Source organism: Mya arenaria, chromosome 6 (genome assembly GCF_026914265.1).
Source record: "Mya arenaria isolate MELC-2E11 chromosome 6, ASM2691426v1".
In the NCBI taxonomy this organism is placed as follows: domain Eukaryota; kingdom Metazoa; phylum Mollusca; class Bivalvia; order Myida; family Myidae; genus Mya; species Mya arenaria.
Window position 1 is genome coordinate 31,519,842 of NC_069127.1, and position 144,179 is coordinate 31,664,020.

The window sequence follows — 144,179 nt, forward strand, 5'->3', positions numbered from 1 at the left end:
TACCGTTACTAACTGTTTGAGAAAAATGCATAAAACATCAATTTTTGAACTTAGAAATAAAAATCTGCGATTTTATTGTCATCAGTCTTATATATCTGGTTTCCATGGATTTTCGCAATTTTTTTTTAAAAAGTTGTCAAAGCGTTCAATCTGTGGGAGTGCAGCTTTAAAGACATCAGTATAAACTAAAACAAACGAAGATTGGCGTTCGCTCCGTGGCGTTTTTGTTTAGTTATTGTTTTTATATACCCGCACCAGAGTGTTTGTGTAATTGTAACATTACAGCTTAAAAGTTTGATCAATTCAACATGTAAAACTTAGCGCCGTGTTTCTTTCTAATCAATGTTTAGTGAGCATGCCAGAACGGCAATTTCATATCAAAGACTCGCTTTTCTTAGGGTTGTACCCGTGGTAAAGCTATGCTTAAAAACCAAGCTGAGACAACTCTAACGAACCTCTTTTTTGTGAATGTCAAGAAATCTCCCTGTCGTCATAAACAAACGATGTCGACTCAGAATTGGTGTTATTGGCTGTTATCAGAAAGATTGCGAAACACTACTTGTACGTGTACGTGTGGACTACTTTTTGTGAACAACGTCATCATGTTATATGTACACTGTACAAGATTAGAATGACACACGATCGCACGAGGAAAGTTATTTTTGCGAGTATCACCGAGTCTACAGGTTAGTGTCTGAACATAATTTCGCAAACGACTTAAAAACGACTTTAAAACTAAACAGCAAATTTTACGTGTAGCTACATTCACTCTCACATGTCATGTTTCTCACAGCATTCTCCGCATTCGGAACATCTCGGCCACTTTCCATCGAAGCAACCTCGGCTGTATAAGGACGGTTTACAATGTCAGAAATCTTTACATTTAACTACGCTACAAGCAGATCGCGTAGTTATTTCAGTTTAGCGGTTAAACTTAATGACTTTGCTTTTCGGAATCTTATTATTTATGCAATAATACACTTTACGCAACCAATTTAAACTTAGTAATACATTATACACTTTAGAATACTACACTTAGTTTAAACTTTTATTCAAATTTTACAAACTTCTCCCGTTGTTGTACCGGCATGCATCTGAGGCTGTTTTCGATGGAAAACCGCCGAGGAGTACCGAATGAAATCTCCGTAACCAGAGCGCATTCGAATGGCAGCGGTATCCGACGGTGCTGTTGGAACAGACAGAGTTAATTCGAGCCCTTCCTCTTCTTTCTACTCTTTCCTTTCCCCTTTCTTCCTTTGCGAGCCCCAATACATTTCTTCCTTGCTTCTACATCCTTGATTTTCTTACATTTCGGCTTCTTCGGCCCTCGACATTTCCCGTTCTTTTTCCTCTTGCATGTTACTGGATTGGGCCCTGCAAGAAACAAGGGGTAAGACAACTTTACACGGTAGTTGCTCATCATAATACCGGTATTTCAACAAGCTTGGTTGTTCATTGGTTCAAGACCAACAAGGGAAACGTCCTTTTGGCCTCAACGAGAACACAAGAACAGATACTGCAATTTTGACCACATTTGCTTCTGTAATCAGGGGCGGTAAAAGGATTAGAAGTTAGAGGGGGCGTATCTTTTTTACTTGTGCCCATTTCTATGAACCGTAAATTGTAAAAAGTAAATTGGTTAAAATGATGGCAGGCGGGCTGTGGGGTATTCCCAAGAACATTATTGTTTAACAAGAAAGAAATTGTGCAATTTGGGCGTATTTGATATTTTTTCTTCTCCTATATTGAAATAAAAAGAACTTGGAAGATTTTACTTTTCTTAGCCTTGACCTCAAAACGTTAATGAATCTGAGCCCCGTAATGTTTCTCATGTTGAATGTGCTATTCTTATAATCATTTTGATAGATGAACATTGTTAATTAATATAATTGACAAAGAGACTATCCATATAGGAGGAAAACACTTTCGGCGTACCTACGACAGGCGGCTGAGTTGGCGGCTGGGTCGTGGCGGGGAGGAGCTCAAGAACGCCCTTGGAAAGTAGCTCATCACAGACGTCGTTGTTCTGGGGTCCACTGTCATCGCCCAGTTTATAAACTGTGAACACATACGCTTAGGTCAGATGGTTAATAATGATCATACCAAAATCGATACAAAATACTGACATTTTAGTTTCAAAATCAATTACAACAAAAAAGTTTAATTTCAATATCGCAAGTAGTTCGTACATTTGAAGCAGATGACAAAGCCGGATCCGCCATTAGAATCCACACTGACATTGAAATCAAACCGGAAGCTAGAGTCCCAATCCTCGCCGATCGTCAGCGCGGTACCCGGAGCTGCGTTCACGAGGGAGCGGCGCTCCTTGGAGTTTGTACCTATTACCATGACGCTGTCATGCTCACCCACGTCCATATGGTGAACGGTCACATGGAGACGGTGACCGCTGAGGAGCGGCAGTTCCAGTGAGCAGTTCCTCTCTGTGCTCTCATATGACCAGGGGAATGAAGTGTGGCTCCGGATGAGACCCTCACTTCGAGCGTAGGTTGCGCTGCTGGAAGTGCGATGCGGATTTCCGTCCGTATCAGCGCAGATGTTAAGAAGTCGGCTCTCACTGTTCCCGCTATCTGCGATAATTCCGAAAAAAAATATTATTATACTTTTTTATTTGCGATTTAATGCTGCACTCTCACAGATTGAACATTTTGACAACTTTTTTATTTTTTGTCTTGGAACGAGGCAATTTTTTTCGAAAATCCATGGAAACTAGTTATATAAGACTGCTGACAAAAAATAAGATCGCAGATTTTATATTGAAGTTCAAAAATTTATGTTTTATACATTTTTCTTAAACCGTTAGTAACGGTTTAAGCCATAACACATTAATTTTCGAACGGAAATATGAAAATATGCGATCTGATCTTTTGACAGCAATCTTTTAACATTGGTTTGCAGATATTTACGCAAAAATTTGCTCTTTCCGAGACAAAAAATAAAAAAGTTGTAAAAACGGTATATCTGTGAGAGTGCAGCTTTATAGTGACTCGCTCACGGTTTGTAAAATGCGCATTTTTAATTACGAAATAACGTGTGGCAAATTATAAGGAGTGTTAAAACAAAAATACCAAAAGCTGAAACCCATCAGCAAATGTTCATATTTGCTCAAATATCGTCTTTGAAGAGCACAAATTTCATTAGCGTTTATAATGCGATTGAAAAATAATTACGACTGTGGTGTTGCCGTGACGGTGATTGGTTGATTTACATTATCACGTGATGTTATCAATGTATCCTTAACAGGTCAACAAACCCACAACTTTTGATAAGGTACCGGCGGCAAGGTGGACTAGTCGGCTGTTTGCATTTTTTTCTTGACTTTACCGGCATTTGTTCGAACCCAACTAAAACCAAAATACTTTTTTATGTTATAACTGTATTTTTTTCTGCAATTTCGATATTAAAGAGTAAATAATGATAAAATAAGTGTGTTCAGAGACAATACCGGTCAAAACTTATATTTGGCCCCAAAACATGAGCGAGTCACTTTAAGAGATCCCAAGACCAATTTAGCTGATAGTCCTTTTACCATAATGTGATGCAACAACTTTAATACCTGGTGACCTCACACAAATTTGGTGTTATTCAAAACGAATTGCTTGCTGATAACTAGAATGTACAATAAATGGCGGAAAGTCGATTTAAGATCAAGTTGTTGCACATTGTATCTTTCGTCTTCGTTTTAACTAAAATCGGACGTGAAATTGCATAATTTGCAAGAAAGCTTCTTATATATTATATTATTATCATTATTATTATAATTATTATTATTATCATTATAATTATAATAATAATAATTATTATTATTATTATTATTATTATTATTATTATTATTATTATTATTATTATTATTATTCTCTGCCCATGAAACCGCAATCGGAACAACTCGGCCATTATCCAACATAATTGACTATTGTCTATCTCGTTCCGAAGCTTGCCGAAGAGGGCCGAGTGAATAACTTTTTCGAGCCACCAGGCCCCAAGTTATCGAAATGATCTCATGCACAACAGGCTGTAGAATCTTATTTCACTTAAGCCAAATCACTTTAACTTGATTTCACATAATAAGAAAACACGTTACTGTGATTATCATCAAGACAACCAATAACTCTTAAGATTGAGAATATTAAACAAATTACTCCAAAATAAAAAGTATGTGTTGTACTTGATCTGTTATATTAAAGGACTAATTTAAAAGATTGTTCGAGAAATTGGGACTTGTCATCCAAAATTCGCAAAATTGTATATCGGATGCCTAAAAATACATAGCAGGTTTATGCTATCAATACATATAAATATATCATGGTCATGATTAATGCATACTTTATCTCGAAATCAGTTAACTAAAATGATATTGCTTAAACACTATTTTACCATTCGGAGAGTCCTTATGATTAAAGCAGGAGTAGCCACTGATTTCTACGAATCCTGGGCGCCGGGCTATACACTTGCTGAACTCCGACGTCTTGACGATGACGTCAACCGGAAATTCAACGTCACATTGATCTTGCCAGTAGCACTGGTGTTGTGCAACCATTAGAGTCGACGTCAGACCAAGGCAAACTGGATAACAAAACAAGAGCTTGTTAAAGCTGGCCTGTCACTGATTGAACGTTTTGACAACTTTTTTTTATTTTTTGTCTTGGAACGAGCCAATTTTTACGAACATCCATGGAAACCAGTTATATAAGACTGCTGACAACAAAATTAAATCGCAGATTTTTATATTTAAGTTCAAAAATTGATGTTTAATGCATTTTTCTCAAACCGTTAGTAACGGTTTAAGCCATAAAACATTAATTTTCAAACAGAATCTACGATCTGTTTTTGTCAGCAATCTTATATCATTGGTTTGCAGCTATTTACGCAAATATTTGCTCTTTCCAAGACAAAAAAATAAAAAAAGTTGTAAAAATGGTAAATCTGTGAGAATGCAGCTTTAACGGACTCGTTCACCATTTATATGGACAGACATCGAGAACAACAATTTTGTGAGAAATGTGAATTAAATAGTTGGAATAAGACCAAAGTCGTTGTCATATGACCTGTAAACAATTTCTTGACATTTGACCTAGACTATTATTTGTTTTCTTCAGATTTATCAAAGGGGTTTATCTTTCCAACGATTTAGCATAACATATAAAACTATGAATTATTGCAGTTTAACAAAGTCAGAAAAATCTCGAAGTGCCTAAAAATCTGGCATTTCGATATTTTCTGACATTGTTTAAATAAACTGCAGCAACTCAAGGCTATGTTATGGTAGATCGTTGATATGAGTGACCCCTTTGATAAATCTGTATTTTTTTTTAAATATTTTAGGTTAAATTTCACTTCATTTTGTACAGGTCATATGACATATGTGAAAAGGTTTGTCGAAGTGTTTAAAGAAACTAAACTCTCAATCAAACTCTGGTAAAAGACCGAAGACGGGGCTCCGTAAGCGGCGTAGACTCCGCTATGTTTCATTTAAAAGGGTGAAGAAATAGGAAAGTTATATTTGTTTATTCATTCGAAGCAAAATGTTGCCTTCCGACGTAGCATTTATGACGTAATTTATCACGTGATATACACACACCGTATATTGTTACTGAATGAAAGTGTGTCTTCTTCTTCTATGTAACAACGAACACACACTGCACGTTCAAACAAGATCTCTAAACAAGAGCTGTCAGTAGACAGCGCGCTCGACTATTCTCAGTGATTGACAATATAAAATAATATCCATCCTGGAGGATATTGTTAAAGAGTAGTTAATAACTTGATTCACGTGCAAGTAGCACTCCAGTACCATAAACAGCTTCACTTACATACGTACAACGATGGCTTGATTTCTGAAATTTGGTTTTATTTGATAAAAATAACAAAGATGGAAAAATAAGAAATGAGAACTGACTGTAAATGAGTCTCTTAAGGGGATAATTATGTCAAAATGCTTGATACAGTTACCTCCTCCTGTACACAGGTTCGGATCATGAAGGTGAACAAGTGTGCCAAGTTTCAAAGCCAGATGTCAATGGACTTTGAAAATAGTTGAGGTGGTACGCAAACTTTAACATAAGTGGTTACGCTGACGCCGACGCCGACGCTCGGGTGACTAGGATAGCTCTCCTTATTCTTTGAATAGTCGAGCTAAAAATGTGACATGCTATATTATGCAAAAAAACGTTAATTAATGCTCTCGAAAAATGAATGATTTTCGTCACAAATTATGTTTACATTTGTAATTGACTATACTGACTTCTTTTTCAGTTATTTCAGTCTATAAAGCTGACTTTATCTTATATAATATACGCATGCAGCTTATTGTCAAGAAAGGTTCACCAAAACATCGGTGAGCTTTCACAAATGCTTAAAAACACAACCTTTTTCAAAACAGGAGCCGACACCGGAAGTGAGCTGCACGTTTGTAATGTAGCCATAAGGACAGCGGAGGCGGTAGCCGCCAGCATCCCCATGGTCCAGGCAGCCAGAGTAGGTCTGTCCTACCGATGTGACGCCCCGGACGCGGGCAACTGCACGTGCATCAGAATGATTTTGTGAGTAATTTATTTTAATTTTAATTTAGTATGTAGAATCTATGTTGCAAATTAAAACCCATGTAATTTTCTTATTTTATATCTTAATTTTTATCATGTTATAGCAACAGTATTTAAGAAGAAAAAATTCAACACTTGAAATTGATTCAGTTGCTGTTGAATATTCAAAATGCGTGTTTATCAATCACTCACAAATTGCTATGAGCACTATCGCACGTTAATTTATACAGTAAACATAAACATTGTATATATTACGTCAGATAATTACCAAAAACGTTAAAAAATATCCAAAACACAGTGATCGTTTCCATACTTCTAAAACCAAGATTCCAGTAAATAAACAAAATGTTCTGAAACTAAAATGTTTAAAGAATCAGCCTAGCACGTAGATAACAAATCTAAGAAATTGGGCCAAGGTTGATAAAGTTAGCCTGCAGTGAAATTAAATTAGCAGAAATCTGCAGAAACACAGGCCCAGACACGGATTCGTAATATAAAGATTTTGTGGAATAATACAGACGGAATCTTTTTGATCATGGTGCTACTGGCTACTGCTTGGAAATATAAATTATGGATTTATTAGTTAAAATATTAAATATATGTTTCTGCGTGTCAAGTAAGTACTGAACGAACGTTTTTAAATGCTTTTAAATTCTAGAAGGTTTGGAAATATAAATTATGTTTTTATTAGTTAAAATATTAAATATATGTTTCTGCGTGTCAAGTAAGTATTGTACGAACGTTTCTGATGCTTTTCAATCCAGTATGCTTGGAAATATAAATCATGGATTTATTAGTTAAAATATTAAATAAGTGTTTCTGCGTGTCAAGTATCGGATAAACGTTTCTGATGCTTTTTTAAAAAAAAGTAGATATTATGTAAAATGAAATAAAAATAAATAAATTATTTTTCTAAAATTGACAAGTTTTAATAAATTCAGTGCGATTTGGTCACATGATTATATACATATGAAACATCATGTGATATTTTTTTCGTTTTATGTATTTGCCTTATTCTTGATTCGAATCGTGATATATGAGGGTTGTCCGGAAAGTTTTCGTAGTTGTATATCACGTGCTACATGTATGCCGTGAGATTCCCATGGGCTCCCAGGGCTTTGGCCTATAATGTGCCAGTAGTTTGCCAGTATATGTCTCATGTGACCATGTTCATTCGGAACTCCTCGGCCATTTTCCATCGAAAACAACCTCGGATATATGCCGTTACATCAGAAAAAAATAGTTCGTAAACTTTTAAATAATAGTATTAATTAATTGTAGTGATTTGACGTGTATTGTGAATTACTGACTCTAAATTTATTGCCATTGAAGTGTACAATTGCATAAATAATTATGATTCCCAAGAGTAAAGTTATTAAGTTTAACTGCTAAATTGCAATTACTACGCGGTCTTCGTGCAGTGTAGTGAAATGTAAAGATTTCTGACATTGTAAACCGTCTCTATACATCTGAGGATGTTTTCAATGGAAAATGGTCGAGGAGTTCCGAATAGGCCATGGCAAATCGAACCTATGTCGAGACCGGTTTAAGGTCGTCAGCGGCATAATGGATATTTTCAGTCATACATTCGGGAATAATTATCTTTTGTTTCAGTATTTGTGCAAGAAGTGTTAACGGTTCAATGTAACTCGACCAAAGGAACTACAGACTTGTTCAATGCAAAAATCCGCTCGTGCAATCCATCGGAGATCGATGACGGGATTCACGTGAATGTCACGTGCCCCAACGAGCACGTGATCGCGGATCTGGAAGTGACTTCCGGTATTTTCAATGACAAATGCACGGGAAAAACGAAAGACTTAATAGTTGCAGTTAACAACTGTTATTGGAACAATTCATGTTCTCTGGCACTCCCAAAGACGAAAATGATCACGTGCGAATCGGAAGCAGACACGTGTCTGTGTTTCATGCAGAACCCGGATTTTCTGGTTGTGACACGCGCTAAATGCGTTAAACAGAGTTGTGAGTGACTGTTAATTGCTTGGTTTAAGGGCCTTCCACAGTGCAAAAGTGGGTGGGGATGGTTTTTTTCGACAATATAAATAGTTTTAGTGTCAAATGCTCCAGTCTAACAATACATCATGTAGTTTCTTGATGATATAATTTCATATAAAGGTAAAATGTTTTAAAATATTACACCAAATTATCTTCCTGAGGTGGTATTCAATAAACAACTTAAGTAAATCTTATTGTCGTACATTATTGACTTCATTCACACTATTGGTCAGTTATTAATAACAAGTAATCCGATTGGCTACATCGCTCTTAGATCTAATTAAGACCAACATCGGATTCCAGGTTACAGAAATGCACATATCTTTCTTAAACAATATGAAGCAATCTCCACACAGACCCATGGCATTATTGATAAGGTAACAAAGCAGGGGCGAATCCAGGATTTGAAGTTATAGGGGGCGTAGCTTAAGGGCGTAGCCTTTTGACTTGCGCCCCTCCCTCAGAACTGAAATTTTATTTGTTTTAAAGTGTTTGGAGGCGGGGGTGTACTTTTTTTAAATCAATAAATTGTCCGAAATTATGTATTTAGGCGTATTTTGTCTCCTTTAATCAATTAAAAAAAAAACTTGCACAATTTTAGGTGAGTGTAGAGGGGGGGGGGGATTTGATAATTTTTTCCTGCAAAATTTTCTCAACTCTTTTCTTAATCTACACATGTTTCAAATATTGTGTGCATCACGCTTACTTTATATTGAACCTAAAACTTAATTTAAATATGAAACATGTTATGTTCTGTGTAAGGCCCTTAAAAACATAGAACTTTACTTAACATTAATTTCGCACCCTGACTCAAACCTTTGCGGAAAAGATATTAAAATAAGGGCAAAATATGATCCTTTATAGTAATATACTATCACGTCCTGTAACATGTTATAAGCTAGAAAGGATTGCATGGTTGTCGTGATTAACTTACATTGTGCTGATTTTTTAGAACTGTTCATGACACTTATTCACCTTTAACAGTTAACAACGACCTCATTAATCACATTATTAACTTCAAGTAAGTTCTCAATATAGGGCCAATTATCATGGTTCCAGAGTAGTACTTAAACATCGGCTTGAGTTTATGTTTCGATATTCATGTAAACATAGTGTATAAAATTATATTTCTTCGCAGACATTAAAGACTTTCGTTGCCGTGGTCCAAAACCCCGGCCTCCGAAGAAAGAAGGCCTCCTACGAAGCACGCGGCGTCTGAAGAAAGGGGGCCTCCGACGAAGCAAGCGGCGTCTGAAGAAAGAGGGCCTCCGACGAAGCAAGCGGCGTCCGAAGAAACCGAAAGAAACCCTGCAGAAAGTGGGCCTCCTCCGAAGTCATGAGACCTTCCCCTGGTTTTACCGGAAGTCGAATAGCATCCTGCGGTGCAAACAGCGCATGCGCAGAGAAAACAACCTCGTTCTAGATTGGAAGGTGAACGATATATGTGAAATCGACGGACTCAATGTGAAAACTGGAAAAGTGAGAACGGAAATTTTTGACAGCAACCAATCTGTGATAACGAAGGGCAAGAAAACAATTGGTATTACGTTTAGAAGAAGTCAGAAGGATGACGTCGATTCTGGGTGCGGAGGCTTCCTCATGTGCTATATAGGTAGTTGCTTTACACTATCAACTCTGGTTCAATTTAGAATATTTTAAATGCAGACACTACGTGCACACCTTGACCCTGAACACAGGGGCCCCACATGCAATGCCATGAAAGTCTAGATCTTCTGTCATACCAAATTTGGTCAAAATATGTCAACCCTAACTTAAGTTATTCAGTTCCAAACTTTTTTTAACTACAATGACCTTGACCTTGATACTCGGGGCCCAAGCACACACGGCTTATTTAATTTGGTGGCCGAAAAAGGGGTCTCTTCCCTGACGTGTAGATTAGCTTTAAATCTTTCGCTCACGTACAGAAATCACAGAGGAACTCCTGACTTTCAGATTGGGGGTAAACACCATAATTTAGAGGAAATGCTCTTTAAGGAAATCTTCTATATCACTAGCGAATTAGAGAGAGGGGGGGGGTCAGCCGGTGCGCGATCCCTCTAAAATCTGCTTAGTTTACCTTTAGATTTAATATGGAAAAAACAGTAATAACATACGATTAAATTGCACCAGTTCTGATTACAAATTGTTAACACTTGCATGAGGGAGTAACCCCCAACCCCCATGCAAACAGTTTATGCCATATACATTCGATTCTGAGTGAGTGGCGTATGTCAAAGGGTTGCACCCATAAGTAACGCCCCTTCTAACGCCAATTCCTGGAACCGTCCCTGTATATTGTTTGTTAAAACCAATGTATGGTAGTACATTACACCTATTTTCAAACGAACGTAATTTATCTTTAATGCTCTACAGATATAAAGCAGAACGTATCGGGCTACGTCAATCGAACAAAATGGGCGTGTGATGACATCATGGATAAGAACGCGACGATCGAGATATCGACACGAGACGGGGATAAGCGGGGTAAGTAGGCCCATTCAATTGGTTTTACAGACATTGCAAGAGAAACGAAATTACAGATTCCCTACGTCTGAATGAGTCAGTTACTTGATGAGCCCGATGACCTCTTGATGCACTCTTACTCCCAAATAAGATTCACCACAATAAATGATATTGTTTTAATTAATACTCCAAAAAGGATGAATAAATATCGAAAACAATGGTTCATATGAAGGATACCGAGTTTAATTTGGAAGATATGTGCATAAAAAAGGGTATTTATACCTTATGATACTAAAGAAAACCGAAATAAATATTTTAGCATTCACCAATCATTTAATATTTTTGCGCTTTCTACTATTAGAAACACGGTTACAATCTTGTTATCAGTTACTAATATATTCCATATTAAATGCATTATTTAGTAAGTAGTTAAAGGTTTATCAGTCAAAATTGGTGTTTGTAATACATGTGTATGTATTGATTTTGAAAAAGAGTGTCACTTTATAATACAGGGTATGTTTGACATGGAAGCCCATTATTGCCAATCGAACAAACTTAAAAAAGGAAATAATGCGGATATGTCGGAAAGTTCCAGTTAGATAATCGAAATTTCGGGATTTTAAGTCGATATTAAACATGCATCCATACTTTTGTTCAATCGGCTCTAATGCGCATCCATTGTCTTACTTTATTGTAAATCTACAAAAGAATAATTCATATAACCATCTGCCCGTAACGTTTTTGTTTCAGTGAGGTACAGCCAGATCTGCCCGAGTGACGTAGCGACCATCGACTGCTGCCCACAATTATGTGAATGACGTCAATGAAGTGTTCTTTCTTTTGACGTTCATCTATAGTGCTTTGTGATATAAACTTGATACTGCTTGGTCTTCGAGCAATTCTGATTAAATTTATGTATGCAACTGCAAATCCGAATGACAGGTTGTACATTAAAGGGACTAGACACCAGCTTATCACATCGCTTATGACACATGTATCTTTCAAAGTTTTTGCGTATTTTTCCACTGCGGAATTTACTGGGTCTGTCTACGACGTAAATACCAAGGAATTTGAAAAACTATTGCGGTATAATTATTTGTACTAATCACGTGACTTTCACATGCTAACTATACGCGCTCTAAACTGAAAAAAACATTTATTGCTATTTTTTAAACGTATTGAAGCTGCGCTCTTACAGATTGAACGTTTTGACAACTTTTTTTCTTCTTGGAACGAGCCATTGTATATGAAAATCCAAGGAAACAAGTTAAATACGACAGCTGACAAAAAGTAGATCGCAGATTTTTATATTTAAATTCAAAAAATGATATTTTATGCATTTTTCTTAAACCGTTAGTATCGGTTTAAGCCATAAAACATTAATGTTCGTAAGGAAATATGAACATCTGCAATCTGATCTATTGTCAGCTGTCTCATATCATTGGCTTGCAGATAATTACGCAAAAAGTTGCTCTATCCAAGACAAAAAAAAGTTGTAAAAATGGTATATCTGTGAGAGTGCAGCTTTAAGACAGCGACAAAATACTATTTTAAATCATGTAAAATGATTTATTATCGGCACCATTCAAGCTCATAATGACATTACTAGGCTTATTTTGTGGAAATACGGTATTTGCCGATTTCGGGACAATCTGGTGTCAAGCCCCTTTAAAAATAAAAACATGGGCTTTTTGGGAAAGGTAATAACCTTGGCTCATGCATGGATATGGGGTTATTCTTTACAGTTGCCTGTTATTTGGTAATATATTCAGAAAGTTGAACGTTTTGTACTTCGTTTTATGACTCTTCAGTGAAATAAGATTCAAATATGTATACGTTGTCTCAAATATTTCAATGCGGTAAATAATGATAAAATAATCTACAATTTGCGATAAGGTTACATTTACATTTATCAAAGCCCTGTCCCCCTTTATCTGGACCAAACTCGCAATATTCGTGATATATTATTATCATCAGTATAGTGTAAATTTAACTTTGCAAACTTGAGTGTTATATCCCGTTTATGTGATCATGGACACGCCAGAAACTGTGGAAAAACTCGACGACGTCCTTAGATCTAAAGGTAAGTGTACTCAGCAAATCATTGATTCTTTTTGGTGATATTTCATTCTTAGTAAATATCTATAATAATACTGTTAAAACCATAAAGGTATTTGTTTAGGGATACTATTCCACGAGCGGATCCAGGAGGGGGAGGGGGGACTGCACCCTAAAATAGTCCAAGTATCCTTTTTATTTCAATAAAGGAGAACTAAGGTAATAACATACTCCCAATATGCACCACTTTGGACTAGAAAATGTCCAGAGGGAGTACTCGCAATCCCCAGGCCAACACTTTATACCAACAAAATTTCACATTCTGATGGGGGGGGGGGGGCGCAAGTCAAAATGTTACGCACCTAAGTTACCCATTCCCTTCTAATGTCAAATCCTGGATCCGCCCCTATATCCACACAGTGACTGATTAGTTGAGTTGAGAACGAGGAACCCTAGCATTTGAAGTATTTAACCCACAAGTACTTGCACTTTGGTTGCCTGTTGACCCATATTATTTTGATATCATTTGGAATTATTTATACGTAGTAAAATAATGTGTGAATATTATATACCGAAATTGATATTATGGACCAGATTGTTTGGTCTTCGAAGATGGCAAAGTAAGACATATTCATGTTCGATTTCAGTTTAAATAAAGAGCTAAAATACAAAATGCAATGACTACAGTCGAACCCCGTTGGCTCGAATTCGTTTGACTCGAATTCCTCCGGCATTGGCTCGAACTAGATGTAAAAGACCGATTTCTTAAAACTGAAGGTAAACAATCCAACTTATCTCGAATTTCCCGAGGCTCGATGTATTTTCCCCGGTCCCTGGGAGTTCGAGCCAACGAGTTTCGACTGTATATATAAACGGCGCTTTTTGCAATTTATTTTGCATATAAGTACTTAACTAGCAATACCCTTGTACATAATTCCACTATTGTATATAGTCACAAGGCCTCAAAACTGAACACTTTGGTCGTTGGAGCTTTGACTTGTGGATAGGATATTATATTATTAACATTATGATGCAACACTTTTAAAGCATGCATAAGTAATTAAACAAAAAATACATTATTCGTTAACACATTCACTGACGGTCAAGGTCGCTTTGCAGAAAGATCTCTTAGAATCATACCAAATTTAATAATTTGCCTAACAAGTTTGTTTGTTCGGTGAGTTGGGAGGTGCGAATTCAGCATCTGAAAACAAGAGTATTATTTGCTGAATGATTTCACTATGTTTCAGTGAAAATATACGTGGACGACATTATCAACAATGCAGTGAAGAAAGTCCAAGAGGAAGCCAATAAAGATTCGATGGGTAAGATTATAGTATATCTAGTAATACTAGCGGATCCGGTGGAGGGGCGCACCCGGCGACCCCCTTAAATTGTCCAAGTTTTAGTTCAATATAGGTGAAAAAAGTAATAAAATACACCCAAAATGCACCATTTAGGACTAGAAATTGTAAAAATAGTTTTGGGGGATTACCCCCAAGAATCCTTCCAACACTTTAAAGCAAATAAAATTCATTTCTGAAGGAAGGACGCAAGTCAAAAGGTCACGCCCCTCAGTTACGCCACCCTAAAATGTCAAATCCAGGACCAGCCCCTGCAAATTGTGCCATACGTAAGAACATGGCTAAAAGTATCAAGTTATTTAACCATCTCTGACGGAGACCGTCATCTGTGGGTAGGAATAAATGGGTAACATGAGATAGTTTCACAAATCTGACTGATACTGCAATCTGTGGAGAACAATTCGGGGCTGTATTGATCTTGGAGCTGTTGATTTAGTAACATAAATGTATTTTGACTTTCTTTATACAAAGTGTTAAATTAGCTGATATTAGCAATACTTTAATATAAGTAATATAAGTTTATGTATTTTGTTTTAGAAATTGACGGTGTCGGTAAAGTAACAAATACAAGGCAATGAAGTATTACAAAACGGAACGAATATTACAGTGAAGCTGAATGGGGACAGTCCTATCAAATGGCCATGAAAAGCGAATAAACGCGTTGTGAAATGACTATTAGTGATGTGTAAAAGTACATCAAACATGAAATAAAACGTTTGTTAAGGTATCCGATGATTGGCAATAATGTTAAAAGTTGATGCTTTGTGATCCGATGTTATTTGATATCATTCGAAAAGGTCTTGCTTGCTGTTTATATAAAATTACCGAGCATTCATTACAGATAAAGTTATAGTTGATGTAACCTTCCTCCTTTATTTGAACTGAAATTGTAAGTGAACTGATCAAGTCGTCAATGTTTAAATGTCAACATTTTTTTAAGGTCAAGGTCGAAATTGTTTTCAAGGTCAATATTGTTTTCAAGGTCAAAACAAATGTTGTAAGTCGATACAGCGTGGTTTCAGTAGTTTAATTGTTATAATATGTACATATTATTTCCTCACACATTAAACCATTTACAATTTTACCAAAGTAGTATGGTATCATTCTAGACAGCAAATTTTCACATCATTGTACATACCTTTAAGGGACTATTTCATGGTTTTCAAAATGTGGTTTTACTGATTTTTTTATTACGAAATAAAGTAATGAATATTGATATTATGCTCAAATATTGTTTTTGAAGTCCACGACTTTGCAAAAGCGTTCGTGATGCCATTCAGCAGAATGCTGTAGCGTGATTGGCTAATTGACATTATTTGTGATGGTACCAAGGTATTCTATAAAGGTTAAAATATCCACCAGCGGTGTAGACTAGTGGATATTGTTCAGTTTTTAATTTATTTCTTGACTGTTCTGGTTTCGGTTCGCTCATCACTACAACCATTTTTTTAAATTGTACATTTTCTGCAATTTTGGCATCAAAGAGTAAAATAATTATAATATAGGTGTTTCAGATGCATTACCGGAAAAACTCATTTTTCGTCCAAAAAGCGTAAGCGAGTCCCTTTAAATTGATAATAAATATGAGGATACTGTGCAATATACATTTGATAGATTGTTTTGTTATTCTGTTAAACATGTTTATTGAAATTCCATGTAAACACTTTATAAATAGGACAAAATGTAGTAAGCTGATTAATTTAGATAAATACAATGTAGATGATGATAAAGAACACTGAAATTTGATTGATATGATGTTTAATCATGTGTGATAAAATTTAAAATCAGTTTTAACTTAAAATTAACGCTGAGCTATCAGTGTGACGTCTGTCAGCGACTATTGTCATATGTGACGTATATCCCCGTAGGACACAAGATCCGGGAAAGGAAGTGAAACCCACGTGCGTGTATTCAATTATTGATCGGGGAAGTTAAAACTCACGTGAGAGTATTCAATTATTGATCGGGGAAGTTAAAACTCACGTGAGAGTATTCAATTATTCATCAAAGGAAATATACAGGTTTACACAAATATGGTGGACTGAAATAAGGAAGAAGTTCAAAATGGGTAAGTTTACTTTTTATACTAACATAATACATATTTTCTGTATTTTTAGAATAATTGGCTTTGAAGTAATCATTGAGTTGTGAAATAAGTAAAACATTAATGTATTTACTTGTAGATACTTTCTTGACCAAGCTATACCCATATAATCACGAGTACATTTAGGTAAAAAAATGTTGATTTCCGGGGTTCTAACATTTAATAATCTTGAAAGGGTATGATGGATTCAAGCCCTAGGCAAGGTAAAGGGGCTTAGACACTTGTTTTTGAAATTGTCATTTACATGTATACATTTGTATTATTATTTTCAAATCACTTCCTAGTGTTTGATGCAAATTTTCGAGCAGACAAAAATCTATGCAACTGTATGATACTTGTTAAAGCTGCACTCTCACAGATATACCGTTTTTACAACTTTTTTATTTTTTGTCTTGGAAAGAGCAAATTTTTGCGTGAAAATCTTTAAACCAATGATATAAGATTGCTGACAAAAATTTAGATCGTAGTGTTTCATATTTCCGTTTGAAAATTAATGTTTTATGGCTTAAACCGTTACTAACGGTTAAAGAAAAATGCACAAAACATCTTCTTTTTTTAACTTAAATATAAAAATCTGCGATCCAATTTTTTGTCAACAGTCTTATATAACTGGTTTCCATGGATTTTCGCAAAAATTGGCTCGTTCCAAGACAAAAAATAAAAAAAAGTGGTCAAAACGTTCAATCTGTGAGAGTGCAGCTTCAAAATTCTGAAGTTAATATATCTCAATCCAGATTTCAGGACTTATCATGAACGTTAGAACCCCTGTGATTTGTCATAGGTTTTACATGTACTTATGAAAGCTGCACTCTCTAAGATTGAACGTTTTGACACCTTTTTATTTTTTGTCTTGGAACGAGCAAACTTTTGCGAAAATACATGGAAACTAGTATAAGACTGCTGACAAAAAAATAGATCGCAGATTTTTACATTTAAGTTAAAAAAATGATGTTTTATGCATTTTTCTGAAACTGTTAGTAACGGTTTAAGCCATAAAACATTCATTTTCGAACGGAAATATGAAAATCTACGATCTGATTTTTTCCAGAAATCCAATATCATTGGTTTACAGATATAACCGCAAATATTTGCTCTTTCCAAGACAAAAAATTAAAAAAAGTTGTCAAAACGGTATATCTGTGAGAGTGCAGCTTTAAAACATTAATACGATATATTCCATTCATTATCTAAAAGGTGAGAAGAGCATTGACCGAGTGCTGTACGTTGTGCGCATGCTCGCGTTCTTGTTTCTGTTTGTGGGAATTGGATGCACCGGAAGTGGCGTCATGAACTTCAAGTACGCGATACCAAACTTACACTTCCCGTACTCAACGGCTTCCGGTATATGGACAGGGCTCATAGTAAGGTTCAAATGTTGTTTTTATTAGATATACGTGAATATCAGGGAATTAAAGGGACTAGACACCAGACGGTCCCAAAATCAGCAAATACAGGTTTTCCTTAAAACAAGCCTAGAGTTGTCAATACGAGATAGTATGAGGACGATAATACATTAATTGACATTGATTAAAATACTATTTTATCGCTGTCTTAGCTGAGTTAACCCGCTCACAAATAGCGCCTACTGGTTTCCCATTTTATAGTGTTTTCTATTAAGCCATTCGGAACTCCTCGGATGTCTCGGCCATTTGTATCGAAAACAACCTCGGATGTATTTAGACGGTTTACATACTCAAAAAGTGGTACGTTTAAGTCCGCTGAAAGTAGATCGCATTTTATATAGCAGTTAAACTTTATGACTTAATTAACTCTTGGGAATCTTAATTGTGTTTGCAATAATACACTTCACTGGCAATCAATTTAAACTTAGATCAATAAATACAACTCTAAAACACTACATTTAATTAATAATTAAAAAATACGAACTACTTCAACTGATGTACCGGCATACATCCGAGGTTGTTTTCGATAAAAATGGCCAAGGAGTTCCGAATGCTATTAAGCATGTGAAGGTCCCGAGACTAGTACAGATACATATACCGAAGCTAATTTTAAATTCACTGTAATTTACGTGGTAGACAAACCTTGTAAATTTCGCATTGGAAAAATATGCAAAATCTGCGAAAGATATATGTGTCGTAAGCGATGTGATACATCATTAAGTAGTTTTAAAGATTAGTTTTAGTTTAAACATATTTATTTTACAACGATTGTGAAACAAGTTATTACAACATTATATTAATCACTCTCGTTGGCACGATTTTACGCGAGAGTGTGGTCTTGTGTTGTGGGGGAAACCTGAGAACCCGGAGAAAACCAACTTGTCCGGCTCGGTGACCACAAACCAAACTCACATGCGCCCAAGCCGGGAATCGAACCCGGGTCGCCTAGGTGAGAAGCGAGTGCGCTAACCTCTGCGCTAACCGGACAACCAAGATTCAATGCGTTGTACACAACGATATCAAATTTATGTAATTTTCAGACAATTTTCTGTTTTTTTCTTGCAATGGTATCATCTGGTGTCAAGTCCCTTTAATACGCTTAAGCATTTAAATGTATGTCAGATTATTTTATTTTGTTGTAAGGTCTCTAAAACTTTAGATAAAATTTGTAACATGCACAAATAGCACACACCAACAAAGTCCCATCAATTTCAGCTCTAGGGTTTTCTTCTTCGTTTACTTTATTTACAGTTAATTATACATAAATTATATCTATAGATATGTTTTTTCCGTATAAACAGACATTAGCCATTGGACTCGTGGGTCTGTGCCTATGCAAGAAGTTTGACGCAGCAGATCCTGCCGCAACACGTTGTCTGGTATGATGCTATAGGCTAATCTAAGACTATATCACAAACTTATCATCATATCAGAAGTAAAGTCGAAACAATCAACCATTCATGCCGTATGTATTAAACATATACTAGTAGTAAAACTTCAATACCGATACTATTTATTTTTTATTAATTTAGTCACATTTGTTCTTGCCCTCAGTGAGATCGTGAAATTAAACTCCAAGCCGATAGAAAGTGTTTATTTTTGGTCCACTGGGGCCATAAACAATAGGCATCTGGAGTGAATATTTTACACTTAGTGAGAATTTCGTATTTTTTGACATTAATTATTAAAAATATCCACTACTTTTCATCAGATTTATTCATATGCATATATTGTTTAGACCATTTTTTCATGCTTATTTTCGTAGTTTTAGTGTACAAACATTGTTCGTTTTCTTGGAAATCACAAGAGAAAAAAAACAATTTTTTACTTTAATAGTTGAAAATTGCTACTAAAACGCTTATTGAATACGGCCCCAGAACGGTTACTCGACGCCTATCTGCGTCCGTCTCCTCGACGAAATCGTCTAGAATGCCAAAAATCAATGCTTACTTTTTAGTGTTCAGCGTGAAATGTCTATCGAATGCCTATATGCTAGCCAGTGCGCATGTGCTGAAGACTTATGACGTTTTCTTCGTACTGAATCTTTCAATTGCTTTATTTTTCATTCAGGCAGTGGCCATGTACACGTTGGTGATCGCAGACATCACGTGCGGAATCCTGCACGTGTGCTACTCGGCCGTGGGATTGAACAAGTGCTTCGAAGAAGTCCGTACGGGTTACATGACGTGTAACCCCGAGGAGCGACCCCGCCTGATGCTGACGGAGGGGTTCAACCTGGCCTTCGGCTCCATTATCATACTCTTGTCAGTAGTGTTCACCGTATACCTGTCTGTCCGCGGGACGCTCCAGCGACTTACGGGCGCGACCTCAGGTCAGGGGGCGCCACACAGCACGTGCTGCTACGGCCACTGTAACGTCTACGTGAACAGTGTGGTTGTATCCTAGCGTAGTAGGAACTCACGAGATATTTTTCCGAGTACTTGACAGAATAATAGAGTGATATGTTATGAAAACCCTCGGTAGCCAGGGAACCAAGTGACCCTAGTGATTTATGTTGTTTTTGTTTGTTATTTATTGGATATGACTCTGTTCAAATGTGACTCATACTCTCCGTATTTATCCGTCATGCTGTTACAATTTATGAACTACAGATATATTTTGTATTCAATACAAAACGTACATGTATTGCATTCAATTTATGTTTATATTGTATATTTTATACTAAAACAAATAAAATCATGTTTATTTCATCATAAGCACCTTGAGTTACACCTCCTCTGGTTTTAGAGCGGAACGATGTTATTAAGTAGTAAAAAATAGTTCAATTGTACAAATATCAGGAGAAAGAGAAAATCGACCGAACGGCTGTTTAACAAAATGAATCAGGTATCCGATTGTTAAATCGTTCAAATATTAAATGAATAAATACATATATTATCAAATTTAAGACACTAAACATTAAAGTTTTCCGGGGCTGATATGAAATAGTTAAGTACTGTATATGTTTCATAATAGTTTCATACTGATACTTTTTTGATACATTCAGGAGTTTTAAATGCTGATAAAAACCCCCATAAAAGACGAAATTAACACATTTCAACACCAAAGACGCCTTTCCTCACATAGTGTCTGTCAATATCGTCTGGACGGTACGCGCAGACCTTCCGCCGCTCACAGATGGTCATGAAGGCGCCTCGTCCCCGCGGAGTCCCATGAAGGCGTGTAGAGCGTCGGCGACCCTGATGCAGTGGCGCGTACGGGCGGCCCCGGCAGCATGGTCACCAGTTTCCCGCACGGCCGCAACGAACTTAAGCCAATCCTCCATAAACAAACCTACAGTAGAGATATACGCAAGACTTCGGAACCATCACATGACTGACTGATACTTAACTGATTTGATAATGAAACAAACAACAAGGACTGTCACAGCTGCCAATTGGTTCTTTTTAGAAAGACAATCATTCGTTAAAATTAAGTAACAGTCGAACCCCTTTGGCTCGAACTCGAGAGTCTTAAATTCCTCGTTGTCTCGAACTAGATGTAAAGGACCGATTTCTTAAGCCTTCCCGTAACTTTTCGACGCTTGAGGTGTTTTCGCCCGTTCTTGGGGGTTAAAGCCAACGGGGTCGACTGTAGTTCAGACTTTTTCCCAAAACTAGATCTATTGTGAAGACTGCTGAAAGCTGATGTGAATAACTCTCGAGTCCGTGTTTCCTAGGTAAAACCAGTACTGGTGTCCTCTTTGCGAGGCCAAATCCCATGAGAAAGTAGCCCTGACTGGGGATCACACCCATAACTTTTTGGTTAAGAGGGGAACACCAATACCTGGCAACTATCATTCTAAATGAAGTTGAATTTTTTTTATTCCCATCATAAAACGGCACAAATGACTGGTTGGCAGTGACTAGTGTGACAAAGACGGACAAATGCAACAATACAATATACTCACCCCAAACATTGTAATAAATGATAACTCTGTTTTAAATCATTGAAAAACTTGAGCACCATCGCTCTTCATTTTCACGGTCTACAAAGGGGCATAACTCACTAGAAATTTTATCGAGAAATATTTAAGCCTGATTATGGAATAAACTACACATGTCATAGCACCACGAATAAAGTTAATGTCAATGTTTCAACGGTTTCACCGTAAAACCCAATATTCAAGTATGTGCCTAGTGTTGCCACCAACGACACCAATGAAATGTTAATATATCGAAGTTTTCTTTGAAAAGAAAATACAAGTAAAGCAATATGACTTAAGTTAAGCTCGAACAATGCACATACCTGGTTTTCTAGGAGCTTGAGAAGAAGGCGGTGTGGGTGGGGGCTTATCGGGTGTATCCTTGACAACGGTCCCATCCGCAATAACGAACTTTATCTCCTTGCTCCTAGCCGACTTCTCGCGAGTTCGCTTGATTGTGATCGTTATGTCTCTGCAAAAATGACAATGTGTCTGGTTGTTAAGGAAATAAAGAACAGCAAGAATACCGCAAGTGAATTTCAACGCTCGTCTGTTTTTCAGTCAATAAAGGGGAACTACTTTTCAATTGTTGGAGCCAAAGTTGGATATTGTCTGACGAAGTCAACGTCTTTGTTTCTTCGAAAAAAGGACAATCCAAAAACAACTTTATCAGTTTATTTCGTTAATAAATAAGGTTTCATTGATAGCAAAATAATTGACCAAGAATTTCAATTAAAAATAGAAATGTTTAAAAAAACAAACAAGCACACTGTGTTTGTCAATGTCCATATTCAGGTTCAACCAGCACAGTAACTCCACAGATTATTCATTTCAGGTATGGACGGACTGAAGCTGACACTGTGAATTCCAATCAGTCTGGTACATGCACGCAAAATAGAAATTATCAAATTCAGTAATAATTTTATTTTTGAAGTCTTCCTACTTGCACTTCTCGCATGAGAGTTTCGCCGTTGCTAGGAAACCATCATCGTTGACCTGAAGTTGACCTCCGGTTGCTGTGAGACTGCAGTTGCCTAGCAACACGTACATGGTTTGTAACAGGCTCACATTCGCACAAAAGGGGCCTCCAGACTTCTCAAAATCCTCTGTCCAACCATTATAGCTTCCTGAAATAGAGTAAGCATTGCTTCCAACAGATTACATAAAGAGGTCAAGAGCTTCGCAAGCGGGTGTCAACGCTCGTTCTGTTTCTCTACCCAATAAATATTTAGCAAGAGTTTTGGTACTTCCTACACGTCAATCGTAACAACTCGACCATCTCCGGCAAGCTTCGAGATAATTTCGTTGGGTAATCGCCGAGGTGTTTCAAATGTCGTATTATTTCCGAAGTCAACTCTGTTGTTTAATGACCGAGGTCTTCCGATTGCCGTTTTATTTCCGAGGTTAATAATGTTGGATAGTGGCCGAGGTGATCCGATTGGCTACACGTGTGCGCATAGTGAAAATCAATCCGCAATGCAGTGATCTCCCTTGACGAGCAAAGTAAGGGAAGTAACTGCTGCATAGAGTATGAGTGTACATGTATAGCTCGTAGTAAACCCATTCACAAAAATATACGATGTCATAAATCTCACGTAACCAGTAAAATGGATCTCGGCGGACGTGATAGGAAGCTCGATGGCCTGCAGACGTTCGTTCAGGAACCGGAAGGAGGGCGTCAACAGGGCGATGTTCTCCTCATGCAGAATCAAGCCTGCAGGAAAACAAATGATCCTCTTAATTGGTTGAAGCCACTGCTATGCACAAACCTTGAAAACAATTCGGTGCAACATAGGCCAAAAAAAGGTTTTATTAGGTTTAAATCCTTTTCAAAAACGGGTAGGGTAGGTAGGCTTTTAAATTTTTTTTATTTACGTTTCATTTTAGAACATTATTGTCATCATTGGAAATTGGTGAGAAAAGTTATCTCCGGTATAAAGCTTTAAAGGTTTTAAACCACACATTAAAAATCAATAAATAATACTAATAATATACACTTGAAAGAACAGGGGCGTAGCCAGCGTTACGCACTTACGCACATGCGTAACATCAATTTGAAAAATGAAAAAAATGGCCAATCATGGAATCAAAGTCGAGGGCTAAGCTATGTTTTGACATCAGAATAAAACCTTAAAGGGAAGATCAGCTATAGAAAGCATTGTTTCTCTGTGCTAGATAGCTAACAGAGCCTTAAAAATCACTTGGTAGCTACAGTCGTCGGCCTCGAACCTATAAATTCCGACAAATACAAATCAATGCTAAACATGTTAGTTACATGTTCCATTTTTCCGTGGGGAGCACCCCCCCCCCCCCTTAACCCCAAACGGTTACAGGGATTCCCCATCCCATAGCCTCTCACATTTGTGCGTAACATTCAGCACAGCCTGGCTACGCCCTTGAAGAACCATATGATTTGTGAACTGTGTACAGATCAAAAGTATTAGCGATATTTTTGCGCGTTTAAATTCGGGATTTCGTGGCCACGTAGCTATTATTTGGGAAAAAAACTAACTTTTTTAAAAGCTATACACAAATCATGTTTTTTTTTGTTTTGATCATTTTAGTCAAAAGAGTTAAAGAAAATGATCACCATTAAAAGCTTATTATCTTTACGTTTTGACAACTTTTTTTATTTTTTGTCTTGGAACGAACACATTTTTTTGCGAAAATCCATGGAAACCAGTTATATAAGACTGCTGACAAAAAATCAGATCGCAGATTTTTATATTTAAGTTAAAAAATAGATGTTTTATGCAATTTTCTTAAACCGTTAGTAACGGTTTAAGCCATAAAACAGTAATTTCCAATTGGAAATATGAAAATCTACGATCTAATTTTTTGTCAGCAATCTTATATCATTTGCTTGCAGACATTTACGCTCTTTCCAAGACAAAAAATAAAAAAAGTTGTAAAAATTGTTTATCTGTGAGAGTGCAGCTTTAAGTTGTTTTCCTAATTTCAGTATCTCCCTGGTAATGTGAGATAAGTATTTGATAATTACTGTTCAAAAAACTTAATTTTCATTGACTTATAAGTTATTGAAAAATACATGATTTTTAAACTTAAAACATTAATATTTTTCGTTTAGTTTGACAATTAGAATGTTTGTAAATTCCTAAAACATAAGCTTGAAAACTGGGTACAACGTGGAAAAGTTCCTCTTATAAAATGCTACATTTTAAAGCTGCACTTTCACAGATATACCATTTTTACAACTTTTTTTATTTTTTGTCTTGGAAAGAGCATATTTTTGCATAAATATCTGCAAACCAATGATATAAGATTGCTGACAAAAAATCAGATCGTACATTTTCATATTTCCGTTCGAAAATTAATGTTTTATGGCTTACTAATGGTTTAAAAAATATGCATAAAACATCAATTTTTGAACTTAAATATAAAAATCTGCGATCTAATGTTTTGTCAGCAGTCTTATATAACTGGTTTCCATGGATTTTCGCAAAAATTGGCTCGTTCCAAGACAAAAAATAAAAAAAGTTGTCAAAACGTTCAATGTGTGAGAGTGCAGCTTTAATATACAATACAGTACATAAACATTACTTAGTTTCAAAATAAATACTTAGGAATCCGCCCATTTATTAGCATAGTGTTATTTTGCTAGACAAAAAAAAGTATAACAAAAAAATCGAGCAAACCTTTTTGTTCGGCAAGGGTGTACAGCTCCTCGGTGACGCGGGAAGACGTAGCGACCGGAAACTCCACTAGCACGTGCTTCCCGTGCTCCAAGGCCCGTCTGCGATAACACAAACAAAATGACAGGCAGCGGTAGATTAAAACATAATACAACTAAAACTAATTTCCTTCCCGAAGTTGATTTTTTAGTTGTGTTATTTTTACGAATACAATTATAATATATTTAGATCTAATATAATTTCATATTTTTGTTCCATTTTCAATATTCTATCACAAGTTCACAACTCGAGAGGTTCCGACGATTGAAATAGAATCAACATTATCATGAACATTGAACAAATCATGATTTTCTTACAATAGAAATGCTATTAGTTCTAATTTTATTAGTTTTGAGATTGACCTTATAACACTTTCGTGGGCGTGAGGTTCCGTGCACAAAACGATGACGTCAACATCCGGCCTCGTAAGGGCCTCCTCTTCCGTGATTTGGTGTGCATCTGCTATCTCCAACGTCCGTCTAAAAGACAAGCTCTAAGCATTGAACTTTTATAGATACAAATGGAACAGAAAACACCTCAAAACAAGAGGGCCAATATGGCCCTATATCGCTCACCAGAATAAACTTAAAACAAATTCTGGACTTTTCTATAATAAATGGGCAATAACTCTCAGGTGACTACAAAGTGTTGGCTAGCCTGGAAGCCCGTATACCACAAGTGAAACTAGATTATGTCTCATATTTAAAACAGCGTATAAAACATGAAAAATATGTATTTGTTTAAAATGTTACAAAGGGCCATAACTCTTACACTATTAAAGTTGGAGTTACATAATTTGTCACAAACCAGATGACCCATATTCGAATTTGAGCTAGAAATCAACGAAAACACATTTCTGACAAATTTCCAGGCTATTTGGGCTGCAAATGTTACCTCTAGACTGTTGACAACGTTTTTTTTTTCCATATTTGGGCTCTGTGACCTGTATTTTGACCCCAGATGAACCATATTCGAACTTGAGCTAGAAATCATCGAAACGACCTTTCTGACATTTCCAGGATATTTGGGCTGAACATGTTACCTCTAGAGTGTTAACAACGTTTTTCCATATTTGGGCTGAGGCCTAGTTTTTGATCCCAGATGACCCATATTCGAACTCGTGCTAGAAATAATCGGAACAACCTTTCTGACAAATTTCCATGATATTTGGGCTGAAAATGTTACTTCTAGAGTGTTAACAACGTTATTTCCATATTTTGGCTCTGTGACCTAGTTTTTGACCCCATATGACCCATATTCGAACTTGAGCCAGAAATCGAAACAACCTTTCTGACAAATTTCTAGGATATTTGGGCTGAAAATGTTACCTCTAGACTGTTGACAACGTTTTTTTTTTCCATATTTGGGCTCTGTGACCTAGATTTTGACCCCAGATGAACCATATTCGAACTTGAGCTAGAAATCATCGAAACGACCTTTCTGACATTTCCAGGATATTTGGGCTGAACATGTTACCTCTAGAGTGTTAACAACGTTTTTCCATATTTGGGCTGTGGCCTAGTTTTTGACCCCAGAAGACCCATATTCGAACTCGTGCTAGAATTCATCGGAACAACCTTTCTGACAAATTTCCATGATATTTGGGCTGAAAATGTTACCTCCAGAGTGTTAACAACGTTTTTTTTTTCTCCATATTTTGGCTCTGTGACCTAGTTTTTGACCCCATATGACGCATATTCGAACTTGAGCCAGAAATCGAAACAACCTTTGTGACAAATTTCTAAGATATTTGGGCTGAAAATGTTACCTCTAGAGTGTTAACAAGGTTTTTCCATATTTGGGCTCTGTGACCCAGTTTTTCATCCAAGATGACCCATATTCGAACTTGAGCTAGAAATCAACGATATAACCTTTCGGACAAATTTTCAGGATATTTGAGCTAAAAATGGTACCTCTGGAGTCAACAAGGTTTTTAAATATTTGGGCTCTGTGACCTAGTTTTTGACCCCTGATGACCCATATTCGAACTTGTGCTAGAAATCATCGAAACATCCTTTCTGACAAATTTCCAGGATATTTGGGCTAAAATGTTATCTCTAGAGTGTTAATAACGTTTTTCCATATTTGGGCTCTGTGACCTAGTTTTTGACCCAGATGACCCATATTCGAACCTGAGCTAGAAATCAACGAAACAACCTTTCTGACAAATTTCCAGGATATTTGGACAGAAAAAGTAGCCTCTAGAGTCTAGAATGTTAACAAGATTTTTTTTATTTTTGGGTCATGTGTCCTTGTTTTTCATCCAAGATGACCCATATTCGAACTCGTCCGAGTAATTACTGGGACAAACATCCTGACCAAGTTTCGTGACAATTGAGGCAAAAATGTGATCACTAGAGTGTTAACAAACTAAGTGTGGACGGACGACGGACAACAGACGACGGACAACAGACGACGGACAGTCATCGATCCTAATAGCTCAACCTCAGCCTACGGCTAAGGTGAGTTAATAAATAAGTACAAACATAATTATAGTTGGTTATAATCCAAATAATTATGTAATCCCTCCGACTTGCGTACCAGTACCCTTCATCGTAGGCCAATATCATGCGTAACATTTTACGATTTTAAGACTCTGGATACCGATTATTGCGTAGTACGCTCTTGAGTACTACCTATAAATAAGTAAAATACATCCAAATGCATCATATCACAATAATCCTGTGGGTAGATTGGCTTGGGGAGGGGGGGGGGTATGGGATATGGGCTGAACATTAGCACGTTATGGGTGGCAGGGCGGACGGTAAAGAGAGAACGGACACACAAGACTCGAGTTCTATGTCATCAAATTCCCTTTTATTCCCACCGACAAAAAACGACATTTCAAAAAAATAGGATGAACGTACATGTATCGACAAATCTCCAGTTCGAGTTAGGAGCAAACCATATTTTTGAGATCAAATACAATGCAGAGGTGGTTCAAGGAATTGACGTGAGAGAAGGGATCTTAGGTGCGCAACCTTTTTACATGCGCACCTTCCGCTTAACCGAAAAGTATATGGATAACAATGTTTGCAAGGGGTTTAGGGGATATTTTGGGGTACTCCCCCAAGAAATTTGTAGCAATTTAAGTCCGATATGGTGCATTTTGAGCGTATTTTATCACTTTTTTCTCCAATATTGACATATAAAGTAAACTTGTACGAGTTTTTTTTTCTGAATCCGCTAGTGAAATGCATCATCATATAAAAATGGAACCGCAGCACATGTGACGCGTGCACGATCTCAACTTACTTTAATAGAGGAGTGAACAAAAAACACATTTTAAAAGCGCACATGAATCATGATGTTATAGACCACATTTTGAAAGGGTGTAATTAAGTGCATCACGATTATCGAGAGGAACTTTATCAGTCTATTTGTAGCGTTCCAATCCAGGATATTGAATATGTAATTATATTCGTTGACATGTTTTGTACTATTGCTATATTAATATGTTTAAAACAAATATAAGTATACGGCGATTGAAACTGATTATATATCAAAATCATTTAGAGGCCAAATACTGACAATAGCATCGTTGTTTCTGTCCATTCACGGACACCAGAGCGATGCGTTAGATTTATCAATATCAAACCTCTGATCAGGGGCGGAACCAGGATTCGCCGTTAGAGGGGGCGTACATTAGTGGCGTACCCTTTTTACTTTTTCTCCCACAGAAACGAAATTAATTTGGTTTAAAGTGTTGGTGGGGGGGGGGGGGTAGGGGTGCTCCCCCTGAACATTTTAAAAATTTCTAGTCCGAAATGGTGCGTTTTGGGCGTATTATATTACTTTTTTAGTGGGTGCACCCCTCCCCCCCCCCCGAATCCGTTAGTGCTGAAGAATGAGAATGTTTCTGTCAAGATGGTTCTAAAATTACTTTGAAAACAATTTCACATCACATCCTTGGTCTAAACTCATGTGATGTATTCGTACAACGCATGTCAGAATATTTAAATAAAATAACTGTGTACCTGGACACATATCCGATGAGGTTCCATTTTCGCTCCGGGAATGCGGTGTCTCCAATGTCTCGGATCCGAACCCTTCCCGCGATCCCCACCCCGATAACCACCACGCCTAAAACACCGTCACTTGGCATAGCTTGTCCTAAGGTATCAAAAAAGTTAGATGATAATATTTGGATTAAAATTGTCATGATCGCCGAAATGTCAGATTTTTAAAAAAAAAAATGGTAGCTTTGATTGATATACCGTACACGTTAAGCTGCACTCTTACAGATATACCGTTTTGACGACTTTTTATGATTTTTTGTCCTTAAATGAGCCAAGTTTTGCTTATATGCCTGTAAACCAGTGTTATAAGAAGCCTGGCCAAAGATAAGATCGCAGTTTTTCAAATTTATGATCGCAAATTGATGTTTTATGGCTATTATTTTTTTTATTTATTTTAATTGAGATCTGTTCTACGATGAGGTATCTTATGTGGCTGAAATGAATGAAGACATTGATGGCCAAATAAAATGATTCTGATCCCTTTTTTTATTTTAAGCTTTATTGTATATTGCAATCATCGGGATTAATATCCTTGCATCTGAAACGTGAAACTCGGCTAACTATTGGCCATTCAATCGAACCTCGTTGGCTTGACCTCACCGGGACCGGCGAAAATACCTCGAGCTTCGGGAAATTCGAACCAAGGGCCCATGAATTGTTTACTTCAGTACATCAGAAATCGGTCCTCAACATCGTGTTCGAACCAACGAGGAATTCGAGTCATGTGAGTTAGAGTCAACGGTGATCGACTGTAGTTTATTATTTTCTTGACATGATCAAACTAAAGAGGTTTAATATCTGTAATTATGTGACAAATTTCTTTTACAGATGCACTTATATCACGGTCTCGTATAACAGTCTCATCAGTCAAGCATTTCTACAAAATCCAATGTCTTAATAAGCAGTGGCGATTTCTAGGATTTGACGTTAGGGAAGGCGCACATAAGGGGCATGCGCCCTCTTCCTCAGGAACCACACTGAAACTAGGCGGAAAATATGTCAAAGGAGTTTCTGTGTAAAGCCTAAAGCCTAGAGCACTTTGGTGTAATTGATGCACATCTTTTCTACCATATTGGTTATCAATGTTTATTTTGACCATTTTAACATGCCCTTATCACTTGCCGATTTGGGCGGGGGGGGGGGGGGGGCTTTTTACACTTGTGGTCCTTTGTAATATATTTCGGCCAAGTGTATGAGCATCAGTGACGGGGGGTTAATCCTTAAACCATGATTGGACGAAGTATCATGAGACAACCTCGGAGGGATTGCAATGCCTTCTTAGTTAGTAGAGCTGCTGGCTGTTATCCTTATGTCACAGGTTTGAATCTGCCTAACGGGAGTCACTTTTTGTTGACCTTGCATACACAAATAGAATATTGAATCTCTTACTTGTAAAATTGCATACAATCTAGCAAACTGCATAACCGGTAAAATGGGGGCCCGATCATGCTCTATGCGTGTCACATTGGTTCTGGATTACAATAAATCAACCCAAATGCAGGCTCAGAGCCGCGACTTGGAATATCATATTATATTATGAAATGATGACAGGTATTCGTGTGTTTATGGTATACCAGATACGGTCTTACATAATAATTATATAATCAAACTTTTATGTTAAAACACTTTTTGCTAGAAATATCTGATTAAATTGTCCCTTTATTTAATGTTTCCCACTGTAACGACAGATGTCGTTGCAATTAAGTGTTTACATAACAGAATCATGGTGCTCAAATCAATTGCAACGTGAACTTGTATATGTATGTATACATGTACATTTGTGAATGTCTTTGTAAACATACATGCAGATCTACTGTACAGTTATGCATGCAAAAAGCAAAGGCAAATTCTTTATCGATATGATACATATTATTAACGTTTAATAGCATATCGAGATGAGAAAAAACCCATAAATCGTTGTAAAATAGTACTTACACGACGTCCAAAGATACTGTGTGAGCACGTTTAACTTTACTATTTTAGGCTTTTCAGGCTTGACAACTATGAATCTAAAAATAAATTGGGAAACACCCCCCTACCTAACTCAAATCGAGGCTTGACGTCAACACGGAAATTGGGACACACCAACAATGTACATGACTAATTTCATTGCCGTGTTTTAAAATCGGTATTTTGTCACGATCTAAGGTCACACTCATGTGAATGGTCTGCTATTTGATATTTTCAACGTTTTTTGTAACTGCCTGTTTAATGCTGGATTATTTTTTGAATCTGTAGGATAAGAAATGGAATGTTTACCTTTTGAGCAGTGAAAGTGTCTTCGGTTTATCGACAAGGTGTGGCAGGTGTTTTCTCAGATACCTCATCCATCCAACTCTAGAAATTTACAATCCAGAAACATGCAGGATAACGTACTGCCTCTCTTCTTACTTATCACACAGGTATTTATTTATTTTCACTTGAAACTGCTTTATTTTTATTATTTTTAATAATAGTATTTTTATATAATTAGTTAATTTATTTTTGATGAATGTATTGAAAATTCAACAAAATTTAGTTTAACATGCACATAATGAAATTGACCACAGGCACGGCAGTGGACGCTATAAAACATGACAACAACTGTTAACATTGGTAATATACTTCTTATGATGATCGGGACAGGTACATGTACCTTACAGGTACATATACTGTACGAACAATTTACAATGACGAGATTTACTTAAGTTCAGGTATCTTATACCGGTACTCATTTATGTGAATTATATTGGTATAATTTCTAAGGGACTTTGATGTGTTACTGTTATAAAATGAAAGAATATATGGTATAAATTATACAGATTTTTTTTTAAAATGTGCTTTGATGGTCTTAAAAAATGACAAAATAAGCTATTAGTCAGAATAAAGAACCAAAATACAAATTGCAATTATGTAGTCTATAATGCATTTTCGGCAGTTAATTTTGCATATTAGTTATCAGCAAGACTTAATTGGTACTCATTAAAATGATACCAAAATTGTATGGGTCACTATACATCATATTTAAATGTCAACACCAATGGCTTGTTACAATTACTTATTTGTACACCTTAAATTATTTATTTTATTTGAAAGTATTGTCTCTTTATGCAGTGTTAACAAAGGTTTATACAATGATGGGAAAGTTATAAACCACATTGTCAGCATTTGATTCTCGTTGACAAAAATCAATTCATTTCATAAACACTTAAACAAATTTCAACGTTATATAATTTTATATGTGTATTGATTGCATTTACTTTTTTAAATTTGTTCTTAGATTGCATATAAAATGCCCTTTATTACTCTTAGCTTTATTCTGACAAGTCTGTGTCAGAATATGGGTAGCCTTAACTGTGAAAAAACACCTCCACCTTCTTTATAAAGTTGCATTTGTTATCATCTAATCAGTGTGTTTTTTTCTGACCAATATGGTACAATTTCAAATATAGCTCAAGCATACAATTACTTCGCAAAAGTGAAAATAGATGTTATGTTATAAATAATTATTATTTCTTAAATCAAATAAAAAATATATATTTCATTTAAGAAATAATAGAAATTTAAAGCATAACATTTATTTTCACATTTTGGGCAAATAATATATGTTTGAGTATTCAGAAACAAAGTTCATCACATTCTTTTATCTTTTTCTGTCTATTTTTTTTAAAGTATTCTTGTTTGTTGCCAGATTAAGTCGAAATGGCAAATATTCCCAATCAGAAAGGTCTCGACCCCATTCTCCAAATAGTTAAAAAGAAACACTGCTTGAACATCCACTGTTCTTGAATATTACTACTTACATGTATGGAAGAATGCAGTGAGTGTGATGGAAAGGCCGAAAGACAAATAATTAAATTTCATACAGCCTTTGAAATCAAGTTGTTAATTACTGTCATCTCAATTAATTAATTATAAATGCTGCAAGCGCGGTCATATTTGGCTAACCACAACCAAAGGTAGAACAAAAGGCGATTTTGTTTCAATTAATATATCTATTTTTCATTGATAGTAATAATGGGAGAAACAAAAATTTGCATTTCACTGTCATGTGTAGTTATAACCAGATAGCATTTCGCGTTTAATAATGTAGAAACACCTAATCAGATCATAGGCCAGTAAAATTTAGAGACCTACGTTAATAGTCATCTCACTTTTGGGACAAACATGATCTGTTCCAAGTCTAAGTGCAGGTTCCTGGTGATGAGAGTGGTGTTCTGGTAAAGGTGTCCGCCTCTCATTCAAGAGGTCGCAGGTTTGATCCCAGGACTATGGGAACATTTTCTCCGCCTCTCAAAAAGGACACAATACTGGTGTCTGCCCAGGAAACAGACTTGAGAGTATTTCATAACAGCTTACAGCTGTGTCTTTACAATAAGGCCAATATAATTAATATACTAAAGGAAGTGCAAGATTGCATTTTGTAGTTCTGCAATTTTGAGTTGACCTGTACTCATAACAGTTCCCATGTCATCGAGCATCTAAATTGAACTTTCATGACAAGATGTTAAATTGACTTGCGGAAAAGTTATTAATATAACTCCCTAAGCTATTTTCGATGCCCACTTAGCGACTGCTTTGAAGTGGTTACTGACTTTTGAATAGCAGTGAACGTCGCCAAATCATGCCTGCACTTGGCATACTTAAATGTCTTCATAAGGCCTAAAAAGAAAATCTTCTGGTTCTTGTTACCCAACCATCTGGTAAATACCTATAAAATAACGCAAATCACAGTCCTGTCAATTGTATTTGTTAACAGATCGCTCTCAGCTTATTTTATGTATGTTTACTATCATGCACTGTCTAGAATGTTTTCGTTAACTTTGTACATGCATTCATTATCGTGTATATTTATTTGTACATTTCTTGACGTTATGCCTAAACTTTCTATTGAATCATCGATATGCTGTATATGCATAAGATAATAAACATTCTGTTCTGTTCTGTTCTGTTCCTATAAAATATGGCACCAACCTTACCGACGTTTGTAGTCTGTTGGTTATTTTTAATTTATTTTTAAAAAGAATAAAATTAGTGTGTGTTCGTACTGTGGACTAGTAACAAAGTTTTAATAAGTAGTTTGAAAACCTTTACTGAAGATTAACCCCATTCCCCAATGATGAATGACAATTAAGTAGAAAAAGCCTACCATATTTCCCTATCTTTTTTTAAACTAGATTTAACCCTTACCACACAATTTATTTTTATGGCCTAGGTAATTTAGTTCTAATAGTTTCAATGTATATTTATGTTTTTCTTGAGCTCTAATACTGATTTGCTGTAGAAAGTTTTTGGCAAGGTGCTTTTTTTGCAAATTTTGTCCTTGATTTTTTATAGTATTTACAATGGCATGTTCTGTATGAATGTCGAACAAAACATCCCGTGGATAAAACCTCCCATGTCATTTTTGACTAGGTGCACAAAACCTCCCACATCATTTTCACAGGATGGACAAAGCTTCCTGTCCTACCGTTCTTATTTAATTCTGTGGAGAAGAAGTGCATCAATTTGTCCAGATTTGAATTCCCTTTCCCTAAACTTGCAAATAATTGGGTCTAATACAGGAAATAAAATAGATGATTATTGTTATAACAATTAAAAAAGGGTCATTAACCTGCCAGATGGCCTATCAGTTATTAGAAAAAATCCAGATGTTCAGAGAACCTTATCTGAAGGGGTCTCAGAATGAAATGGGTTAAAATTAAATAAAGCTCGATGGATAGAATCAAGTAAAAAAAATCCTCGCGAATTTCAATACCTCTACAGTTCTCTACTTCAAACCTCTGCCTCAGTGCCAAGAGAGGGAAAGTGTTTTTGTCTGGTTGCGTGCTGGCTAATAAAGGAAGTAGTTAACAAGTATTGGTTCTCGATGTCTGGCTGGCGACGCTGGAAGTCGTGGCTCGCTCCCGTAAACACCCGCCAGGAAACAAACCATCTGACTGCTTAAACCTTGTTTATAAATTGTGTCCTGTTTACGCGAAATGTTTATGGGAAAATCTTGTTTTTTGGTAACATTGTCGTTTCAGAGAAAATTACAGATCTTATTATTTTAACGAGATAAATGTATAACAAATCTGAAAAGAAGAGTCGAAGTCTGTTTCTGGATGTCACAATATGATATGAAGGGCATATGTAGTGCAAAACTGTTGTTACGCCTTCTTTTTCTATATTTAGTTACAACTGTCTTGCACTTACTAAACCACAAATTATTATTTATCATTAGATTGCTACAAATTACATTATGTCAGTATCAAGGGTTTATAGCGAAAAGGATCTTTTTCTGTATTTAATGTCATTTAAATCCTTTTCACTTTCAACTTTCCGAGTATCATGGTAAAATAAAATATGAGTTATTGAAAGATATTTACTCACAACAACAATGGTGTAATTAAGAATATTGTTTATGAGACAAAGTCAGTACTGAGATATATTGTCTTCGGTTTTATGGCATTTGTCTTTTGATAAATTGCAGTAACTGGGTTTACGACCATTTGTGTTCGACCTGAAAGTGTTAAAGTAATAAAATGTCCACAAGTTAAGTACGGACATATAAACCATACATAGCTTACACAAGCCTACAATAATAGTTGTCCATGAATGTAGTAAATAAATTTTTCATCGTTATGGTAGTGACTTTTAAGACACAATTGTAGCTTACAAATAAACTTATTAAAATAGTTATCATAATAATCATGATAATACATAATTACAATGTAATTATAAGGATTAACATTATAATTCATATGTTTATTCAAGACACATTTATGTTTTCAAATATATTAGAACTTCTTGGAAAATTATGAAAAACATATCAAGGTGACAAGATTAGACATGAACTTGATTTATAAATATTATGATAAAAAAGTAAAGAAGAAAAATAAAAAAGATGAAAAATAATATTTTGTTTTGAACGGATCTGCAGTCCGGTACAAATGTTGACAAAAAATAAATACTCTTGGTGTGGTTTATGTTACAATGTAGATAAAAAATTGTTAACACAATTAAAAAAAAATAATGGTGAAAAAAAATGTCAACACCAGAATATTTATTGTTATTGTTTTGAAAGCTGGAAAGCTGGCACCTATTTCACGAAAGTTTTTAAGCATAACAGTAAAACTTTAACACTCTTAAGTACGTTATTTCATTAGACTTAGCTACATTTCCCACTTAATCTTAGCATTTTATTAAAAAAATAATATAATAAGGTAATTTTCTTTTTAAGCCTAAATGCTCTTAAGAATATTAACATTGCACCTAACATACCAAAAGAAAAATAGTGAGCTTATCTATAAGCTTGGTTCGGCTTGTTGAAAGATGATTCACATGAAGTGAATTCTTTTTTTGTTAACATTTGTGCTGTAAGCCTGTTGGGTAATGTGAAACTTCCAAGAGGCCTAATTCAACCTATTATTTATCTTTTTATCCCTATTACATAAACAAATGAACTTGCCAAAGTGGAGAATTCAATAGATGTAGCGTTGAGAGTTCTTTTATTGTGCAAAAAAACTTCTTTCTTTGGCTATGTTTTCAGAGCTCAGTCCATCTACATTTGAGGAATGGGGCCAGTCAGTGCCCTGAGAAAGGGGAAATTAGTGTGTGTGTGTGTGTGGGGGGGGGGGGGGGGTTCTAAAAATGGAGATTTTTTAAGTTGACAGAAACAAAAAAATAAAAAAAAAACATTTTCATGCAAATTTATGTAAAACACATGTATCAAAACACTGTACACAATGAATTTTGTCAATATGAAATGTTTTATTTTTATTTGTATTTTATCTGTAATCATTATTTCAAAGGTTATTTTTTTTTAGATTAAACAGGGAAATTTGAACCAAAATTTTGGGAGAAAGGGTAATATTCCTTGACTTCGGTAATGGGGCATTAAATAGGTCGAAAGACAGCCCGGATTTCTTTTATAACACCAGTAAAATGAAATTCTGCAAATATTATTTTCAATATAAGTTGATGTTTACTCCTTATGTAATTGATGATTGATTATATAGTATTTTGTACTTACTAATTAGACAAGATAGATTCCTGGTTTATTAGTCGCGTTTACTCATTTCATCAAAAATCAATATAAGCCGGTCATTTTAGTGATGCATTTTCGATGAAACGGTTTAACTGCAAATTGTGATCAAAATATTTAAAAAAAATATTTTATGGCAATTTTAATTGTGTGTTTTACTTGAAAGTTAATTATGTGGGATACATTTTTGAAGTTGGCTGGTTTGACCAACTTTTTGGGCATGTATAATATGGTAAGATGGAAATGGAAATTGATTTTATTCGTTGAAATATATATTTTATATTTAAATCTGTTAAAGCATACGAGCTGGATCAACTATTATTTATTCCTTAAACAATGTTTATTTTAGAGTGATTGTGTAATTAAGGTGTTCGCACATCTCACCCAAGAGGTTGTGGGTTTGATCCTGGCCAGGGGAACTTTCTCACGGCCTCTCAAAATGGACACCAGTGTTTCTACACATGAAGGAAACAGCCTTGACAGTGATTCTTTAATATCGGCTTTCATCACGAATCAAGTTAAAAGAAATTAGCATTAACTGATGTTTATGTTAAAAAATCAAGCACCTGTCACGGAGATTTCATGTACATGTACAAAATACTCTTTACAAAAAATGTTAAATGAAATTAACCAACTAGATTTTGTAATATATATATGCACAGTCTTGTTTTGTGTTTATACTATTTTAAAGAGTGTAAATGTGATTTTGTAACAGTTGAAAGCAAATCATCATTTAAACCATAAAATCTGAAATGGAACACTGTGTTTATGTAAATGTTTGATTTCATTCAGTGTTAAGTGATTATGAAGTGTTACTGAAGTTGTCATCTAACATGTAAGATGTACCATGGTCAGCCCTGGACAGTGGTCAGCTTGATCACACTTTACGGTTGACCTGTCATGGCCTGTCATCCTATGGCCACCATGATCTTATCTTAGGCCGCGGTCACTTTCTTGTGTGGTTTTCATGACAATTTCATTGCTTGATAATTTGATGTTGTTTTGAAGCAATCTGATTATTGGATCTCATTGTATAGAAGGAGTTGTGATGCCTTAAAGGCGCACAATACACTGGATGGTGCAATTATTTTTTTGAAATTGGATAATTTTAATGTTTAACTCCTTTGACTAAAATGATCAAAACAAAAAACATTAATAACAAAAAAGCATTAATTTTGATTTAGGTACAGACATTTTTTATAAGCATTATTTTGGCGATATCTTGGCGATATTAAAGCCATTTCTAACCTTGTAGCTATTAATTACAAATACCCATTTATAAGGGTTCCTATTTTTTGTCTGTACCTATTTGTAGTGCTCTTTTGATTTTATCATTAAAACCAAATGAGTTAAATAAGAAAAAGCATTCAAATTAAAAAAAAAAAGTTTTATTTATATCAACCTATATTTTGCGCCTTTAATAGGGGTTTCTGGCTATAGGGGTTTCTGGCTATCTCCTAAAATGTTGTTTTTTAGGACTTCTTAGAAAAAGATGGCTGTGATAAATCAAGGTTGTAAGGAGGTTATACAAACAATTTTATTGCTTGCCCCATCTATTACTTTGATCATTTAAGGTGATTTGAATTTCAACGAGCTTGTGTATCGAAACTGTTCCCTTGAGGCAAGGAAATAATTTAGTGTTTTTGCAAATATGTATTTGATGACAGTTGGCTATTAATTACATGTAGATGTGTAGACGTCAACAGTCTGTGTAATCAATAATTAAATAGGCTCTCCAAACCCTATATATGAGGTGTCCATGTAAATAGTAGAATTTGCTGAAAAAAACAACATTAAAGAATTGTACTTGAAATTTGATGAGTTAAGACTTTTTTTGACCTGAGGGTGGTCATACATTGCTTTTTTATGTTTTATAATACATGTAGTATATATATGAAAAAAAATATAAGGAAAATATTCTCAGAATATTTAAACATGATGACATGTATGATTGTGATTTTTTTTTAAATAAACTTATTATATATGTCTGTTCATTTTATAACATGACTTGAAAACCCTGTACTTTGACTTTACTAGATTATTTTTTTACTCACACAGACTTATACACTTGCTGCACAATTTACTTCAATCAACATCCATTTGTGTTGTACATGAAAACCATCAGCAAATACGCAGAATGACCTAAGGGTAGTCTAATGGTGTTGTTGTCTATCATCATTTTTTTGTTTTTAGCCAGAAAACAGGCTCCAACATAATTGATATTAAAGAAAAAATTGTCTTTCTTCACAACACATTTGCTTAAAATAGATAGATGAGTATAAGAAGAGTGCTGTGTAGCCAATGCCAACGTTCGCCTGTTGTTGATTTTCAGTCAAACAAGGGGCATAACTGACCAATTATTAAAGCCAGAGTTATGGGCCTTAAAGTACATGTACATATTGCCTTCAGTAACATGTATACCAAGTTTCATTTGAATATCTTGAGTCATGGCCAAGGTTAAAACATTTGCCTGCAGATGCTGACGCTGATGAAAATGACGCCAACGCTATGACAGTATCTTGAATTTTTTTTTAATAAACTCAGTCATGTACTTCTCCTATTTACAGGTTTACAACATCTATGGGGCCAACTCTACTGTAAACATCACTCTAGCAGAGACAAGTATAAACCTTACGTGGCCCGAGCCCGATCTCAACACCTCATACGACCTACGATACTCCGTATCCACCGACCCCACAACTGTACAAACCGGAACGATTGTGTTGCCCAATAACAATGAGACGGCGGTTGAGCACGAGATTTCCGGGCTCTACCCGGGACAAACATATTTTGTTGAGATTGAGAGAAATGGGACATCGATCTTCAGGAAAAACATCACCACAAGTAAGTTCTCCCTGGAAATCTGAAACCTGAAAAGAAGAGAATACCAGGCTTGGGGGAAGTGGGTGCTGGTTTTATTCCCTATACTGCGATATGATGTCAGGGATTTTTCACCTTCTTTAGGAGAGGTCAAGTTTGGCTACTTCCCATTGAGAAATGGTATTTTTAGACTTAATTTTGTTTCTGTAAAATAAAAATATCAATTTCATCAAAATAAAAAATGGAATCATTGTGCTAATGTTATATGGTAGAAATGTTGGTTTCTAATTTTATGTCAATCTACATTGTTTTGAAGAAATGACCACGAAGTGTTTACACGCTAAATTTCTCCAATTTGAAGCTTACACATGTTTAAATTTCCGAAATGAACAAGTAGTCCTCTTTGAAATTTTTGCCAAAACGGCCCTGGGCAAATTGTTATTACATTGACTAATCTCAACTAATGAGGACTTCGATATGAAGTGAGTGAAAACCTTCATTACATGTACATGTCTATGCTTTCAAATGGTTTAACAGATTATAGAGAATGAAGAGTGAAATATTACCTGATATTACTTTGTTTGAAACAGGGAAAATACCAATTTGATATTTTTCACAGTTTTGAAATTTTAACTTGTTCTCACTCCTCTTCCAAATCTCAGCGCTGTCAGGGCCAGTAGGCACATTTTGAATGAGGTTATTTCCATAAGGATGTTACGTTCATATACAATTAGGCTGACTTAACTAAAAGCAGACGCTCAGTGTGAAATATAGTTTTTGGTGCTCCAGTGTTGAAATAAATTGCTGGGTTGTCAGGTTAATGCACTCCCTTTCAATCAGGGCCAACCTAGCATGACTCCCGGCCTCAGTGCATGTGGCTTGGAGTTTTGTTGGTGGTCACCAAGCCAGACAAGTGGGTTTTCTCTTGGTACTCCGGTTTTCCCCACAAAACAAGTCCAAATTCTTGCGCAACATCGGCCATGTGCCATTGATAGTGACTTAGTCATTATTATATACGGTATAAGTTAAAATAATTGTTTCACAAAAATTGTAAAAAAATGAAAACTAAATAAATTGTGATCTTACACTGACACAAATATTCTAAATGTGTGTATTAAAAATGAAATTGTTGCATTTCAGTCCCACTTCCTGTATCCGATATCCAAGTTTCCATGGTAACCTCAACAACAGCAATGTTTACCTGGTTGCCTAGCAATGCCAGTATCCAGGACTCATACCAGGTGGTGTTGTCTGGTAACCTTGGCCTTCCTGTGCTGGTGACATCTCCCATGGCAACGGTGGATGGGCTGGTTTCCAGCACTACATACACAGTGACAGTGTTTGCTCTGAGTCACCAGAAAATGAGCAAGGCATCAGAACCATTCACTATGAACACAGGTTATTTTCATATTATACATGAAGTTGAAGTTGCACTCTCACAGATTGACAGTTTTGACATTTTTTTCATAGAATAAGCTTATTTTGGCATTAATGTCTTCAATTTTGTTATATAATTAACTCACAATAGAACATATCTCACATGTTAGAAATACTGCTGAATTTTTTTCTGAATGTGTTACATGTAGTAAGGCTTTAAGCCATAAAACATTAATTTTTTAAGCATGAAATTGAAAATCTGCCATCTGATTTTTGTCAGCAGTCTTATATCACTGGTTTCCAGAAATTTACGCAAACATTGGCTCAATCCAAGAAATATAAATAAAAAAGTTGTCAAAACAGTATATCTGTAAAGAGTGCAGCTTTAAAGTTTGTTATTTATAGTATAGGATCTGTCACTCATAATATAATGTAAAATGTTATTCAATGATGTCAGGAAACTTGTCATTTATTGAGCAGACACCATTTTTCTTGTGTTGTGATTTCACTCTATAACCTTCAAAGGGTTTTGATATTTACAGTATATTGATATTATTATAGCTAATGCTTTTCATCTTTCGTTTGAAACTTGAATAGACATCTAGCTTTTCTAATAAATAAATTTCTGAGGGGTGAATGCGTACAGGATCTAAGTGACATTAAATAAAGAAGAAGATAGAACGTTTTCACTTTCACCTCTCAAATTATTGTAAAGCTTAGTGGTTTCTATAGTTATTACAGAAACAGTAGAGTTGTAAATGACTTCATTAGTACATTATTGTACATTTAAAATGATGATGATTTTGATAATCATCTAAATTTTAGCCCCAGCATCCCCTGAGAGTGTGAATGCGGTTGCCATGGATACACAGACCCTTAATATCTCCTGGACCCCGGACTCCAACTCAACAGAGGTAAAGAAGGGGGACAGTGGTTGAAGATTTGCTTGAACATACTTGTTGTGACTGGCTCAAAACTGAAAAGTTCTAGATGTATTCCTTTTATAAATGAGTAGTGTATTTTTTAAGATTGTCTGTTTTTTCCAAGAAAAATGTTGTGGTATTGTCAGTGTGTGTATACCACGTGATAAATTGCGTCATAAATGCTACGTCGGAAGGCAATATTTTGATTTGAAAAAAGACTTTAAACAAAGATAACTTCACTATTTCTTCACCATTTTAAATAAAACATAGGCAGTCTACGCCTTTAACCAGAATTTGATTGTTAGTTTAATTTCTTAAAACACTTCGACAAACCTTTTCACAATACTGCCGTCTGATGGAGCACTGTCAAAACATTATTTTGGAAACAGGTTTGTCGAAGTGTTTGATTAAACTTATGACCTCATCAAATTTCAGAAATAAAACAAGTACGGGGCTCTTTAAGCGGCATAGACTGTCCTTTGTTTTTTCCAAAATGGCTCTGTAAATGAAAAGTTATCTTTGATTTAAGTCTTCATTTTAAGCAAAGTTTTGCCTTCCGACGTAGCATATAAGACGTAATTTATCATGTGGTATACACACACTGATTGTGATAGTCTTGTTGTGGGTGTAGGCATTGTATAGTTGTGCACATACTTTAAACATGGCTATAACTCATTCTTGTTTATGTTTGCTATATACCTATGATATTATTCTTTAATCACACAGGTATGACACAACACAACATTTCTTAAGGCAATGTTACACTATTCAGGGGCGGATCCAGGATTTGACGTTTAAGGGGGCGTAATTTAGGGGTGACTTGTGCCCCTCCCTCAGAACAAAAACTTATTTGGTTTAAAATGGTGGCAAGGGGGGTTTAGGGGTTTACCCTCAAGATTTTTTTTTTACACCTTTCTAGTCTGAAATGGTGCATTTGGTACGTATTTTATAACTTTTGTTCATCTATATTGAAATAAAATGTAAACATGGATACTTGGATCTGCTAGTGCTATTAAGCCTGGCTGGACCTGTGTTATAAGCTTGTATAGAAATAGTTATAATACCTTTTTCCATAACTGAGGTTTTTATTGTATTGATGTCAGCAGGTATTCAGTAGATATTTATTGATGACGTTGGCAGAGGTTTTACTTCTTTCATCTTTTTTTCTATAGCGTGAACAATATATCAAATTATATTGTGAATGTTGCTATGGTGACCTATAATCATGATCTGTAGATAATATTTTAGCTTTTATGGAAATCGAATATACTGTTTGTGGTTGTCAATGTAATCGATGTTATGCTTGTTGACATGGAAGTTTATAAAAAAAAATAATGTGATTTTGCTGATAATAAACATAATAGCAGCAAGTGATTTACAGAAAACCATGAATAATTTAACATACTCCTGCTATCATGGTATGAAACTGACTTTTTATGACATTAACTTCGTTATGAATGTTATCAAAAAGTGCAGTACAATTAACAAGACTAATGTCATGTTTATCAAGGGGCGTGTTGTGGAAAGTTCTTATTTCAATCTGGTTTTCGTTAAGATTTTTTTTTTTTGAAAAACCTTCCCTTTATTGTGGCTGATTAACTAGGTGTTCACATTTTTATCAGATGCCACATTTGGTACATTCCAAATGAAGTATGCCAGGGCTGTAAATGATAGTTCAATGGCAAAACCAAACTGTATCAAAAATAGTTAACTGGTTGCTTTCAGTTGTTATTTTATTTGTTGTTGAAATTGTCACTCCAGTTTGCTTCAAATTTGAAGTAAGTAGAGCCCTCAAAAGGGGTTTCAGTGAAAGGATGCTTTACCCCCTTTGACCACCATTTGGGAACTAAAGCGCCGCCCAAATCCAATCCAGCCCAGTCCCCACAATTGTGACAATGGTTTCAATCCTTTTGTTGCAGTCAATCACATCCTTGAATGATTTGTCAATTGCAGGATGACTACATAGTGAGTTACACATACAATGTGACATCCATCTATAATGAGATGACTGTAAACGTGTCCTGCCCCACTGCCCTTGACCTCTACTGCGAGATCGCGATGCCGGGTGTCCCGGGTCAGGTGTACGAAATCAGGGTCTACAGCAAGCTTGGGACTGCCGTCAGCTCTCCTCAATCTACTCTACACTCTACAGGTATGCCTTGAATTTGCAAAATTGATCCTTAGTTTTTCCTTAAAAAAAAATTATACTTGCAAAATTGAAAGAAAAATATTGCCAAATATTTCAAACTGTCGAAAAAACGGAATGGTTAAGCACTCTTACAGATTGACAGTTTTGACATTTTTATTTTTTTGTTTAAGAATCAGCTGATTTTGATATCAATGCCTTCAATTCAGTCATATAAGATTAACTTATAACTTTCAATAAAAGAGATCTCAAATGTTCGAAAAACTCCAACTTTCAGGCTTCTGGCCATAAAACATCAATTTTACAACCATAATAGTTGAGAGTACAGCTTTCTTATCTAAATTGGCCTACTGGTAAGTACCCATCTACGGTACATTTTGATGTTATACAATGTATAAAATGTTTATAAATACTTGATATGTTTTCTAGCTCCCCTACCTGTGTCAAGTCTCACGGAAGCTGAGAGCAACAGCACCGCCATCTTGCTTAAGTGGTCGCTAGCCAACAACGACAACCCATTCATCACCAGCTTCCTCATCAGGGTAACGGGAGAGAATGGCGCCTTTGAGCAGAGCGTCAGTCCCCTGCAGATGCAGATTTCACTCACCGGGCTCAACGTGGGAACCAAATACAATGTGTCCATCTACACATCAACTGGCTATGAAGTTAGCCAGCCACTTACACAAACATTCTACACATGTAAGCTTTCATCATGACATTGCTAGTTATCATCAATATTTTGTAAGTCGGCATCAATATTTAGTTTGCTTTTTGTTTTTTGAAGAAGAAAAAGTTGAGGTATTATGATAGGCTAAGTTTTATCATCAAGGTCATTGCTGGCCTTATTATGCCAATACTTTAAAGTGACATTCTTATTCAAAATCAATACATACACATGTATAACGAACATCAATTTTGACTCATAAACCTTTAACAACTTATTAAATAATGCATTTATATAAAATATTAATTACTGCAATCAAGATTGTAACTGTGTATTTAATAGCAGAAAGCGCAAAAATAAGGAAGAAATACTTTGTTTTATGCTCATTTCTTTGAAATTAAACTTAGAATCCTTCATAAAAATCATTGTTTTTGACATTTATTCATCCATTTTGGAATATCAAAACAATATTAGTTATGGTAAATCTTTTTTGGGAGTAAGAGTGCATCTTTAACCTTGGCCATATCTGAAAAAAATGATTAAATGTTGAGTTATGCCCCTTTTTAGACTGAAAAAACATCAGCAGACGAGCATTGGCGTTCGCTCCATTGCGTTCTTGTTTATATGATGTTTGGGAATGCATTATAATGCACGATTTTACTTAAAAATTCAGCCATAATGAATTTTAATTTGTTATATTTTTTTGTTCATTAGCTAAACCATTTGTATCAGAAAATTGATCATAATAATTTTATAACGTGATTGAAAACAAATGTGAAGTTTATATTACGGTACATGTATATACACATGTATCAACAAACAATGTACATGTAACTGATATTTTATTTTTAGCTTGACTGATATTCAAAGAAAAAAATGGAGGTATTGTCATGCCCTAGGTGTCTTTTTCTAAAAAAAAACTTTGCTATAGCTAAAAAACGTTAAATTATTCAATTGAAATTCAGAGCAATGTTGCCATGAATATGGTATCGTCAATACGCTCATGAGAATTACGATCCTTAAATCTGAATTTAATAATTGTTGAGCCAATATCCACTGAAAATATTACAAATGATAGTTAGCATCTGTGTGCAATGTTTTAGTTTTGTATGTCATTTATAACACATTTTGATAACTACGGACATATTTAAAAAGCTATATCATGGTTGTTTCTTCAGACCCCGCCCCTGTGTCCAGCCTGACCTACGACTCTGCGACTGATGCAACCAACTCTACCATCACCGTACATTGGAGTATAGCCAGCAACGCCACCTTTGACTATTACTTTCTTACTATCAAGTCATCTGGCACCACCGACAATTTCAACGAGTCTTTGTGAGTTACAAATGTAGTTTTGCTATCTCAGTTTCAAGTAGTGTTTCTAACTTACTTGCATCTTTACGCCCCTGATTTAAATGATTTATCTCTACTTAACGGTTGTTCATATTTTATTGTTATGCCTGCATAGGCACACAGGGATAACTTGTCCGGCATCTTCATATTCTACGTTGTCCAAACACTTCTGTTTGCATTGCATGTACTTGTTTATGCTCTTCAAATAAGCTATGTACATTGATCATGATCATAGATGACCCCTAATGATTTTGGGGTCAGTTGGTCAAGGTCAAGGTCATGATGACTGACCTTTACTAGAAAAAGTATGTAAAGTTGGCCTTGAACTGAATTTTTAGGAAATATATGGTTGTCATATACGTGAAATGCTAGAAATGGCATTTTTTTCAATTTGAAGTATTGCCTGTTTACATTGAAATATATGGGGAAATGAATATGTACTGTGTTTATAAATAAATTTAGGTATTTGAACATTTTTTATCATTAAATGTATTATTTATGGTGATAATTATGTTAAACAACTGTTTTGTGATTATATTTCTGTTAATAATTTTATTTTTCTGTTTTAGGAAACTTATCTCAGGAAATTCAAGTTACACCTTTACTGAGCTAACAGCAGGAGCTGCCTATATTGTTACCATAGCAACAGAGCTGGGGTCAAAAAGTAGTGACGCATTGTCAGATACTTATAGAACAGGTTGGTTGACCTTGTACATGTCATATTAAAGTTGTTATTATTTTAATAATTACAGTAATCTTAATATGTAAATTGTGTTTAAACATATTTTTCTGGTTGAACAGGTTAAACTAATATTATGTTTATTATATAAGATTAATTAAGAAGTCAGTACTTTAAAAAAAAGTCCAGGAATTTCTGACATGTGTCATAGATTTTAAGTCCAGGATTTGTCATTGTTACGCTATACTAAAATGATTGTTTTTCCATGAGTAGAATTTTTTTTTGAAATATTGTAATGAATTTGAGTATACACAGACAATGAGCATTATGTGTAGCAAGTTTCATTACTCTAGCTAAAGTGCATTTTAGTCATACGCGAGTCCCTTGACTATTTGAGAAAAACAAACGAGCAATGTGACCATCTAATTAATCTCTTGTTCAGTATAGGGTATTAAATGGGATTGTTTAGGCCAAACCAACATATTTTTGTCTTAAGAATGTGTCTGCGAATTTTCTGCGAAGTGAAAGTTGTAGGAAATACCCATAAAATATTCATCTTATATAAGCTGTCTCAACCTTCTGGGAGTTGTCAAAGACATAATATAACATGTTTGGCATTTATTTATGCAGCATGACTTCACAAGGACTTGTTTGTTTTTAACCGAATTATTTTTGGTTTGGAAAATATGACTTGTCGCTTAAAATAGTATGATTTTTTGGCATTTTCTGATAATTAGTTGTTGTAAATCTGTCTTGTGAATGTGGCCTTATGGTATTTTCTAGTTCCCAACAAGCCATCTGACCCTATACTGGATGTTGTCAGTGGAACAGAGGTGAAGGTCACGTGGCAAGCACCTGCTGGACTGGTTGACCATTATATCCTGACCTTGACCACACCCACTGGGCCAAAAATAGTAACAGAGACTGGTACCAGTTTTACCTTTGTGGATCTGCAGCCAGGCACCGAATATGCATTAAAAATGGAGTCCCAGTCTGGATCACTCAACAGTGAAGCAGTTGACTTAACTTTCATAACAAGTATGTTTGAATGTTATTTGCTCATTCATTTTAAATGAATTACTTTTAATTTTGATTTTGCAATTTTTATTTTTTTACTCAATTCTTTACTAACAAAGCAACATAATACTAACATTATTTTGTTTTCTCTTCTTTCAAGTAACTGTTATCTGACAGCTACATATGAGGCAACTAATAATATACTTAATATATTGTCATAAATGAAATTCATTTCCCATGCATAATTATATTTTTATTATAACTTTGCATAAACTTTGTCGCATCCCAGAACTTTAGGTCCAAATTCAGATGCAACACATCATTTTTGGAAAAATATTTATTGCTTGGTGTAAGACTTAGTTGTTTTACCATGTAAGAAATTGAACATGTTAATCATTATTTTTTAAACTAGAAAAAATTGACTTTGGGTCGAAAATTCTTGTGATGTGACAAAATAGTTGGTGTTAGTTGTTTTTCCAATTAATAACACATTATTTCTCTGGTTGGGCCTCTAGAGGAGCGAGGTAAGGCGGGGCAGGTCACTCTACTCATGTATCTAGAAATCATTGTACATATTATACTCCACTAACTTTCTCTTTATTAGCAGATATTTTAGTTATCTTTTCAATGTCATATTTCATTGAAGATTTACACAGAAGCCTTACACAAAATACTCTAAGTGATCTGGTCAACGAATGTATTGTTAGATTGCTTTTTTTAAACAATATTTCTGGTAACAATTTCTAGTAATAATATCTATTAGGAAAATAATAGTTTGATGGTCTAAAATGGTTAACACAGTAAAACGATCCATTTAATTTGTAATCTTGTCTTTATTTAGTGAAAATTCTTGGTCTTAACAATATTATCTGGTCAACGAATGTATTATACAATATCTTTTTTAAAATGATATTTCTGGTAATAATTTCTAGTAATAATATCTTTATGGAAAATAATAGTTTGATGGTCTGAAATGGTTAAGAATTTAAGACCGTAATACGATCTAATTCATTTGTAATCTTGACTTACTACGAGGTATTTAATTGAAATTCTTGATCTTGACAAAATTTTATCATACGCTCGTTCTTAAAAGAGCGCCAATAAATTGTTCATAAATAATGTAACATTACATTGGGAACTTGTTTCTCTCTAGAATTTCATTCAATAGTTGTATAGAAGAATTGAATAGAATACCGTTTGAATATTGCCATATAATTTAATATTCATTTGGACTTGGGGAATAAAACGAAATGACCTTTATGTACTGAAGATACCCAAACTCTTCTCCAGTCAACTGTTTAAAATTTGGTACAGTTGTCCACAGGTTATAATGTGGTTAATAAGCACATTTGAATGATCTGATTGGTTAATGGTCAATATTGAATAAATATTGACCAATCAACAAACTTTTCAGCTAGCTTTGACCAAACCATAGAATTAACCATATTTATCCACATGGCTTCTGATGTTTACAATTTAGCTTTGTTGATAATGCTTTGAACATTATATATATTATAAGTCTATACAATTATAATTATGATATTCTTTATGTTGAGTAAGTTAAGTAAATAAAACTGTTATACTATTTGTCTTGGTGATATGGTTATTCTCCTACTTAAAAACTATAGTGGTTTTAAATCACATCTCGCTAGTTCTGGATTATTATAGGATGATATAATATTACTACAGTGCTAGACTTTTATGTAGAACAGCACCATTTCTTGGAAGCTTTAGCGCTAGGAGCCGGGGTTTGCCAAACTGCTTATGCTTTTATGGAATCACTCCACTTTCGATGAATTTTTTATATTGATATTCATGATAATATTAATATTTTTGTTTCCTTTTATGTTAAACTTTTAAAGAGTAGTTTTCTCTCTGAAGTTGTAAGACTTGTCCTTTGATTTATTACTTGAATGTCAATGAGAACATTTTCTAAGGAAAAAAATATACTGTAAATAACAGTTTCCTAGTTTGAAGATCTCATTAATGATCTTCCTTATAAGCTTTATTTCTTCACAAGATTTATTCTGGCATTTCTCTCATTTTTAGCTCAACTATTCTAAAAATACAGAGGGCTATACTTTTTAATCAAGGTTCGGTGTTGGCGTCTGAGTACGGTTAAAGTTTAAGGACAAGATGAAAATACCCTTCATTCAATTCACTTCATACTTCATCATAAACACACAGATGTTCAGGAATATCACACAGTTCTGTTATATAACTCCATATTATCCAAGGGCAACTTGCGCATCCAGGGTTTTAACACAGATCTCAATACTTCACACAGTTGTTCATGGCCATCACACAATTAAGTTAAATAATTCCGTATCATCCTTAATACAAATTTTGGCCGTAGATTGATATTCTTTTTCTTTTCCTTGATTATTTTTATTGCCTTTCTTTTTTAGTTTTTTTCCATTGTTTTTGACAGGCACATATTACGTCATCATTTCATTTATTTCTAAGACAAGCAGTGTTTAGTCCAGCAGGCTGTCCTACTACAGCTCTTGTTATAAAAAAAGAGTACTTGCTTTTTTACGTACATTGTATAAAAGTACACACTACATACTATAGCATGAATAACTGACAAAATCTGAGTTTTGGCGATTTTACTCTGCGATCATTTTACTGTTTTGTCCTAATTAATACATTATTTGATTTTGATTTAACAAGTAATGGAAATACACCACATCATTCAATTAAACTGTGTTACAGGTTTGACAACATTTTTAACTTTCAATTGCAACTTAATCTTAAATCAGGAAAACACAAAATAAGAAATAAAAATGTAATGGAAACACATCATTTATATAGTAAACTTTATTGTTAATCATTTTGTACTGAGATGAAAATGTTGTAATTTTTTAAAAATATTATTTTTAGTCCCCTCTACTTTTTATTAAAAATATTCATAAGCATTCATTTTATAGACAATAAATATGCTTATTTTCATAGTTTTGTAGTACAAAGATTTAAAAATGTCCTTAAAATCAACTTCAAAAGTAAGGCTATTAGATAACTGTATACAAAGTTAAAAATTCAACTCAAGTTGGCTATGAAGATTTCCCCTAATCGCAGTACACCCGTTTGAGTATAAATGAAGATACTCAGCCTTCACACCGCCTTGATAAATAGAATAATATATTCAGTAATTAAAATTACTTTTTCATAGATCCATCCGCTGTGGAGAACCTGAGGACGACCCTTGTTGACAGTTATCACATATACGTAGCCTGGGACCCGCCGGTGAACGCCACGTTCGACACATACCTGGTTACCATAGAAATCAATCGTGCAGACACGCAGGAAGTCTCACTGAACAGGTGAGATTTGATTTTGATATGTCTGGAGAACTTCTGAAATGGCTGTGTTCTGCAAGATTTTCAATGTATACTTATCATTGTTTCAAATACTAAGATATTTACTTAATCCTGTCAGTGATTTATGGAAAAAAAATTTAGGTTTGTCTTAGCCCTGGTGTTAACGTCATAGTCTGCATCAAGCAAACACTTAATATTGTTGGCATTTACTTATTGTTCAAGGCCGAGTTTCAATTAGATATTTTACCTTAGTACACCAGTCCTGTTAAGTTACGGGAATAATCCATGCCAAACATGTCATGTGATATGTACAATTTTCTTTGGAAATTTACGATCTTTTTTACAATGGGGCCCAGATGATGTGTTTACATGATTCATGGTATATTATCATGATAAAAACAAATTGTTTGTATGGCAAGGCCCATAACACATGTTAAAAATTGACATGAATTATTCCCCATGTACAATTGCATTTATTTGTTCTCATTTGCTGATGCTTACTGTAACTGAGCTTGTCACTGCTGATAAAACTAAATGCATCAATCGATGTGAGTAATGTCCCTTTGAAGTGAAATGTAAACAAGCTCCGTTTTCTTCCTTTTACTTGTCTATTAAAGCAATTTGGGCTAGAAATGATTTTTGAAAACAAAACGAACAAAAGCTTCATACTATGGATAAGAGGCAGGCATTGTTTGGGGGGTGGGGAATTCTGAGGGGAAAGAGTGTGTCCTATACATAGGAATTTGCATTAATAGGAACAACACGAAGCATTTGCACCTGTTGCACCATATCAACATGTGTATGACAAAATATTCTGGGATCTAGAATTTTAGTTTGAATTTGCGTATGTGTCACTTAAAATTGAACTGAGCGTTATATTTGCAAATTTAAGCTAAACATGTCTTTAATATGTGACCATACATAATATTACTGCTTGGAATCACCTATGTTCAAAGAAGTGATTGTACCATTGGTAATAAGAGAGTCCGAATGCATGCTTGTACAAGGATATGTCATGTTCACTTTTACAAGCCATGTTATTGTCTTCCAGTTCTGTGACGAGCTACAAGTTGGATGATCTTGCCCCAGGCACGCTGTTCACAATCTCCGTGGTAACCGTGTCATCCAATATTACTAGTGACCGACTAACGATCAATGTTGTCACAAGTGAGTATAATAATGGTTTCTATATTATGTGTATGAACTGTAAACATTTGTTTATCGAGGGATGAGAGTGGTCTAGTGGTATAGGTGCCCGCCTCTCTCCCAACAGGTTGTGGGTTCGATCCTTCACAGTGGTAATTTCTCACAGCCTCTCAAAATGGACACCAGTACTGCATGGTTTCTACCCAGGATACAAACAAAGTAATTCTATAAGCTATCAGCTTTCATCACATCGAGCCAAAAGAAATTACCCGGGTATAAGACGATAGGGGGTATTAGACGCAGGCAAAAAATCAGTGAAAAATCCAAGAAAAAACGTTTAATCTATGTTTTTGGTTTAAAGACGCATAGAAAAAATGTCAAAATTGTCTGGCAATTTGTTGACAGTGACACAATTTTTTTTTCGTAATAATGGCGATGGTTATCTTTAAAACCATAGAATGATAATACAATAACCTGTCGAGAATGAAAAGTTAAGTTATGCAAAAACCTTATATTGTACGGGTTTGTTCTCAAAATGTCAACACCTACAGAAAAGAATAAAGAACGTGGCAAAGTGCGAAAAAACAAGACCATTATCGCAACAGTTTGTAGTATTGGTATGTTAAACAGGTTAAAGGCAGTGCCAGTTTTTCACACCTTATCGTACAACTGACAAAAAATATTTTGACAGTGCAAAACTTTGCTTCTTTATATGCATGTTTAATTATTGTTATATTCAAAATAATATTTAATAATTTTAATCTACAATCGTACATTTTTTTTTTACATTATAAACGTCTTACGATATACCGTATCCCGATCTACAACTGCCGTTTTAACCTGTATATACTCGATCGATATGACGCGAGTAACCTCACTTTATACATAAATCTAAACAAACGCTCGGCCTGAAATCGACCTCAGAAAAAAAGTTCAAAAGCTTGTTTTGGGTTATTAGATGCAGACATTTTTTTTACATTGAAATTTGAGGGAAACAAGTGCGTCTAATACCCAGTCATTTACGGTAGTATAAACTAAACATTTGTTGATGTTGATTATACTAATTTATTTGAGCTTCATTGTGAAGACGGCTTTAAGCAGATATAAATAACTCTGGGGTCTGTTTCTTAAATAGAAACCAGTACTTGTGTCCTATTATAGAGACACATAGATGGTACCTCTGGTCGTGGTCAAGTGGTTAAGGTATCTGCCTCTTACCCAAGTGGTCACGCTCTTTCATCAAATTGTAATACCTTGTGTACTTTAGTTTTGGAATGGGGCCTAGGCTCTTTCAGGAAGAAATTTGCTGGCATAAAGGAATTTTGATTAACACAACTTTTTTAGAGTACTTTATGTGCTGTATACAAAGCATGGCTGCAAGACACATGGGATTGCTTTGTCGGGTGTAGATGTTGACATCGACATTGTCAGTGACTTCACACTAGTTTCCGATTTAACTTTTTAACTATTTTGCTTACAGCCATCAAATTTGATACGTACATTGGTCATGGTCAAAAGATGACCCGATTGATCTTGTGTCAATAGGTCAAGGTAATGAAGACATCAAATAGAAACTTTATGGTCATTTCTCTCTTCATACTTAATATTCACAATGGTCATGTCAGTAGATGACCCCTATTGATTTTTGGATTAATGCTTACATGTAAAATCAAAAGTATAGGTCATGGTGACCTTTTTATAAACATTATGGGCGCTTTGGGTGATGCATCCGATTCACGGATTTCTTGCTTACTTAAAGTAAAAATGTGTTATTTTTTAATCCCGTTTATTTTTAATAATCTTTTCAAATGGAATACCCTGAATGGGATTTTTACACAAAAATGGGGGAAAATACATACTCAGAATTTGGGCTCAAAGCCCTAATTTCAGCCCCCAATCAATAGTAAGACAGCTTTGATGTGTCTTTCATTATTGACTATCTTTGTCTGGTTCCAGGCCCATTGTCTGTTATGGACCTGTCAGCAGAGGATTGGGGTACCGGCTTGAGGGTCAACTGGAGTCTACAGAATGTGACAGGATCTCAGTCTGGATTCCTGGTATGTACATTAGCTGGGATTAATATATATCGCTTCTGTAACACATGCATATGCATTAAATAACATTTCTCAAAATAAAATGAAAACAGTTTTTAACAGTACGGTATATAAGTTTACCAATTTCGGCCTGAAATCGACCTCAGAAAAAAATGTCAAAAGCTTGTTACTGTTTGTAAGACGCAGGCATTTTTTTACATTGAAATCTGAGGGAAAAAAGTGCGTGTTATAACCAGTCATTTACGGTACTTATATAACAGAAAAGAATTAATTTGGGAAGCATAATAGTTATATAATTATGAGATATTTTTTCTTTCTTTAAATATAATTTTTTAAGAGTTAGCTAAACAAAATGCTATAAATTGGTATAGTTATACCAATAATCTGATAGAAAAAAATTGTTCAGAAAAATGCGTACATGCAGGTACCTTCATGTATTTTCATCTCAGGTGACCTACCGGGAGTTTCCGATTGGCAAGTCGTCATACCTTCCCCCGATATCAGCGATCCAAGACGAGCTGCAGTATACAGTGGAAATTCCCGATCTGCTCGCTGGCGGGACGTACAATGTGGTTGTTCAGGTGTGGCAGAATGTGTCTGGAGTCACAGCGGGGTCGGCAATTCAGCAAATTAACGCCACGACACGTAAGTATTGTTCCCAGTTGGTTGAAAGAATTTATATTGTAAATGGTGGTAATTTTTAGCTCATCTGTTTTTTCAATGACAAAAAGTCATGGTATATTATATCTGGTGTCATCGTTGGTGTTGTCATGCAAAAACTTTAACCCTGTGGTTAGTCAAGATACTCAAATAAAAAAGAAGAAAAAGATATACAGTCGAACCTTGTTGGCTTGAACTCCCAGGGATTGACACATGTAAACTGTATGAGAAATGCGTCTGCTCATGAACTATTCGTAATATATTTTTACAGAAGAGCTTAATATATGTGGAAATATATCTCATAAACATTATTAACATAATTCTAATTGACCGTATTATATCATGTATAGGACGCTAGCATAGATAGGACGCAGGCAAAAACATAGTTGAGAAAACGGGTAAAAACCCTTAATATATAAGATAGGACGCAGCGAAAAAATGTCAAAATCGGAGCCGAAAAATTGAGATTGGTCAAGTATTTATAACATATATATTGAAGTAAAAAACAAACAAAAAAATGTATATAAGGCATATTTTGGTAACTGTCTTGTGTATTTCGATAATTATTGTCGTATTTTGGTAATTTAGCGTACGTACACAACAATGATATATGTCTTGACATTTTGACAACATTTACGCATATTATAAGACTTATACAAATGCCGTAATAGTCCCGACTGCCAGTCAACCGTTGCAACCATTACAATAGTCTCGACATGCCTTCTGAATGACAGTCAACCGTTGCAACCGTTGCAATCGCAACAAAACTGTGTATTGTCAAAACTGATGATTGTTTTGATAAGGCTTGTCGCTGTGCGGATTAAAGCATGTCGGCATAATTAAGTGTCAGTAATTAGCCTTGCCAGCGGAAGGCACATCGGGTAAAGTGCGAACAAACAACCATAAGGTATTACCATCAATAGTTTGTTCTATTGATGTTTTTCTAATGACAGACAGCGGGATTTTTTCACACCTTCGCACATTTGAAAAGATTTGATAGTGACAATAATGCTACTCTGCGTTATGCACATTCATTTATCAATTTTTTAAAACAGTAACATACAACAAAATGTTTTGTAAAATATCGAACGATTAATTGATATTTACCTCCTTTCCCGATTTCCGTTGCCGTTATATCTCAATCCAGTTTAAGTGCTGACTCACATCGAGTTTTTGTGAGTAGCATCCCTTTTATAAAAAAGTAAACACTCATGTTTTTTTTCAATTTATTTCTCAATAAATCATTTTAAAGTAGACATTCAATATATTTCTTTGTGTGTTAACTTGCGTGATTTTACCTATGTCAGTTGTTCTCTACGGTGACGCAGTACAGATACTTACTATTACCGCATTCTTCCCCGGTCCGATATTTTCGACCTGAAATGGACTTGGAAAAAAACAGATGAAATTCTAATAGCATAGAAAGGACGCAGGCAGTTTTTAAGACGAGAATTGGGGGTAAAAAAGTGCGTCCTATGCATGATATAATACGGTACTAGAGCAGTTGATTTTAATTGGCTACTAGAGCAGTTGATGATGAAATGTTTGTTTCATACATATCCTAACCTATGTGTTGTTAGAATGATGCATTAAATTGTATGAAATACCGATTTGTTTAATTAGATTATATTTTGATTTTTTGAAAATTTATTGTTATAAAACAGAGAGTCTCTAAATCTTACATGATATTAACATTTTATTCAGGTTTGGGTAAATCATTACTTTCCTTAATATTTAAACCTTAAAATATTATCTTTACAGAACCCAAGCCTGTGGAAAACCTTACAGTAAGCATAGAAGACACAACCTCTATTCGGCTGGACTGGAGCCCAGCAGCTAACAGCATACATGACTATTATCTGGTCAGACACAGAACCAGTCTACGGGAGCCAAGCGCATTGTGGGTGTTAAACTCCACCTACATTCCCGACCTGGCGTTGGCAGGCTTGTTTCCTGGTGAGAGATATGAGCTGGAGGTTTTTGCGGTCAGCGGAAATGTCAATAGTGAAGTGCAGACGGACAGTGTTGTTTTACGTAAGTGTAATAATAGTGTATGAAGGGTATAATATATGTTACATGAAGTGAGCAGAACATTTATTTGGGTTGAAGGTAGTGAAACATGTCTGATCCACCTGCCAAGTCTAATCAAATTTGAGTGGGTTTGGGCCAGTATTCGATAATTCTTATTCTTGTCATTAGACTTGCCTCAGTGATTCCATGAATTTGATTGGTCAATTAATTTAACAGTCCAATCAAAACACTCAGATTCTAATTGGAAATTTAAGTAAAATTGCCAATTTCTCTATACATAAAGAACAAGAAGAAATGTAAATGAGTTTTCAGTCTTGTGAAAGCTGTAAGTCTTTAACAATGTCAGTTGGTAAGATGTTTTTCTAATTTTAGAAGAAAAAACTTTATTTTGTATCTTTTAAACAGAAAGTGTATCAATTTAACTCAATATTTACATTTTAAAGAAGTTTTGGACTAATCCGATAATGGGTATTTCATTTGATAGTTGTAATATAGGAAAAGACCATGCATTGGTAATTTTACCTAATTCAGGTGAATTGGATGTTTTGCTATTCTGAAACAGTGACAAATATATCAAGTTCATACTACATGTACATGTACAAAAAGTCATTTCTTGCAAAATATGTGCATGTGAATTTAAAACAGAATCACGCCCACCTCTGTTTTATTCTTGAATTCAATAATTTACAGCACCCCTGTCTCCCCCAAGCCTCAGTTTGATAACCAATGAGACGACAGCATCCTCGGTGAAACTCCAGTGGCTGTACAACCGCAGTGCCACCTACGTGGAACAATGGCAGATCAGTTACCATGACGACGTAGGAAATGACCAACGTGACATGGTACCCAGCCCAGCCACTGCCAGCATTGTCGAGCACACTGTGGTCGGTCTGCTTGCTGGGTTCAAGTACAATATGTCTGTTCGCAGTGTGGTTCAAGGCGTGTACTCTAGCGATGTACATGTGATCGCTATCACCAGTAAGTTGAAGCAGAGGGTATACATTTGTGTCATTGATGAAAAAATATAAAGTGAAGAATACAGAAATATAGAGTGACATTAAGATCACAATTAGTAAATAGGTTGTTTGGCTTACCCAGCAACAATTTGAGGGGTGGGTAGTTACAAATAGGTAGATTTAATGTTTTTAACCCTATTTTAATGACAAAAATGATTATTTAGACAGAAAAGTTGTTCGGATAAGGCCTCAAAAAACACTTCAATTTTTTTTCTTTATAGCCAAAATACAAAAAATAATATTGTATACAAATTTTTATACATAAAGTATAGTTATCTTTTATGTAGCTGTAGTTTTTAAAAGCCTACATTCTTTAATACTTAAAAAAATCCTTCTTTCAGAACCAGTGAACAATGTGAACTTGTTCTTCCATGATGCAGAAAAAACTTCATTCACCATCATCTACAGCTTTGAAAACATAGACAACTTTGACGAAATAGTGTTCACTTTGACTGAAACAAGGGAGGTAATCATCAGGACAAAGGCTGATGAAGGAAGGAGACTAGAGTTCTCTAACCTGACAGCAGGAGAGCTCTTCACAGTGGAGGTGTATACAGTCAGTGGAGAAGTGGAGAGCGAAATAAAGACCATGCAGGCTCAAACATGTAAGGTTACACAATATAATTACAATTAAAGATACTTTTACAAGTAAAAAAAACCATCTTTCACTAAAATTGAATGAGTGTATGAGCAACAACAGACTTAAAACAACACAATCATAATCTTGTCTGTGAAGTTGTAGCTATGATGTAATGCTGATGTCATTCCTTGAAGGAAGTAATCACTGTCAGTCATTGGATGTAAAGAAAAGTAGTAAATAATGGATAGTAACTTTATTGTGCAGGTTTTAAGAACAACACAATCAAACTGGTAGTCTTAATATTATGTATTGCTTCAGAGAAGGTCATCATTACTGTTGTAATAATAGTATTATTGTTTTTGTCAAAATAAAGAAATATACATTCAGATCACAATTATGAATGCTTATTGCCTCTAATATAATGTGATTACATTTTTTGGAAATAATTAATCTTTGAATGGAAGGCAAAGTTTTGAATTATTGGTTAAGTCATTTTTCTTAAAAATAGTAAAATCATCTTATAATTATGATGCTTTGTGTTGTTGTTTTTTTTAGTGCCAAATAATGTGACCATGACAGTGAAATCAAAATCAGCCATAGATATTTCACTGAACCTTATTAGACCTGAAGGCGGTGTTGACAAGTACGAAGTTAAGTGTTACCACGGAACTGTGCCTGTGAAGGCTGTTACCATAGATACCATTGAAGCAGTGGTTGTCTTTGAGATTGACCAGCTAACCCCGTTCACAGAGTACCAGTGTATCACAAACACGTGGTTTGGCACCTACAGTGTGCCTTCTTTCATCGCTGTTGTCACTCTACAAGCTGGTATGCATAGTTTAGAATTTTACAAATTATTGGTCCACCTTTTATAAGTATGCCTTTAGCTTAACCCTGATCCAAAGCCTAAGTGAAGAATACAATAATATAAAGAACCATTGAAATACAGTTGAACACCGTTTATTCGAAGTTGTGGGGACTCAACAAATAACTTCGGAATAGCGGTGTTTCGGATTAACAATTTTCCGCAAATGACAGCGTTCACGAATTATAGATGACGTGAAATACTAAGTCGTGAAAATTGCAATGTTGGTTACACGTTACCAATACGAAACACTCGGTTTGAGTTTTCTTTTGTAGATAAAAATATTTGTTGATTTATTGTTTAATAATTGACAAATAATTTGTTATTATACTTCTTTATTAAAACAACATAAAACATTTAAATCAAAATGACAGCACATGTATGAATCTGATGAGATTTTCGAATGATATTCAGATTGTGTTAACCAGGAATTATATACTACATCACCGAAATGAATCGTTCATTTTCTGATATCGATGTTTGTAACATACGTGTGCTCAATGTCATTCTTTAAAAAGCTCCATTGTCACCTCAAGCCGATGCCCGAATGCATTCGCAGTAAGGTGTGAAAAACTATGACACAATCAGGTTCGAATTAAGAGTTGATAAATATGTGTGAAATACCAAATCGGGACTGTAATTTTTACTTCGGAATAGCGATTATTTCGGAATAGCGATTTCGAATTAAAGACCAAACATTTAGTTAAACAAAGAAGGAGTAAAATTTGGACCGAAAAATTAATTCGAAATAGCGATAATTTCGAATAAACGGTGTTCGGAATAGCGGTGTTCATCTGTATGATCAAAAAAACAATCAATTTTGGTAAACCCTTGCTTAAAAAGGTATTCTTATGACCTGGGCCGGTATTTATAAAACACCCTATGTCATTTCTTAACTTAAGTCAATTCCCTATTTCTTTCATAGTCAAATTAAAAGATAGTATATGTATTTTTAAAATAAAATTAAATATCATGAATAAAATCAATGTCTATGTGTATTTAAGATATTTTTAAATTATTATATCATATGATCATTGACATATTTAACTTAGGATAATAAATGACTTAAGATGTTTTATGAATTCCGCACCTGGGCTGGTTGTCATAAAGCATTTCTAACTTAAGTTAAATCTATTTCCTGATTTATGTATCTCACTTGTCATATTAATATATAAAACATCATAATCTATGTAATACATAGCTTTCATTGCCTTTATTGAAAATACTTAACATCTATGGTAAACAAACTTTAAATTTAATTTAATTTGGCTATAATCTTTTTAACAAATCAACTTCAGTGGGGAATTTGAAATGACTGAAGATGTGTTGTGTAACTATACTGTCTCATCAATGTACCGGTACTAATAATTGTATCTTGAGCCTAGAAGTTATTCTGAAGAAAATAATAAATACTGCTTGGCCTCTGTGGTAGACTTGCTGGTCTCCATGAGGGCAGAAGGGTAACAGCTAAATTGTGACGTATAATGTAATATTTTCTGAAGTTTGAATAAAAAAACCCTTCAAAACATTGTTTTAAAACATTTATTATTTTACAGCCCCATCAGTTGTGCAAGATGTGGTTGCCATGGAAACAGCCCCAACTGAGGTCAAGCTGAACTGGAAAATCCCACAGAGTCAGAACGGTTACATACAACTATACATCATCACCTTTAGGGGAGAAAAAGAGGTATGTTATCACTGGTTCTATGTATTTGACATTGTGCAAAACATTATTTAAAATTCCGGCATCTAATTTTTTATTCAAGACTTTGAGAAGCTCAGGACAATTAAATGCACGGACTTGGATTCAACAAAAAAAAATTATTAATAAAATTGTTTGATATACTGAGGGCGGTCATAATTGGAATTTAGCTTCCTGTTAGTAAGTGTGAGAGTTTATTGAACGTTGTAGGACGATCGATATTGGTATTGTGAAATCTCTACGAATTGAACTCAATGGGTTGAAAAGTCTTCATTTATTAGGGGTTGAAATGTCTGTGTTTAAGGCGAAAAAGTATTAGGCCTTTTAGTGGTTGAAATGACAAAAGGGTTGAAAAGCCTTGATTTTTGTGAAATTTACCAAGATGTTAAAAAGTCCTGCCATTGGGTTGAAAAGTCCATATTGAATATTGTGATGTGTATTGAATATTATATCTTAATATGCTTTAAACTATGATACTATATATTGCTTGAATTTCACAAGTCTTTCATTCGCAATAAGGATACAAAATTTAAAAACATAGCAAAATATCAATTTACCTGTGTTAACCACTTAGAAAATAATGCCATCATGTATTTCAAGCCTTGAATGAATAGCCAGAATCAAGAAAATCATGAAAAAAAACCTTGAAATTTGACCTGATATACAGTATTTATTTATATGTTTATGGTACTGCAGGGTGATGTTGTGAGCGGTTCCCTGAATGTGACGGCTTCTACCACTTCCCAGGTGTTTAAGAACTTCAAAGCTGGGTACCGGTACACATTTGAGGTAAATGGGTTAAAATGCTTTTCCCAGACAAAATCACTTTTAAGATATTTAATAACACCTGGTTTAAATAGTGGTTTAATGTTAAGTGCTATTTGATTTGGTGTAATATTACAATTTGTTGTGATTAGCTTCAGTCAAAATTGTTAAAACATGGTAAATTCTTCAGTTTGGAGTCAGCCAAATTGTTATTGGTCTTATAATTAATGTCTATTTCAGGTTCAAGGTTTTACCATAGCAGCAGGTCCTGCTGGCATTGCTGTGATCAACATGAAGACATACAGTAAGTGTGAAATACTCTTTAAGCATGCAGCTTTATAGCTATGAAATACTTTCATCGATGCATTAAAAAACCCCGATACAAAAAGAACTAAACAGTCAGGAGAACGAAATCAACCAAATACAATAAAAAAAACACCATTAATATAATATAGAAATTTTTTCAACCATTACTTTTGCTTCATTTAAGTATTTACTTCTGCATATATTTGGGCGTTTTTGTTCAATTCCGTCAGTATCTTGGAAATGTGATAAGGTTTGTTTTCTCAGGCCGGCAATATTATATTATGGCACAAAAAAGTAAAAAATAATGCACAATGTGAATCTCATAAACAGACGTGCTTGTAATGTACCAGACTTGTATGTTGCTGCTGAACATTTATCCGTTGCAATAAATATTTCTTATACATGTATCATTGTTATTTTCTCATTTCCAGAGCCACCATACAAGACGGGTGTGACAAACACCACCGCACAGCCGCGGAAGGTGAGCGCCACCATAGTGCCAGAAGATCCGCACAAGATCGTGTTCAACTTCTCAAACGTGTTTTCCGACAAGTACGGGGAGATTGTCTCGTACACAGTGATCGTGTCAGAGTTGAAGGATAATTCTTACATATCGGGGGTTGGCATGCTACCTGGTTGGAAGGAGGCTAACCGGGATAGGAGCATCAAGACTTATCAGGTAAGTGAAGGAAGGTTGGCAGGTCTTATAAAGGGCAGTCTGCTGTATAAAGGGAACCGGGAGGGTGCTTAAGGGGAACAATCTTGTTATCAGTAAATAAAATTTTCTCACAAATGCATTATTTTAATAAGCAGTTAAAGGCTTATCACTCAAAATTCATGTTTATTTTACAAGTGTAGATATTGATTTTAAATATGAGCATTACTTTAAATGATGGAAAGACATTTTTATTTTCTTTAATTATATGCTTTCTGGATACATGAAATTCTAGAAATGCTTCTTGAATACACCTGAACATAAAAAGGTTTTTTTACAAATATATATATAGGTAGCACTATTAGGTATATTGTAACCTTTAATATATAGGAAGTGCTATTAGGTATATTGTAACCTTTAATATATAGGTAGCGCTATAATGTATATTGTAAACTTTCGTAGGGAGTTCTATTATGTATATTGTAACCTTTGATATACATAAAAAGCGCTATTAGGTATATTGTAACCTTTGGTATACAGGAAGCGCATATATAGGTATATTGTAACCGTTAATATCATATGAAAAGGTTTAAATATTGTATTCTGATTTCAGGTTGTCTCCAACTGTACAGACTTCTTTGCCATAGACTCAACATGTAACGGCCGTTTTGTGCCCCGTCAAAAGAGGGCTGTTCCTGAAGCTGATTACAAGATGTTTGAGATTGGCTCGGAAACAGGCTGTGAGGACCGTACATTCTGTAATGGTCCTCTAAAACCAGACACAACCTACTATGTGGCCCTTAGGGCTTATACAACGATGCAGTTCACGGATACACCTTTCTCAGAGGCTGTGAAAACTGCTGCCATCAGTAAGTAGAGTGGGATTATGTGTGCTTCACCATGTGTAGGAAGCACCCCTGTTCCCTCATAGAGACAAGGAAGGGCATCCCACCCTGTCCTGTTTTGGTAGCACCCCTGTGCCCTCAGAGAGATCAGGAAGGGCACCCCACCCTGTCCTGTTTTTGTAGCACCCCTGTTCCCTCATAGAGACAAGGAAGGGCACCCCACCCTGTCCTGTTTTTGTAGCACCCCTGTTCCCTCATAGAGACAAGGAAGGGCACCCCACCCTGTCCTGTTTAGGTAGCACCCCTGTTCCCTCATAGAGATCAGGAAGGGCACCCCCCTGTCCTGTTTTGGAAGCACCCCTGTTCCCTCATAGAGACAAGGAAGGGCATCCCACCCTGTCCTGTTTTGGAAGCACCCCTGTTCCCTCATAGAGACAAGGAAGGGCACCCCACCCTGTCCTGTTTTGGTAGCACCCCTGTTCCCTCATAGAGACAAGGAAGGGCATCCAACCCTGTCCTGTTTTGGTAGCACCCCTGTTCCCTCATAGAGACAAGGAAGGGCACCCCACCCTGTCCTGTTTAGGTAGCACCCCTGTGCCCTCATAGAGACAATGAAGGGCATCCCACCCTGTCCTGTTTAGGTAGCATCCCACCCTGTTCCCTCATAGAGAGCAGGAAGGGCATCCCACCCTGTCCTGTTTTGGTAGCACCCCTGTTCCCTCATAGAGACAAGGAAGGGCATCCCACCCTGTCCTGTTTTGGTAGCACCCCTGTTCCCTTATTGTAACTTTTATTGGTAATTATGCAGAAGACTCATAATTCAAATATTTACTAAAAGGCACATTTTTGCTTGTCATGGCTCACATATCCCTGTTTTAATTCAAATGTCAGCAATAGGTCACAGACTACTAAATAAATTCCCTCTAAATTCTATAGGAAATTGACTAATTTGTATGCGAAACAACACTGATTTCTAGTGCTTCACAACCCCCAACACTACATATCTGGAGAAAGCGTCACTTGTGTGCTAAACATTAAACAAAATAAGAAAAGAAGTTAAGTTTCTCCTAAGTAAAATTAAAAAAAAATTGAATGTGACTACTGTGTATCTGCATACCACAATATCCGTTGTATGAAAACAATCAATGCGGTGAAAATTTAAACAATAAAAAGTAGATCAAGTAGACCCGTCATGGTCAGCCTTTTTTTAGCTCTACTGGCCAAAGGCCAGAAGAGCTTATGCGATGGTAATGTGTACGTAGTATGTGCATCCGTGCAGTCGTGCGGTCGTGCGGTCGTGCGTCTGTAAACAATTGCTTGTGAACACGATACAGTCTTCAGTTTTGATTGTATCTCGATGAAACTTGTACAGTATATAGATATCCATTAGTGCTCGGTTCCTTTCGAAAACCAGATCCGTCCATAAATGCCTAGATTATGGGCCATGAAAGTTTTAAAGAAATGCTTTCTATTTTTAGCCAGGTCTGCATGAGCGAATTCTATTTTTAGCCAAGTTTACATGTACATGTACATGTAAATTCTAGAGTTAAGGGAGACAATTTGCAAGTCTAGGATTTTGAGAGACAATTTGTTTTTTGCTTCTGCAGTTGATTTTGTGAATTACTCTGCCTTGTTCTTGTTGAAAGCCCAAAGGCCATTTTTTAGCTTTAAGTTCTGTAGTTTGCACATTCATCTTAACAAAATTGGTTGTGAATGTTTAAGTTATGAACCTGGTGTCATTACTGGCCACACCCAGGGTTCACAGGTTTGGTAAACATAAATCTGGAAAGGTTTGAAAATCTTTTTGTGTGTTCCTGCATCCATCTCAGCACAATTGATTGTGAATGTTTGTTCAAATTGATCAATGTTGTCCTAGGATGCCCTTGACTTTGACCTTTTGACCAACTTTTTTTAACTTTTAAAACTACAGAAATTTTTACTAAGAGTACAGTTTTGAAAGATTTTTTGTCAGATGACTTTTACTTGGCACATATTAAAATAGTTCATGCAACTAATCTGCTTACAATACTTTCTGGGCTTAGATGTTGAACGTGCTACGTTTTCAGGTAACCCAAACACAAAACAAAGTATATGTCTGTTGCCTTTTACCCATACATACATGCTCTGGATTGATATGACCACAAAAGCCATGCCAGTAGAGCATAGGCCCTTTTGGGCCTCTTGTTGAAATCCCAAACCATTTAGCTTCAAAACCCATAAATATGGAAGGTAGGCAATGGTTTCAGATTGTATAACAATGCTTTGAATCATGGTCATGTGTTGATTAAAAGAAATAAGGCAATTGTAACTATGAGTAGGCACTTCTGCATTGGTGTAATTTGCCCAATAACCATTGTGAACCATACAATTGTGTTGTTAGCATTACGTTGTCATGACAACAGCTGTTAATAATATAGTGAATAAAACAATATTTAATAAAATAAAAAATTATTGTTAAAAACACTTATTAAAATATAGTTAAAGTTTATCCCAGACTTTTAATGAAAATTTTCCATTGAAATTAGCTATAATATCTTCCCTGTAAGCAAAGTGCAAAAAATTTCACACAATTGTTTGAGGAAAAAATTACAAACGTACATGTAAGTTCAAAGTTTGCTTTATAGTATTTGTTCTTGAAATTGGACACTGGGGCAAATTTTATTAAGTGAATGGTTGTTTTCAGAAGTGGAAGAACCAGGCACAAACGTTGGTGGAATAGTTGGAGGGATTATTGCAGCCCTGGTTGCCATAGCGGTTGTTATCGTGGTAGTGATATTTGTACGTCGACGTGGACAGACAAAGAGCAATATGTATCGTCACCAGCCAGGGGAACACATGGCCAATAGGCTCTCACTGACAAATAGGAGGTCATGGTGAGTGGGGTTGAGGCCAGGGGCATGGGGCCATTTCATTTAATGATTTAAGTCGTAACTAATTATCTTAAAATATTTAAAATAAAAATTGGCAACACATCAATTTTTTGTTTATTTTTTCAACTTTGTGTTCATTTTCAATGTTGTCTAAAGTTTAAATCACACAAATAATGAAAAAGAAATGGAAATTTGACACTATTTAAAAATCAATTTACTACTAAAATGACTAATATAGTAAGCTTTATATTGAAATGAGCCCATATTTCAATAAAGTGGTAAATTTAAATTATCTTGGTGTTTTTTTTTGTTAATTTGCAAAATAATTGTGTGAATTAAACTTAAGCCAGTATACATGAAAACATGGTTGAGGAAATAAAAAAAAATAGCTGTTGCCATATGGCACGACAGTTACGTTTTAGGAATAATTGAAGTTATGACTACGACCTAACACAGTGTTCAAAACGCATCTTAAATCATTCCTGACTAAAGTCATTGTCCTTATTTAAAAATCATATGATATAAAACTTCTGAATTTCTTACATTGCCATTTCTCTAAGGGGAAACAACTCTGTGAGGAATTTTGTGTCATTTTATTGTATAGGTACAGATGTATTTAGATTCTTGGGATACTTTCCGCTTCTAGCAATATTTGCTTAAAAAAACATACTGTCACCGTAACTCTGGCTGAACTTAAATTAAAATAATTATTGTTATATCTCTTGTTCACCTGTAGGAAATTGTGAAAAAAGTGTTGGTATCTGCTCCCTTAAGTACTCATAGTTTTATACTCATCTGTTATATTGTAAATGAATGATTATTTTAACAGTTGTCCTGTGAATTTGGCTGACTTCAAGAACCACATAACATACATGAAGGCTGACTCTGACTTCAAATATGCTGAACAATTTGAGGTAGGTTCAATTTTTTTAAATCTTGGTAGACTGATGAAAGCTTTACATGCATGATCTTCATGAATGTGAAGACTTTTGAAAAGTTTATTCAAGTAATTTAGGAGTTCATGTTAAGGGACAAGTTTGCATATTTTTTTTTTTTCGAAAACCACCAAATGTATCAACAACATTGCAAATAAAGATGGGTTGAGGTCTTGGCATTTCATTAAGTGCACAGTGTTGCGGTAGGTAATGATTCTTAAAGTTACACACAAATAAAAACCATGTGAAACTATTTTACTTTCAACATGTTGTGTCACATCTTTGTCCAGGACCTGAAGGAGATAGGGCGTGGTCAGCCAGTGACACACGCTGAGTTACCATGCAATAGGGGTAAGAACCGTTTCACGAACATCCTGCCTTATGACCACTCCCGCGTCAAGCTCCTCCCTATTGATGACGAAGAAGGGTCAGACTACATCAATGCTAACTATATACCGGTATGATAACTTAATTTACCTAATTTTCTTAAAGGTCAATTTTATGATGAAAAATTAAAAATTTTGGTAATCGTCTGAAAATCGTTGTCATACATGCTTCTTATGATGTCATATAATTCAATACAAGCAAATAGACAAATATCAAAGCTCACATGATTGGTATGACATTTTAACTTACAGAAATACAGTAGTTGAAGAATATATTTTTTATTTATTCAAATTGAAAAGTATACCATAAAACAGTCACGGAATTAAGAAATAAAACGTTATAAAATAAGGAAATCGGATCTGTTATTAAATTCTGAAATAGTGATTATTTCCAAATAGCGGTTTCTGATTATTGGAAAAAAACAACACAAAAATTGAACAAAGAAGGAATAAAATCGAGACCGAAAAATAAATGCGAAATAGTCATAATTTCGGATAGCGGTGTTTAGATGTAATACTTTCATTTTACTCAATATCTGTTAGATTGTGTGAAACATTGACATATTAACAACCTTTTTCCCCCACTTAGGGCTACCGGTCGAAGAGAGAGTACATCGTTACCCAGGGTCCCTTACCAGCAACACGTGACGACTTCTGGCGGATGCTGTGGGAACAAAATACACGCAACATCGTCATGCTTACAAAATGCATAGAAAAGGGGAGGGTAGGTCTTGAAGAGTTCTCATTTAATAGATTGTTTTTATTTTGCAAGGAATAAAGTATTACAAATCGATCAGGTTGCCATTTTTAATCCTGGTCAATTAGTTAATGGTGATGCAAATTTTAACTTTGTGAAGTTGACCAAGGGGAACAAAAAATACCTAAAAATCAAACATGGTGAAATTAAAGCAATCTGCAGTGATATTTCATTGTCAACTTTGTTCGCTTTTTTAAAGATGGCAAGGAATATGTTGTAAGTTGTAAATTGTTTTATTTGTGGAGGCTTATGTTGTGAAAACGCATGCATTAGTTATTGTTGAAATTAAAAATTCCTTCATATATGTTTTGTAGGCTTAACATATATTGGCTTCATTATAATATTCATGATTTATCAATTTAAAAAAAACACACCATGCATGAAGTTTTGTGGAGTTGGCCTTGTCTTTAAAATACAAACAAGAATTATGTTGGGTGGTGATGGCTAAATTGTAACAGGAACTTTGGTTTGATATCTGCTTGAAGCATATGGCTCTTAATTCTTAATCATGTGTGTAAATAGCTGATGTTTTTAAACCATTGTGACATACACAATCACATTTTCATGTGCTTACAGGAGAAGTGTGACAAGTACTGGCCGACAGGTTCCGACGCTGTTTTTTACGGTGACCTTCAGGTGGCAGTGTTAAACGAGACGCTGTTTCCTGATTGGACAATTACTGAATTCCGGGTCTCTTTGGTAGGACACAGTCTTGTTCATTGTAATGATTTTTAATTTTAATATTTTACATCATTTTGTTATGTGTGTTTGTTGTGTCTAAAAAGGCATACAGCACTTTTTAATTACATGTAGCATCTTTTAACCAAAAAGTTTTTTTTTTTAAAACACGATGAAAGTTCTATTAGGAGTACCAGGGTTTCACATTAAGTTGAAATGTGGGTCCATTGACTGAAAGCTGCATCTGGGACTCCACAGTTTTCTGCTTCAGGAAAATCTCTGATACCAAAGTGTCAAAATTACTTTTTACATACAGACAAACTCCGTTGACTTAAACTCCAAGGGACCGGCGAAAATACCTCGAACCTCGCAACATTCGAGCAAAGCATCTAGTTTGAGCCAACGACAAACTTGAGCCAAGCAAGTTTGAGCCAACTTGGTCGGACTGCAGACTGAAAATTTTAGGAAATGACCATCGACTCTGAAATTTTTGGATGAAAGATTTTCAGGCTAATAATAGCACTGAATTTTTTGTTTTTTTTTATCACAGGGAGAACAGTCGAGGCAGGTACGGCATTTTCATTTTACCTCATGGCCGGATTTTGGGGTTCCGAAGAAGGAGCAGGTGCTTGTTCGCTTTGTGCGCATGGTTCGAGAAAAACTCATTAAAGACGCAGGTCCCATCATTGTCCACTGCAGGTGAGCGCCATCGGGAATGGTTGTAAATTCATATAAAAATGGATGGTAAATTTCATAGTTTCGCTTCGTAACAGACAAATTGTTCATTTGTACACATATTGGCTGAAGTTTCATTTAAAATAAACCAGTTATTGACCAGTCAGCAAACAAGTGAAATAAAGCTTGAACCAGATCGCGACTGCCCTCGATGATGACCTACTTTAACAAAAGAATATTTTTAGTGATAAAGTTTACGTCCATTTCTTTTTAATTGGTTACCATGTGACTAATGAATCTCTCAATGGTTCATGGTGCAAGTTTTAAAAACTAACCATAACACAGACTTTTTAATCGATTGTTATATTGTGTATTTCAGTGCCGGAGTCGGAAGGTCAGGAACATTTGTCGTATTGGATCGAATGCTGCAGCGTATCAAGGACCATGACTCTGTTGACATTTTCAACGCGGTATCCGAGCTACGCAAGCAGCGTGTCTGGATGGTCCAAACTGAGGTACAGTCTAACTGGAAGCTTTAATTTTGCATTTGAGTCCTTTACTTTATTTCCAGCATATGTCAAACACATTTTATAGCAGCAATTGCGCTTAAAATAATTCTTCATTCATTCTCTTTGAATAATACATAATGGTATTACTTTGATTTTTTTCGCTTGTCTGATTTTTAATGAATTTTTGTCTTATGCCCATTTTTTGAAGTTGAAGAAAAAGTTGAGTTACTGTCATAGGACATGGCTGTGTTGTATCGTCTTTTGTTAATTTTCTTCAAATCCTATGCCAGAACTCACACATGAAACTTGGTACAGATGTTAATAAAGGGAATACATAATTATATCTATAGACGGTCCAATAACTCAGGCTAAAATAACTGTTGTGTTATGTCCCTTGATGGACTTATAACAGCTGTTGGGGATATTCACTTTTGAGTTGTACCATGTGACATATTTGTGTACCATGTGACTTATAAGTGTACCATGTGACAATATGAATGCTTTTCCATTTCAGCAACAGTATATCTGTATCCACAACTGCCTTTTATGTGTTCTGGAGGGGCGTGAAGATGAACACGTGTATAGCAACGTTGGCCACTCCAATATTGCATTTGAAGGTGAGACTGGTTTACCAACTTGAAAACTTTGCCTAGCTGATGTAGAACTTTATGCCAGACTGGTTACTGTTATAGTTAAGAAAATATCCTTTTTTCCATAAACAAATTTAAAGAAATGCATTCAAATTGCTCTTTGTAGTATGTTGGTTTTGATGACAAAAAACGTGGACTATTCGGGGATACATGAAATTCATTAAATGAAAAAGGTAAAATAAAAATAAAAAAACATAAAAAAAACTGGGTTCAAGAATATTGTTTGAAATTGTCTTGGCATGAAGTTCTGTTAGCCTGCAATTATGAGTGGTTTCCAATCTTATAGATACATAGAGCTATTGTGTGGATTGTCATTGTAGAATTAGTTACTGTGCTTTTCTCGGCCATTTCTATGCCATTTTCTAGGCATTTTTGGACCTATATTAATTTTTGGAAAAAAAAATGTCATCAAACCTTTTATTAGGATTGAAAAATCCAGTGGTTACATGTAAAAAAAAAAGAATTTTTCTGTAGTTTAGAATTTTGCCAGTGGGAATGGGTCAGAATGTCTGACCTTTGGGTTGCTTTGAAAAGGGTGTGCTTTAAATGGTAGTACTTGTGATTTGGATGTTTGTATGTATTGTTTTAAAGGTACACTCTGTGAGATGGCTAGCAGTAGAAAATAAATATACATACATGTGTTAATTCCTGCACTTAAATAATGGATTTTGGTCGCAACTTCAATAATATTAAATCTGTATAGACGTCACATATGGCACTACATTGATATAGTTTTATTTCCACAACTTTTATGTTCATTTTTAAAACTGATTAAAGTTGTAGAAAAATAATGAAACTCTGACAGGAAGAAAATCAATTTCAATTTACGAATAAATTTGACTAAAATCTTTATTAAAATGGCACCCAGGACTTCAAAAAAATTATAATATTCAACATCAAAAGTTTTGGTATCACTTGGCCTGTTAACAATTAATAAAAAAAATATTCAATAATGGACATGTTGTTATAAATCAATGTTTTACGTTTTTAGAGCTATAAATCATGAAATTTGTATTTATGATATAAATGTGGGCATTCAATACAAAATCTGTTAAACTCATTTACTTTCATTGATTTTTTTTGACAAAGTTTAGAAAACTGGTTTTAATATATTTTGTATCGAATGACCACAAATGCAATATCCTTTTTGTGCTAAATAGAAAACACAGCTGTTAGCTCTCTGACAGAATGTACCTTTAAGTAATTACTGCAGATAGCTTTGTTTTATAGAGGGCTTTGTTTTTATTTATTTTTTGGCAAAACCATCAGATTCTGCTTATGAGTTGAAAGTCTTGTGAAGTATTAATTTAACAATGTTTGTTAATGTTTAAAAGTGTCGCAAATTTCAACCTGCCAAAAAGTTGGCCACAACCAAAAATTGCTGGAAATAAGACCTCATGAAATTAAAACAGTTTACTGTACAGTAGAATGATGTGCATAACAATGATGCATTTATCATTCACTCTTAAGGCCTATCTTATATTAAAACAAGAATAGAACAGAACCTCGTAATATAACGAATTTCAATTGACTTCAAAATGATTGTCAGAAATAGAATTGAAATTTTAACTTGTTAGTCTAAAACTATTTGTTTTAACATATATCTTATTTCAAGGTAGAATAAAGCATTAAAAAAAATAGAAAATTTGAAAAATATGCTTGTTTGAAGATGGGCCCTTTGAGGATATAAAAAATTACATGATTACCGCAGTAATTTGTATCGCTTTAAAGGTAATAGTTGTACCAAATATTTCGTCATAGACAAAATACAATGTGCTGACAAATACTAGTATGTTTAATTTTAAAAAACGGTATTTTACAGAAAATGCAAATGACGAAAAATTCAAGATTATACTTCCAACAACGTAGTACATGTAATGTTATTTAACGTTTTAAACTTTCTGTTGTGTTTTGCATGTATCTTTTGTTATGTTTGATTAACTGAGGTTCTATTAACTTGTTGCATTTTATTTTCTACAGAAAGAAAGTTGTCCTTTCACTATAATTCTTTCCTCAATGATGTGTTCATGAGTAAGAAAGATTTTCCTAAACCAAGCTTTCCCAATTTGGCAAATTCCATTTGTAATATTGACAATTGTATGAGAAATTATATGATATCCCGATGCAGGTTTCACAAACAATCTAAAATGGGAGAATATTTTCCCGCTTGAAATTAAATTCTCCCGTTGGAGAGAAATAATAACACTCTAATCAATTTGCTTTTAACCATCTTTGCTTAGTTTGCTACACTACTTAAGTTTCTTTGTGACACCAGGCCAAGTTTGAGATTACTGAGATTTGAAACTACTGGAATATTTTGAACAAGTTTTTAGTCTTTCAAATTGGGAAAGCTTTATGACTGGTTTTATTGAAAAAACCTGGATTTTTTCTTTATTTTGATTCTTGTTTGCATGAAGCATTAATTTTTAACATTTATTTTTCTTTAACAGATATTAATTGGTCTATTTAAGATGCGGACAGACTTGAGGTTAAAAGATTATTACAGAAAATAAACCATGTTGAAATGAACATAACAAATTGTGAAGGTTTAATTATTTTGTGTCGAGGCCTAGAAATATGTTTTTCATTTAACAAGTGACATTTTGTCTATGGGAGCTACGTTTTATCACATTAAAACAGTAAAACTGGTATTGTTATTTAAGCATGCTAAATGTAAAGCTGCTTTTAATTCAACAAGAGTTTTCTATCAAAAAGTTTTATTAAATGTATCATATAATAATAATATAATGAAAAAGTTATAAAAGAGTTATTATCAATTTGTACATTTTTTGAAGATTTGTTGTCATGTTCTTGGTGTCTGTGTTGTTGGGTTAGTGCTTTGTCATTGTGCAAAAACTAAGCCAATATAGCTCAAAAACTGTTTAAGGTATTCAAATAGAAACTTGGTACAAATGTTTCAAGATACAATACACATCTTAAGAGCCAGGCCCCAATTTTTCGAAACTTCTTAAGTCCCTTATAACAGGATTAAGCTAATCTCACTATTTTTGTTGTTCTATAAAATGTGTTATATTTACTTCTTTGAGAATTTTTAGAAATTATATAGGAATAATCTGTATGATTATCAGAATAAACCATTTTTCATTTATCAAAATCCATTTTCATTATGTTTTTTGGCTAATTGAAATAAGCGACTTAAGCCTGTTAAGCTTAAGAAGTTTCGAGAAATTGGGGCAAGGCTGATAACTCTTGCTTTAGTAATTAAATAGTAATGTCCCTATTGTTTACTGTAACATAACTGACCAGCGTTGCTGTTAGATCCTTAGCATTCTTGTTGGATATTACATCACCAAATGAAAAATATCATTACATTTACTACTATGTAATAGAAAAAATATTATTTATTATTGATCGGACCAGATGCCTTTTAATAATTTTCTTTAATTTTGATTCTTGAATTAGACTAAATGTGATAATAATAATGTGACTGTGTTTTTCAGATGACGAAGGCGTGGATTTGAACTAAGAGATTTCTGGGTCTTTCACTGGCTACTACTGGTCACTACACTAGCCACTATTGATCACTTCAGGCCTCTACTGGTCACTCTACTGGCCAGCTTTCAGCATGTACTATTTACATGAACTATTCTGATTGGCAAGTTTTATGGACTTATCATAATGGACAAGCCGTATCGACTCTGACTGATCACTTGGACTAGTCATATTGGACACACCATATGGGCTGGACAGATGTGGACCGTATTAAAAGCTGCCAGACTACATGTGATTTTCTTAGCATGCCTTGCAGCAGATCATTTATCGTGGTCTAAATATTGATTCCTTTGATATATTGATTTCTAGTATAGACAACAGTAGGTTTTAAAATTTGCTGAAACTAAAGAAAAGGAGAATAAATTGTGAGTGGTCAAAGAGAGTTAATACCTTATAGGTGGTAACGATTAAGGATGATTATTGACAATTGTTTTAATTTTGCGAGGTTTTAATTATATTCTCACTTTTTCACGAATTATTTCGTGAATTTTAAAGGTGGTGAAATAGTCATTATACATGAATGTATATTGAGTCACAAATAATAAACTGGCATATTGACCAAAAACATTAAAATTGCGAAAAAAGGACCTCACAAAATTAATATAATTAACAATAATTGTTGAACAAAAAATTATTGTTTAGAATATTTCATTTTTTTTACTGTGTGTTCAATATACATATTTTAAATTTACTACATAGCGTTTTTCATAATTATGTTAAGGTGACAATGAATTAATTGCAAGATTTTCATTCCTGCCCGCTTTTTTCCACCACCCCAACTCAAATGAAAATGTTGAACTAGGTTCTGTATTGCCTGTCGGTCCAGTTCTTCTTGGGAACGGCGTTAATTCATACCTTATACAGATTGTCGATGTTTAATATTCAGATGTAAAAATGGAGAAATGTTATGATCGTGTTTGTGGTTTGTCTAGAAACACATGTATATGGTCCCTCATACAATAAGAAAGGGCATGAACTTATTTTCAACAGAAAAACAGTCATCTAAGAAAAATAAAATGCCACCCCCCGTCTCCATTTAAAAAAATATAATTTGGATGAAAATCTTGCAATTAATTTATATTGGCCTTTATTATGTAATGTTTTACTCATCTTGACTCTGCTTCACGGTGCCTTAAAGAATGAGGCTCAGAAAGTGCTTAGGAAAGGCTGTTTTGTGATACATTATTTCATTAAATCAAAACTTTATATTGATCATTCCTTGTGAAAATATTGTCAGAATGCATTTTGTTCTAGCTAAGGCATTATATTACTATAAGCAACGCTGTAGTGTTGAACAAATACCTTGGTGATTATGATTATACATGTCGAAGGGTGAAAGCGAAAAGGTTCTAGGTGACATTAAGTAAAGAAGCAGATAAAACCTTTTCGCTTTCACCCCTCGAATTGTATTTGTGTGAATAAATTTGTCTGATTATCGGATTCAGCGTAACAAAAAATTGTTTATTTCCGATTTCCCAACATACCTTATTTTTCTGCACCCAACTCTTATTTTTTTTCCCCACAGACAAAATATATTTAAATGTTATTTATTTTCTCCTTTTGGTTATTTTGTCTGGAGTTTTTTGCATAGGAAAGATCGTGACCATTTTTAGTGTTAAAATAATATTATACATAATTGGATTAAAACAAATTCCTAACCTACTTACCTTTTATTTTATGTCTGTGAAATTGGAAACAAACATATTTCTTTTACGCCATATTATATTCTATATATACAGATTTAGTTAGTGCTTAGATAAAAGGTTAAATTTGTCTGTTATTATGGTGAACATGATTTTGATGGAAAATTATTTTAATTCACAGATATATATATGTTTGTGTTCCTATAACTCTAATATTATGAAGACACAAGTTTCTGCTGCTATTTTCTGTAAATAAACTTGTCAGGAAAGTATTTGGAAAATACAGAAATTGTTTATGTAAAGTTATCACGATATTTGGTTGGAATCTCATTTACATAATTTTGCAACGAATACAATTTTTATAACCTAAAGCTACTGATAAATGTTTATGTACGTCAGTGTTATTTTTATAGATAATTGTACATTTTATGATATAAGATATTGTTTAGGTTGTTGACATTCCAGTTTGACAGTATTAAATAAGGGTTGCCATGGGGAACTTTAATATCTAAATATAAATAAATTTACATTTTTTTAATTATTTCGATTTTTGGGGAAAATTTATATATAATTTATTTTCAATTTGAATATATTGAGGGCTATTCCATTTAACTATATAACCCCCGGGGGGAAGGCACTTTCAAATTATGCCACCCCCCTACAGAACCATGATTTTTCTTGTGGGGTCCAAATTAGCGAAAAAAGACACCCACCGATATACCGTACTATTTAATTAATTTCCTCCCCCCCCCCCGGGGGTTATATGTTTTACTGGAATAGCCCTGAGTGGACCATTAACCCTAAATATTTGTTTTCTTCATTAATTTAAAAAATTGAAACATATATATAATAACAACCTTTAATTTAGAATTGAAATATTAGGGCTGATTGTTCAGAACATTTTTTAACAACATATTTAGGGGCAGATCCTAAAATGGCTTTAAGAGGTGGTGTAACATTCGGGTACAACCATTTGACATTTGGCCCTCCCTCAGAATTAAAATGTAAACGGTTTAAAATGTTGACAGGTTTTTGTTTTTTTCGCAAGAATTTTTATTTACAATTTTTAGTCCGAATTGGTGCATTGTGAGCAAATTTAATTCCTGCTTTTTTTCTCGCTCTTGACATGAGAAGTAAATTTGGACAATTTTTTCTAGTGATATTTAGATTTAAACTTTTATATCTGAAATAGATGTCCCTAACCTTGTTAGAAATACTGCATAACACAGGTGTGTCTATTTTAATTCCAGAGGAGTGAAGTTTTGAATGTTATCTTCCATGATGTTTACATTATTGATAACTTTAAAAAAGTTCTGAACTATTGGCTCATTATTATGTAACTAAGTCCTTCTTTACCCACTTTCAGAACAAAGTGTTAGTTTGATGTTTAACATACTATAGACCCAGCCCAAATGATCCCAAAAGTTTAACTGTCAATTATTCAACACTACTTGCTTTACATGTGTTACAGAATGTGTGACATGGATATCGGCAAATCATCTCATATTACTCACGTTATTAGCAATCTCCACATTCCTCTGATATTAAGGTTAATACATCGAGTAATTATAATTTATCACGATAATACATGTACGTGTATTGAACTTCATTTTGACCTCTATACCTTCTGTCATTGGGAAAATATTTTCCAAACTTAGTTTTTTTACATTCCTCAAACTAAGGCCAAGAAAAATATATCTAGTTTTCCAGGCATATTAAAAAAATAAATAAAAAAGGATGCAGCAGGATTTGATTTGATTTCAATATATTTAAATTATTCTTTTCCTTATTTTTGGTGAATTTTTATTACTAAACAACAAAGCGTCACTTAGATTCTTTTGCAAATAAGAGCATATTGTGGGACATATTTAAATAATTATTAATGATAGATATCTAAATATTCAAACTTTTGATGACGGTCTTTATCAACGTAACAAGAATTGCCTTCACATTTCACACGTAATGTCTGATAGATAAAATTCTAACGTGTCGATTGAAAGAAAGATTGAAGCATCATGATGTAAAAATGAAATTTTGTAATGCCGGAGAAATTACATATTATTTTTATTTGGCCTTATTACTTGTGACCAGAAGGACCCAGTATGATATACTAGTAGATTCTCAACAAATCTTGCCTTATGTACAAAATCGTTGTTTGATTATTTTCATGCTTTTATATCTATTCAGGTAAAATGAAAACTTTTCTTTGAACTAGTCAGCTGCTATTTACATACAAATTTGTAATCCATACATTATACATACTGAGGACTCAGTGTAAGACTGTCATAACACCATTTATTCTATATTAAGTTACAACGGTTTTGCACTCAGCCTGAGATTACGTTTCTACTTTTTTCCCAGGTATTTTTTTAACACATGAATGGGCATTGTACATGTTTTTGTTTTATTTATCTTTCAACATACAGTAATTATATACTTTGATCTAATATTTGTTTATATGTCTAATAATAATAATTTGCTGATTGGTTTCAAATTGCTTCTATGAGCCAAATTGTTTTGTATGAAATAAATCAAGGAAATATGTAACCCCTGTCATTTATACATGGTTACAAAATTATATATTTTTATAGAATACAATAAAACTAGTCAAACTTATTGAAACAGATGATTTTCAAACTGTTTGGTTATCTAATATTTTATTTTTAAAACAGTATTTTCGGATGTGTGTGCTATAGCTACAGTTAATTCTACATAAAATATTCATTTGTTCTTATCAAAATCAGTCAAAATACACGCAAGTTTATAACTGTTCTGACATAATAAATTTGATGAGAGACAAATATTTGGACTTAAGGCTACAGTATGTTACAAATAAAAAAACCTTTGTCTTTTTTTTTGGAGAAAAAAATTGTATTGTCAAAGTGTTTTGTCCCAGTGGTTGGCAATTTTTTTTAACCTAGAACATCATCAAAAAACATTTATGATATTCAAATAAATCATGAAACACATGTTGGCAGAGACAACTCTGGCTTTAATTATTATTGAGTTATGCCCCTTTTTGGACTGAAAATCAACAGATGAGGGTTGGCATTTGCTCTGTGACATTCTTGTTAAAAAATACATACACTTCAATAAACACACCTATGATTGTTTTAGATCAGTGTTGTATATTCAAGGTTGTATATGTTTTTATGTTTGTATATGTTTTTGTTTGTTGTATATGTTTGTATATGTTTGTATGTGTCTGTTGTATATGTTTGTGTTTGTTGTATATGTTTGTACATGTTTGTATATGTTTGTCAAATGGTGCTGTAAGTAAAGTATATTTTAAGTAAATTGTACCGAACAGTTTATTATAATTGTAGATATGCAAAGTTTGGAAATTTGATAGTACCAAATGTGTATAAATCTAGACATAACAAGCTCCATAAGTTCTTGGTCTTAGATATACTTTACATCTTTTGAGTCATATGTGTGTACAAAAAAATCCAGTCAGAACTGCCACCCCTGGACAAATTCTGCACCCCAAATGTTTTTACCAAGTTTGAAATAATTTCCTCATGCATTCAAACTATAATCTTCTCTGACATTTCTGAGAGAAATAATTTCCTCATATGTTGAAACTATCCTCTGTGATGTTTCTGAGTATACATGATCTTAATTGTACAAAATGTTAGGATAAAAATATGTGGTAAATAGCTATTCGAAAATGGCATGTAAGGTTAGATATAATGGGGGGCTTTGTCTGCCTACAAGATAAAATAATTGCAAATACATACTTATACAATATACGTATTTTATAGGCATTAACAATAAACATACAAAAACGTGCATCGTATTTAATGATTCTTTTGATAGGACCTTGTTTGATCATGTACTGATGCAGGTTGTTATGTCTGGGCATATTTGTTTGTTGCCGTGCAGTTGTTACCGATATTTCAAGAGATAGTCATAATTACTGATATTGATTGATACAGCTATTCTATATTTTACTAAATAAACATGTTGTGTGAAAAATTGGGAGTTAATTGTTTTTATTTTACTATTCTTTGTTTACTTATTTGTAAAGTCTTTAGGGAAACGTTGAGTGGACATCCATGTGTTCATCTTATGTATTCACTATGGAACACATACAGTCAAACTTGTATTCAGTGGCCAAGGTAAGGCCCGATAAGGCATATGGCCCTTAATAGCAGGTGACTGTTCAACCAGGTTTGACTGTAGTTGGAAAAGAGATCATCACATGATGTAGTAATTCTGTTTAATAGAAACGCCTAGTAGGCACCTGGGTGTTCACATAATGTAGTCACTCGGTTCTATAGAAATGTTTAGTGGGCACCTGAGATATACTTTGAGCTACTAAAAGCTGCTAAGAGCTACTTAGAGCTACTAAGAACAACTTTACGCTACTAAAAATGACTGTGAGCTAAGAGCTGCTAAGAAGCTACTAAAAGCTGCTACAAAATAATTAGAGCTACTAAGAGCTACTAAGAACTACCATGAGCTGCTATAAAGTACTAAGAGCTACTAAGAGCAGCTATGAACTATTAAGGGTAACTAAGAAATAGAGTAACTACGAAATACAAAGTGCTATTTAGATGAATTAAGAACTACTAAGAACTATTATGAGCTACTAAAAGCTACAAGAAAACACTGGAATTTGTCCAGATATTCTAAATGTGTACAAATGAATTCAGATAGGTATGAAAACAGCCTATGGAAATGAAAAGATAAATCTTAACAAATAAATGTGTTTTGTGTTATAATTAATGTTTATCAAAGACATTTTAAAGCATTAAGGATCATTCTAACGTAATTACTTATAATCGTCTTAACAAAGACACCAATCATAAAACCCATTGAAAGTCACCCACCCTACAGTACTGTTGAGACCAATCGTGACATTGTGTGCACTTTGAATAATCAGAACACATCAATACTGGCTTATCTAATAATCTATAGACCACATCAGTTGATCCATAGTGCACTTCTTCAATCGTAACAACTCGGCCATCTCCGGCAAGCTTCGGTCAATTCGTGTTGGATACTGGCCAAGGTGTTTCGATTTGCACTTCTTGTTAAGTAGAAGTGCACTAGAGTGTCAAGTTTGGTCTTTACAGTACTATTGGTGTGAACAGCCTTCGGTTTCTTTGTTTGTAAAAGTGGGCCTTGCTGGTAACTTGGCCGTTTTGACCCTATATCATTTCAAATGCCAAAAGGTCGTGTAAACGTGCCTTACTCAAAAATTTAGGTATTGCCAGTAAAGCAATTTTGCACCGGCATGGCAAGAGCCTAGCTACCGTAACACCTGTGTATTTGTTTAATTGGGTATTTCCCCCATCGTATTAAGAACAGGTGATTAGAAATCATCACAGCGCCTAGAGTTTCGATTGTCTGAGCCGCAACCTCGCGGTAATGCCACCCATGTTACCATATTAAAATGTGGCAATACATTCAATGAGCCCCCGATGCTCTGATATATATAGTTGACAGTATTAGAAAGTTCCAGATGATGAGAATAGATTTCCAAGATATGCATAACATGTGTTTTAACATGTATTATTTCTTTGTCTTTATAAACATATATAGTGTTGGATAAATGTCAACTTTTGAGAATGTAATAATGTTAGTCAAATTTATATTTACAGAAATACCATACTTACAACTGTACTGTGAACGTTTATTTAGACAGCTTTGTGGTCCTTTTTCAGTAGTTGATATACATAATAAAGATCATCAGCATAACGAAAACAGTTAAATTTTGCACTTGTAAGAGAGACCTAGTAATCATTTTCATAAAAAAAACTAAATTTAAAAAATAAAGTCTAAAAGGTTGGGACTGAGATTATTGCCTTGTCTTAGACCTATTTTTAGTATATTTTTTTCAGGAAGGCTGTCACCAACGCAAACATGCATAATCTTTCTACTTAATATATTTTTATTATGCTTTATTTAGATATCCCAACATCACATAGTTTGTTAAGAAGCATTGAATGTATGACCGTGTCGAATGCACTGTGCAAATCCACAAAACAGGCTAAGAGTTTTGAGCCTTTATTTAGATCTTTTTCAACAAGGATCCTAAACACAAACAATAATGAGCTGTTCTTGCTTTTAGTTAAAAGCCAATTTGGGTCTTATTTATAATAAAATGAGTATCGAAATACATATAAATTTACTTGAAATCTTTCATTTAAAATGAAAATTCATGTGCGTTTTTAGTATTCGTATGCAACAAATCTGACGCAATTTCTTTCTTCCTCCATAATCAAATGTTTTCGAAATAATAACCTGTTTTAATCAATAAACTTAATAAAAAAAACATAAGCATAAAATTTAGGGTAAAATTATCGTTCACTATAATTTTGTTCGTGTCTAAAATTGAGCTGTTAGACGTTTCGCATGTTGCTGAAGCAACATATACGCAAAAGTACATAACATGATGAAATTATTTTATTTTAAATGCTCAAACTTATGTGATTTAAATAATAAAGACAAAAATTATATGATAAATAAATATAAACATAAAATATTTAGATAAATTATAAGCTTCAGACTTAAATACAGTAAACAGAACACAGTTTACTAGTAACTGTGTGAGTAGGCCAACCCTTAATGGAAGTGGAACAAGAAGGAGCACATTTATTCTGTGGGAAGTCGTTGTAATAAAAGTAAACATTTTGCAATTTTGCGGGCACTTTTCGATCCAGATCCTTTAAATATATATTTTTTTTAATTTCAATTGCATTGAACATGTATATCGATACGGTTATGCCTTTATCGACACCCATTTTCTTTGAACAACCTGTCATCGAACATTTTTATGAACAGTTTTTCTATAAATACAACTTAAATAACTTGAAATATTGTTCCTTTCGGAATTTTAAAATCGTGTCATAGTCCTCGATCTCACTACATAAATAGAAACTAATAGTAATAATAATATAATAATACTAATATCTTTATTTAGAGAGTGTGTATACACATTATGAAACAATTACAGGTTCAACCATAACAACATTATATTTACAATGTGGCCTTCTATGAAGAAAAACATACAAACAAAGACAAAATGCAATTTGTTAATTTTAAAACATATTGTTTTGTTTTCAAGTATCTCTTAGTAGTTCAATAACAGCTTTACGAGTTTTATTGTGTTTGTATTGCCACACATCCGGACCGTAATACGGGCAAAATATTTATTTAACTGTAAACACTTGACATAGCTTGATCTTAGTGTACGCTTGTAAACACAATTGATTTAAACATGCACCATCAAGTATGTTTTGAAATGTGGTGATTTTTGGAAATTGTGGTAAAAAAATGCGTCCATATCAAATGGTATACATTTTTATTTATATCATAGTTTATGCATACGTTTGTAAGTAACACACTAATTGATGCTATTGTTCACTTTAAAACAAGTTCCATTGTAGAAATTATGCGAAATATGTAGCTTGAAGTCATTTTTATCCTAACAAAATAGTCATCATATGGTTGCTTCGGGGATGCTTCGAGGATTGTGTTTTGAAATTTAGATCGTATTTCATGTGTAAGAATGAATATTTTGCGGTAATATTCAAATAAAACTATAATAGGTACAGACTGGCAACAATAACTTTGATTGATAATATTGTCACATTTTAACAACTGTTTAATCCTGGACTTTCGTAGACAACGACAGTTGTCGGAGGTGTAACGCCCTCCTTCCTTGAATACCGAATACTCATATACTCTCTACACTGATTTTTGCTGAACAAAAAATAAACCATTTTAAAAGTCTGTATTTTTAAATCATACAAACCAATGTATGCCTGCATATCACGCACACCTTCCTCTCTGCTACCAATTTCTTCAAACAAGTCAACTGAATATTGCCAACCAAAAATTGGGACTTCAGTTACAGTATGTTCTACTTACTTTTTCACTGGTACCTTTTCGATCAGTTATATTTTTACTGTAGGAACATTATTGAAACGTTTAGTGGATACATTTATGTTCACTAAATGTAGATTACTTAGTTTTGTTGAAACGATTATTGGGCAATTTTATGTCCAATTTACTAAATCGTCCAATTCTATGTAAACGCTTATTTGCTATGTGGATGCCCACTAAATGTAGTCGTTCAGTTTTATAGAAATGCTTAGTTGATATTTCATTACATTCGGAGCTCCTCGGACATTTTTATCAAAAACAACCTCGGATGTATGCCGGTTCATCAGTTGAAGAAGTTCATAAAATTTTGAATTATATCATTTATGAAATGTAGTGCTTTAACGTTGTAATTGTTGAACTAAGTTTAAATTGATTGCCAGTGAAGTATATTATTACAAACATAATTAAGAGATTCCCAAGAGTTAAGTCATGAAGTTTAACTGATAAATAAAATAACTACGCGATCTACCTACAGGGGACATAAACGTACCGCTTTTCGAGTATGTTAAACAGTCCAAATGCATCCAAGGTTGTTTTCGATAAAAAATGGCCGAGGAGTTCCGAATAACTTGGCCTGATAAGACATTTTATTAAAAGCGTCAAGGTTGCATCATTGATTATATAGAGTTTGTTGAACTAATTTTTAATTTAGCTGTTGTTTAAATTTGAAATAAAAGAAGAAGATTTAATCACCAAAGAGCATTGACTAAGGGACGGAATAGTACAATTTCCCATGATAGGATTGGTTTTAATGGCAATTATTACAAAGCTTTTGACTGATATTACTTCTTCTGTTGTTTTGCCCCCCTCTGCTCAGTGAACCAGCAGCCAGTCTTCCCATAATACCTTAAACTTTTTAAAGTGTATTTTACATTGCCTACCTGCAATTTCATTGGCTTAAAATGTAAATTGTATTCTAAATAGAGTGACATAAATACATTCCACAAAAGTCATTACCGATCTCTGTTTAATCATACGTTATAATATCAAACTATGCACCTGGATACCATAAGAAGACTGCTATTGAGTTGTAAATATTTATAATCATTATGATCTGGAATAGGTCGGCTATTTTGCGTTTGAAATTGTTGAACCTTTTGTTTTACATATTTAATATATGTTACTATTGTAACGTGCGAAGTCAAAGATGCAACAGATCCCTTCAGAGAAAAGCATGCTCCACCCTGAAGGGGTCCGCTGGTCTTTATATACAGTAAATTCTCAATCCACACAAAGCCCGGGCTTTGCTAATCTGCATATTACCACCAAAGTAAACATACCTACTATGAACGTACTTCCGTCTATAACGGAATGTTATTCTTTCTATGGACGCACATCCGCCGCCTACAGCGGACTGTTACATTATTATAAACGCACATCCGCCGCCTAAAGTGGACCGTTACACTATATATAGTTGAGGATAATATGCTAGTGATTTATAACCAGTGTTGACTATTAGGGCGGCGTTTTTTATTCAGCGTTGACATTTCTAAAAACAAAACAAAGGAAGCGGCAAAGTTGAATTTACTTGAAAAAACAACAACAACAAAAACAACACTGTCCATGCAAGTTGACATTGAGAATAGGAGGTATTTGTTTATTTAAGTACAAGCAATCGTTCGACTTGCTACGTGTTCATGTTTATTAAATTGAATTGTGACATTCAAGACATGGAAAGACAGATGTCAGTTTTCGTACAGAACAAATCGGATAGACGTGGAATTTTCAGGTTGAACAATTGAAATTGATGGGAACATGAAATGGCAGCAAAATGTTGTTTGCTATTTTGCTTTCTCTCAGAAACTAAATATAATTTGAGAATGAGTTTACTAATCGTAGTCGAACCAGATTGAAAATGCACAAATGGATTTCAGGCAAAAAGAATACTTTAAACTTACAAAATAATAATAAGAAAAAAAACACAATATGTATTAAAGAGGTTAAAGCACGGTGTAGCCAGGCTGTTGGGTGATAATAGGCCCTCGTGCTCATTATGAGCTCATTATCACTCACCGGCCCGGCTACGCCGTGTATTAACCTCTAAAGAATACGGTTGTCCCTCGACCCTTTGTGGACCCTTCCCCATGTCACCGTAAGATCGAACGAGGTCTGCACATCGCCGTCTAGAAATACTGTTACCAGAAAATTCCTTAGCTGTCAACGAAACTAAACAAACTCTTATTCAAATAAAAATGAAATTATAATGTTGTTAAAGACAACAAAACAAAACAAAACATCAACTATAAAATAGTTTTACCAACTATAAACATATGTTTTTATATACGAGTTTTGACCAAACTTAGATTCAAACGAAAATAACCCAGTCCAAGACGAACTCGTATGGATGGAGGGAAACACAAACACGAAAATGATTACAAAACGGGCATTTATTCAAAAGGCCATGATAGTTCAATTAAAATACGTGTTATGTAGTTGGCTAAAACCGCCAAAGGAGAATCTTACGCCACCCATAACTACTTATACCGCCATTTCAATAGTACTTTAATTCATAAAGTGATCACAATTAACCAACAAGAACTTGTTTTTTTCTAATCGTGATCAAACAGTATGTATTTATTTCCCGAAGACTTACACACTCATTATTTATTTTTCTTCCCTTGTTGTTTCTTTCGAGAAGTGTGTGTGTGTGTGTGTGTGTGTGTGTGTGTGTGTGTCTAAAGGTCGTATACTTAAAGGTTTCAGATACTATACGAAGTAACTTTTCATGAAAACGCACTCTTCTTACATCATTTTAACCGATACCAATGAATAGTGCGATTTATGCCTCGGTAAAAAAAGGCCAAAGACAGAGCTGCAAGTTAAAATGTAAATAAACTGCAATGCATCCGTTTAACAGTTAAGACGTGAAGAACAACATTTTCTGCAAAGTACAAGGGTCAGTTTTACATACATTACTATTAACCGATAAAAACAAACACTGAAAATATTATTTTTATTTTCAAATATGGACTCAACTCATCTTTATATTGTTATTCCTAAGTTGAACAAGATATAAAAGCAATAATATAAAAAATAAAAACAGTTTCTAAAAACACAGTATTTATTATAAAATGTACATTTCAATATCAATAAATAAAATATTGGTCTGTCGAATGCAGAGTAACATCCAAGAAACAAGAAATATCCATGATGTAATCATCACGTGCAATTGTCTTTTGTTACAATTGTTGTAGGAATATCTAAAACTTCAATAAAATGACATTTTATGAAAAATTAAATAAAATATTACCGAATGCAGAGTAACACGGACGATAATCAAGTACACTATGTTTTCGTCGCTTTGTTTAGCACTTTTGTTTGTCTCAGACATGTTTTATCTGCTATGTCCATGAATTTTTATTTACCCTTGGATGTTGATTTCGAGGCAGACGTCATGGGTGTGTCTGCGGTGGACTGCCGGGAATTAAATGTGCTAGAGAATACCTCATATTTCTCGTGCAACAGGCGGCCAACTTTCCTCGTGCACAGGAAACTGATGGCGATGAAGAGGCCCTGGAGTGTGTTAAATATAATGAAAAAGTACCACATAAACTGCAAGTTTGCCACATTTGCAACAAAGGCAAACACCCAGGTTAGACCCATGACTAGGGAGAGCTTGATGTTGATCAGCAACGAACATGTGTTCTTTTTTCTCCTAGCAGCGGCTCCTTGTTTCCTTGCACGGGCAATGTGCACGGCGGTAAAGATAAACGAAGTCATGTCAAACAGCTTAAAAAGGGCAAGAGGTCCAAGAAAGAATAAGATTAGACTATTGCGCGAAGTGATCCAACATATTTTTCGCCCATAGTATGGTTTCATGCTTGTATCAATACCGTCAAATTGACCAAACTCTAAGATCAAAGCCACACCAACAATTATCAATGGAATAACCCAGCCATAGAAACTGTAAAGACACAACTTTTTTCTCGCACTTTCGCTTGAACTTGAAGCAATGAACTTACCTGAGAAAGTTTTCCACAAATCGAATGCGATTATGTTCATCCAACAAAAGGCTGCCAAAAAGAAATAATGATCGCATATTGCCAGTATTTTGCATACTAAAGGATAAGAAGACACTTCTGAAGAAATTAAGAAAAACAATTGTGCTAGCAAAAGAGATACCACCAAACATATAAGAATCTTTCCTGGAGTATTGAGAAGCTGCGGAAAACTGAAATAAATGATGACTGTCAAAAGAAGAGAAAGGATTGAAATTACAAGTCCGATCGTTGACAAGTACACCTCTGACTCATCGAAGTTGAACGTAACATGGACCGAATGACATTGAACACAGGTTTTGTTTATACTGTGGCAGATAAAAACATCTGTGCCATTCTGGTGGAATTGGGACTCATTGTAGGTTTCCTGTGTCGATAAAATAAACAGTTTGGAATCGTTTGTAAATATATATTCAGCTGGATCTAGTTTTGCCCAGGTACAATTATAGAGGTCGGAATATTGTTGCATGTGGTCTACCTCGTGAACATTTGTGTTTAAAGTATCTGGGATACAGCGACCTTTTCGAGGAAATGTCGTTGGTGGGCAAAACACCTCCCGACATTTGTCGTGCACTATGTCGTATATTTCATCATTACTGCATTGCCTTGAATTGATGATTTCTCCATCTTTGTACGCTGTATTAAGATTCAGGTCCACAAGAAGCCTCAAACTTGCCTTACGCCCATCGGGCGTCTCAGTTGGGTTGGGTGGTAAATCCATTGGTTTAAGAATTTCGCAATAAAGCTTGTTCATATCAACCTTATTACACTGCGCGCAATGCTCGTTTCTATACATGGTGCCATACATATCATAAACAATGTTATAATAACCTTGTTCACACAATCCAATAAGCTCCTTTTCTGAGTTATTTTCACAGGTGGAAATCGGTGGGAACAATCCACATTTTCTTGTCGTGGAGTTGTACATCGGTGCAGTGAACGAAAGCCGGCAATCTGGACTGTCTGGTATCCGGCGGACATTGGTAATATTTTCATAACATTCATATTGAGGTGACCAAAATAATATATCATATTCAAAGTTGCAGTACGCACAGTACATATTTTTGTACATTATTTGCAAATAAGAGCCGCCCGAAACAGGCGTTTTCTTCATTAGATCCTCCTCAAGCTGAAAGTCACTTTCGCATAGGGATTTTGTTCGTGCTTCAGACCAATTTGGTGAACACTTAGAAACTAACAAAACGCCATAAGAGTTAACGTTCTTGGTAAGTCCGTACACCCTCTCGCATGAGAACTGGTCAGTATTCAGTACAAGAAAATTACTTTCGAATGGCTGCTGTGTTATAAAACCATCACAACAATCGTTCATTATCACACAGAGTTTGTCACAATGGCAGTTTTTGTCCGGATATGTGAGGCCGTTTCCACACGTCCGCCGGTACGCGCACGTGCCAGAGTCGTATTTGAGGGCTCTGAAGGGATCGTAGTCGCCCCATGTCAGGTCGTCCTGCCATGGCGGCAGTGGAGCTGTTTGCGCACGTAGCGATAACAATGACGGAAAAGGCATAAGAGAAACCAGCAGCATCAAGCCGTGAGGACACATTGTGATTTTACTGAGACCCTGAAAGTAAAACATAGGAAACCTTTTTGTGATTCTTTATTCAATATCTTCCGATCGCGAGTTTATACGCTGAAACACGCGGGAAAGGTATTTGAAGAGTCGTGTACTATTTTGGTCTTAGAAGACAAAAAGCAAGCAGGTAATGTTCCTATCAAAATGAATAAAAACTAATAATTGAAATGGTTATACTGTATTATTTTTGTTGATTGTTTTACGAATTAAAGTGTTAATATGTCAACACAACACAGACATTCAATTCATTATAAAAATATCAATTCATTTTACGTTTGTATTATACTCTCATAAAGTTTGATTTGCACCAAACAAACATGTTTTGTTGTATTTTCATTCAAATCTCTTGTTTTTATCTTATAAAAGTGACAAAACGCATTACCTGAAAAATGGTCTGCCTACATCCGAATTTTCGCTGGAAATGAATGCACCAGGATATCTCTAATTCCAGTTTCTCTGAAATCGGCGATGTTGTTTTCATAAATGTCAACAATATTCATCCGTTACCATCTAATGAATCATTCATATTAATATTTATTCCGAGTATTGCATTATTGTTCCTAGCCAAATAAAGCCCTAGACATTTATGCAGGCTCCAAATGTTTCCATCTCATAGCCAGATAATATTCTTACAAGTTATGTACAAATTCTGCTACACTGCAGCGTACAACAAAAGTTTGAATAAGGTAGACGAGTTCAGATAATATGTGAGAAATTTTCGAGTTTCTCAAACACTCCTGCCACAGTTCTTTCATCGGGCGCCTCGACAAACGGAACTCTTCAAAACTGATCATTATTGACGAGTTATTGTTTTTTAACCTTTAATTCTGATTAACGAGAAAGTTGTACAAAGTCTACACGCTATCTTTATTTATAGCTTGTAATCTAGTGATCGTTCATTTGGATGAAATGTTATCAAACACTTGTGCACTAAATATTTTCTGATTTTTTTTTGCATGGCAATTATTTCATTTTTTTGTTAATTGCAGCATGTAATGTTTCCGACAGAAATTTTACCAAACCCATTTAACATAAAATGCAATTCATTAAATATTAATTAAAGCCATTTATATTGATTGAAAACAGAATAAGGTTAATGCGTTCTATCTTATGGTTTAAAATTACATCCTAATTGCTTTTGGCAAGACAATAAGGAATTCAGCAATTTCAACCGAGCAAATACTGGAATCGGTTTATCTTAACAAACGAAATTACATAAAAACACTTCAATCATAATATGAAGTTGATTTAAGCGCCCACCCAAAAAGCTGGCCTTTTTTGGTGTTTTCTCAAAGAGAATTTCGGATACAAGGGAAGAGATTACCATTAAACAATTTAGGCTTGACATCAGCACTCTCGTATGACCGCGAAAAAAAACCATCACATGATTTGTAGTATGTAATGAAACAGAATAAACTGTATTATTATATCTGCTTTCTGATGGTTGATAGAGATTTATCAGTGAAATAAAAATGAGATTTCATTGTTTAAGGTAGCACACCCCTAATGGGCACCGTTTCAAACACTGATCAGCTTGGTAATTTCTTAATGTGAATCATTTCCTGGATTTAAAAACAAAATTTAAAAGAAATATACCGTCAAATAACAATTTTATTTAAATTTGAATTACCCTACCCCCATTTCAGATTGTCGATAAAAATGACATCACCCGAGAGACAAGAACAATCCTTTATTTCATTTATTTTTCAACATTTTGGTAATAATTTGGTGTCCGAGTAACAAGAAATATATTTGCTTTCAGAAATAATACATTATTGATTACATCAACAACAAATATAATCATACTGTACTGAAATCGCCATATGGTATTTCAATTTTAACATACTGTGTTGACCGCGTAAAATTGGAAAATCGATGTTTAAAAGCAAAAATAACAAGTTCAAGAAATACTCATGACCTGTTCTTTATCAATAATTATCTTTAACCTTTTGGGAACATTTTCCAAAAAATCAAAATGTTTTACCGTCTCAATTAAAAAAAGATTGTTTTATTCCCAATTTAAGCCGTGCTTGCAAGTTATAAATGCGTCACAAAAGCTAATATTTATGTGTAAAAATGTATTTAATTACTTTAATGAAAATACAATATTAACTTTTGTAAAAAAATGTTAGCTAATGAAAACAAAGAAGAAAAAAGAGAGAAATATTTGTGCTTCTGGTTGGATTCGAACCACTACCTTGAAACTCTCAAAAGATTTGTAGTCCTGTGCTTAACAACATAGGCTAAAGCATTAAAATTGAAGAGTTTCAAGTGGAGGTTTTCATTAGGGGTGTGCTACCTTAAAATCCAACGCCAGCGCTCACAGGGCATAATTTCAACGGCGTCATTTCCGAAATGGCGATTCGTTCGCAAACAATTTCAAACTTTTTTTCTAAAACAAATACTATTAACTGTCGAATTATAATTTCTTTTTATGGCATGTTGTAAAAGGTGAAAATATGGTGTAACTGAAAGTAGATGAACATTAAAAGCCCTTCGAAAAATGTAGCTTTTGGTGCTCACTTGGTTAAATATATCGCGATCTTACATTACAAACATTTAACCTCTATATCATCTGAGACATAACTTTCACGATATGGCTTGCTCTATCTTTAGCGTTTACCCAGTGCCATTAAACCGGGTTTATGTTTAAACATTTTGCTACTGAGTTTGTTTCTGTAGCTTTTTGCATAAACATTGAACAGGTATAGAGATAAAGTTTATAAGCATACTTCCATTTTGAAAAAGTTGATTTAAAAAATAATATTTCAGCACAAAGAAATAGCTTCAACATGAAATGTATCTATTTTAGCAGCATATTTAAAAAGCTGTTATTACAAAAAAGGTTGACGCGCTATTATACAATCGGTACAATAAAAAAGTGTTGATTTTCTGTTGTTTTTTCGTACATTACAACAAATCAAAATACGAATTAACATTTGTATTATTATTATGATTATTATTAAAAATATACTAATGATAATAATGTTCTTCATTGATATCATTATCATTAATATGGTAGATAACTAATACTTATAGTTATAAAAAACAACAACAACAATCACAATAATAATGATAATAATGATAATAATAATTATTATTTACTATGATGATTATTATTATTATTATTATTTTAAGTTTTTGTATTTGTATTAGTATTAGTATTGTATTTATTATAACTTACACAAAATAGTGCACTGGTTATCCATCCCCGTTAAAGTAAATTCTGAACATCATCAATCATACCAGCCAACATTCATAGTTACTCATTCATCATTATGAATCCAATAATAAATGTGAAGTCGGGAAATTATGGGCATAGCTTTCAGGAAATGGCCCATTCAGTTTGATGTGTGAGCATTGACTTTTGCTAAGTGCCTTATTGTTCGAACAGTGTACGACACCATTTTGTACGCCTACTGTGTTTATCTGAATGAAAACCTGTTTTGTCCATTTAATTAGTACTTGTTCTGAATGGGGACATAATAGCTAGTGTGTACTTCACTATTCTAGTGTTGTTTTCGAAAGTTCATATGCTGCTTTAATCGTATATTTTTTATTAAAATTAAGTTAGATCCGAGGATCATAATACCAACATGTAAGGACATTAAAACTAAAACAAAAATAAACAACTGTTTTTGTTAAAATGGATAACAATGTTAAATTTGTTTTGTTAATTTAAAGTACTTTAAAAAAAAATTAAACATGAAATAAAAGTGAAATAAGGATACTCCCATTGATCATAGAAATTGTTCACGGGTGTTAGGGTGTAGTTTTTCCCGTGCTACCGGAATATACGTGCGTTTGGGAAATTTCCATATTTGGATGCACAGTTTAATGGCACTTTATACTTCACTCTTTATCACATACTACACAATGTTGCCGTTTCAATATAGCCAGCATATTCTTTCCTGTAAAATACATGTTTCACATTTGAATATCACTTTGCATTTTTGTATGCAATTTGTTTAGAAACGACAAATTTCTAAATTGGAAATATTCATAGGTTTATTTTTCTTTATGTGTTCATGGAATACGTGACACTCTCTCTTGAGTCCTTGAGAAAAACCATTTCACATGAAAATGAACAATGAGATGATGGCCTTAACATGTGCAATTTAATGTAGTCATAATCTTTGTACCGGCTCGAATGTGCGCCACATAACCGAGGTTGAGGTCCAGCTCTCTTGTGAGCAGCTCTCTCGGCTTGGTTTGGAGGTGGGTCATGATCTATGCCACCATCTGAGCGCTTGTCAGGAAAATGGCCCCCTCATACGAAATTTTAAAGTGGATTTAAGACCGATACGGTTATTCCTAATTTTGTGGCGTAAGTCAATTTGTGATATTTCGGAATAGAATTGTTACAGATCTATACACAGAGGCATAAAATCACCTCTATTTCTGTGTTTAGTGCTATTTACACAGGAACACATTGAAGATTGCAGTTTGCTGTACAGTTTCCGACTACAGAAAATGTCTAGAATGGGACATTGGGTTATGCTTATTTGTGTGACAATTTAGTTATACCAACATATCGCATACCATTTTAAAGGGAATCGACTCCTCTTTTCACGTCATCTATTGGATAGATTGTTTATATGTTGATTTAGACATTTGAATAAAACTGGACTCTACCATGAAATCCGGTAAGTTTGAGTTACATACCTTGTTTCTTTCTTGAAAAACAAAGGCATTACATATCTTCAGATGTGTTGTTTATCTCATTAAATGTAACCAAAATGATTTTAATCAACAATTTAGAGACAAACAATGATTCAGGTGCATATGCTACCCACCCATGAAAAGGACAGCATCAATAAACTGAACGGCGACTTGCACGAAATGAAAGGTTATTGTGCAGAACTAGTCAGTGCTACAAGCAGAACATTAAACTACCATCTTAATCTAATAAATCATTTACTGAGTGAAGTCGACACTCTAAAGAAAAATGCAAACTATGTTTCTTGCAAATGTGATAACGTTGCATCATCGTAAGGCAAAACAGCAGACTCAACAGATAAACTGAAACAACATGATCAACCACCCGTTCTGTTTGTAGCAACAAAATTGAACCAGGCAAACAACGACGCACAGTTTTCAACAGCCACGTCGGTCATTGCTTACCCACAAGAACCGGAGCTGATTTCAACTAACGAACAGGATTCATACGCAGATGCTGTAAAGCGACAACCCCCGCAAGAACCCACAAGTAAAATCGCAGTTAGTGTTACGAAACGAAACAATCAGGTGAAACAACAAAAAGCCGGAGAGACAGTTTTCTCGGGAGAAATACAAAACAATGAACGTGAAGCTCAGAAAAGCGACGGCGACACAGAGCCGGTCTTCCAGAGTTTAAGCTCAGGGCGTACTCGTAGATACTACGTTGGTGGTATAGGGAAAGAGTCCAACCGGGCCGGGCTGATAAAATTTCTTACAGATAGAAACATAAACTTTGAAAGTGTCCGAATCATAGAAACCGGGCGAAAATCATTGGCTGCGAAGATAACTATTTACAAAAATGATTGGGAGAAAGTCGAAGAAAAGACGTTCTGGCCGCGAAAGGTATATTGTAGGCGCTGGTACTCAGAGCTGGAGTGGGAAAACACTATACCACTGCTGACCGTGAACAGAATCAAAGCTATAACATTGATTAAGTTACGTGATGAATACATACAAAAGTAAAATCAATTTGACTAACTATGCTATTTTCTTACTCTTATTAATTATGAACACACAATCAACTTGTAGTATACTCACATGGAATGTACGAGGAGCTATGTCATCTGCGGGAAGCTTGAGCTATATGTTAGACCAATATTCAGTAGACGTTGCAGTTATAACTGAACACAAACTACTCGAAAATTCAAATCTTTTCCTGAGATCTATTCACGGAAACTTCGACGCTATCACCGTCTGTAACCCGGAACCTGATCCAAACGCGAAATGTGGCAAAGGAGGGACTAGCATACTCTTTAAAAAGTCTCTATCTTTCTCGACTAAACCTATAGTAATTCAAAACTGCTCAAACATAAGTGGCCTAAAACTATATTCAAAACATAATTTGACAGTTTTTATATTCGCTGTATACATGCCATCAGTAAACTATGAAATCGACAATTACACCGAATGTCTGGACCATATGCAAGGCTTGTTTGATGCGTACTCTTCAGAAGGCGTAATCTTGTTCTGTGGAGACCTAATTGCCGACGTCACTTCCGACAACAGTCAACGGGCAAATCTTTTGACACGATTTATGAAAAATAATAGCTTAATGGTCGTACCAACAAAAAGCACCGACTCTTTTACATTTCGACCAAAACGAACAACGCTTGACTACGTCGTCATTGGAACGTGGCAGTCAGATGTTATTCTTAACAACAGGGTGCTAAATGACGATTGCTGCACGGTTTCAGACCACCTTCTGCTCCTTACACAGCTGGACATCCCCTGCTCACATTAAGATGCCGATATCTATATCGCATGGAACAAATGTTCTGTAGCTAACTTCGAGAATTATGTTAGCATCTTAGAAGCATATCTAAAAACTTTAAATACATATCGTCTATGTGCAGACGAAGATACCATTGAATTGTTGTATTCTCATATATTAAAAGCAATCTGTGCCGCTTCTCAAGCGTTACCGCAGGCACGGTTCAACGCACACACAAAACCGTATTGGAATAAAGACGTAAAATCAGCGCACTCAGCACAGCGCACGGCCAGAAAACGCTGGGTAGAAAATGGGTCTATAAGGCAAAGTGGACATCATTTATATGACAATTATAAAGCGGCAAAACGTGTTTTTATTAACACTCAAAAACAGGCAAAGTCTCAATGTGACAATTACTTTTATGACGAACTTAACCGTGTTGCAACTTGTGATATACGTTTGTTTTGGAGACTTGTCCGCTCGAAGCAGAATCAGAATAAGACAAAAGAAACTATTAACGAAATTCAGTGGAATAATAAAACTTTTAGAGACCCCCAGGACATTTCAAATGCCTTTAGCGATTATTATAAAGATGTTTTTTTCGCCTAAACAGTTTCCTAATTATGATACTATTTTCCATGCAAAACTAGCTGAGAAAATACAAACGTTTCTTAAATCCAATGACTACTCGACGGATGACGTACTAACTTGTGACGTCACATGTAATGACGTTAATGGCATATTGAAAGAACTGAAACGAAGAAAAGCGCCAGGTCATGACAAAATTGTGAATGAGCACTTAATACATTGCGGATCAACTCTACAATATTATCTCAAAGTGTTATTTAATATGATGATAAAAGCCTCGTATATACCAAAAGATTGCAAATTGGGAATTATCATACCCATTCACAAACAGAACAAGATAAAAATTGCATGTAAAAGTTACCGTCCTATCTCATTACTGCCTGTGATATAAATGTATAAAGCTTTCGAAAAACTGGTGCATAAACGCCTTCAAACATGGTCAGTTAAACATAAAAAACAATTTCCAAATGCACAACAGAATGGATATCAAAAAGGACTTGGATCGATAACAGCATCCTTTGCTCTTCAGGAAACTATATTCACAAACCTAGAGTACGGCTCACCGTCATACGTAGCACCACTAGACACTTCCGGTGCCTTTGACAATGTATTGCACCCAGCCCTATTTGTTAATCTTCATGACTATGGAATTCGTGGTAGAATGATGAGTGTACTCATCAACTGTTATACAGACTTAAAGGGCACGGTATTAGTAAACGGTATACAGTCGACGCCATTTCCGGTCCGCCAAGGCGTCCGTCAGGGAGGGATACTTTCAACATGGCTGTATCGCCTCTTCATTGATGAACTCTTAAACAAGCTACAGGTTACTCCCCATGGATCTTACATTGGAACCATAAACACTGGTAACCCGACCCTTACTGACGACCTCACATTGATATCATCGAACAAAGCTGCGCTAAAAGCCCAAATAAACGTTGTTTTTGCTTACACGAATTTATGGGGTTATCAGTTAAACGAAAGCAAATGTTCGTACTTAATCTTCGGAAATAGTCAAACAGTAAACGATTCGTTGTTCGTAGGCCATACAACGCTTGTCCAATCAGAGTCAACAACACACGCCGGCATATAAATCCATAGATCTTGTAAATGTGCCACGGCCGTTGACGCCAGAATAAGAAAAGGACGATCATCGCTCTTTTCCTTGCTAACAATCAGAGATTCAGCCTACGATGTCAATCCGCTAATGCTTGCTGGCTTAGTGCAAAAAATCTCTACACCAACCGTTCTATATGGCTCTGAATTATGGTCGTCACTCACTGAATCTGACATTACGAAGCTCGAACGTTACGTTCGTCTCGCGGCTAAGATGTGTCAAAACCTTAACACGAGGACAAGAACTGATATGGCTCTCAGTCTGGTGGGATGGCATTCTATTGTATCACAGATCGACCTACGAAAGCTCATGTTTTTCCACAAACTGTGCACTTTAAATGCATCACTACTTGTGAAGAAGGTGTTCGACTATAGGCTACAGTTATTCTGTACTCGCGGTAATAGCAGCCAACTTGGCTTAATCCCAGACATCTTCAAAATCCTTAGCAAAGATGGTTTAGAACAGCACATACACACCTACAGATGAACAGCAAAGCTTCCTACAAAACTGGCTTGGAAACGGTCAATCAGAACAGCTATCACGGGCTTCTATAACGATATATGGAAATCCAGAGTCACCGGCGACCCGGAGTTTCAACTTTTAGCAGTTTCCATACTCGCGTCTACCCGTCCTTAATATGGTCAATTGCGAAATCACGAGAAGATATACGTCATGCGATATTAACCATCCGCTTCCTCACAAACACAAGACATCCCCAGGCCGAGATATGTACTCGATGTCTTGCGTGGTCAGCTGACGTCGACGTCCATCGTGTTTCTTCGTGTCCAAGGCTTTCCGATGAGAGACAAGTGTTAATGAACAGACTCGAGACCCCATGTAATAGTGCAGAGTTTATCTACTACTGTACCAGCGCGATTCGCCATGAACATGTTGCACCGAGTGATCATACAGACACACGTATCCGTGCAGTCTGTACATGTAGATATTTTCACAATGCATTGTGCAAACAGACTTAATAGACTTACACTCCCAAAGGACCTCTCACTGCTGATTATTCGCATAAAAAATAGTACTATGTTCGTCTTTCTATGTTTCTTGCTTGTTCATGAGTACTATCTTTAAAACTTATACGACAGCTCTAATATAATTGTAACATTTATTTTTGGTTATCCTTTTATTTTGCATGTCTCAGTGCGTTTTAAGGCTTTTGAACATTAAAACGGATGCAGTAAAATCAAAGGTATTATTATAAAAGCATATTTTCCTGAGCACCTTCTATTACTTGTATTTTAATTTCGGCAAGTTTTTGAACTAGGTGCCACGAAATGTTTTTGGATATTGATTCTTTTTTCTATTTCATTTTTTTATTCTTTTCTTAGAATAAAATAAAATAATAGAAATAAGCATTCAGTGTAATGTACATCGCATTAATGATAATAGCCACAAACTCAGAAAATATAAGCTCAGTTCTAAAGTATATGCTTTATCTTACAAAATTATTACATTAACATCGTCATCCTTGTGTAATTACTTTGTGCCTTATAACATGTAATATAATTGCTGTACATACTGTATATATGACCGTTTGTTTGCTAAATATGTTTAATCACTTTCGGGTGGAAATAAAGAGAATATTTATAATCAACCATTATACAAAGTAAATTCAAAGCAAAGTTAGAAGAGAGTAATATACATTCAGCACATACAAAAATAACATTTATAAATTTATTTAAAAAAAATCTTTTATAAAACATTTTTAATAAAATTTAAAAACAAATTTCTTTGTTTGAAAATACCACTTTACAGTGTGTGTATACCACGTGATTAATTACGTCATATATGCTACGTCGGAAGGCAACATTTTGTTTAAAATAAAGACTTAAATCAAAGATAACTTTTCTTTTACTACACCATTTTAAATAAAACAAAGGGCAGTCTATGCCGCTTAAACAGCCCCGCCTTTTTATTACTGAAGTTTGATAAGGAGATTAGTTTCCTCAAACTTGTTTCCAAAATAATGTTTTGACAGTGCTCCGTCAGACGGCCGTATTGTGAAAAGGTTTGTCGAAGTGTTTTAAGAAACTAAACTCTCAATCAATTTCTGGTAAAAGACCGAAGGTGGGGCTGCGTAAGCGGCGTAGACTGCGCTTTGTTTCATTTAAAATGATGAAGAAATAGTGAAGTTATCTTTGTTAAAAGTCTTCATTCGAAGCAAAATATTGCCTTCCGACGTAGCATTTATGACGAAATTTATCACGTGGTATACACACACTGACTTTAGAACTCATCATAACTACCATTAAAATGTTTACTTGAAAAAGTATCATAAAATATATAAATAAATGAATTTAAGTAACAAGAAAATTATTTAATTAAGATTTTCTAAAGAAGATTTAATAATAAAATTATAATGAATTGGAGACAAACGGAATCGAAATACAACGAATGAATCCTTGATTTACTTCTATAACTAATTGGCATAATAAATAAACCATCATAAAACAATTCAATATAACAGAAGCATATATACATTTTGTTAACCAACTCTTGTGTTTCAAGCGGCTGCTAGTCTCTGTCTACTCTGCACAGTCTCGTTTCAAATCACATGGGCAAAAGCAATGCTTACAATTTATTAGTAACATATATTCAATACTGGCACATTATAAGATTTACTTGACATGTCTACACGCAAATGTACGCTTAGATAGTCAGAAGAAGAGAATATTACTTCCGTTTAAGATATCGCTATCAAGAATACTACGTTAACAAAACATATCATTTTTCTTATGATAGTGGTTCGTTTCATAATTTATTCGTAATAAATGATGTTAAGTTTTGTTTTTAAAAGCGAACTAATGTTTCTATAGCATGGGTTTTAAGAGGTGGCCAAAATGCCTAGTACACATATAATGAGGACAAGCAAATTTAAAAATAAAGTCAAGGTACAAAACAAACTACATAAGCAAATCACACGACTATATGCTCACAGCAATATTTCTAATAGCGTTTTATTTAATGGTGTTAGTTTTACTCGATATACGCGATCAATATTCCCCTTAATTCCGTTAATTTATACACATACACATCAACATTGATATTATCGGATTTAGGTAATGCAATTCACTCCTTTTACCGAATTTGCATGAAATATCCGTTATTAAACAGAAAACGTACACAAATTATTCACATCACCGACATATTGATACATTCACACGCGATTCCATCCATCGTCTAAATCACAACACAATCTATAATGGGTTATTTTAGCATATCTTATAGATTCTATCACTATCTAATAACGTCTGTTGAATGTTTACCTAACAGTGTTGTTCTACATAACCCTTCACATATAAAATAGTTCTGAAATTGTGTTTTAACACATAATAATGCTTTAAAAAATTCAAAAATAGCCTTTCTAATTGTAAACTTTTCTATAATCCCCACTCTTCAGAACCATATTTAAGAAAAATGTGTTCATCAAACACGTCTAATCTATGCTTCACTGACATACAATGATATTTAATTGAACACCTCTTAAGTGTAAACATTGCAGGAGATTGTCCTGATAATGTATCAAAACAGGTACAAACAGTCTACTTGGTGTATAACAATACCTAGGTGTGTATATGCATCTATTAACTATAGGCCATTAGTAAAAAACGACATTAATAAACCATAACATTCGTTTTAACAGACTATGCTTATAATTATCGCATCCTGCTAATATCCGTTTCAAAAGTAGGATGCATCATCGTTTTATTTCTTCTGAATTATAAAGCAAAGAATTCCGTAAAATGGTAATCGTACACGTGTATACTATTACACATTAAACTCCGGTGAAGATATAACGATCAGTCTTCTGAATCCAGAACGTAACTACTTCCAATCTGCACTTTCATGTTTAGCATGCGATATTTGACCTGACACACTCCAATACATCCCTCCCTCGTCTATACATATCAATTATGTTGACTTTGTAGTGGGAATTGTATGAGTAGATGAAACAAACGCTCCGTATTTCTGATGCAGGAGTCCATACACTTTTCCGGGGCATAAAAAGCTAATACCTATGAACAGTCCCTGAAGAGAATTGAATATAATGAACATGTACCACATTACTTTTTTGGTGACATCATGTTGAACTGCGTTTCCAAGAAATGCGAAAAGCCATGGTAGTCCGATAACAAGGGATATCTTTACGTTGATCCAAAGTGCACTGAATTGTTTCTTCTTCCGCACCGCAGACCCATGTTTATGTGCCCGGACAATACTAACCGCCGTGAAAATAAACAATACCACGTCAATCGATTTAAAAATTACCAGAGGGGCGATGAAGAACAGGAGAAGTCCGTAATAAGTATTTATCCAACAAACCTTCGTGCCATAGCTCGGCTTCCAGTTACTGATTTTCTTGGAGCTTAACCCATACTCAAAAACCAACGCCAACACTAGAAGAACCGCTGGCAACATCCACCCGTACATGCTGTACAGCAACATGGCTCTTCTGCTTCTTCTTGTCGCCGATATTTGAGAAGAGTTTGAGAAGGTTCTGTACACATCAACGGCCATTACATTCATCCAGCAAAACGAAGCCAAAAAGGAAAAGTGTGTTACAACGGCTGTTATTTTACAAAGTATGGAATATGTTCAACAAACATTGAAACCAGGAAGCTAAGCTGTCCCATTATTAATGAAACTGCCAAGAAAATGACGATTTTTCCAGGGGTATTTCGCAGTGTTTGAAAGGCACCATATATTAACAGAGTTAACAGAAGAGACACGAAAGAAATGATTACTAGTAGTAATCCAACAATGGTAATGGAAAATTCCACACTGACGTATGTAAATCTATCGTCATTCTTACAATTTCCCGTGCAAAGTTGTGCTTCTTTTTTACATATAAATATCTTACTTTCATTCTTGAGATACTGGGAATTGTTCAATCTCAATTGTGTATCAACAATCGTCAACATTTGACTATCATCAATTTCATATTCGCTTGGTAACAGTTTAGACCATGTGCAACTACCTTCTCGTGTTCCCGCACTGTTCTGCACGCATTGTCCGTTTTTGGGTTTCAAATTATGCGGACATAGAATCTCTCTGCATATATCGTACTTATAGTCATACACTTCTCTGTCGCTACACTGTGGTTCACTCGCGTTTCGAAAATATGATGACGACATAATTCTCTCCTGATTCAGATCTACTAGTACGCTATAGTCATAGTAATGAATAACAATTGGTTTGCTTTTGAAGAGTTTGCAAGACAGTGCTGTCACAGATGCCCCATGGCACTCGGCACAAAATTCATTTCTGTACAACTGAGTTGAAGATGTGCTGTATTGTATTACCATATAGTATTGGGCATTTTTGCAAGATTCTGCTAGTAGATCGTCTGAGTGTTCTCCGCAAGAAGAAATGAGATTCAAAAGGGCAGTATCTATGTTTAATGTTTGGAATTCGCAAGACATACTGACATCCATATAATTTAGTACAATAAAATGGAAATTGCCATGTATAGAATTCATATTGGTGATTACACAGCGCACAATACCGGTTTTTGAATGTTATTTTAATGCCTTCAAGCTTTGTAACGGGTGTTTGCACTAAAAAATCATCACTTACTGTGTCAAGTTCACAAAGCATTCTAATATTGTCATTCTCCCAGTCGACTTGACAGTGCGATACCAAATAGTATTCCTTTTCTCCCTTTAAATCTCGAAGTTGTCTACATTTAAAGAAAGATTTATCAAACTTGGATATGTCATCGACATCCGTTGAATTGATGTCCACACAGCAATCATTAAATATCGTACAAAGTGGGTCACAGTTGCAGTTAATGTCCGGAAATGTCAAGTTGCCAGCACAAGTCTTCCTTGGAGCACATTCCGTCGAATTAAATATAGCCGAGGTAAAACTGTCCGGGATTCCTTTGACCGTATTCTGTGCTGTAGTCACGAATATTTCAAATCCTATACACAGTAGTACTCGCATTCCAAGTCCCAAACGCATTGAACTCATCATTATGTTTTTTCTGGCGTAGGTATAGTTTCTGCTAAGAATTTATGAAATGAAAAAGCTCTCAAAGAAGTAGTAGCTCCAACAGAGCAGAATATACAAACAAAAAATGTTATTTTATAATGTTTTAAGATGAATTATAAAATTACAGTACTTCTAAGCTACGTTTCCCACACACATTGCAGTATACCTTAACACAAACGAAAGCATTTTAATTCAGTTCCGAGTCAGAAGCATTGTCACTGTATGCATAGAGAAGTGTCGACGCTTTATAAACACGTGGTTTTCGCTGCAAATTACAAAATTCATATTCAGAACATAATAATACAATTGACGTATTTGTCAGGATTGGTAATACATTTCATTCCCATTTGACCATTTATCGTGTTTCTCTAACTAGTTTATTATTCTAAACATTAAGCTCTTTAAAGGGAGCTTGACTGGATGGGACGAAAACATATTTTGCTGTTATTGAACAATAAATAGATGTGCTGTCGTTTTTCTTTAACAGTGAGCGCTCAGTGTAAACTGTGTCATTAAGTCTCTGTAATCGATTTGTTTTAGGAATCCGGTTATTGAACTAGGAGTATATGCGCTATGATGAGATTATGTTTGACAGTTGATGATCTGTGTCAATTCAAACATACTATTAACGTTTACATTTTAATTACCACTACACTGTCAAACCATTCAGTAAAATTGTGTTTGTTGCATTATCTAACCGCCAGCGATGTAAGGTTCCAAACGGAAATCTCCAATAACAAGATGCAATGATATAATGAATATCCAGGAAAATGGACACTACTACTGACTACAACATATGCCCGTACATTATAGACATATTCGGATGAACAATGCAAAGTACAGCGAAAAGCCCTATAGCCAAGCAATTCACGATGATGAAAACAAAACTGACATATCACAAACAAAACAGCACAGCCATATCACACATTCATCGACATAAATTTATTCGAAAATGTTTTGGGACATATTCATGTATAAAGAGTTCTATGTGGTCACAGGCACCAAGGTATGGTTATTACTGGTTTGGAGAATAGACTAGGACGGATCATCGTCAATTTTAGTGTCGGCCTCCGATTTGAAGTCGGTGCTCAAAGCCCAAGAAAATCAGGTTCCTTCCACATATCAGTATCTAAGCTCTTTTATTGGAGTAAATGGAGCCTCTGGTCGACAACTTTTAAGAGTGTGCTGTACACAATTGTCCCATTGTTCTTTTCAATTATTGAATTTAGTTTTTCATATACTGACAATCTGTTGAAGAATGTGTTGTTTTTTTCAGTCCGACGTCAAGGTTGCCTATGTCGTCGTTTGCCTTCTTGTTCACCGTGCTGGACAAACCAATGATGTGTCTGGTCCTCTTGCTGGGGTTTGCGGACATCAATGGGGCATAGTTTTCCATATCATGGTAATTTGCAATCTAGACAGTCCAACTGGCTTCTCTTGAGTCTAGAACTGACAAGAAACTTATCAATTTATGATTAACTACATGAGGTTTACGAGCCACGTAGACACCTCCTATTACAAATATAATATTCAACACACTACATGGTCTGTTCATCGACGTCAGTTTCCCATGAAAGAGTAAGGTGAGCCGACTGGTGAACGATCAAAACCGGGTATTCTCTAGCACATTTGATCATTGCCAGTCCACCGCAGACACACAGTCAACTCTGCATCGAAATCCGAATCTCATGCTAAATGATATTAAGTGAACCGAGTAGATATACTGATGTCTCAGACAAAAACGTTCTCAAGATTGTGCCTGAAAGACTTACTTGATTATCACCATTGCAATCGATACCTGTTTATTGGTTTTATTGACTTATATATTTCATGTAATTTTATTGAACTTAAAACTATTTCTAACAAATAAATTTGAAAATAACAGCGAATGAACTTGATGATATGGTTTTCGGCTCCGGAATAACTACACTCTTGAGTTTGAGAATTTAACAAATGCTTACGTCATGCATATTTCTTAATTTGCGGTTGTTGCTCTGCATTTGGGAGGAAACAATCTTAATGGGTGTTTACAAACCAATAAGTGTTTTGGCAAATAAATTAAATCCCGAGTGTCTGGCACATTTTCTTCTGACGTGTATAGACAGTTTTTGTAAGTAGTGTAAACAACAACAATACTAAACCAATAATTCAGACAATTGTTTACAAACATTAACCTGGAATGTTGATATTATCAGTGTACTTAGTCAGAATAATGTCAAGGATGCTGTCGTGCCTATGGTCAATATGGGTAAAATATTACAATGGACATTAACCAAAGGCCGTATCAGTATCCTACGTGTGTCTAGGTGTATGTTCTGATTATCATAATTATGATTTAACGTAGTAAAGGTTGGTTAAACACCTCATTTCCATTATTGTCCATGTGCGGTATTCATTTATAATTATCCTTAAAGTAATCTTATGGACCATAATTTGAATTGTTACGATATACAGCAATTGTGTTCAAACCCGATTTTGAATATCTGAATATGATTCTGCTGTCAAAATTTAACTAATCACATAAAGGACGTTTGTATCTCGTCTCAAAGAAGAGCAAAACTTGATATTACGAATGTATTATATGGTTTATGCCATTTTGTCCGTGTTGTTTTATGTTCATTTTGTCATATTTTGTGACAAGGAAGATTCAATTTAATGTTTTAGGTAGATATTTCAAAATAGTTTTATTAATACTTAATTGTCAAAGGAGAAAAAATAATGATACAGTCATGTGCGCACCGTTCGGAATCGTCAGTGGATTGACGTTTATTTCTGCGGCAAATTACATACTCAATAAATACAAAAACGACATTCAATATTTTCTCCTACAGCCTCTATATGCCTCTATGATTTACTAGTTGTAGAAAGCAAATACCAAAAGTTTATGACTGGGAATTAATAAAACACCAAGCATGAAAAACAACGCCATTACTGGGAAATAATCAGTCACGAGCTAATTACTTTGCCATTTTAGAAAATTCCTGATGTAAACAATCTGACACGTTGGCTTATTTTCTATGGTCATGATAATTATGCAGTCTGAGTGAAATATAAAACTCTACCAAATACCAAACGCCTTGCATTGTTTTACTGTAGAAAAAAAGACAAAAATATTTATTACGACGTGTGCATAGTACATTGTCAATAAACATATAAATATTTCATGAAGTATGCAAATAAAATTCAACAATACTATGAAGATATGTATATATAAAGAAAAAACGAATATTCAATTCCAACCGTTTTGATATAATTTCCTTAATTATTAAGAGTTTAATAACAGACATCTTAGATTGATTTAATTTAGGGAATGTATTCTTAATGAATTGTAATGCACCAGTCAATTGTAACCACGGGCCCCCAGGTCCGGGGAATAGCGGGGACTTTGACTTTCGGTGCAGCCAACCCCGGGTAAAATCCCTGCCCTGCGGTACGAACTGATGGTAAAATTCCCACCAAATGCCCCCGCACCCCCTAGGTAAGGCCCATTCCTGGCTATATTTTGCGCGAAGACAAAACCACCGCATTCACCAGTCACTGCGGGGCCACTTGAAAGGTAAAAACACGGCCCATTTCCCCGGCTATCCCCGGTATACCCACGGACCTGGGGGCCGTGGTTACAATTGACTGGTGCATAACTGACCTGGCTTTTATACTGACAAAATAACCAAACTCTTCGTGAGTATTTTGTTGCATAAAAGTAACCGTACCACTGTTTTATTCAGAGTCTGTGACTGTTTTCGTTAATGATAAATGGCTTTTATTTTGAACATCTCAACAAAAATCCAGTGTTGCATATCAACTAAAAATAGACACCATGGCGATTCGAATATTTTTAACTCCTGTCTATTTCTGACTGTAGGATAGCGATTTAGATATCATTACCCCCTACGTTATGTCTAACTTCCATTAATCTCAATAATTTTGTTGACTCATTCTCCATTATCATAATGACTCTTAAGCTGACTTTATTAGTCTTATTATAAAAACATTTTTTGCTTATTTTCACATTCACATATACTGATATTATTGTATTTTGTTGTGAATATAATTTTCAATTTCATCTCAACTTAAATGCTGCACACACTCTGTTCACTGTGTTTTATATAATGTAGTTACTGATATTTGTTTCACTGTTTTGTTTTAACCGTTTCGAACTTGTTTCAATGTCATCATCTCATGATATAAATAAAACTTGAAACTTGAAACATTCTTCGCCCATGGACTATATTCATTAAAATATCCCTGCATGAAAGCCGTTGAAAGTTGGATTCTAGTCGGAAATTAAAATTGTTATTGACATTAAACTTAATTGTTAAATTACATGAGAACTTGAAACGATAAAGGTATAGACATAAACGATATGAACTAATGCATTTAATCAATTTTGCTACACTACATGTTTTTTTCTCATTTATTATTTTACATAGAGTACTAAACAATACACATACATTAAGGCAGTAATAGCATAATAACTATTCTTTTTTTATATTTATTTATTAGCCCTAACCCCGCCTACACACACGCACGCCTACACACAAACACCCACAAACACACATGCAACCGCTCACACGTGCAACCGCTCACACGTGCAACCGCTCACACGTGCAACCGCTCACACGTGCACATTCTTCCAATCTCGAAGGCCTTTCCCCTAATGGATTTTACAAGCTAAGTATTTGCACTATATATTGATGTCACGTATGTGAGCCAATTCTATGGTTACGCTTATTGTGAATGTTTACTAAATGTAGTCACTCAGTTATATTGAAATGCAGAGTGGATATATGACAGGCAGTTTTATTCGACACAGTGTACATCGTCATCAACAAATATGTTTATATTGATCGATGTCAACGTGTTTGCATTATATTACAAACACTATAGTATATAATACAAAACAAGTTAATACTCCACAACAATTAACTATTATAATTTATATAAACCATCTAAATCAGAATATGAGCAAAATTATTATATTAAGTTCTAGCATTAATTATTGTGGATCTTATAGTTTAAGTGAATCTTAATCAAACAGACATAGTTTAATAAGCTCAGTTCTATTATTTAATGGAAATAAATGTAAATATTTAAATACCGATGTTACGCGAGAGTGTGGCCTTGTGTTGTGGGGAAAACCGTAGTACCCAGAGGACAACTAACATGTGCTCAGACCGGGAAGCGAGTGCGGTAACCACTGCGCTTACCGGACAACCTATTAACTTTAATCAACAAGTGTTGCAGTAATTTGTTAAAGCATTCCAAATGGGTCTGAATTTCATTGGATTTACCTATAATGGCCATGTCATCAGCAAATAATTATAATATCAAAACAATACCATATAATTATGTGAATTCCTAAGTTAATATCACTTTGCAAATATTACTCAATATATTCTACGAATAGAGAAACATAAAGGGGGTATAACTTCCCCTTGCCGTAAGCCTCCTTGTAACATAACGAAAATGATCTGAATATGATGACAATAATTTTACACATGATTTAACTATTTGATACATGTTTTTCCCCTGTTTTTCACATTAAAACATCTTCAACCATAATGCATTTATATAAAAAGTATCAAACATTTAGTCATGTCGACATAAATGATAAATTATCGTTTTTTCAAACAAATAAGTCTGTATCAGAGATAGCTAGATAGAAAGATACTTTTTATTCCTCCATGAAATGAAGAGCAAAACATTGATATATATACAAATAATGACACATATTATGAATTACATTTAACACAATAATATTCAAACAATACGAGTAAACCAAACATGCATATTATGTACACAAGTAGACAAACAGAATAAAATATCAAGTACTCTCGAAAGATAACAAAATTAAGCATTGGTAAGAAATATTTAGATTTAGAGCAGCCCTCTATTCCTAGGTATAATTACACACATAAATGCAAAGCTTGTACGAAAAACGAAATAACTAGGAAAGCAAAGTGTGATTTTACAATATACCTAATTCTGGATCAACTTAATTCAACAAGTTATTGACACAAGCTACATATGATTTTAGCAAGGTACAAATCACTCATTGACATTGTACTATCCACTGTTCCTGCCTGAGATAGAATATGAACAGATTGTATCAATGGGCTCATCGTGCGCAAGTTATTGAAGTTCATAAAGTTGAGCATTAAATAATCCCACATTTTCAGTCTACAATTTTGCAACTTGAGACAAAAGCAAATTCTGTGAACAACCATATTATCTGTCAGCATATCACATTTGACGCAACGACTCGTAAAGTTGTTCGAAACGAGTTGACACATTGTGCGAAGTATTGTGCAACACAGGGGAGATAATCTAGGACTATTTCTTGACACTTCCCATAAGGTTGCTCCAGTCTTCTCCCTTAGTACAGTGCAAACGAATGGACTGAAACTGGACCGATCTAGTCTTCTATACTGACTTACGAGAATTGGATTTTTGACGTAAGTATCAATGATTGCTTTCCACGTATATTGTGACGGATGTCACAGTCGTATGTTGAACACCTGTTTAGCGATATATGTATTTCGGAGCCGACATAATTGCCCGAAAAATTGAAGTTTTCGCAAATCCAAATATGTTTCAATGGGTGGAATAGCTAAAGCACAGAATGACCAGTCTGTATTGCTGCTCTTATGGAGTGATTGCATATATTTAATGCAAAATCGGTGCGCTCTTTCTAGTTTCAGTAAGTCCGATGGCGATATGAATGACCATAATTCACACCCATATAAAGTCTTCGGTATGACAATAGATGTATATATTGTCTTTAACGTCAGCGGGTTAAGAGTTTCAGGATGTAAACCACTATTACAAATGCTGATGAATGTTCCCTTCAGTTTGGTACATGCGTCACGAATAATATCCGAAGTATTTAGATGCGCGTCACATTTAATTCCCAAATGAGTATAGTCCTTTGCTTATTTAGAAGTTTATCACCAAGTTTGAACGTTCGTCTACTCTGTATGTTCTTACATTCATAAAATACCAATATTGAACATTTGTTAGGATTATATGTATATCTCCACTGTTTTGAAAACAACTCGCAAATGTTTAACATGGAATTAAGTCCACTGACAGAAAAAGAGATAAGCACCATGTCACCTGCCACTGTTGGTGATCCGAGTTTCATGTCAAACATACAAAAACCATGACCGCTATTTTGTAGAGTGTTAATTAGTTCGTTGATGTATAGGAGGTAGATCAACGGCGAGGCCTTGCCCCCCTGCCTGGTACCCTGCCGGACCGGAAACCACTCGGAAATATTGCCCAGGTAGCGAACACAGCTAGTCATATCTCGGTACATCGCTGCATAACTTAATATGGAAGTGGGGTCCATCTTACACTCCTTTAATAGTTTGTAAAGGATTCCGGTGTGCCACACGGTATCGAATGCTTTCCTACAGTCCATAAACGCTGCGTACACCCTAGACCCATGTTCACGAGCGAAATGTACGCTTTCACGAAGGACAAATGACGTCATGGAACACCCAAGACCTTCCTGAAAACCACCTTGTTGTTTATTGATGTTTTCCATAATACACTCTTTACTTCGCACTAAGAGTATCTGTTCATACAACTTAAATAGAACCGGAGAAAGGGTAATTGCTCGATAATTGTCAGGATTATCCTTCGGTTTCTTCTTTTTATAAACAGCTTACTAAAGTAATTCCCCTGTAATAATTAATTCTGAACCTTTTTTTATGAAAGGGGTAATAATATCTTTAGTCCATTGCTTGGGATAATAACCCGAATTTAATATATTGTAAAGCAGATCGAAAAAATGCGAATATAATACAGTTTCGAAATAACATTCATTCAACATATCTTAACCGTATGCTTTATATCGTTTCAGTGACTTAACAGTATTTATATTTTCTTGTCCAGTTATAGGGTCATCCAGGAAAATAATTATTTGGTTCATTTAACTCATTATTATTATTATTATTATTAAAACCTTCTGCATGGTGATTAATACCACCAAAAGTGTTATTACTGAGGGTTTTAAAATATTCACGAAATTCATTTAGTGGTAGTTTGAGTTATAAGAGGATTTAGACTTAAAATGTTTCAAAAACTCTTTAACTTAACAAGTTTTCCGATCACATAAAATCAATCTGTTAGAATCTTATTTATAAGTATATGAGCGATTCTAAAACAAGGTTTTGTGCAACAATACAATCATGGTCAAACCAGTTTTTATTATTATTTGTATAATTTGTAAAATATACTTCACCTTTTAAAAAAATTCTTAGAAAACAATGGGTCGGCTATATTCCGTATTGTGTTTGTAAACATATATATATAACATATTATCAACAGAATCTTTTCTTGAACAATATGCGCTATGCATAATTTTATTACGAGCAGGCTAATAAGCATTAATCCCAGAGCGAAACTGCTCCCCAAAATAGACATTTATATTTATTCTTCGAGTAGTTTGTACTATCAGGTACGATACTATTACGGGAAAATGAAATATTCAGCGGGGTGTGATCGTTCTTTGCATTGAATAGTTGTATAGAAAAATATTTAATCTGTCAAAATTACGCTTGGTCGATAACAAAGAGTTCATCATAGAATACGGATGTTCACTAGTCAATCAATTCTATTTAAAACCATAAGTGGATTGACGGATTTTCACTAAAGGTAGATACTCAGTTTTGCAGGCAGTGTATATTAGTGGGTAATTGGATGTTCAATCTATTTTTCATCATAGTCTTTATATTTACACTCTCTAGTACTTTTTGTACAAATGAGTTCATGTTCATTTTCGCATAAATGTCTTCGGAATAACAATTTCTGCGGCCTTCTTATTATGAAAATGTTAGTTACGTGCTTAGGCTCAACTCAACTCAACTCAACTTAACATCTTTATTTCCCCCATGGCTGGATGAATTCATGATATATACAAACATAGACATAGAACATATATACTATATGTATAATAATAGTACAGTTCAAAATTATTGCATATTGGTGTTAAAATATTTATTTATACAAACATTGCAGGATATAGCAATGGTGTGATGTAGTTAAAAGGGGCGGTACTTCACTGTTTCATTCATAGTTATTAGTGATTCGTAATTCCCCTTGAGCTTTTTTTAATAGTATCGAGAAAAAACTGGATTTGAAGAATTAGAAGTGTGCAGAAAACATGTAAATGTATGAGTTGAAATAAATTGCGGGGCTATTCATGCGTTCTTGAAAGCCACACTCAAAATAGCACTAGCCATTTTGAGCGGGGCATTATATATCGCATACATGCTCCCGAAATCAATTTTAATCCTTAAGCTAACGCTTATTGGCCACCTGGATTCTGGATTTGCAACTCTGTAGCCACTAATTAGTTAATACTCGCATGTTCATTGCATGTTGTCACTCAGGTATGTGGAAACACTTATTGTACTCTTGGATGATCACTGGACGAAGTCACTTAGTTCTTTAAAATTCTCAGTGGGCCCCCGGTATGTTGACATAAAATCTTTTACCACCGATAGCCTTATTCCTTTCCGTCAAGCCTAGCGGTTGGCATTTCAAGATGGACCCATCAGATATTTGATCAAGGCGTGAAGGTCGTAACTAGGGCACCATTGTTTTATAGGATTTCTTGAATTTCCCTTCGCTATCAGATGACTCTTTTCTATTAGATATGAGCTTCCTTTTCATGAAGACTTTCTAGATAAAAGCAGAAGCAGAAACATATTTTCCCCTTTGTCTCTGCCTGTCAAATAAATAGTCCTGGAAAACTCACAAATCGTCAGAACCCCCATTGAAACGTAATTCTAAGGTGAAATTATATGTCAGTACGAACCTATATTTATTTTGGCAATGCCACATACCGCATCGCTATGAGAGTTTAAAAAATGTCAAAATGGAACTACTGCCTTTATGCTGCTTAATTGCGTAGTGTAAATGAATACCACATATGAACGAAAATGAAACTGAGGTTACTACCGAGCTCCGTTTAATCCTAGATTAAATCTTGAAATATTCATCTAGGGCTGTTTCAATGAAGGATTTCAGTCGTAACCTAACTAATCTCAAATCTGTAAAAACGTCATAAATGGCAGCACATTAATATTTGTTGGCTATCTTCATCTTAAATTTGTTCAGTTTTAATTTTGGCTTAAGATCAATTAAATTAAGTATGTAGCAAAAGAATGTAACTGTTACACTTAAACTATTTCAAAAAACTAATTGAAAAAGCCTAGAACAAATGCCCAAAGGAGACTGCTATTCAGTTGTAATTATTCATATTGACTGGAAGAATTATAAAGTTGAATAGGTCGCGTAGTAAGTGTCTTGAAACTGTTGACATTTTAAGAGTATCTGCGCATGCGCGTACTCCAAAAACTACTTATTATTATGATCGTTTTAACACATTTTGTGCGTCAATGCGCTCTGTTTAGCAGAGTGACATCGAAACCATAAAAATAGTTGTGTTGCGGCCCGAACATGAGTTGTATTTGATTAGAAAGAAAAACAATTGTCTTTATGTCAAACTAGTTGTATCCATCTCATTGCTAATACTTCAGAAACTATGTATTTCCTGCTATATAACTACAAAGTATCTAGTATTCTATGACTTTAACTTGTATTGCCGTTTAGTTGATGTTTTGCATAAATGCTTTGTTCTCGTGTTTTCTTGGCATAGATTGAGACATTCGCTTTCAATTTATAAAAGCACCTGCCCTGCTATGTTATGCATACGCTTGGATAAGCAAGGTAGCTCGAATTAAACCTGTCAAAGATGCAAATAGTGCGAATAACTGCAATATTTCTACAAATATACTAACATTAAACATACAAACATTAATTTACCAATTAACTTGGAAAAACACAATTGTATTCTCATTCTCGGAAGATTTACGGTAATCTGAAAAGGTTTATACATGTATACATTAACTGACCACCTGTTTGTGCCTACCGCGGAAAAACATACGTCTAAAACGCGCTGCATTTTGAAACTCGCATTATTTAAATTTCTTTATTTAGTAAATTGGTAATTCCTTCCAGGATTTATCTTTAAGCAAAAGTCACGATCAGCTGACATCCTTCCACTCTTTCTGATGCCTGAAAGTTAAGAGTCGACAGCTACTAGATTCACTTCATACTTGCGTGTATAAAGACGATGATTTACTTGGCATTTAAGATACAAAACGCTACTTTTTATAATATTTTCTGACTACGTTTGATACTAGTTAATATTGCTGTCAAGTTTGCAGATACCATTCAGGCAGTGAATATCCTTTACAGGGGCTTCTGACGCTCTTATATTGACTTGCTTACAGTATTAATCTATATTTTAATAATCAAACGAAAACTACGAGGACAACCCAAGTAGTCCAAAAATATTACCCATTATTTAGAATATACTAAAAATTGTAATTGGAACTATTTGAACTGAAACGACAATTAAACTTTAAAGTCTTATTTATTACACAATGTTCAACCAAACATAAACGTAACAATCGCAAATTAATTACACAATGTTCAACCATATATTTACGCAACAATGTCATTTATTACAATATGCTCATCCATACATCTGCGTAACAATGTCATTTATTACAATATGCTCATCCATACATCTGCGTAACAATGTCATTTATTACACAATGCTCAAGTATGCATCTACTAAACAATGTTATTTATTACATAATGTTCAACCATACATTTACGTAACAATCTAATTCATTGCACAATGTATATCCAGACATTTACCTAAAATTCGCATTTATTACACAATGCCATACCATGTATCTACGTAATATTGTCATTTATTACACAATGTTAAACCATACAAGTACGTAACAATGTCATTTATTACTCAATGTTTAACCATACATCTACGTAACAACGCAAAATAATTACACAATGTTCAACCATACATCTACGTAACAATGTTATTTATTACACAATGTTCAACCATACATCTACGTAACAATGTCATTTATTACAATATGCTCATCCATACATCTGCGTAACAATGTCATTTATTACACATTTTCAACCAAACATCTGCGTAATAATGTCATTCATTACACAATGTTCATCAATACCCTTACGTAACAATGTCATTTATTACACAATGTTCATCAATACCCTTACGTAACAGTGTCATTCATTACACAATGTCCATCAATACCCTTACGTAACAATGTTATTCATTACACAATGTCCATCAATACCCTTACGTAATAATGTCATTCATTACACAATGTCCATCAATACCCTTACGTAACAATGTCATTCATTACACAATGTCCATCAATACCCTTACATAATAATGTCATTCATTACACAATGTCCATCAATACCCTTACGTAACAATGTAATTTATTACACAATGTCCATCAATACCCTTACGTAACAATGCCATCCAGTACACAATGTCCATCAATACCCTTACGTAACAATGTCATTCATTTAAGGAATGAATTGCGGTGTTGATGTCATTATCGGGGTATGAACGCAGTCGGGCTGGTCTAAGTGTGTGGAGTCCGAACCTACGTTACCCTTACGTAACAACGTCATGCAAGAATGTCTATAAAACAATTATATGTTATTATGTAATGGCACTTACCCTGGTATCAGGTGTTAATAATACTTAGTATTAATGCACATTCATTCCCCAACAGCTTTTCGGCTGCATAACTGCAGACGTGGCAGTTCCGTCCGTCCACCCAGAGAATGTTACACGTCTGTCTTGGTCAAATACCTGTTCCCAACTAACTAGAGAATTACACACCCAAAACATGTACAAATTATGATGACGTAAAAATGGTCAGAGCAGTGAAAATTGGTCAAGTGTTACCGTATCGTGTCGATACAATACTACCTAATGATTGATTTTAAATCAATGTTTAAACTAGTACAAGCAAATTGTATTAAATAATAATACCATAATATAAATGTAAAATGAGATTTGTGACATGAGGAAATATTCAGTTTTAACAATTCGAAATATTTGATGAATCTTTTCATTCAGAAGATATATGAAAACTGCCCCTGATGTTATTAAACGTGAACGAGTCCCCTTCAAAGGTCTTGTTACGGTGTCTACATCAAACTTGTTTTCAATCCCGTTTTAGAACCAATTTACATGATAGGTCTTCGCAAGCAACGTGGAATAAGATAAGAAATGAGCTCCAAGAAGTCGTTTCTAAACTTCGTTCCGGCAAGGACGTAAACGTAAATGTTTATAGCCGAGTTAAAGTTCTGAAAATATTCATGAAGTACGTCAGCTTGTTTTCCTCTGTTTCAACTAGGATTTTGTCACGACGAAGACCCTTGTATATCTGCTGGGGCGATAGGTAACAATAAACACGACGCAAGCAATCACGACGTTTCTAGTAACAATCCACGTTCTTTGACTAGGTCCAGTAATTGAGACAGATTTGCTGAACACAAGCTTGTATATAATGTATACATTTGAAGGCAACATGATCAAGATTGGAATAAAAAAATACGAAAAGCATCTCCGTCCATTTGACTATGATGGGATAAATACTATCACGTGAGTTAGAAACCTTCATTCCACGTACTTTTTTACCTTCTTGTTTAAGCGTAGTGAAAATGAAAATGCCATTAAACAGAGGAAAGAACACATATATTGCCACAACACAAACAGTGACAACACGAACAGTTAATACTTTTGAAACTTTGTAAGGAATAGCGACGCATGCAACTCTTTCAATCGTTATAAGAACCAATAACCAAGAAGAAATTTGTACGACAACTGTACCCGTTATATTTATTAAGGTTTTGTCGTACATTGTCCAGGAGAAGTAAACAACGCCATAACCGTCGTACAGCAAGTGTCGAAACGGTCCAAAGATCGTCACCAACGTATTTGATGAGGCCTTCGCTGTGAACATTATAGATGTTTGTTTTCCTCGGTTCTTCTGTCTCGATATTATGATGACGATCATCGCGTTTCCCAGGAAAGAAGCGATACAGAGCACTATTCGCAACGCTTCTAGGGTACAATCGAAATTTCTTAAATCTGGGTTGTTCAAAAACAGATCGCCTGTATTGGTGACATTCTTTGTTTGTTTTGACATGTTTGGGTGTAGCTGTTTATGTGTTACAAGGGGAGTATTAGATATGTCCATAGTTATCCCTCCTTGAAGCAAAATTTACTGAAAGGAAAATGAAAAATGTGTTGCATAGTCGGTAATATTCCCCGACATTAATAATACAATGGTAAGTACAAAGACAAAGCATGTTAAATTATTTTGCTGACTTGCCAAGACCAAACTTAAGCTTGATTCAGATATATGGGGATAATAAATTTTTCAAGAGACTGGGACAGAAGATTAGATGATTAAATCGTTTTACCATATTTCCAGAAAGTTACGAAAGTTTTCAGAATGTTTTTTACGAAATCCGAAGGAACGTTTTCCTCTATAACTTAAGTGCAAAATGAACTACCTCATACAAATACATATTAATCATAAAAACAAAATTAGATGCAATAGAACATTGCTGAGTATAATGAGCCACGTCAGTTGAATTATTTTACGACACAGTATATTAAGACAAGGCAGGTAGATATATTTTACGACAAAGTATATTAAGCAACGGCAAGTAAATAAAATTTACGACACAGTATAATGTTATTGCCCGTTATCCTTTCAAAACAAATACTATAATTTCTTATAACCATTTGTAGCTGTAATAACGATTACGATCTTCATATTGTATAAAAAGTACTTATTTAGTACATGTAAAGCAATAGTTCATAAGTTAACGAAGCAGGATGCTCACTGCTGAGAACTTTAAAAATATACTAACTATTGTAAACAATGCGGTGACACAAAAACATTCCACCACGTGTTCATTGAATACCAATCAGATCATTGTGTGTATACAACGTGATAAATTGCGTCATAAATGCTACGTCGGAAGGCAACACCACGTGTTCACTGAATACCAATCAGATCATTGTGTGTTTGCCACGTGATAAATTGCGTCATAAATGCTACGTCGGAAGGCAATATTTTGCTTCGAAAGAAGACATTAAACAAAGATAACTTCACTATTTTTTCACCATTTTAAATGAAACATAGCGCATTCAACGCCGATTACGGAGCCCCGCATTCGGTCTTCTAGAAGAGTTTGATTGCGAGTTTAGTTTCTTAAAGCACTTCGACAAACCTTTGCACAATACGGCCGTCTGACGGAGCACTGTCAAAACATTAATTCGGAAACAGGTTTGTCAAAGTGTTTGATAAAACTAATCACCTTATGAAACTTCAGTAATAAAACGAAGACGGGCTCTTTAAACGGCATAGACGGCCCTTTGTTTTATTTAAAATGGTGCAGTATAAGAAAAGTTATCTTTGATTTAAGTCTTTATTTTAAGCAAAAAGTTGCATTCCGACGTAGCATATATGACGTAATATATCACGTGGTTAACACACTCTGCAATCGTATAAGGAAGAACGAGAAAGCTTGAAAAAGATTATCAATGTAGCACGGTTTATTTTCGAACCTTATTTTTTTAATCGCATAGTTGATCCTTTCACAAAAACTGCATTACTGTTTACATAGATATAATGGAACTGCGCGGCGAAATCATCGTGACCACTTGCAGTTGGTATGGTTCTGCAGCGCGATATATACGCTATTTTCTCGATAGATATACGTATAATTGACGTTCAATATCACTTTAAACAATAGAGAGGATGCGCAGCATTGTCTGTACTTGTTATTGTGTTTTCGAATCGTGCTTATTGTAATTATAATGAGATTAAACATAAAAGAACCCGAACAGAACGGTTTTTGACCTAAGCGTGCTTAGCTCATCGAGTTAAAACATGATCACATAATATTATTACTTGGCTAATATGAACAATGTTAGAGCAATTAGAGACCTGTCCACAACCTATTAGACAGCGAGTTTCGAACTCAAAACATAAATTGTATGTACTTTTACATTTAGTACTTAGAAAAAAAACAAATCGTAACAAGACTTGGCTAATTTCAAAAAATAGAATTGCTTCCATAGAAGGTAAGAGTAATTAGCGAATAGTGTAGACATGCCTTTTCACATCGCACTGGACAGTGATTATCCGAATAAAAACAATCAATAGTACATTCATTCATGTTCTGTATCCATTTAGAATATCCTAGACGTCATACATATATAACACGTTTTAAACAAGTCTAACTATTAAAATTTTTTACTTGGTTTATTGCGAAAATTAATAATGCTTCCAAACAAGGTCAGACCAACAAGCACATAGAGTTCACAACCTTTTAATGCTTCCAAACAAGGTCAGACCAACAAGCACATAGAGTTCACAACCTTTAAGACAGTGACTCTTTGAAAATTAACTATCAACAGCGTAAAGTACATATTAGGTTACTATATTTGTTTGCATATTTTCTATTTCACAATCAATTGAAGTTTCGACCAGGCTATTGGGTATTTTTAGGTATTTTGAAACTGAAATAGTGCGAGAGATTGTCGTTCCTTTTATAAATATTGAGCAAGCATGCAATGTAGAGGTTTGAAGATGAAGCCGTTTAATTGTGTGTTTTTCCACCCAATTACTTGAACTTACAGATACGTTTAAAGAGATGTCATAATAAGTTACCATTTTATGAACGGTTAACGTTGAAACACTAAAATTTGTCGTAAGTGTACATAATTCGATTTAAGAAAAATGAAAGTATTCTTCTTCTTTACAGGCCTTTCAGGTAACATTTGCTTTGCACATTTACTGCAAAATGCGCCATTTTATATTTGTTTTAATGAACGTAGTCTTATTTTATGTCAAATACCGAGCATTCAGTTTATTCTACGCTTGATAAAAAAATCGCGTCTAACTGGACAATTAACAGGCATATCGATTTAGGATATTTAATGGATCATTAGGTATTCTTATATCAATGAGTCTTTACAAAAATGATGTTAGATTACATCCGAAAGACAAAGAAAATTGATTAAAAACATAAATTTCAGCATTTCTTAGCTTCATTCTTTGCGACCAGTGGTGTATTTTTACTTGAAACATTGTCCATTGTAATTCTGGACAAATGCTCCTTCGAGAAATAGTACTTCCTTTATTAAATATGTTTTAATTGCTTGTGTGTGCTGCTTTTATCTTTACTCGGTTCATATTTGTGTAACGCGTCACTTTTATCTATTGCCGAAAAACGTATGATCAATTAATATAATTATAGTTATTCAAAATACAATGGAAAACGAACCCCCCATGCTTTGCATGGAGAGACACATTGATTCAGATGACGTGTCCGTGTATCTCCTTAACCCCTTGAAACTTTTCTATGGAATTTGCGGTAAATCTCTCAATGTAACGGGTAAAACATATATTCTAGTAAAAGGTCTAGTTTAAGAAATGTTTGTCATGACAATCCCCTACTGTGCATCTCCTGCTAATTGCACTGATGCCACAGTAGGGGTCAATTTCCTGTTTACTTTTTTCATTGGCTCAGGGCCATTTAGGGTCCATTTATATAATAAAACCTCCAAAACTGCACAGCAGGATATTTAGATCGGAGATCTGATAAGACAATTAAGCAATTGGATTAAGAACAATACACAGAGGTTGAGTACAATACACGATTTAGGGTGGAGGGGTGCATTGTCACTTATAGAAGGATTAAACTAGGCCTTTAAGCCAGCTCAACGTTTACGGTTCAATATTGCGGAACAGGAGGAGATCAGTCGTAATTATTCCAAGTCGGACCTCGCTGGGTATATGAACACGAAGATACTAGGGTACTTCAGTACACCATGAATTAGAGTAACTATGATAGTTTCCGTAGCTACCATGTCATATTCGCTTTGTTTTTGTAACAAGCATTTAATCATTTCTATAATACTTATGTACACCTTATCAACACCACACCCCAAATTGCACCATATCTCCAAATGTCGAATGTTTTGGATTTAAATGAAAGATCTATGTGGAAGAGATCTTTTTTGTTCCACAGAGCATCCGTCTAGTTTAATTTTGATTTCAAATATATACTATTATTCATGCACTTACAAAAATGAACAAATGCTGAAAAGGTAAGAAAAATACTTTGACCATGTGTAGGGAATGTCGAGTTTTCTTATCTTCTAACGTTGCGACATAGTTAAAAATAACGTTTAAGAACATGATAACTCATTCCTGAAATATTTGATTACAAATGTGCCCTCAACAGGCTGGGTTTTTATCAGAATAATAACTCTTTTTAGAAAGTACACATGCAGCGTAACGTAACTTACCCTTTTCCAGATGACGACTTTCGAGAGTACAACATATATTTTACGGTATAATCGACTAAAACGTTGCACACGCCTTTCGATGTGTCTGATCAAAATGAAAGTATCAGAAAGACTACCGGAAAAAGGCTTTTACGTATTTTTTTGAATACCGATATGTTACATGCGTTGTCAGCCAAGAACGCAACAAAGTGATTGTCACGAGAAAAGCTGTTTTGAGGTTACTGTTACAGATGATTATTGATTATTTCAGCAAAATGTTCATGGTCGTTCTAGCCTGGTTAAGTTGTTTCTAGTCTAGGTTGACCCTAGCCACACTTATATTTTGAATTAGACATCAAAGATAGTGTTAACACAACACGGCACTTCGATAATAATAGATGTTGAGGCCACAACAAGTTCATCATTTGCTGTACATACAAATAAAAAACCCGAATAAAAGTCAGTATTTGTATTGAAAAATACACGTTTAAAATGAAAATCAGTTACGTAATCAAAGGAAATAATTAGTCGTATGTTTTGAAGAATTCATTGTTTTGTACTCAAAATTTAGTGCTAAAAAAACTAAAACAGATATTGAGTGCAAAAATTATATTCAAATAGTAGCAACCATTTGAACATGTTTTCGTGAGTTAATTTTTAAATTATAACACGCACTTCTCAGTATTCATATACTCCTAAGTGATATAGGCAGATACAAATGTAGGACAAGCTTGTAAAGTTAAGAAAAGTATGTATTTACACATATAATAACATCAGTAAAATCAGATAATTAAACCTTTGAAAGGAAAAATGTGTCAATTATGCTCATTTTTGTTCTTATCGCACTTATTTTCTTTCATCGATTAGTAATAAAGTGGCTTGTTTCTTTATCGTACATACATACATTGACGCAATGGAGGCCGTCATGTTATTCTTTGTCATGGTCTTGAAACGGAAACATCCTTATTCCACCACCTTTCACATTTGCAGACCTGTTTGATACGCCCGCAAACCCAGATGAGTTAAGACTTTGTGGGTTATCATGTAGTTTCCGGTATTTTTCTGTAGCAATAGCACTAAGAATACAATAGTCTTGGTTCTCATTAAATAACTGAACAATTCTTATAATACGAATATGTTGCCCAATACATATACATGTATAATGGAAATCTGCCTAGCTCTCCGTAAGTGACATGAAATTTGCAGAGCTTTTGACGTTTAGAACCCACTTGCAAACTTTTTTATGTACCCTTTCTATCACCGCCGTCTGAATATAGCCCCATTCTTCTGAATTAAAGTTCAACCTAGACAAAACAAATGCATCAAATAGATTAAATGTAATATCAGGTATCCGGTTATACTTGAGCAGGGCCTTAATGAAATCATAGAGCGCAATGCCTTGCTTGCCATCATGCTAGCAGCTTGCATGAAACATCCAGCACTGGAAAATACAATACCGAGGTAGTTGACTCAATAGCTTGATAATTGTAATTCCACTTATCATTAATATCAATACTTCCACCTTTTCTAAACACCATTACTTTAGTTGTTTTCTACACTGACCGTCAAATTCCATTTCCTAAAATATGTACTTCATTTATTTAAAGATTCTTGTAACCCCTCCATCGTCTTTGACAAAAAAGCTGCGTCCTCCGCAAACAGCAATTAATATAATGAGATTTTTTCACCAATTGTAAGACTTGCATTTAGGCTTTGTTTTAAACACTCTAATTATCTGTAGATCGTAAACATTGGCCCACACAATGATACAATAATTCGATATCATTGAGGAAGCGAGAGAAGCAAATCGGGGAAGTTATTTTCTCTAGAAACAAGCCAATGTTACCGTCAAGAAATCTGACAAGGACCCAACTGTTTTAAGCACATTTTCACCTCGCTATACATCGACCGCAACAGGGACAACAACCTTCCATCAATACCAAGTTTGTTTAACTTATACCATTAAAACATTTTACCTTATACTATAATGCAATCATATGCCTTACGGAAGTCAGCAAAACAGCAATACATTTTTTATACTTTCCTAAATGCCTTTGTATGAGATTTGAGTATAAATACCGGATCAACCGTACTTAACTTGCTTTTAAACCCAAACAGAGCATTTTTAAGAATATCCTGTTATTAAGCCCACGATTAAAGGTCATTAAGCATAACTGTAAATAATTTTGCAAAACAGCCTAAGAGCGTGCTGCTGCGATAATTATTAGGATCAGATGCATCTCTGTTTTTTATAGAAAGGAACTATGGATTCTGATGCCTAATATATCTGAAATTATTAAGTATTAATTATATTGTTGGAAAATAATCCTATTGGATTAATTTTAATAGGTATTTAATACTCATAAAGTGTGCACTATCAAGAAGGTTGGCTGTATCTAGGCTAAGTTATAATCCACAGATGAGCAGATTAGCATTGAATAACTATAAAGTAGTGATTAATTTTTACTTTGAAATAATTTAATAATATTATCTAAAAAATACATATTTCCCTTTTTCTTTGTGCACTTTAAGCATTTCTCCGAGGACAATCTTTGTATATTTTGGCACATGGAATATACTCAAAATAGGGCGCACGTATGCTGTACAGCCTTTTCTTGGTAACAAGATATGCTTTTCGAAAACTTTGAAAGTCATTTACCAATATTTTACAATCTGAATACTTTTAAACTGAATATATGAAAGCATTAATACATCGAGTGTGAAATAAAAATTTAATTGCATAGGTTAATGTGTTGAACTTTTTTGGTAAAGATTCTATGTATGATATAATATGCCAAATATCCAAGGAAATTATCGAAGCTGAATTCGTTATTACCTTATTGCCTTTTTTGAAATTAATAATGGGGTAGGCGTGGCTATAGGGTTGTGGCATAACCACGCACTAAACTGCCCCTGTGGTTCAAGAGAGCTGAAAAAATATCAGATCAAAGATTTTCATATTTCCGTTCGAAAATGGCTAAAAACCTAACTTACGGTTTAAGAAAAAATGTACGAACATCAACTTTGAAATTAAATATGACAATCTGCGATCTGATTTTTGTCAGCAGTCTTATAATCTTACCTTACACTGGTTTCCATGCATGTTCGCATAAATTGGCTTTTTCCAAGACAAAGAATAAAAAAAATGCTTAAACGTTCAATCTGTGAAATGCATCTTTAAGCTTAATGCTAAAGCTAAACGACAACATCAATCTTTAAAATTATAAGAATGACGCAATAGATCATCGCGTTAAGGTATCACCATATCAATTAATTTACGTTATTAAAGTTTGTTAACTTGTATGTTTCGGATTTTCATGTATGTATATTTGCATTATGCTACAATCAGTACATATAATGCTGTTTTTTTCTTCTCATAGCAATGTGTGAATAACACTCCTTGAAGAAGTGTGGATATTAAAGATGCTCTTTTACTCCCAAACAAGATTGACCACAATATTTTTTTTAAATACACCTAAAAGGATAAATACATGTCAAAAAAACAATGTTTCTTATGAAAGATACGGAGTTTAATTTGAAAGAAAGGTGCAGAAAACACGGTATTTCTACCTTATGAGACTATAGCAGATCGCTGTAAATCTTTTAGCATTCACCAATCATTTAATATTTTTTGCGTTTTCTGCTATTAAATATACTGTTACGATCTTGTTATCAGTAATTAATATTGTCCATGAATGCATTATTTAGTAAGTAGTTTATCAAATTTATGTTTGTTATACATGTGTATGTATTGATTTTGAATAAGAGTGTCTTTTTAAGTGATTATTATAAAATAATATTGAATTATATTATTTGAACTTATGTTAAATGTTGATGTACGGTGGCCCCGTGTAAGTTTGGTATTATTTGAAATGATATTGCTTTCTCATAAATTATAGGTAAAATAAATGACTGTAAATACATAACAGATAAAGTCAGGGTTGTTAGTAATTTGTTCTTTATTTCAACTGAAATCCGATCTGATTGTTCAACTTTTAATGTCAAAAAAGCGTGTGTGCAATATTTCATCGGTGTTATATTATTTATATTTCCTTTGCACATTTAACCCTTTCAAAATGATACCGAAATAATATGGGGTCACGAAGCATCAACATTTCACATTACTGTACATCAGATAACTTAAAGGTGCATTAGCAGCTCTATTCAGAAGAGGTTATAAAACGTCGTTAATGTTGTTAATTGTTGGCCCTTTTTCATACCCAACTTAGTTTCAAACGAGTCCATGCACATGTCGAAATTATTTACCGTTCGTTAGCAAAATGCATATAAGCTACAATTACAGTGTGTGTATACCAAGTGATAAATTGCGTCATAATTGCAACGTCGGAAGGCAATATTTTGCTTCGAATAAAGACTTTATACAAAGATAACATCACTATTTTCCAGCATTTTAAATAAAACATAGCCCAGTCTAAGCCGCTTACGGAGCCCCGCCTTCGGTCTTTTACCAGAGTTTGAGTGAGAATATAGTTTTTTAAAGCACTTCGACAAGCCTTTTTACAACACGGTCGTCTGACGGAACACTGTCAAAACATAATTTGGAAACAAGTTTGTTGAAGTGTTTGATGAAACTAAACACCTTCACCAAACTCCGGTAATTAAACGAAGGCGGGGCTCTTTTAACGGCATGGACTGCCCTTTGTTTCATTTAAAACGGTGTGGAAAAAGAAAAGTTATCTTAGTTTTAAGTCTTCATTTTTAGCAAAATGTTGCCTTCCGACGTATCATATATGACGTAATTTATCATGTGGTTTACACACACTGAGTCAAGTCTATTTGTTATATCGAAGTGAATACTGCGTAGTCAGTTACCAAATGCATAAACTTTTTTTCTTTTTACAAATAAATTCGATATTATCGTTTTTCTTTAATTAGAAACTTAGACTGCAAAAACGTTTACAAAAATAAACTAAAGCTAAAATATTGGCATCGTGCCATTTGCCAGCGTTTTTTATGCAGATATAGTACATCGCAAAAGTATACAGCCAGTCCGTGGTAAGTTGCCTCTGACGATAACCTCACAAACACTCCGACTTGTACGACTTAGTATTGTTACATATCACATTTAGGGTATGATTGCATCGAGGCTTGGAAGAGTCGACTTCTGTTGCTACGACTGTGGTCTCTCTGCTGCAGGGGATCTCCGTATCTATTCATTATGTACTAAAAATATTTCATGAGTGTATGCGTGCGTGAAAACTGAAAAACCGGTTTAATCCCCGCGTTAATTGATCAGTAGATTTGCTGTTATTTAGCGATAACCCAATGTCAATTTATAAAGAATTGCTTTTCATTTGGGTTTCTTGTTTCATAGTTTATATTTGTCATTTGGCTGGTGGCCTCAATGGTACTTATCAAAGTCAAAGTAGGCTTTTGTATATTTTTAGTTCTTAATCTTTGATTAGAAGGAATATGACATCAGTGAACTCCAAAGGCATGTCACGTGGTCTTTGTATGTATGAACATTTGATTTTAAACACAAACGACCCAACGCAACGTTTATAAACGTTCACAAACTAAGAATTTGTAGAAAATAATTGACATTTTTTATTATGTTCTGATAAGTTGTGTAAATATTATTGTACCTGTCGTGCTGTGCTGATGGGTGTTTTTGTTATTATACTAACACATTTAATGTTAAATCTTATATGTGTAGTCACTTCAATTGATTGTCTAGAAAATTGTTACATTGATCATGCAGCTCTTAAATCCCCATGCGTCTGCATGTGCTTCCATCTGTTGCCAACAATCCAATGTTAGTGAGTCCCTTTTATGTATATGAACTATTTGTATTAGTGTTTTCTAACAAGGCTATTGACCTGTAAGGTTTTTATATGTTGTAATATGTTTATTTTCTTGTTTTGAACATTTTTGTCAAAAAAACCCCAAAACGTTATGCCGAAACGTTCACAATATATTAAAATGACATTCTTATTCAAAATCAATACATACACATGTATAACAGACATCAATTTTGACTGATAAACCTTTAACTACATACTAAATAATGCATTTATGGAAAATATTAATTACTGATAACAAGATTGTAACCGTGTGTTTTATAGCAGAAAGTGAAAAATATTAAATGATTGGTGAATGCTAAAGAATTTACTATGGTCTACTATCGCTTAATAATGTAGAAATTCTATGTTTTTTCTCATTTCTTTCAAATTAAACTCTGTATTCTTCATAAGAACCATTGTTTTCGACATTAATTTATCCTTTTGAAACAATAAAACAATATTATTAATTGTGGTAAATCTTTGTGCATATTAACTCTAAGGGTCAGTGCGATTTTATTTTTATTATTAACACTAGACATTAGGAATAGCTGTTGTTTCCAGATTATTTTTTAACGTAGAAATAGTTTACATCTTCTGAAGTAAAGCTTTAGTTTTAAATAATTGCGTTCACTAGCAATGCCGAAATAATAACAAATAGTAAAATAACATAAGCGTGACATAATATAAGCTTCAACGCTTCCTTCTCAATTTTGTCGTGTTTTTTTACATATTGAGCAAACACCACTTGTCTATTTTTCACCAATCGAAACTCCTCGTCCATTTTTATCGAAAATAACCTCGGATGTTTTTGGACGGTTTACATACTCAGAAATCGGAATGTTTAAGTCCGCTGCAAGTAAATCGCGTAGTAATTTAATTTAGCATTTAAACTAAATTCCTTTAATCTTTGGAATTTTAAATATGTTTGCAATAATACACTTGAATGGAAATCAATTTAAACGTAAATCAATAAATACAAGCTAAAACACTTCATTCAATCAATGATATAATTCAAAAAGTTACGAACTACTTCAACTGACATACCGGCATGCATCCGAGGTTGTTTTCGATAAAACTGGTAAAGGAGTTCCGAGTGATATATCACGTTTAATTGCCACAGTAACAACTGATTATGTGCAGGCTTTCTATATCTAGCAATTTTAAATGTTTTATTGAAACAAAAAAAATGTTTGAACCAAAATGAAAGTACGAAACTGTATTATTTAATTAAAAATCGACGACTTTGGTACTTAACAAAAGCCTGTCATTGACTTAACGCCAAGAAGCCAATTTAACAAACAAAATCTGTTTACTGTCGGTGTATAGATGATGTATAGCTGGGCATTGTAATGTCATACTATTGTATTGCTGGTATATTGTCAAATGTATGTTGTAAGGTGGATTAATGCATTTCGTTTCACAATTCCTCACTTATTTTGCCAATGTTGTAAAACCAATACATTTCATTATAATTTAAAGGACTTCATTGAAGTGCCATTGTTGTAACTCCCAAAACGTTTCACTGTATTTAACATTCGACACTGATCGTGCCAGTATGGATTTTCAATACTTATTGACTTTAAAAGACGCAGCTAACAATGGATCAACAATTAAAAACGTTAGACGGACTGGAGATAAAAGTTGACAAATTCGATCGCGAACTCCAGCGACTATGGACGAACATCGACGCGCTAGCGAAAGAAACGAGTGAGAAGGTTGACAGGGCGTAGAACAAAATAGAATCGGTTGAAATTGACGTAAACGGAGATAAAAGGAAAATAACCGACCTTGAGAAAGACAATGCCAAAATAAATGATGATTTAAACTATATAATATCTTAGAGTATGCGAAATAACCTGATTTTGGGGGAACATTCCGGAAGTAGTGAGAGAGAAGCTTTCGAAAACGGAGCTTCTTGTTAGCATATGTATGGTGGAGAAGCTAAAATGGCTCAGGATGTTGTGGACAATTTAAAACTAGAACGGGTACATCGTATTGGGGTTGCGCCATCACTTCCGGAACAACAGGCTAACTGAGGACCAAACATGAGGGGAAAAGCGACCCAATGGAGTGGACAACGGAAGGACAACCGGAGCATGGAGGACGGAGGGGTTGAAACCAGGAAGACGGATTGTGTGTATGTGCAGTTTTTTCAGAGAAAAGGAGATGGTTGGTGGTCAAAGTAACAACTTAAGAGGGACAAACTATTATATTTCGGGACGATTTTCACCGGATATCGTAGCCAATAGGAAGCTCCTTTTTAGGAAGATGAGGGAGGAGAGGGACACAGGCAAACAAGCGTGGGTGTCGTTTGACACATTTTACGTCAATGGAGGCCGGTGAGGGGTGCCTAGGACGGGAAGGATGGACTTGTTAAGTGTTTGGTTTGGAATTATAATGGACTGAGTGTTAGTTAACGGAAGAATACAAACTTTGTTTCATTAATAATGGAGTATCATGTAGTCATCCTTTTGGAGTCGTGGACAAGTAAAACAAGTAAATTAAATCTTACAGGCAATGGCTGTTTGAAGCAGACATCGAAATGCCAAGCGTAATTCAGGTGGGACTGTTATTTATGTTCGATCAAATATCAAAATTGGGTTATCTGTAGTGAAAAATATACATGATACGATAGTTCGGTTAAAACTCGAAAAAAAAACTGTTTTAGACTAGACTGTGATGTCTTTATTGCATGTATATATTTATGGAGCGATAGCTCGCTAATTCACAGCTTTATAAATGTTGATCTGTACAAGGGAAGTAACACGCATGGTAATAGATTATTAGATAATGACAATGCTACTTCCCTTAGAATTGCGAATCGACGCTTAGGCTCGGTTGTGGAATAGGGAACTTTACTTGTTTTAATACAAACGGAGCGAGCTTAACGACTTTTCATTATAAGAAGAGGTACTTTTTGCCTTAATTGATAGCTTCAAAATCCATGACTTTATCGAGTACAGTGACCAAGCAAGGCTATCGTTTAACGTAAAGTGTAATACGAATGTTATAGACCCAAATATTGAATATTATCATGAAAAAAGGAACATTATAGAACGGGTTTAATAGAGGTACTACCCGAATTAAATGAATTGCTGCGAAATAATCTTATAGTGAATACTTTTTCTTTTTTGTACGAAATGTTGCTGATTCATTGTGTGTTAAGAAAATAAGTGCAAACAAGGGGTTTGAGAAATGTAATGTAGATAGCAGCACCAAGTAGTTTGATGAAGAATGTACAGTTGCAAAGATGTTGTATAGAAATTTCTTACATCAATATAATTCATCTCATTTAAATGTTGATATAATCGAATTGGGTAGATTTAAAGCTATTTACAAAAGTAATGTAAAGAAAAGAAGGTAGTTTAAATATAAGCGTTGTAGGGACTTCGTAAAGCTAAAATCGAATTGTTGGTATTTTAAGAGTAATGGTAGCTCAAAAACAAATAGTATTCCATTATCTGGTTTTCAATCGCAATTACAGACAATGCTTTCTGAGATGAATTTTAACTTACATGCAGATCAGAAGAGTTTAATAGAACTGATGATTTTGGTAATAATGACCCCGTTTTTGAAAATTTAGACGCTGTTATTACGTGTGATATGTAGAGGTAATAAAATTCTTAAGAGTAGAAAGTCTGCTGGAGAAGATAAGCTGCTGTTATAAGAGTACTTTATTGAAGCTTGCGATATATTATCTGGTTTAAATACCAATATATTCAATATAATTCTAGATTATAGAGTGTTCCTTGAAGCATGGACTAAAGGCATTATTATTCCTATACATAAAACAGGAGATAAAAATGATGTAGCGAATTATAGGGGGATAACTTTGTTGAGTAATTAACTGCCTGGTGCGAGAAAACTAATACCATATCTGATGCGCAGTTTGAATTAATGAAAGGAAGGTCCTCTGGTGTGGTTGTTTTTATTCTCCATTCACTTATCGAAAACTATTTAAACCCAAAAAAACGTTTCAAAACTGAAAAGATGAATTTGAATGAGACAGGAAATGTAACACCTTTATAAAAATTCATTATCAGAAAAAATATGACTTTTTGAATAGATAGACAGATAGATTCTTTTCTTTCACCAAATTGAATGGACGAATGTATGTATACAAGTATATATAACATTTTAGACAGTAAATAAACATTGTTAAATACATATCATATCATTAAGCAAGTTTAACAAACCGAGAAAACTAGAAAAGCATTGGTTTGGTTTTTGCAATGTACAATAGTGTCGAACGGCTTTTAGATATAACATTTATAACGGCTTGGTTTTCGATAGTTCTTTCATCGTAGCTCATGCGTTTAACGTTGCGATTCAATAGTGTTTTCCAGGTTCATATTGATGGAAACGTTCCAGTATCAATACAATTTAACTTCGTTATATTTTCTGATGTAGAGTACGAAAGAAGTGACTTTGAATTCACCCGAAATAACGACTTATGCCGGGTAATAATTTTGGTACAACACTCCTAAAGAGTTGCTGTATATGTGATGTTCATATGCTTAATGGGAAATTTCCAAGTGATATTACATGCAGCCTAATTATTTATAATAAGAGAAAAATAACACGATTTAATATCGATACACTAAATAAGACGGAACAAAAATTCACTTTTGCATTGATTCTCTGTTTTCTATAACAGCCACATTTTAAGGCTGCAAATAAAAAAAAAATATCTTGCACAGTAATGCGACGTATTGTCAACGTTATGTTCGTGTATGTTTCATTTCTGAAATAATAAATTTTAATCGGAATAATACAAATATATTACACAGCATGCTTCAAGCAAGCATTCCGTTTTGAATTCCAAGTTAAACACTAAATTCATTTGCATTCCGATACAACTGACCGAATAAAATGTACAAGAGAATATATTTTTTGGCATAATTTAGCTTAATTTGGCTTAAAGTTTAAAACATACTTTTACGTTTTTTAATTTCCTTCATGTACAGTGCACGACTTCATTCGAATCAGGTGCAAATGAACACCTCGATTAAACGTACCGAGTTAAAATAAAAAAAAGCGTTTTAATTTCCGAAACACTAAACAAAATAAGAGACGAAATTAAAGTTCGCACTCTCTGTTTTCCATAACATACACATACAAGGGCGTCAAATGGGAAGCAATCCATAATCAGTAAGGTAAAAATAAGTTATCGTTTTTGTTATGTACCATAAATAAGACAAAATCATATATATTACACAACCTGCTACAAATAAAAAAAAATCCATTTATACGGAATTATATACAAAATTCCAATTTATTTTCGCTAGATCATGATTATTTGTTTCCCAAAGAATATGAGTAACAGCGAGAAGCTCCTATGTATATTTATAAGCCGTTTTATCCGTATTCTCGTAGTAACCTGCCTTGCATTTTCAATAAGACAAATGATGAAATTGCTCTAAAATCGTGTTACTTTTACTGGCGTAAATCGACAGTTCTGTATAACAAAACGGATCCAATTAAAAAGCAATTTAAAATGTGTGAATTCGTTTCTTGATTAAACAAATATCTATGTTTTGTAATCTGTAGTACCAGTCAGATGAAATTTACAACTATGTCTAAAACAAAAACAATTACAAAAATTAGAAACGTGGAAAAAGGGACATGATCCATCTCCTTATGAAACTCCCCTGGAAAAGAGTATCTGTTTTGACAATTCGCTCCAAACAATTTTGGAACAATATAAAAACAGTTCTATTTATTTTATTGATCGATGGAAACGACAATTATACTTGGCCTAGTTTTGTGTGAATTAAACAGTTGCTTTAGTTTCAATAAGGGTATCAGTTTAAATTGGCCATGCGCGGTTTCCTACTAGCAAATCAGTCAATTGTAAACGGTTTCTATGTCCTTTTCATGAAGCAGAAAACATGTGAAATGGTCCAGGCTGTAAATGTTAAAAAAGGGATATTAATGATTTGACCATTTTGTTTATAATCATGTGATTGTCTGAACACAAACAGTCGAACTTCAACTACTTGGCATGAACATTTAAAAAGTGTTACTCTATCAGACCTGTTCGCTTTTCTTATGTTTTTTGGAGTTTGGGCTAATCTATCGACGTGGTCGGAGAGGTCGCTGTGTAAAAACTTTCACCATCGTTGTTAACACACGTTTTAATATACTTTACACATATTGCAAGTGTTTTAACCAAGGCAGAGCAAATGACCTCGCCTTTGATTATTTTTTACCAAACTCAAGTTTCGAATTGCAGGACGACTGAGTAAACACCTTTCTTTACCCTTGACTGCAAAGATGGTCTCAACAGATGTTTTGTAGCCCGATTCTGAGTCAAACTCAAATGATCCAGGACATTAAACTTCATATACTCTGACCCAAATACTTTAAGTATGAGGAGGACTGCCTACTAGTTTATGAACATAATCTGGGATTACATTGACCTCAGCACCTGTATATATTTTAAAAGTGATACGCTCTTTTCTCATCTTCAAATAAATTGTCCATTGTTCATCGTCTTGGCCAGTCATGACCCCCGAAAATGACCGCTCCCACACTTCGTCATTGTCGTTGTAAAGAGCCTCTCCGGCATGACCACGCACGATTCGTCGCCATCGGTTTGCTCCCCGGCCCTAGAACGATATGAAGATAGGACTTCGTTTACACGTTTTGTTTTGTTGCCTAACCTGCAACATTTTACCCAATGGTCCGATTTACCGCAACCATGAGGTATCGTTCCGACTGCAGGGCATTGTTGTCGGCCATGCAACCTTGATACCCACATCGAGTGCACATTTGTGGCTTTTTCGCTTGTGGTAAAATCGTTCTTTTGATATGATCATATCTTTTCTTAACCATGTGAATTGTCTATGTTTGTGGAAACCGTAACAATGCTTGTTGTTTTAAACCGACTACTTTTGCCGCACTTGGTTAATCACTTTACGAGTGTTAGCTCATGATCTAGTTGTAATATTTCTGATAACCTGATGTCTTGTATTCCCACAACAATTATGTCCCTTATGAGTTAATCTTTTAGCTGACCATACCCGCAGTACCCGGAAAGCAAATATGAAGAAGTTATATATTCCTCTAAGGATTCACCAGGTTGTTGATATATAGAATTGAATGTTGCTTTTCAAAGAATGCGTTTCTTCTAATAACGAAAAGGTTTTCAAATGTTTTTCCAACGTCTTTGTGCACTTTTACATTTTCTTCCGTTAAGTCCGTTAATTCCACTGACTTGAAATTGTCCTCAGCTACCTTTCCCATACAATACAATCTTCTTTGGCATTTAGTCCGCTTGCAAAACTAAACGTTTTAAGTCTTTGAAACCATTTATCAAACTCCTCTGGTCTTTTAAAGTTAAAGTTGTCTGGTGGTGGAACGTTTAATGTAGCCATTTTAAATGCGTCTTTCAATTCATATCCTCTTTTTAAAAAGTTACAACTCCGATACCAAGTTTTATATTAGTTTGTTCAATAAGAAACAATCGATGTACAGTTTATTGTCACGGTATAAAATGAACTAGCAGCCACAGGAATACCTAGGCAAAAGCCCCGCAGAGCAGTGAATATATTCATAGCTTTTCATGTGATATCAAGCTACAACGGGTTTGCTTGAACAAGGTATACAGCAAAACGCACATGTGTAGTAAGGCCTAAAATGCTGGCTAATCGTTAAGTTATGGACTTGTTTGACTGAGAAATGTATACCATGTGTTAGATCTGTTAGCAAAGATATTGTAGTGCCTCTGGTACAGCACTAGTGTTGATTTGACCTTCGAGTTCTTCAGTGACCATTTGACATTTCCTCTCGTAAATGTTTAAGTTCGCAGCAATTACTTTAATCACTACATAAGGCGTACAAACTTTAAATAAGGTTTATTTAATGTTAACCAACAACTTCGTAGACATATAGTATGCAAGTACGTGTCATATGTATGTATTTATCATTATTGCGGTATAGGATTATTAAAGTACTATTAGGTATAGGTCTGGTTACTCGTGCGTAAATCAGGAGTTTTCCTCGTGCATTTACTGAACTGAATTGGTTATTCGACGCTCAGACGGGATAGAGAAAACATTGCAAAATTGTCAAATCTCGAGTTTTTTCTTAATCTTTGGTATTCACTTCGGGAACATGTCATTTGACTCTGCGGGAATAAATGACCAAGATCAGCTTGAGTTTAGCCATAGGCAGCTTTCGTCTATTTCCTTGGGCCAGTCTATCCAGCCGGAAGACCGTAGCAGGAGACCGGAAGTACAACGTGGCAAGGAGCCGGTTTGCTTATCTCGTGGCAGGGACTCGGAGACCTTGAATGATAGAGACCCTGGAGCAAGTTACAGCGGAGATAAAGGTAGGCCTGGGCCCTCGGGGGATAGAGAAGGAGATTTGTTTGAGCTTTTGATGTATTCAGATCTTATTTTGACACGAAACTTTCAACATTAAAACAGAACGCCAGATAAAGTCATCTGCTTCGCATGTGGAAAGCGGGGTCACTTCCGGCGCGAGTGCGAGTGGCTATCCAGATTTAACCAGTCAGCCAACCGTGATGTCAACCCCACAGGAGCAAACTCAGCCACTAAATGATGAGTATTTATTCAATATTTGTAATCAAGATCATTGTTTTGAGTTTGAATCTGATTCTCCCATCAAAACATCTTTGGTTAAAGGCAGCCTTAAAAACAATGTACACTATTGGAAGACTATTGGCACAAACCCTGATATAATAGATGTTATTGAAAACGGCTATAAAATTACTTTCATTTCAATGCCGGAAACATCGTTTTCAAAAAATAATCAGTCAGCTCTTTCAAATATTGAATTTGTTAAAGAATCTATTGATGACATGTTGAAAAACGGTTTTATAGAACAAACAGATTTTCCACCTCATGTAGTCAGTCCTTTAAGTGTTTCTGTAAACAAATCGGGTAAGAAACGACTTATTTTAGATCTCAGAATAGTAAATAAATATATTTGGAAGGAAAAGATGACATTTGAAGATTGGAAAGTAGGAGTCGAATATTTTGAAAAAGACTCGTATTGTTACAAATTTGATTTGTCTAAAGGTTATCATCATATCGATATATTCCCAGAACATAAAACATTTCTGGGTTTCAGTTTAGAAGGGAAATACTACTGCTACTCTGTGGTTGCTTTCGGTTTGTCGAGCGCTCCTTTTATTTTCAGTAAGGCATTGCGTGAAATGGTTAAGTTCTGGAGATTCAACGGTATCAAAATTGTTATGGGGGACCAACAAGAGTTGTGATTTAGCTACACGCGATGCAATATTTGTGAAAGATAGCCTCAATCAGGCAGGGCTTATTATAAATGATGAAAAGTCAGTCTGGTTACCGGTTCAAAATCTAGAGTGGATTGGCTTGTTGTGGAATAGCATTGACTACTCTATTAGCATTCCAGCACGTAGAATTGAAGATTTTAAAATGTTGCTTTTGGAAATTTTAAATTCTCTTCCTATTGTTTCTGCTAGGAGTTTAGCGAAGTGCACCGGGAAAGTAATTTCTATGATGCCGGTTATTGGCAATATTGCACGGCTTATGACTAGATTTATGTACATTCAAATTTGTTCAAGGACTAGTTGGGATTTCCCATTCAGTTTAGAAATAGACTGTCCGTGTATTTCTGAGATTAGATTCTGGCTCGAACATGTAGACAATTTAAATTACAGAAAATTGGGTAAATGCACTGCTGTAGATACGCTAAAAGTGTATTCTGATGCTAGTAGTTTCGCATGTGGAGCGCATATTGTCAATATGCCAGGTTTTGTATTTCACGACATGTGGTCAGAAGATGACAAGGATAAAAGTTCAACTTTCCGAGAAATGAAGGCTGTATTTTTGGCACTGAGAGCGTATGGACATTCTTTAGCAAATCATAAGGTGAAATGGTTCTCAGATTCTCAAGTTTGTGTTCATGTTATCAAGGTTGGCAGCCCCATTTTAGAGTTACAGGAATTAGCTCTGAATGTGTTTAGACTTTGCTTACAAAACAAGATTGATCTCGATATTCAATGGGTCCCTAGGGATTTGAACCAGATTGCTGATGATATCAGTAAATATAGGAATACTGATGAATGGGAGGTTACACCTCAGTTTTTCGGGTATATGAACAGGATATGGGGACCGTTTACAGTGGACAGATTTGCTAATTATAGTAATAGGAAAATACATAGATTCAATTCTAAGTTTCATGATTTTGAAACTGAGGCAGTCGATGCATTCACACAGAATTGGGCCAGTGAAAATAATTGGTTAGTCCCGCCTATTTATCTAGTAAATAGAGCTGTATTTCATTTAATTGCTTGTTCTGCACATGGAACTTTAGTTGTTCCTAAATGGCCTAGCGCAGCATTTTGGCCAACTTTGTTTGAAGCAAACTGCCAGAAGAGAGATTTTGTATTGGATGTTTTGGAGTTTGATAAATGGCAATCAATATTTGATAGCAGGAGTGATAGCGTATTTAGTTCTAGACGTTTCTCTAGCAAAGTTCTAGCTATTCGTCTTTAATGGCCAGTATTTTAATGTATACTAGACTGCAGAAGTAAGAAGTAAATTGTGCTTAGTTGTGTTTTGTCTAGCTTGTGTGATGCACACGATTATGAATTATGGAGAGGAAATGTATAACTTTTCGAGGAAAAGTCTATCAAAGATAGAAATGACTATACATGACTCAGCATTGAGTTGGAGTTGTTTTCACTGGTTATGCTTAATATTGTAAGCGTTTAATGCTCATGAAGGAAGCGAAAAATATTTTAAATTTGTATTTGCTAATTGTAAAACAGCGTTATATATACCTTGATGTTTAAAAAGCACCGTTAATAAAGATCATGATCTTAATATCTATTTTGGCATAAAGGACGATGAAAAGTATAAGAAAGATAATTGTGAAAAAACATGATATGAGTGTGTGGGTGTTGTTTCCCCTACGTTATCGGCATTATTTTCGTTTACTCGGCCTGTCGAGCCGGAGTGCCCATTTGTACCTGGTACAAATGAAGTCGTGTACTGTACACGAAGATTATAAGAAATATGTTTTGAATGGTATATGTGTATGTGAAAGGAAAAGTTAATAATTATACACAAAAAGGTGTTATTATGTTATTATATTATACATTTGACAGATGCATTCAAGGTTGGACATTGGAGGAATTTTCACAAAGAATGTCTGCCCGATGATCTCAAAAACATCATGATAATTTACAAACGCTGGTGAAACTGTCAAAGTCAGATAACACTTACAAACAATACAATTGTTATTTTAAATCGTTTTGCCAGTGGTGCAAAAAATATGAATTTAAACCGCTTCCAGCTTCCGATTATCATGTCGCACTTTTTCTTTCATCCATGAAAGATTCTTCACCGTCAGCGTCAAAAGTGAACGCCATTACTTATAGTATTTCGTGGGCTCATAAAGTTTCAGGGTTTTCTGACCCTTGTAATACAAATCTAGTAAGTTTTAACAAAAATGGTCTGTTGCGAAATTCTGGCAGGCCGATTCAGCAAAAATCTGAAATTTCTAAAGAAGATTTGCTTAAACTTATTGCTCATTTCGGAAATACAACCAATATCTTGGATTTAAGATTCATTTGCATGTGTTTAGTAAGTTTTGCAGGTTTTTTGAGATTTAGTGAGCTTTCACATATTAAAAGGTCTGATCTTAAGATTTTTTCTGATTGTGCAGAAATTTTTATTTCTTCTAGTAAAACAGATCAGTGCAAAGCTGGCGAAAAGGTGATCATTTCTAGAACAGGAAAATGTTCTTGTCCAGTTTCTTTCCTTGAGAAATTTCTGTTTGAAGCTGAAATTAATGATAAATCATGTGATTACATTTTTTGTAATATCAGATATTCTCGTAAATTGAATAAGCATATTCTTTGCCCGGGAAAACCTATATCTTACAATAGAGCCAGGGAAATTTTGATAACAAATCTAAAAGCTGTCGGTATTGATAGTAAACAATATGGTTTACATTCGTTTCGTTCGGGTGGGGCCACAGCAGCGGTTGCAAATGGTGTATCAGAGAGATTGCTTAAAAAGCATGGACGTTGGAAGTCCGACAGTGCTAAGGACAGATATGTTAGAGATTCGGTACAAGTCAAAATGAGTGTATCGATAAATCTAGGAATTTAGATTATTCATTTTTTCTTTGTATTTGACAAGTATTGAAATTATTTCATTTATTTTGAAATCATGTTAAGGATGGTTTGTTTACAAATATGACGAGAATGGTATTTAGTGTATTGTAAAACGAATAATGTTATACGAAGTATTAGTATGTTTATGTAAAAAGAATTCTTTTTCTTAGTCACTTGCGATGATCTGTAGATCTTTAGTTTAACTGGAGCAAATGTATAATTTGTTTTGTTTTGTTTTAAAAAACATATAGTAAAAGATTCCCCGTTCTTTTTCTTTCGATTAAAGTATCCCGTCTGTAGCACACCTACACATGTGTTCATTTTATTTTATTATCCTTAAGGTAAATAATAAATTATTTATGTTTGGCATGGAATACAATGAAATAGAAAACATAAATGTATTTATTATTTTTGCGGTATAGGATTATTAAAGTACTATTAGGTATAGGTCTGGTTACTCGTGCGTAAATCAGGAGTTTTCCTCGTGCATTTACTGAACTGAATTGGTTATTCGACGCTCAGACGGGATAGAGAAAACATTGCAAAATTGTCAAATTTTCATTATCTATGAATGTATTCAGATACATATAATAATATATGTTAAACATTTTTTTGAACCTTGTTTAAAATATATTTATATTTTCATATTGGTATTTTTCTGTTACCATGGCAATGCGAGTATTGTTGAGTCTGAGAGTGGGTGCAGCAGTGGTTCCGGACACTTTACGACTGCTTTTAGCAGCGTGTTTTTCATTATGAAATATGTATAAGAACTGTGAAGCCAGTAGTAATAATTTACTGGAAGTTTTTTTTTTGGAACCATTTGCTTTGTATGTGAGTGTATCTTTGATTAAAGTATCCCGTCTGTAGCACACCTACACATGTGTTCATTTTATTATATTATCCTTAAGGTAAATAATAAATTATTTATGTTTGGCATGGAATAAAATGAAATAGAAAACGTAAGTAACTCTTACAACTTTTGGTAAAGCGAATACGCTACAATTGTTAACAAAGATGGTAACTTCGGGGAAAGAATCACACTCGAGCCTTATATTTTAAATGCGCACTTATATATTATCTTTTCCTTAGCATTAATACATTCAAACAGTCAGCCGCCTTCCACGTTAAAAGACTACCAGGATACTGGATTAATTTATTATAAAAGATCTGCTTCAGATTTCTTTAATGTCCAAAACGCTCCCTTTAACATGAATAATTACTTATGATTATAACGATTCGTATTTACTATATTTCTATGGAATATTTACTTTGCATTCAGCGACAGGCCTTGGTGCAACTAGAATTTCTTTTTTACCGGGAACCCCTTCAACAAAAAATCCTCTCTTTATATACTAAAAGACAGACGACTGCATCGACATGCCATCGACAGGTGATCGACTCTAGATCGACACCCGATCGACAGCAGATCGACAGTTAGTCGATCTAGATTTAAACATAAAATATGATCGATCGCCTTAAACCGAGTCGACAGATCGATCTAAAAATAGTAGCATTAGATAAACATGGCGGCTAAACAATGAAAATTATTATTTATATCACAATTATTGCTACTATAACACGTTAGTATTTGTTAAAACAATGTAAAAACCAGCACCGTAAGATTCAAATTTCGCGGCTATTCTGGCCTTGAAAGGAAAGGAAGTGACGCAGCTGTCAAAATTCTTAGGTACCAAAATAGCCGACTGACTGTGTACAGTTTGAATTCAGTTAAAGAAGTGGATTTAAACCAAGAAGATTCGGACTTAACATGTGAAACTACGGTTATTATAAGTTATAAAAACCTTTCTTTACAATATATAAAACCAGGTTAAAGATAATTCTGAATTTAGATCGAAAGTAACGAGAATAAAGGTCCGGATGGGGTAATTTCCTAGTGAACTTGTATTTCGTACATGATAAAAGAATGCAATCTTATAATGGTTAGCTACCCCATCCTGGACATCAGCACATCAAAATGTGGGTAAGTCATATATTATTGAAGTACTGATTCTTAGACAATGTCACTGTACCAGGGTTCATCATCATTAACATTGATGGATTAGTTATTGTTAATGAATGCGTAAATGTCTTCCAATCAGCAAATACTTTTTGGACGATGATAAAAACCAAGGAATAGCTTTTCTATTGGATTGAATTATCTGTACGCCTTAAATTTTCCACTCCTCTATGTTCATGTTATTTGAGGGGTCTATGATTAGTATGCTGATTTATTTAATTTAATTTTTTTGTTATATTTCGAAGATTTAGGCAACATAATGACGGAGTTACATTTTGTTCATACGTAAGAATGGATATTATATTTTAGTGCTGCCGTTTGGATTAACACGACGACTTTCAAGTACCATTATCTTTTGTCGATGTAGATGTTTGACTTGTTTTTCACTGATAACCGATGCATGTCAAGGAAACCAGCTATAGGTTACACAGCTTTAACTGACTTCCAACGTTATAAAAACTAGTCTAAAATCAATGGTGTTAAACCCATGTCAACGTTTATATGTATACCTATATCTATATTACACTGGTCTTCGTGTGTTCAAACTAACTACTGAATCGGAAGTGTGTTCACGTCAACCATTCAAGGTAATCCACCGTCAAAGATAAGCACTGTGAAAGTATTGCTGTTTACGACCTGAATGCAAATAAGTAGTCTCCCTTTTGTTTACTGTTAAGTCACTAAAAATGGTATTTCTAGAAGCAGAGCATTTAAACGTGTTTACTGTTGAATCACTAAAAAATGTCATTTCTAGAAGCAGAGCTTTGAAACGAGTGAAATAGTTAAAAAGCCATTGGGGAATAGGTCAGGCAAAAATGGGTGTTTACTCATAAACCCATTTCTTGTTTAAGAGATAATTAAGCTTACCTAGGTGTATGGCTAAGTTCCATAAAACAGATTAACGGGAAACTGAATGTTCACTTTATTAAATGTAGCACATCAGTTCCGTGGAAACATGTGAGGACAACTGGATATTCACCAAAGGCAGTCAATCTATTCTAAGGATACCCGGATGTTCACGTTATTTAGGGACTTAATTTTATTGTAACGCTTAGTCATTTTTCAGTAAATTTGTTCACTCATTTCTGAGACAACGCTTAATGGACAACATGATGTTCAAAAAAGGCAGAAATTCAATTGCACATATACTATTAGTAGCCACAAGCATGTTCAAGTTACATAGTCTTTTAGTTCTATGAGAAC

At 34.6% G+C, this 144,179-nt stretch overlaps 7 protein-coding genes across 10 annotated transcripts; 3 read left to right on the plus strand and 4 right to left on the minus strand.

Moving 5' to 3' along the window:
* Positions 1-260: 260 nt before the first annotated feature.
* LOC128239160 (uncharacterized) lies at positions 261-6,981 on the minus strand. Its single transcript, XM_052955661.1, has 6 exons — positions 6,826-6,981; positions 6,384-6,533; positions 4,393-4,581; positions 2,190-2,588; positions 1,936-2,058; positions 261-1,374 (listed from the first exon to the last, which is right to left on the minus strand). The coding sequence occupies exons 1-6, from the start codon at positions 6,866-6,868 to the stop codon at positions 1,205-1,207; spliced, it is 1,074 nt and encodes a 357-aa protein (XP_052811621.1). The 5' UTR covers positions 6,869-6,981; the 3' UTR covers positions 261-1,204.
* Positions 6,982-6,990: 9 nt separating this feature from the next.
* On the plus strand, positions 6,991-12,817 carry LOC128239161 (uncharacterized). 2 transcript variants are annotated; one of them, XM_052955662.1, is made up of 5 exons: positions 6,991-7,173; positions 8,172-8,540; positions 9,712-10,185; positions 10,947-11,057; positions 11,787-12,817. In XM_052955662.1, the coding sequence occupies exons 1-5, from the start codon at positions 7,128-7,130 to the stop codon at positions 11,852-11,854; spliced, it is 1,068 nt and encodes a 355-aa protein (XP_052811622.1). In that variant the 5' UTR covers positions 6,991-7,127; the 3' UTR covers positions 11,855-12,817. The 2 variants fall into 2 exon arrangements, with proteins under 2 accessions (XP_052811622.1, XP_052811623.1); XM_052955663.1 differs by lacking the exon at positions 6,991-7,173 and adding an exon at positions 7,222-7,281.
* A 3,367-nt stretch (positions 12,818-16,184) lies between these two features.
* LOC128238195 (uncharacterized) lies at positions 16,185-20,682 on the plus strand. The gene is made up of 4 exons (XM_052953825.1): positions 16,185-16,526; positions 17,757-17,923; positions 19,267-19,344; positions 20,036-20,682. Exons 1-4 carry the CDS (start codon positions 16,523-16,525, stop codon positions 20,369-20,371), a joined length of 585 nt encoding a protein of 194 aa, XP_052809785.1. The 5' UTR covers positions 16,185-16,522; the 3' UTR covers positions 20,372-20,682.
* LOC128238194 (biliverdin reductase A-like) lies at positions 20,656-31,909 on the minus strand. 2 transcript variants are annotated; one of them, XM_052953824.1, is made up of 8 exons: positions 31,861-31,909; positions 29,560-29,695; positions 25,945-26,061; positions 25,547-25,644; positions 23,491-23,604; positions 22,834-23,017; positions 22,214-22,362; positions 20,656-21,259 (listed from the first exon to the last, which is right to left on the minus strand). In XM_052953824.1, exons 2-8 carry the CDS (start codon positions 29,685-29,687, stop codon positions 21,108-21,110), a joined length of 942 nt encoding a protein of 313 aa, XP_052809784.1. In that variant the 5' UTR covers positions 29,688-29,695; positions 31,861-31,909; the 3' UTR covers positions 20,656-21,107. The 2 variants fall into 2 exon arrangements, with proteins under 2 accessions (XP_052809784.1, XP_052809783.1); XM_052953823.1 differs by lacking the exon at positions 31,861-31,909 and adding an exon at positions 31,537-31,582.
* Positions 31,693-81,103, plus strand: LOC128238193 (tyrosine-protein phosphatase 10D-like). Of its 2 annotated transcripts, XM_052953821.1 has the most exons (32): positions 31,693-32,003; positions 40,174-40,450; positions 41,567-41,824; positions 42,629-42,717; positions 44,680-44,878; positions 45,302-45,571; positions 46,715-46,871; positions 47,459-47,586; positions 48,352-48,606; positions 51,758-51,908; positions 52,957-53,072; positions 55,008-55,108; positions 55,555-55,750; positions 57,527-57,799; positions 58,487-58,774; positions 59,154-59,417; positions 59,948-60,220; positions 61,814-61,944; positions 62,656-62,748; positions 62,965-63,028; positions 63,462-63,709; positions 64,299-64,554; positions 67,214-67,403; positions 68,230-68,314; positions 68,626-68,793; positions 69,311-69,445; positions 70,055-70,177; positions 70,707-70,855; positions 71,211-71,346; positions 71,855-71,957; positions 73,813-73,864; positions 75,452-81,103. In XM_052953821.1, the coding sequence occupies exons 1-31, from the start codon at positions 31,962-31,964 to the stop codon at positions 73,857-73,859; spliced, it is 5,265 nt and encodes a 1,754-aa protein (XP_052809781.1). In that variant the 5' UTR covers positions 31,693-31,961; the 3' UTR covers positions 73,860-73,864; positions 75,452-81,103. The 2 variants fall into 2 exon arrangements, with proteins under 2 accessions (XP_052809781.1, XP_052809782.1); XM_052953822.1 differs by lacking the exon at positions 73,813-73,864.
* A 6,977-nt stretch (positions 81,104-88,080) lies between these two features.
* On the minus strand, positions 88,081-93,933 carry LOC128236635 (uncharacterized). The gene is made up of 3 exons (XM_052951616.1): positions 93,819-93,933; positions 91,017-91,090; positions 88,081-90,622 (listed from the first exon to the last, which is right to left on the minus strand). The coding sequence occupies exon 3, from the start codon at positions 90,602-90,604 to the stop codon at positions 88,400-88,402; it is 2,205 nt and encodes a 734-aa protein (XP_052807576.1). The 5' UTR covers positions 90,605-90,622; positions 91,017-91,090; positions 93,819-93,933; the 3' UTR covers positions 88,081-88,399.
* Positions 93,934-102,693: 8,760 nt separating this feature from the next.
* LOC128237709 (probable G-protein coupled receptor Mth-like 10) lies at positions 102,694-103,362 on the minus strand (the record flags this gene model as incomplete). The annotated part of the gene is made up of 1 exon (XM_052953291.1): positions 102,694-103,362. A coding segment is annotated over one exon (669 nt), but the record flags the coding sequence as incomplete, so codon positions are not given.
* Positions 103,363-144,179: the final 40,817 nt, after the last annotated feature.

What these genes read in the sequence shown, in the direction of transcription:
- LOC128236635 (XM_052951616.1), bottom strand. Translation starts at nt 90,604, where the DNA reads ATGTGTCCTCACGGCTTGATGCTGCTGGTTTCTCTTATGCCTTTTCCG.
- LOC128238194 (XM_052953824.1), bottom strand. Translation starts at nt 29,687, where the DNA reads ATGCCAAGTGACGGTGTTTTAGGCGTGGTGGTTATCGGGGTGGGGATC. An exon ending in CTCATCGGATATGTGTCCAG is followed by an intron (nt 26,062 to 29,559) that starts GTACACAGTTAT and finishes CTTGTCTTTTAG; the next exon opens with ACGGACGTTGGAGATAGCAG. An exon ending in TCAAGCTCCTAGAAAACCAG is followed by an intron (nt 21,260 to 22,213) that starts GTATGTGCATTG and finishes TCTCTACTGTAG; the next exon opens with GTTTGTTTATGGAGGATTGG.
- LOC128239160 (XM_052955661.1), bottom strand. Translation starts at nt 6,868, where the DNA reads ATGGAAACGATCACTGTGTTTTGGATATTTTTTAACGTTTTTG. An exon ending in GATATTTTTTAACGTTTTTG is followed by an intron (nt 6,534 to 6,825) that starts GTAATTATCTGA and finishes ATGCACGTGCAG; the next exon opens with TTGCCCGCGTCCGGGGCGTC. An exon ending in CTTTGTCATCTGCTTCAAAT is followed by an intron (nt 2,059 to 2,189) that starts GTACGAACTACT and finishes ATGTGTTCACAG; the next exon opens with TTTATAAACTGGGCGATGAC.
- LOC128239161 (XM_052955662.1), top strand. Translation starts at nt 7,128, where the DNA reads ATGGATTTATTAGTTAAAATATTAAATATATGTTTCTGCGTGTCAA. An exon ending in TAAATGCGTTAAACAGAGTT is followed by an intron (nt 8,541 to 9,711) that starts GTGAGTGACTGT and finishes ATTTCTTCGCAG; the next exon opens with ACATTAAAGACTTTCGTTGC. An exon ending in ACGAGACGGGGATAAGCGGG is followed by an intron (nt 11,058 to 11,786) that starts GTAAGTAGGCCC and finishes TTTTTGTTTCAG; the next exon opens with TGAGGTACAGCCAGATCTGC.
- LOC128238193 (XM_052953821.1), top strand. Translation starts at nt 31,962, where the DNA reads ATGCAGGATAACGTACTGCCTCTCTTCTTACTTATCACACAG. An exon ending in TCTTCTTACTTATCACACAG is followed by an intron (nt 32,004 to 40,173) that starts GTATTTATTTAT and finishes TCCTATTTACAG; the next exon opens with GTTTACAACATCTATGGGGC. An exon ending in AATGCATAGAAAAGGGGAGG is followed by an intron (nt 69,446 to 70,054) that starts GTAGGTCTTGAA and finishes ATGTGCTTACAG; the next exon opens with GAGAAGTGTGACAAGTACTG.
- LOC128238195 (XM_052953825.1), top strand. An exon ending in GTATATGGACAGGGCTCATA is followed by an intron (nt 17,924 to 19,266) that starts GTAAGGTTCAAA and finishes CCGTATAAACAG; the next exon opens with ACATTAGCCATTGGACTCGT. An exon ending in CTGCCGCAACACGTTGTCTG is followed by an intron (nt 19,345 to 20,035) that starts GTATGATGCTAT and finishes TTTTTCATTCAG; the next exon opens with GCAGTGGCCATGTACACGTT.